The sequence below is a fragment of the Callospermophilus lateralis genome, chromosome 17 (genome assembly GCF_048772815.1).
Source record: "Callospermophilus lateralis isolate mCalLat2 chromosome 17, mCalLat2.hap1, whole genome shotgun sequence".
NCBI lineage: Eukaryota > Metazoa > Chordata > Mammalia > Rodentia > Sciuridae > Callospermophilus > Callospermophilus lateralis.
In genome coordinates this window covers 66,693,071-66,837,249 of record NC_135321.1, presented here as the reverse complement: position 1 = coordinate 66,837,249, position 144,179 = coordinate 66,693,071, and positions in this window count along the sequence as shown.

Genomic DNA, 144,179 nt, shown 5'->3' with positions numbered 1-144,179 from the left:
GGAGTAACCTAGGGAACCAGTGAGTGAGGACCAAGGCCTCTGGAGTAACCTAGGGATCCAGTGAGTGAGGACCAAGGCCTCTGGAGTAACCTAGGAAAACTGTGTGAGGACCAAGGCCTCTGGAGTAACCTAGGTAACCTGTGTGAGGACCAAGGCCTCTGGAGTAACCTAGGCAACCACTGAGTGAGGATCAAGGCCTCTGGAGTAACCTAGGTAACCTGTGTGAGGACCAAGGCCTCTGGAGTAACCTAGGCAACCACTGAGTGAGGATCAAGGCCTCTGGAGTAACCTAGGTAACCTGTGTGAGGACCAAGGCCTCTGGAGTAACCTAGGTAACCTGTGTGAGGACCAAGGCCTCTGGAGTAACCTAGGCAACCACTGAGTGAGGATCAAGACCTCTGGAGTAACCTAGGAAAACTGTGTGAGGACCAAGGCCTCTGGAGTAACCTAGGCAACCTGTGTGAGGACCAAGGCCTCTGGAGTAACCTAGGCAACTTGTGTGAGGACCAAGGACTCTGGAGTAACCTAGGTAACCTGTGTGAGGACCAAGGCCTCTGGAGTAACCTAGGCAACCACTGAGTGAGGATCAAGACCTCTGGAGTAACCTAGGTAACCTGTGTGAGGACCAAGGCCTCTGGAGTAACCTAGGCAACCTGTGTGAGGACCAAGGCCTCTGGAGTAACCTAGGTAACCACTGAGTGAGGATCAAGGCCTCTGGAGTAACCTAGGTAACCTGTGTGAGGACCAAGGACTCTGGAGTAACCTAGGCAACCACTGAGTGAGGATCAAGGCCTCTGGAGTAACCTAGGAAAACTGTGTGAGGACCAAGGCCACTGGAGTAACCTAGGCTACCTGTGTGAGGACCAAGGCCTCTGGAGTAACCTAGGTAACCTGTGTGAGGACCAAGGCCTCTGGAGTAACCTAGGCAACCACTGAGTGAGAACCAAGGCCTCTGGAGTAACCTAGGTAACCTGTGTGAGGACCAAGGCCTCTGGAGTAACCTAGGCAACCACTGAGTGAGGATCAAGGCCTCTGGAGTAACCTAGGAAAACTGTGTGAGGACCAAGGCCTCTGGAGTAACCTAGGCAACCACTGAGTGAGGATCAAGGCCTCTGGAGTAACCTAGGTAACCTGTGTGAGGACCAAGGCCTCTGGAGTAACCTAGGTAACCACTGAGTGAGGATCAAGGCCTCTGGAGTAACCTAGGTAACCTGTGTGAGGACCAAGTCCTCTGGAGTAACCTAGGCAACCACTGAGTGAGGATCAAGGCCTCTGGAGTAACCTAGGAAAACTGTGTGAGGACCAAGGCCTCTGGAGTAACCTAGGCAACCTGTGTGAGGACCAAGGCCTCTGGAGTAACCTAGGCAACCTGTGTGAGGACCAAGGCCTCTGGAGTAACCTAGGCAACCTGTGTGAGGACCAAGGCCTCTGGAGTAACCTAGGTAACCACTGAGTGAGGATCAAGGCCTCTGGAGTAACCTAGGAAAACTGTGTGAGGACCAAGGCCTCTGGAGTAACCTAGGGAACCAGTGAGTGAGGACCAGGCCTCTGGAGTAACCTAGGTAACCACTGAGTGAGGATCAAGGACTCTGGAGTAACCTAGGCAACCTGTGTGAGGACCAAGGCCTCTGGAGTTACCTAGGTAACCACTGAGTGAGGATCAAGACCTCTGGAGTAACCTAGGTAACCTGTGTGAGGACCAAGGCCTCTGGAGTAACCTAGGCAACCACTGAGTGAGGATCAAGGCCTCTGGAGTAACCTAGGAAAACTGTGTGAGGACCAAGGACTCTGGAGTAACCTAGGTAACCTGTGTGAGGACCAAGGCCTCTGGAGTAACCTAGGCAACCTGTGTGAGGACCAAGGCCTCTGGAGTAACCTAGGCAACCACTGAGTGAGGATCAAGGCCTCTGGAGTAACCTAGGTAACCTGTGTGAGGACCAAGGCCTCTGGAGTAACCTAGGAAAACTGTGTGAGGACCAAGGCCTCTGGGTAACCTAGGCAACCAGTGAGTGAGGACCAAGGCCTCTGGAGTAACCTAGGCAACCTGTGTGAGGACCAAGGCCTCTGGAGTAACCTAGGCAACCTGTGTGAGGACCAAGGCCTCTGGAGTAACCTAGGCAACCTGTGTGAGGACCAAGGCCTCTGGAGTAACCTAGGTAACCACTGAGTGAGGATCAAGGCCTCTGGAGTAACCTAGGAAAACTGTGTGAGGACCAAGGCCTCTGGAGTAACCTAGGGAACCAGTGAGTGAGGACCAGGCCTCTGGAGTAACCTAGGTAACCACTGAGTGAGGATCAAGGACTCTGGAGTAACCTAGGCAACCTGTGTGAGGACCAAGGCCTCTGGAGTTACCTAGGTAACCACTGAGTGAGGATCAAGACCTCTGGAGTAACCTAGGTAACCTGTGTGAGGACCAAGGCCTCTGGAGTAACCTAGGCAACCACTGAGTGAGGATCAAGGCCTCTGGAGTAACCTAGGAAAACTGTGTGAGGACCAAGGACTCTGGAGTAACCTAGGTAACCTGTGTGAGGACCAAGGCCTCTGGAGTAACCTAGGCAACCTGTGTGAGGACCAAGGCCTCTGGAGTAACCTAGGCAACCACTGAGTGAGGATCAAGGCCTCTGGAGTAACCTAGGTAACCTGTGTGAGGACCAAGGCCTCTGGAGTAACCTAGGAAAACTGTGTGAGGACCAAGGCCTCTGGGTAACCTAGGCAACCAGTGAGTGAGGACCAAGGCCTCTGGAGTAACCTAGGCAACCTGTGTGAGGACCAAGGCCTCTGGAGTAACCTAGGCAACCTGTGTGAGGACCAAGGCCTCTGGAGTAACCTAGGCAACCTGTGTGAGGACCAAGGCCTCTGGAGTAACCTAGGCAACCTGTTTGAGGACCAAGGCCTCTGGAGTAACCTAGGTAACCTGTGTGAGGACCAAGGCCTCTGGAGTAACCTAGGTAACCTGTGTGAGGACCAAGGCCTCTGGAGTAACCTAGGAAAACTGTGTGAGGACCAAGGACTCTGGAGTAACCTAGGCAACCTGTGTGAGGACCAAGGCCTCTGGAGTAACCTAGGTAACCACTGAGTGAGGATCAAGGCCTCTGGAGTAACCTAGGTAACCTGTGTGAGGACCAAGGCCTCTGGAGTAACCTAGGAAAACTGTGTGGACCAAGGCCTCTGGAGTAACCTAGGGAACCAGTGAGTGAGGATCAAGGCCTCTGGAGTAACCTAGGCAACCTGTGTGAGGACCAAGGCCTCTGGAGTAACCTAGGAAAACTGTGTGAGGACCAAGGCCTCTGGAGTAACCTAGGCAACCACTGAGTGAGGATCAAGGCCTCTGGAGTAACCTAGGCAACCTGTGTGAGGACCAAGGCCTCTGGAGTAACCTAGGCAACCACTGAGTGAGGATCAAGGCCTCTGGAGTAACCTAGGCAAGCTGTGTGAGGACCAAGGCCTCTGGAGTAACCTAGGAAAACTGTGTGAGGACCAAGGCCTCTGGAGTAACCTAGGCAACCACTGAGTGAGGATCAAGGCCTCTGGAGTAACCTAGGCAACCTGTGTGAGGACCAAGGCCTCTGGAGTAACCTAGGCAATCACTGTGTGAGGACCAAGGCCTCTGGAGTAACCTAGGAAAACTGTGTGAGGACCAAGGCCTCTGGAGTAACCTAGGTAACCTGTGTGAGGACCAAGGCCTCTGGAGTAACCTAGGAAACCACTGAGTGAGGATCAAGGCCTCTGGAGTAACCTAGGAAAACTGTGTGAGGACCAAGGCCTCTGGAGTAACCTAGGGAACCACTGAGTGAGGACCAAGGCCTCTGGAGTAACCGAGGCAACCTGTGTGAGGACCAAGGCCTCTGGAGTAACCTAGGCAATCACTGTGTGAGGACCAAGGCCTCTGGAGTAACCTAGGCAACCTGTGTGAGGACCAAGGCCTCTGGAGTAACCTAGGAAAACTGTGTGAGGACCAAGGCCTCTGGAGTAACCTAGGTAACCTGTGTGAGGACCAAGGCCTCTGGAGTAACCTAGGCAACCACTGAGTGAGGATCAAGGCCTCTGGAGTAACCTAGGTAACCTGTGTGAGGACCAAGGCCTCTGGAGTAACCTAGGCAACCACTGAGTGAGGATCAAGGCCTCTGGAGTAACCTAGGTAACCTGTGTGAGGACCAAGGCCTCTGGAGTAACCTAGGTAACCTGTGTGAGGACCAAGGCCTCTGGAGTAACCTAGGCAACCACTGAGTGAGGATCAAAACCTCTGGAGTAACCTGGGAAAACTGTGTGAGGACCAAGGCCTCTGGAGTAACCTAGGCAACCTGTGTGAGGACCAAGGCCTCTGGAGTAACCTAGGCAACTTGTGTGAGGACCAAGGACTCTGGAGTAACCTAGGTAACCTGTGTGAGGACCAAGGCCTCTGGAGTAACCTAGGCAACCACTGAGTGAGGATCAAGACCTCTGGAGTAACCTAGGTAACCTGTGTGAGGACCAAGGCCTCTGGAGTAACCTAGGTAACCACTGAGTGAGGATCAAGGCCTCTGGAGTAACCTAGGAAAACTGTGTGAGGACCAAGGCCTCTGGAGTAACCTAGGGAACCAGTGAGTGAGGACCAGGCCTCTGGAGTAACCTAGGTAACCACTGAGTGAGGATCAAGGACTCTGGAGTAACCTAGGCAACCTGTGTGAGGACCAAGGCCTCTGGAGTTACCTAGGTAACCACTGAGTGAGGATCAAGACCTCTGGAGTAACCTAGGTAACCTGTGTGAGGACCAAGGCCTCTGGAGTAACCTAGGCAACCACTGAGTGAGGATCAAGGCCTCTGGAGTAACCTAGGAAAACTGTGTGAGGACCAAGGACTCTGGAGTAACCTAGGTAACCTGTGTGAGGACCAAGGCCTCTGGAGTAACCTAGGCAACCTGTGTGAGGACCAAGGCCTCTGGAGTAACCTAGGCAACCACTGAGTGAGGATCAAGGCCTCTGGAGTAACCTAGGTAACCTGTGTGAGGACCAAGGCCTCTGGAGTAACCTAGGAAAACTGTGTGAGGACCAAGGCCTCTGGGTAACCTAGGCAACCAGTGAGTGAGGACCAAGGCCTCTGGAGTAACCTAGGCAACCTGTGTGAGGACCAAGGCCTCTGGAGTAACCTAGGCAACCTGTGTGAGGACCAAGGCCTCTGGAGTAACCTAGGCAACCTGTGTGAGGACCAAGGCCTCTGGAGTAACCTAGGCAACCTGTTTGAGGACCAAGGCCTCTGGAGTAACCTAGGTAACCTGTGTGAGGACCAAGGCCTCTGGAGTAACCTAGGTAACCTGTGTGAGGACCAAGGCCTCTGGAGTAACCTAGGAAAACTGTGTGAGGACCAAGGACTCTGGAGTAACCTAGGCAACCTGTGTGAGGACCAAGGCCTCTGGAGTAACCTAGGTAACCACTGAGTGAGGATCAAGGCCTCTGGAGTAACCTAGGTAACCTGTGTGAGGACCAAGGCCTCTGGAGTAACCTAGGAAAACTGTGTGGACCAAGGCCTCTGGAGTAACCTAGGGAACCAGTGAGTGAGGATCAAGGCCTCTGGAGTAACCTAGGCAACCTGTGTGAGGACCAAGGCCTCTGGAGTAACCTAGGAAAACTGTGTGAGGACCAAGGCCTCTGGAGTAACCTAGGCAACCACTGAGTGAGGATCAAGGCCTCTGGAGTAACCTAGGCAACCTGTGTGAGGACCAAGGCCTCTGGAGTAACCTAGGCAACCACTGAGTGAGGATCAAGGCCTCTGGAGTAACCTAGGCAAGCTGTGTGAGGACCAAGGCCTCTGGAGTAACCTAGGAAAACTGTGTGAGGACCAAGGCCTCTGGAGTAACCTAGGCAACCACTGAGTGAGGATCAAGGCCTCTGGAGTAACCTAGGCAACCTGTGTGAGGACCAAGGCCTCTGGAGTAACCTAGGCAATCACTGTGTGAGGACCAAGGCCTCTGGAGTAACCTAGGAAAACTGTGTGAGGACCAAGGCCTCTGGAGTAACCTAGGTAACCTGTGTGAGGACCAAGGCCTCTGGAGTAACCTAGGAAACCACTGAGTGAGGATCAAGGCCTCTGGAGTAACCTAGGAAAACTGTGTGAGGACCAAGGCCTCTGGAGTAACCTAGGGAACCACTGAGTGAGGACCAAGGCCTCTGGAGTAACCGAGGCAACCTGTGTGAGGACCAAGGCCTCTGGAGTAACCTAGGCAATCACTGTGTGAGGACCAAGGCCTCTGGAGTAACCTAGGCAACCTGTGTGAGGACCAAGGCCTCTGGAGTAACCTAGGAAAACTGTGTGAGGACCAAGGCCTCTGGAGTAACCTAGGTAACCTGTGTGAGGACCAAGGCCTCTGGAGTAACCTAGGCAACCACTGAGTGAGGATCAAGGCCTCTGGAGTAACCTAGGTAACCTGTGTGAGGACCAAGGCCTCTGGAGTAACCTAGGCAACCACTGAGTGAGGATCAAGGCCTCTGGAGTAACCTAGGTAACCTGTGTGAGGACCAAGGCCTCTGGAGTAACCTAGGTAACCTGTGTGAGGACCAAGGCCTCTGGAGTAACCTAGGCAACCACTGAGTGAGGATCAAGACCTCTGGAGTAACCTAGGAAAACTGTGTGAGGACCAAGGCCTCTGGAGTAACCTAGGCAACCTGTGTGAGGACCAAGGCCTCTGGAGTAACCTAGGCAACTTGTGTGAGGACCAAGGACTCTGGAGTAACCTAGGTAACCTGTGTGAGGACCAAGGCCTCTGGAGTAACCTAGGCAACCACTGAGTGAGGATCAAGACCTCTGGAGTAACCTAGGTAACCTGTGTGAGGACCAAGGCCTCTGGAGTAACCTAGGCAACCTGTGTGAGGACCAAGGCCTCTGGAGTAACCTAGGTAACCACTGAGTGAGGATCAAGGCCTCTGGAGTAACCTAGGTAACCTGTGTGAGGACCAAGGCCTCTGGAGTAACCTAGGCAACCACTGAGTGAGGATCAAGGCCTCTGGAGTAACCTAGGAAAACTGTGTGAGGACCAAGGCCTCTGGAGTAACCTAGGCTACCTGTGTGAGGACCAAGGCCTCTGGAGTAACCTAGGTAACCTGTGTGACGACCAAGGCCTCTGGAGTAACCTAGGCAACCACTGAGTGAGAACCAAGGCCTCTGGAGTAACCTAGGTAACCTGTGTGAGGACCAAGGCCTCTGGAGTAACCTAGGCAACCACTGAGTGAGGATCAAGGCCTCTGGAGTAACCTAGGAAAACTGTGTGAGGACCAAGGCCTCTGGAGTAACCTAGGCAACCACTGAGTGAGGATCAAGGCCTCTGGAGTAACCTAGGTAACCTGTGTGAGGACCAAGGCCTCTGGAGTAACCTAGGTAACCACTGAGTGAGGATCAAGGCCTCTGGAGTAACCTAGGTAACCTGTGTGAGGACCAAGTCCTCTGGAGTAACCTAGGCAACCACTGAGTGAGGATCAAGGCCTCTGGAGTAACCTAGGAAAACTGTGTGAGGACCAAGGCCTCTGGAGTAACCTAGGAAACCTGTGTGAGGACCAAGGCCTCTGGAGTAACCTAGGCAACCTGTGTGAGGACCAAGGCCTCTGGAGTAACCTAGGCAACCTGTGTGAGGACCAAGGCCTCTGGAGTAACCTAGGTAACCACTGAGTGAGGATCAAGGCCTCTGGAGTAACCTAGGAAAACTGTGTGAGGACCAAGGCCTCTGGAGTAACCTAGGGAACCAGTGAGTGAGGACCAGGCCTCTGGAGTAACCTAGGTAACCACTGAGTGAGGATCAAGGACTCTGGAGTAACCTAGGCAACCTGTGTGAGGACCAAGGCCTCTGGAGTTACCTAGGTAACCACTGAGTGAGGATCAAGACCTCTGGAGTAACCTAGGTAACCTGTGTGAGGACCAAGGCCTCTGGAGTAACCTAGGCAACCACTGAGTGAGGATCAAGGCCTCTGGAGTAACCTAGGAAAACTGTGTGAGGACCAAGGACTCTGGAGTAACCTAGGTAACCTGTGTGAGGACCAAGGCCTCTGGAGTAACCTAGGCAACCACTGAGTGAGGATCAAGGCCTCTGGAGTAACCTAGGTAACCTGTGTGAGGACCAAGGCCTCTGGAGTAACCTAGGAAAACTGTGTGAGGACCAAGGCCTCTGGGTAACCTAGGCAACCAGTGAGTGAGGACCAAGGCCTCTGGAGTAACCTAGGCAACCTGTGTGAGGACCAAGGCCTCTGGAGTAACCTAGGCAACCTGTGTGAGGACCAAGGCCTCTGGAGTAACCTAGGCAACCTGTGTGAGGACCAAGGCCTCTGGAGTAACCTAGGCAACCTGTTTGAGGACCAAGGCCTCTGGAGTAACCTAGGTAACCTGTGTGAGGACCAAGGCCTCTGGAGTAACCTAGGTAACCTGTGTGAGGACCAAGGCCTCTGGAGTAACCTAGGAAAACTGTGTGAGGACCAAGGACTCTGGAGTAACCTAGGCAACCTGTGTGAGGACCAAGGCCTCTGGAGTAACCTAGGTAACCACTGAGTGAGGATCAAGGCCTCTGGAGTAACCTAGGTAACCTGTGTGAGGACCAAGGCCTCTGGAGTAACCTAGGAAAACTGTGTGGACCAAGGCCTCTGGAGTAACCTAGGGAACCAGTGAGTGAGGATCAAGGCCTCTGGAGTAACCTAGGCAACCTGTGTGAGGACCAAGGCCTCTGGAGTAACCTAGGAAAACTGTGTGAGGACCAAGGCCTCTGGAGTAACCTAGGCAACCACTGAGTGAGGATCAAGGCCTCTGGAGTAACCTAGGCAACCTGTGTGAGGACCAAGGCCTCTGGAGTAACCTAGGCAACCACTGAGTGAGGATCAAGGCCTCTGGAGTAACCTAGGCAAGCTGTGTGAGGACCAAGGCCTCTGGAGTAACCTAGGAAAACTGTGTGAGGACCAAGGCCTCTGGAGTAACCTAGGCAACCACTGAGTGAGGATCAAGGCCTCTGGAGTAACCTAGGCAACCTGTGTGAGGACCAAGGCCTCTGGAGTAACCTAGGCAACCACTGAGTGAGGATCAAGGCCTCTGGAGTAACCTAGGAAAACTGTGTGAGGACCAAGGCCTCTGGAGTAACCTAGGCAACCTGTGTGAGGACCAAGGCCTCTGGAGTAACCTAGGCAACCACTGAGTGAGGATCAAGGCCTCTGGAGTAACCTAGGTAACCTGTGTGAGGACCAAGGCCTCTGGAGTAACCTAGGCAACCACTGAGTGAGGATCAAGGCCTCTGGAGTAACCTAGGTAACCTGTGTGAGGACCAAGGCCTCTGGAGTAACCTAGGTAACCAGTGAGTGAGGATCAAGGCCTCTGGAGTAACCTAGGTAACCTGTGTGAGGACCAAGGCCTCTGGAGTAACCTAGGCAACCACTGAGTGAGGATCAAGGCCTCTGGAGTAACCTAGGTAACCTGTGTGAGGACCAAGGCCTCTGGAGTAACCTAGGCAACCACTGAGTGAGGACCAAGACCTCTGGAGTAACCTAGGCAACCAGTGAGTGAGGATCAAGGCCTCTGGAGTAACCTAGGGAACCAGTGAGTGAGGACCAAGGCCTCTGGAGTAACCTAGGCAACCAGTGAGTGAGGATCAAGGCCTCTGGAGTAACCTAGGAAAACTGTGTGAGGACCAAGGCCTCTGGAGTAACCTAGGAAAACTGTGTGAGGACCAAGGCCTCTGGAGTAACCTAGGCAACCTGTGTGAGGACCACGGCCTCTGGAGTAACCTAGGTAACCACTGAGTGAGGATCAAGGCCTCTGGAGTAACCTAGGCAACCTGTGTGAGGACCAAGGCCTCTGGAGTAACCTAGGCAACCGCTGTGTGAGGGCCATGGCAGAGGTTCACCTACAGCCAATTACAGCTCAGCCCTTAGCCCCACATCAGTGACTCCTAAGGTCATCTGAACGTAAGTGACAAATGGGTTCCCCAGCTCTGGCTGAGGTGTGACTGGCCCTCCAGGTCCCCAATGCCTGGCAATGGGGTGTGCACACTGTGCTGTCCTTCCAGTGGGCAGCTTGGCTAAAGCTGAGGCAGGTGGACAGCCACGGCAGGCCCCGAGGGCCCCTCAGGCTCCAAGTCCGACATGGCGACTCCGGGATGCCACGCTTGGCTGTGTGCTCCAACCCTCAGGGGTGAACTGATGCTCTCTCGGGGGTCGTCCCTCAGCGGTGCTGGCAGCTCATGGTCCACGGTTCTGGACGCTGCCCCAGGATGGTCTGTTAGCAATACCCGGGACTGATTGAGCCCAGAAGGTTTTTCGCTCATCAGCCAAGTGACCTAGAGGCACCTGCTAAGGTGACGTCGGGACCCAGGATTTTGTTTTTGGAGAGATGGTAGCATTTTCATAGGAAATGCGACCTTCAGCCCAGCAGCTGATTCCTGAGAAGAAGAAACTAGAACAGATGTTTTTTTTCTTCTGGTTTTGGCTCTTAAACAATCAATTCTTTCATTTTCCTTCAACCATAAACAGAATAAAACAAAACTCACATGATAAGTCCAGCGCTTCCCTCTCAGGATTTTCACTTAGGTGAAGTGGCAGGAACCAAGTCAGACTGGAAGAGTCCCTGGGTCAACGCTCTCGGTAGCGTCCAGTTGTGATAAAATGCTTTCTCTGTGACAGCAACCATGGCCCCTCTCATCTCGAGGTCACCTCGTGTTCTCGCATCCTCGGGGACCACGCTGGCCATCCTGCAGTGCCCACCTGATGTACACCCGTTGCCTTCCTCGGCTGGGCTGAAGCCAGTGCAGCCAGCTGGACGTGTCTCAGGCTGCTTCTTTGCCTTTGGACTTGGCGGTTGTTGGGTCTGTCGTCTGAGCATTAATTTAGGAATACCTTTCCTCCTCTTCAAGAGCACAGTCCAAGCCCTGATCCCACTGAAGGACCCGTCCAGTATCCTGCTGTGAGAAAGGTCACAGTGTCGGGCACGGTTTCCCAAGGCCCCAGGCCGTAGAGAGGCCTGCAGGGGAGCAGGCCAGCACCTCTCAGTGGGAAGCACCCCGGGTACGAACACAGAGTGTCCACTCTGCCTGCTGCTCCAGCAGAACCGCAAGTGAGAACCCACAGAGCCGCCTGCCCAGCTCCCTCTGGCAGGGACCGGCCTCCAGCTGGCTCCGGGAAAGGCCTTTGAGTGCACGCTGGACCAGCTACCGTGGACTCCACGAGCCCTTGGACTTCCTGAGCTTCAGTTTCCTTATCTGTGAAGTGGAGTCGATGCTAGTTCACACCCCACGAGGGGCTCTGGGCGGAAATGGATGGACTCCGCTGAACACAGAGCCTGGGCCCAGGGCAGAGCGTGTGCTGGCCACATCAGCTCCATCAGGGCTGCAGTTTTCTCTCTTGGTCCTGCTGCAGCCAGGATTTGGAGGGTCCCCAAGGCCTTAAGTGAAAACACTATCCTGGGCTTGGTGCTACTGGGAGGTGGGACCTTGTCGGAGGAGGCTGGTGTGGGAAGAGGCTAGGCAGGGGAGGAGGCTAGATGGGGAGGAGGCTAGATGGAGGAAGAGGCTGGTGGGGCTTGCCCTGGACAGGGACCATGGGTGAGACCAGCCCCTCCCTTCCTCTCTGTTTCCTGCCACCATGAGGTGACAGGAACCCTCCATCATGCTCTCCTGCCATGAAGTACTGAGCCACCCCAGGCCCAGAGCAGCAGGACCAAGCAACCCTTGTCTGAGGCCCTGACACCACGAGCTAACGGAAGCCCTTCCTCATTCTCAGTGGATTCTTGTGGGTATTTTGGTCACAGTGACAGAATGCTGACCATCGCAGGTTCTTAGATCCCTCCAGACAAGTTTCCCCGCAGTCCGCAGCTCAGGTGCACAACAATGAGTAACCAGGGGAAAAACCCCGACTGTAAATCCGTCACATTTTCTGTTGATGCCACAGTTTTAGATGTTTAAATATTCATGAGTTTGGCAAATGCATCAGGGCCGGGTGATAGGCTGAAACGTATAGATGGCCATCTGAGCCGCCGAAGAGAGACGGATGGCCTTCTGGGCCTCAGGCATTGACCGGCGTGCATTAGTGATCCAGACTGTTACCCGTCATTCGGTTTCGAGCAATCTCTCCCGCTGCCCGGTGTGCCGCGCTGCCAGGTACGCTGTATCGATGGGAGCAGAGTGGACTGCAGATCAATGTGATCGGCTTTAAGGGGACTGCAGTGCAGGGCGCGCACCTCTGAAAGTCTGACTCTCTTTGACGGGAAATGGCCTCATCGTTCCAGGCACACATCAGCAGATAGAGCTCCTGGTTTTAAAAAAAACACGGTTAAAATAGACAAACAACTTATGTTTGTGTGGAATAATAGAAAAAAAGACACCTTCCTCAGGTCCCCCCGACATTCCATTTCAAATGCGGTGAAGCTTTTCTCCCCACAGAAGCCTTCCTTCCCACCGGAGGCTCCTTGGCTCTTGGTGGAGGTGATGCCGCACACGCTGGTGTTTCCGGCTTGTCTGCTGTCATCCTGCGAAGTCCAGTTCGGTGGGGACCACCTGGCACATTCTGGACTCCTGGTCTGTGACTCGCCATGGCTCCCAGGTGGGAACTCTGGCTGCTTCCGCATCACGGACGATACAGGTAGAGAGAAGCTTCCGGAACCTGCCGAGTCACAGAGGGGAGCCGAGGCAGAGCCGGGATGCTCCAGGCATGGGGACCTAGTGTCTGACAGGGTGACTGCTCCCGCTGTCCCTCAGTCGTTCCCAGTTGGTCCCGAGACCCAGGGCTTGTGCTAAGCGGAGCTTGGCGATTTTCACGTCTCACTTGCTGAATCAACATCTGCACGTCCGTCATCTGGGGAAGCGACAGCTCGTCACAGGGGCTCATTTCTGAACGAGGGGCTTCATTTCTCACTTGGAGCAACGTGTCCCAGGGGTCAGACATGCTGCCTGACGCAGCGGAGTCTCCACGTGGGAGACTGGCAGCAGGACTCTCTCCACCTGCACACACCACCTCCCCGTCAAAGGTGGGGTCGATGGCGGCTCCCCCAGAGCCAGGTGGTTCTCAGTGACAGCCTCAGCTCACCAAGCACGGAGAACAGAGGCCTTGGGACTCCGGGGCCGGGGTCAGACAAGGCAGAGCAGCTTCCTCCTGGCCCTTCCTGATCTTCCCATTACTCTGGGTGGAAGCCAGACAGCCCCTCAGAGGGGCCTGGGGGACAAGGTTCCCAATGAGAGCTGGTTCTGCCTCCAGACCTGGGCCTTCAGGCTGCGCCAGCCCCCGCAGCCCCTCCCGGGCCAGGTGCCCCAGGAATGAGCCCACCCACCCTCAAAGCCACCAGCCTTCCATCATGGAGGAGTGAGGGGAACCCAAAAGCTGTCCTGGAAAGTGCTCTCGGGCAGAGGGATCCAGGTCCTAGCCCTCGCCAGGACCACAGACCGACCTGTGGAGAGTCCGGCTTGTCTTCTCCAGGTGGCCCCGTCTTCTCCGGTCCTCGTCCCTAGCTTTCATTGTCCTCACTCATTCGTTTTACTCAGTCGCTCACAAGACATGCCAGAAAGGCTTCCAAAATATCAGCAATAAATAGATCTCTGTCACCTTGCCTTTGCGCCTTGCAACTGCGTTTGTGAGAGACAGTGACAGAGGTGACCCCTGGTGATCACTGCTAGGAAGGAAGCTGCAGCCAACTGTGAGGGCTCAGTGGGCAGCCACGGTGCCATGCAGGGCCTTCGTCACTTCTTGGAGCCCTTTGTCCTGGCCTCAAGGGTCAGGGGCCCACTGTGAGGGCCCCAGGCCTGGAGTGTGTCCAGCAGCCTAAGCTCTAACACCGCGTTTCCCCATAGACCTGGGGGAGGTCACCACTTAGACAGAAGAGAGTCCAGAATAGGTGAGTGACCTAAGGTCCTCCCAGCACGGAGACGAGCCCGTGCGTGACCTGGGCGCCGACTGATGCCTGCGACGTGTGTGGAGCAGCCAGCTAGAGAGGGACACTTGGGGTAAAGCGTGTTTGACGGAGGGCGACGGGGCTTTCATCATCTCTCAGCCTAAAGCCCCGTCCGAGAGAACCTTTCCAGCCTGGTGCCCGTCTACACGGTGCCCGTCTACACGGTGCCCGTCTACATGGTGCCTCGTCTGCCTGGTGGAGCCTCGTCTACGGTAAAAGACGAAAGACCCATCTCAAAGCCGGAGGCTGCGGCTGGTGGGATGCACACAGGGCCAGCAGACTCCAGGGCCATGAAGCCTCTTCCCGCCCTGCCTGCCATCGGGGGTCCCTTGGTCTGCAGCAGTGAGATGCCGGCCGGGGCCAGGCGGGCCACCTCCTGCGAGCCTCAGACAGCTGTGGGGGCCGAGGGGCTGTGGGCAGAAGGGGTGGAGGGCACTGGCTGTGTGTGCATCCAGTGGACACAGATCCTGCTTCAGAGCAGAAGCTTACTGTACTCGGCTGTGAGCAGCGGGACCTCGTCACCATGGGTGGCCATGCAGGGCTGAGCATTGCTCTCTGTGGCTGGTGGGTTGGCCACTGGGTGGTGGCAGTGGCTAGGTCCACTCTGAGAGGGGAGCCCGTTCCCTTAAGCCCAGGCGTCTTCTCCATCCCTGCTGCCATGGCCATTGCTCAGGAGCCCATGGGTCCCCTGGTGGCCCTTGACAGCGCTGGCCGACCTTGGCTGCCTGAGACTTCCGGGTCTGGGAGCCTCCTTCAGGGTGGACACTGTCTGGTGGGTGTGCTCAGGCTCAGGTCCCAAGATTTTCGCCTGTGGAGACAGTTCCTGTGCCCAGGAGTACGCCTCTCCCTTAAACACCTGGTCCCGATGACCACCCTTCTCCATGAAGGGCCTGGCCAACAGCCTGGCCATTAGCCCACGCCGCTCACCGCAGGTGAGAGGTGCCCACTGGGACTTCCCCAAGTCACTGGCTGTCAGGATCTCCCACCCTGACAGGGGCTGTGACGGGCAGGTGTCCAGCTTTCTCTCCGCCTGCGTGTGAAGCCGAATCGTCTATGATCAAAGCGGGGCCTTCCTCTCCTGTGGCAGGAGACCTGAGTGACCCTCACCCTCCACGTGGCGACAGGTGTGGACGGAGAAGGGATGCTGAGTGCGGGCTTGTCCAGCCACGTGGGGGCAGGTTGCTCCCGGGCCCCATTTCTGACAAGCAGGGACGAAGCCACACATGAGTCACATCACTGCCTGCAAACTTAGAGGCCAGGCAACCTGCTGCAGAGAGAGCCCGCACCTGCCTGGACACTGCAGAACTGCTGCGAGAGTCCTCTGCTGGCCATGGGGCCAGGCTGGTGGCACCATCAGTGCTGTCCACTCTGGGACGTGACAGTTCTGACTCACTCCAGGACAGTGTGTGGATGCAGGTGTGTGCTGTGTGTCTGTGTGTGTCTCTCTGTGTGTCTATGTCTGTGTGTGTCTGTGTGTGTGTGTGTCTGTGTGTGTCTCTCTGTGTGTCTATGTCTGTGTGTGTCTGTGTGTGTGTGTGTCTGTGTGTGTGTGTCTGTGTGTGTCTCTGTGTCTGTGTGTGTCTGTGTGTGTGTGTGTCTGTGTGTGTCTCTGTGTGTGTCTGTGTCTCTGTGTGTGTCTCTCTGTGTGTCTATGTCTGTGTGTGTCTGTGTGTCTCTGTGTCTGTGTGTGTCTCTCTGTGTGTCTATGTCTGTGTGTGTCTGTGTGTGTGTGTGTCTGTGTGTGTGTGTGTCTGTGTGTGTCTGTGTGTGTGTGTGTCTGTGTGTGTCTCTCTGTGTGTCTATGTCTGTGTGTGTCTGTGTGTGTGTGTGTCTGTGTGTGTCTCTCTGTGTGTCTATGTCTGTGTGTGTCTGTGTGTCTCTGTGTCTGTGTGTGTCTCTCTGTGTGTCTATGTCTGTGTGTGTCTGTGTGTGTGTGTGTCTGTGTGTGTCTCTCTGTGTGTCTATGTCTGTGTGTGTCTGTGTGTGTGTGTGTCTGTGTGTGTCTCTGTGTCTGTGTGTGTCTCTCTGTGTGTCTATGTCTGTGTGTGTCTGTGTGTGTGTCTGTGTGTGTCTCTCTGTGTGTCTATGTCTGTGTGTGTCTGTGTGTGTGTGTGTCTGTGTGTGTCTCTGTGTCTGTGTGTGTCTCTCTGTGTGTCTATGTCTGTGTGTGTCTGTGTGTGTGTGTCTGTGTGTGTCTCTCTGTGTGTCTATGTCTGTGTGTGTCTGTGTGTGTGTCTGTGTGTGTCTCTCTGTGTGTCTATGTCTGTGTGTGTCTGTGTGTGTGTGTCTGTGTGTGTCTCTCTGTGTGTCTATGTCTGTGTGTGTCTGTGTGTGTGTGTGTCTGTGTGTGTCTCTCTGTGTGTCTATGTCTGTGTGTGTCTCTGTGTGTCTCTGTGTCTGTGTGTGCCTCTGTGTGTCTATGTCTGTGTGTGTCTGTGTGTGTGTGTGTCTGTGTGTGTCTCTCTGTGTGTCTATGTCTGTGTGTGTCTGTGTGTGTGTGTGTCTGTGTGTGTCTCTCTGTGTGTCTATGTCTGTGTGTGTCTCTGTGTGCCTCTGTGTGTCTATGTCTGTGTGTGTCTGTGTGTGTGTGTGTCTGTGTGTGTCTCTCTGTGTGTCTATGTCTGTGTGTGTCTCTGTGTGCCTCTGTGTGTCTATGTCTGTGTGTGTCTGTGTGTGTGTGTGTCTGTGTGTGTCTCTCTGTGTGTCTATGTCTGTGTGTGTCTCTGTGTGCCTCTGTGTGTCTATGTCTGTGTGTGTCTGTGTGTGTGTGTGTCTGTGTGTGTGTGTGTCTGTGTGTGTGTGTGTCTGTGTGTGTCTCTGTGTCTGTGTGTGCCTGTGTGTGTGTGTGTCTGTGTGTCTCTGTGTGTCTCTGTGTCTGTGTGTGTCTCTGTATGCTTATCTATGTGTCTCTGTGTGTGTGTCTGTGTGTCTCTGTATGCGTCTGTGTGTCTGCTGTGTGTCTCTGTGTGTGTGTGTGTCTCTGTGTGTCTCTCTGTGTGTCTGTGTGTATGTGTGTGCTGTGTGTCTGTGTGTGTCTCTCTGTGTGTCTGTGTGTATGTGTGTGCTGTGTGTCTCTGTGTGTGTATCTCTGTGTATGTGTGTCTGTGCGTATGTGCATCTGTGCGTGTCTGTGTTGCTGTGTGTAGTGGGTGGGTCTGTGTGTGTGTCTTTGTCTGTGTGTCTGTATGTGTCTCTGTGTGTCTCTCTGTGTGTCTGTGTGTATGTGTATCTGTGTCGTTGTGTGTAGTGGGCTGGATCTGTGTGTGTGTCTCTGTGTGTGTCTGTGTCTGTGTGTCTCTATGTGTCTCTGTGTGTCTCTCTGTGTGTCTGTGTGTGTGACTGTGTGTGTGTCTGTGTGTGCTTCTTCTTTCTGCCAGGGCAGACTGATGCTGTGATGTGTCCACTGTCAACTAAGCTCATTCTTGTGACACCTCTGAGGTCCACTGAAGAGACCAAGGACACAGGGCCCCTGTCTGGAGCTGGCACGGGCCAGGAATCCATTTCTTTGCCTGGGTACTTAGCCCCATTCTTACAGAGGTGCGGAGACCATGTTTTGGGCATTGATGTTCCGAAGTCAATGAGGGGTCTGAATGGTCCCCTTTCCTGGGTGCACTGCTGCCTAACTGGATAGCCCTGTGCCTATTAAGGGAAGACAGGGGGTCGTCACTGGGCAGCCACTTGCTGGGGTATTCTCAGCGTCATTCCTTCTGGGGACATAACCTCTCTTCCAGTCCAGGGGCTTCTGGAAGGAGAACTGACCCAAAGGCAGCAGGTGGACGAAGGACTGTGAGTGATCATCAGGTGACTAAGACTCAGCCATCCACCACTGATTTTTTAAATGGCACATATTGAATGACACTTGTGGGGGTGCCCATCCACCTGGCCCCTGACACGCTGTGTTCACCGTTGACCACCTGCATGGGGCTCTGCAGGCTGGCCTCCTGCCCTCTGCTCCTCCCTGGTTACCACTCTGCCAGCAGCATTGTCTTGCTCCTGAGAGCGAGGTGCTGACCACTGGCTCTGTGTTTGGCTCCTGTCCTCTCCGTCACTTTCTCTCCAGCGGCCTCCCCTCTCCCTTGCCCACAGACACCTCTGGGCATCTTGGTGACGCGGCGTTCCTCTCACCCACGTGTTCCTTGTTCCTGAGGAAAACACTGTCCTCTGCTCCAACTCCTGGAGCTCCGTGGGGGTTGGTGGTTTGGGCCACGTGTGGGCTGTCCACTCCGTCGTGTCCACTGGTTCACGGCTGTTGACAGGCACTTCTGTCCTCTGCTAGAGCCCTCTGACCTTTGTCTTTCACACGGTGTGGGACGTGCCACCTGGGCCTCCCAGAGCACCATGCCTCATGCTGGGTGTCTGACTGTGCATTAGAAGGAAGTGCTCCCGTTTCCATGAATCACCTGTCCCAGCCTCGTGTCCCACCCACCGAAGCGGGTACTCTCAGAATCCCATCCCACTTGCCATCTTCCTCTTGCTGGTGCAGGTTGGCGGTGCCCTGAGCAGCCTCAGCAGACAGCCCTGAGGTTCAGTGGCTGGACAACGCCATTCCGTTCACAGTGGTCTGGGTTAGACTGCAGGCAGGAGCAGCCAGGGGACCCACGGAGGCTGCCAGAGAAGTTTCGCTGCATGAGGGCTGCTCTGGGGACAAGGGCAGTGTTGGTCACGTGTCTGGTGTCATGAAGGGAGGGCTGTCTGGCCTCCCTGTGGCCTGTCCAGCTGCGGTCACAAGGTGCCGAGATTCTCACAGGGCAGCTCAGGGCACCAAGAACGTGGCGTGAGAGACCCCCACACACGACTGCAGGGTGTCATGGAAGCCAGCCTCAGAGACCCTGTCAGGGGACTCATGCTCAGGCGCTTGGCGCAGTGCACGCAGTGCCCACTGCTTAGTGAAGGATCAGTGCCGTCTCTGGGAATTCCGACGTGAGCTTTTCTCTCTGCTGGGTGTGGTGGTGGGTGTTGATTGGCACTGAGGACAGACCAGGGGTGCTGCACCACTGAGCTGTTGGCTTGACTCTGAGACGGGCCTTGCTATGTTGCCCAGGTTGTCGACCTGGGCAGGAGGATGAGGAGTTCACTGGGTCTGGAGACAGATTCACTAGGGCCACTGTGGGGAAGGGAGGTTTGACAATCACCCCCAAGTCTTGGGGGGGCACACCTGGGAGGATGGCTGTGCCCTCACTGGGAACAGACACACGTGGCCCCAGGGGATCTGAGGGCTCTTGGACACATGCATGGAGGCCCTGTCCACTGGGTGGACACAGGGCCCTGGACTCTGGGGAAATCTGGCCCAGAGACGGGGACTGGGGAGATAGGGCCATGGGGATGGGGTGAGGAGTAAGAAACAGGAGTGGTGAGCTGGGCCACGGGAGCCCACCTGTCCCCAGGGATACAGGCCAGCGGCAGGCAAGGATGATGTGGACAGGCCATCCAAGTGAGGACTCTCACTGCACGGCTTGTCTGGAGTCAAGGAAGGCCTGGAGAGGGGACCCTCTCCTCACAGTCCTCAGGGTGTGGGGTGCATGTGGAGGAGGCAGGGCCACCCAGGATTTTTGGAATAAAATGCAGATGTAAAGGCATTTCTGTAGCATGGCCTCCTCTGCACAGGGACGTCCTTCCCGGTCGTCTCTGTTGCCTTCAGAATGGTTAAAGGGAAGGCATGGGTGTAGGGGGTCCTCTGTTCTTTTCAGCAGGCTCCTGATTAAAACTGCAAATGCACGAGAACTCACAGAGCGAGTGGTTCCCAGTCTTTTATGTAGAAAGCTAGCTCAGGGAGGGAAGGAAAATGCTCATGGGCTGGAGGACGAGAGAGGAGGCCAGCCTGCTGCTTGTCTGTCTCCTCATTCACTGAATTAAAACAACAAGACAGGAAACATTCCGGGGAATTGCTGCATCTCCTGTGGAATGACTGCTAGAAACACTGGTCACCCCTAATGATTGTTCAGAGGAGGATGGGGTGCAAGGGGGAGCCGGAGGCTCTTGCATGGCGCTCCACCTCCCCTTCACGACCATCAGCTGTGGCCACATCTTGTTCTGTTGTGCATTATATGCTGCGTCTTGGACAAACTGGAGGTCTGTGGTGAGCCAAGCCACCTGTCATTCCTTGTCCTGGGGCCTCCCTGAGCTGCAGCCCTGAGTCAGGCTGATTAACAGCCCTGAAGTGGCCTCCATGTGGAAGGAAGAGGCGCCTCTCCCCCAAACCAAGAGCTGGAGACGCCAAGCCGAGTGAGGCAGGCAGGTGGAGGCTGAGGCCTGTGGAGGCTGCTGTGCCAAGGGCACCCAGCTGGGCATGAAGGCAGGGTCGCAGTGGACACTGGTGGGCATGAAGGTGGGGGTCATGGTGGACACTGGTGGGCGTGAAGGTGGGGGTCATGGTGGACACTGGTGGGCGTGAAGGTGGGGTCACGGTGGACATTGGTGGGCATGAAGGTGGGGGTCATGGTGGATACTGGTGGGCATGAAGGTAGGGTCACGGTGGACACTGGTGGGCGGTAGACACTGGTGGGCATGAAGGTGGAGGTCACAGTGGACACTGGTGGGCGTGAAGGTGGGGTCACGGTGGACACTGGTGGGTGGTGGACACTGGTGGGCATGAAGGTGGGGTCACAGTGGACACTGGTGGGCGTGAAGGTGGGGTCACGGTGGACACTGGTGGGTGGTGGACATTGGTGGGCATGAAGGTGGGGTCACAGTGGACACTGGTGTGTGTGAAGGTGGGGGTCACAGTGGACACTGGTGGGCGTGAAGTTGGGGGTCATGGTGGACACTGGTGGGTAGTGGACACTGGTGGGCATGAAGGTGAGTGTCATGGTGGACACTGGTGGGTGTGAAGCTGGGGGTCATGGTGGACACTGGTGGGAGTGAAGGTGGGTGTCATGGTGGACACTGGTGGGAGTGAAGGTGGGTGTCATGGTGGACACTGGTGGGCCTGAAGGCGGGGGTCATGGTGGACACTGGTGGGTGTGAAGGTGGGGGTCATGGTGGACACTGGTGGGCGGTGAACACTGGTGGGCACGAAGGTAGGGTTGGGGGTCATGGCAGAAGAGGGTGGGCACGAGGGTGGGGGCGGAGGCCATGGCGGATGCTGGTGGGCATTAAGGTGAAGTCTGTGTCCCCTGAGGGTAACTTCAAGGCTTCAGCCCATGGGACCAGCACAGTCTGAAATCGTCAGGCCTGACGGTGACACTGGGAAGAGGTGACGCGAGGCATATTCTCTCCGTGGACCTTTCCTCCTTTGGCTTCTTCATGCTGTGCACTCTGGCCCCTCGTGGGGGATCCACTGTGCTAGGAGCATCGTGCAGCTAGGAGGTGACCCAGCCCGAACCTGAGCCCAGCTCTGGGGCTTGACCGGCTCAGGCAGTCCCCCAGTGCCTTCCACAGCTGCCAGAACCCAGGCCCCCTTGTCACTGGCTGGACATGCGCAGACCGGCACTCACGCCCTCCTGCTCTTCAGCCTGGCGTGGAGTGGGTGACACAAATTTGTTTGAAAACACACAAGTGCCCCTTGGCATTTCTACCTATCATGTTGCAAGCCATGGGCACCATGTGGATGAACCTGAGCCTTGCTGGGGTGCAGCAGGTTGCAGGTCAAGGAGGAGAAGACCAAGGCGGCCTCTGTCTAATCTGAGGGGCTCCTGTTTCCTGGATGTGCCGGGTTTGATGAAGACCCCTCCTCTTATTTCTCTGCGTCACTAAACTGCCCGAGGTCTCAGTAGCCTGAGGTCTCAGCAGCCCGTGGTCTCAGCAGCCTGAGGTCTCAGCAGCCTGAGGTCTCAGTAGCCCACACTATCAACAGCCCGAGGTCTCAGCAGCCCAAGGTCTCAACAGGCTCTCGATAGGCTCTGAACAGTCTCAACAGGCACGGCTTTGAGGGAGAGCCCGGGCTCTCTGCGTGGGTCACAGGCTGCTCCAGGGCTGTGTGGCATCATCTGACGCTTTGCGGGTTGCTTGCCGTCCCCACACTGGGGACATTGGAGAACATTAACTGGGAGAATCAAAACACGCTGTACGAAAATAAAGATCCGGTTGGCTTTGGACCTTGAACCTCTGGATTTTCTTCACGTGTAGATTTTATAAGACCGTTTTAGTTCACTGTGGCTACTGGGAATCCTCCAGGCCATGCAGGCGGGATGCCTGGCAGGTAGCTTCCCAAGTAACTATGGGCATGTCTTCCGGGATTCAGCCGTGAAGGGTTAATCCAGGGACACTCTACCACTCAGATACATCCCAACACTTTTTAACAATTTTTATTTTGAGACAGGGTCTCACTAAACTGCTAAGTCTGCCCTCAGACTTGCCATCTGTCTGCCTCGGCCTCCCTGGGAGCTAGGAGGACAGGTGTGAGCCGGCACAGCAGGAATGGAGTTATATTTTAAATGCAATTGTCCCAATTGTATGCAAACAGGGACCCCATTTTTATTAAAAGACAATTATGTACTTAATCAGGATACCAAGGGATTAAAAGATATTCACTAAAACCTAACGGAATATGCAGAAGGTAGAATTGTAAGTTTTATTTTTGTTTTTGTAATGTGCTCTATTTTTATAATAAGCATGTATTACTTTCATAGTAAAAATAATAGTATTCATAAAACCAGAATCCTGATTATAAATATTTTTACATAAAATTTTAATCCAAACATATTCAAACTACAAAATACTAGAGATGCAAAAAATCATTAAAATATTGAAACATCTGTTACAGTGATCTTTATATGTTTTTTGACACAAAAATTGCACATATTTAGGGGGTATGGGGTGGTGTTTGCATACACGCTTACGCTGAATAGTGTTCAAATGGGGTAAAGTATCCATCTCCTTATTGTGTCTCTGTGGCGAAACATTCAAGATCCTTCCTCCCAGTTCTGGAAGTACACAGTGCCTTGGTTTCCCATCTGCCAAGTGGGTTCTTGGTACCCACTTCACAAGGGCTTTGTGATGATCAAGTGAAACCTGAGCGTGTGGGCAGCAGCCACGGGACCTTGGTGCTGGCGGAGGATGGACAGGACAGCCTGCCTCTGATGGTGTGTCCAAGACACTATGGAGTGGCTCACAGACCTCGGGCCACTCAGAGGGTGGGAGGTCATGTTGGGTCATCATCGATGCTCAAAATCCTGAACAGCAGTGACCTGGACATTCGTGTATTTTCTTTTGAGACGGACACTCTGCCTCAGAGACAGTATCTCAACACTCTTCAATGGAACTTTAAATCATGTGACCCATAAGCGGAAAAGGCTGAGGAGCGGTCTCTTTGGGTGAGGACTCAACACTGCTTTTCTTTTCCTGAGGAATTATCCCGATGCTTTGCAGTTTCCCAGCGACTGCTGGATGAGGCCACGGTCATCGCTTCTATATGACAATGCTGCCTCTCGTCTCTTTTCTTCCTCATTTAACCCGAATTCCCTCCCTCTCTCCTGTCATCGCATTTCTTTCACCACTTGGATCTCTTGGGTCAGCCTGTCCATCTCAGAGGGAGGGAGGGAAAAAAGTGCCCTGGGCTGCTCCATCATCCCGCCACGTTCAGGCTGGTGGCTCCTGGCGTGTTCTGGCTGTGTGTGCTCCTGTCCGATGCCTCGGTCACCCCACTCACCTCCTCTAGGCCCGCACCACATGTCCAGCTTGCTCCCTGTCCCTGTCATACACCAGGCTTCAGCCTCGTGCTGGGCAGGTGCTAAAAGGGACCTACATTGGCAAATATGAGCCTTGCAGCTCAGAAGCATCTCCAGGGGACCTGAGAGCTACCTCAGAAATGCCATCGACAAAAGACAGAGACTCTCCGAAGGTCCACGGCAACAGAGTCCTCCCTTGGGTGGTCACAGCGGCAGAGCAGAGGGCTCTCCACACGCCCCATGTGCTCTTCCCGACCAGCTGACCTCCCCGCAACTGCTGGGTGTGTCTGTTCCCTCATTTCCAACTGTTGTGGGGATGTAAAGGCTGCCTGACCAAAGGGTGACCGAGCTCGACAAACTGAAAACCTGGATCCACACAACTGTGGATTTGGGACTGGGAGATCCACAGTCCACGGCAAGAGCAAGGAATGGTGTCTGTGACATTCAGTGCAGGGCTGAAATAATGTCACCAGGAACCACACAACTGCATGCAATTGAAACCCAACACATGGTTAGGTCCATCAAATCCCCAAAGCTGGCTGGACAGGAGACAGACTTGAGTGGCCTCCTCTCGCCTGGCCCACCCACTTCAATACAGTCCTCCCTCTCTCTCTCCTTTTCCCTCCCTCTTTCTTGCTCCCTCCCTCTCTCCCTCCCTCTCTCTCTCTCTCCCTCCCTCCCTCCCTCCTTCCCTCCCTCTCTCCCTCCCTCCTTGGTTTTGCAAACACAGTGCCACAGTCCTGGCCTCCCTGCACCTCAGCAGCCAGCACAGCCCTTGCCCAGGTCGGCTCGAGGCTGTGGGAGGCAGGTGCACTGGTCTTCACGGGGGTGGGGGGAACCTGACAAGGTCCACTCGAAGGTCCACTCAAGTAGCACTCACTTATCACAGGTGGAGGACTCCTATCTGAGGTGCCTGGGACCAGTACTTTTTCCAGATTTGGGGTTTTTCTGGTTCTGGAATATTGGCGTAGACAGAGTGTGGCCTCTGGGGAATGCCGTCCGCGTCTGAACACAGCAGTCTGTGGTCTCAGCAGCCCGTGATCTGTCCTTTGTTGTGTGTACTCCCGTGTGGCAGCCGGAAGGTGACTCTCAGCCTTGGATTCTGGAGGATTTTACTTTGGGACTTTGGATTCGGGATGCTCAGGAGGAACTTCCTCTGTCCCCTCTTGGCAGGGCCTGAGGTCCTCAGAGGCAGGAGTTCAACCACCATAGGCTCCTTGGAGAGCCCAGCACGGAGCCAAGACCTGACCTCATTCGTCCTCCAGGCGATGGCCTTGACCTGTTTCCTCCCAGACTGCAAGTGTCTTCAGGGAAGGGCCTCTGCCCGCCTGGAGATGGCTCAGGTGCCCCAGAGAAAGGCAGATGCTGACCCCAACACTGCTGGCCAGGCCCGGGTTTTAGAACTGTCTTCTTTCATTTCATTTTTTATTTTCCTGCCGCTTGGAGTTGGAGCTTGAAGCCATAGTTCTATTTAACTGTCTGGCTATGCTTTTCCCGGGTGGCTTATAAAATCCAAATATCTGTATCGCCAGCGTCAGCAACATTGCATCAGATCTGGGCCGTGTCCCCTGGAAGACAGACTGACCAGACTCCAGAGCACTGTGGTCTCCTCCGCCAGGGATCCCACTCTTCCCTTGCTCAAGGTCAACTTCCATCCGAAACTACTCGTGGGAATTCTAGAAATAACAACTCATGGGTTTAGAATCTCAGGCCATGCCCAGCAGTGGGATGGAACGTGGCCTGCCCACCACCCTCCTGATTGTGTGAATGGGCCTCTGACTCCATGTCCATGCCACCTCCTGGTGGTCACTTGGCAGCTCCACCCAGGCCTGTGCCTGGTACCTGACGCCTGTCACACACCTGGGCCACTTACCTGCCTTCTCATCACGGAGGCTGTGTCCTTCCTCATCCTCAGCAGCGAGGCCCGTGCAGGACCAGCAGATGCCTCGGGGGGGGGGGGTCACACAAACATGACAGTCACCCTGGCACATTGCTGCAGCCATCCGCTCCTCAGTTATTGCTGATGGCATCTAACTGGAGCTCAAGTCTGCATCATGGGAAAAGTCATGGTGTGTTGGGGTTGGGTGCCACCCACGGCTCAGGCACCCTCCTGGGGTCCTAGAACACATCCTCTGTGCATAGGAGACAGCTGTCCTTCAAGTCACACAGCTGCGGAACAGGAGGAGGGTGACATTGCAAGGGAGGGCCACGTGCCACCCAGCAGGCCCTCCTCCTGTCCGCAGGTGTTCCTGAGGGGCTGCCTCTGGGGTGATCTTCCTGACTCTGCCGCCAAGGCCTGGGGCAGCCCCTAAGAGGCCCTGGCCGGGCCACGGGCTGAGGAGCAGCCACACTTTAAAGGAGTCAAAGCGCTACCTCCACTCACGCCGAGCCCCCCTGGGTCTCCACGTCCCTCTAGCAGGGGCTGGAGGGTTTGCGCTCATCCCTGTGGAAGGTAGGACTTCCTCCAGTCAGTTTAGAGTCCAGCTTTGAAAGTCTGAGCAACAGCAAAAAATAAACCAAGAAAAGGGAAATAAAACAACACCCCAGTGATGGAGAGAGCGCCCCACTGACGTGGAAGCCTGAGTGTTAGGGTTACGGGAAGATTAAAGGTACCCAGGAGGTGATTGCAAATGGCAGGGGAAACGTAGGAAAAAGGAGGAAAGAAAATGAGAAACAGGTGTGGGAAGGCCCGCGTAGTGAGCATGTCTTTTCACTGTCCATCTGGTCTGTGTCCACCAAACGTCCTGGAGGGAGCGAGGGTTAGTCAGCGAAGCTTACCAAACATCCTCAGGACGGTTCCCCAAGGGCAGCGATGACCAGTTGGCCCTACTCAGTACACAGTCGGAGATCCATAAGTGTTTGCCGGCCCCACTGCAGGAGTGGTGCACGCCGTCCGTGGCCCGCTCCCCTCTGGCTCACTCGGCTTCAGAGCCGATGCCTGCTGCCCAGAGTCAGAGGACGCGCCTCAACACGGGCTGCCGCATGGCTGGAAAGACGGCTCTGATTCTAGTCTAAAGGCTCTGATGAATCAGAAAAGGAGGCCGGCTTGAGACCACAGCAAGCCCTGGCTGCGCTGGACAGGGAGGGCGCCCACTCCCTTTCCTGTGTGGAGTCAGCAGCAAGCCATGGTGTCCTGTGGTGCATCCATGTACAGGACACCATGGTGCCACCTGGGAAGCCACGCGCCAGCTGGGAAGCCGACTGCCTCCTGCACCCTCTTGGTGAAATCGGCCTCACAAGCCATAGCACATGATGACCGCCTCGCATCCCAAAGGTCCCTCTCTGCCTTGCATCAGATTCAGGCTGTTCACACTGTCCCATGGGGCTTCCCAGGGATTGGATTCCTTGGCTATACCACCCTGACTGCTACCTAGTCCTGATAGACCTGGGACAATGCCGTGTCCCCCGCTGAGTCTTAAGGGGTGGGAAGCCTTGCCACCCATGGACCAGGGCCTTTCCTGGGCTCCTCTTTTCTTCTTTCTGGTCTCACTGCTGAAGTGCAGGGACAGTATCTTTCTGCTGGATGAAGAAACTTCTCTTTCCGTGGAGTCAGAGCACTTCAGGGGGACATGCGGAATGCCGGTCAGTGTGCACTTGGTGCACACGTGGGGGTCAAGCAGCCTTGGGATCGGAGCTTCCCAGAGCTGCACAAGTCACCTGGCAGTAGCTGCAGCACTGGGAAGAGGTGGACTGTCCCTCCCCAGGACAGTAGGGAGATGGCCTCAGAGTTAGACCCTGTGTGATCCTCGGGTGCCTCGGCCTGTAAAGGTCCTATGTGTCGAAAGGTGATTTTGTTGGCCGACACTGTCAATGTGGGCCTGTCTGGAATCCTAGGAGTGTTGGCTTCTCATTTTTTTTTTGTTTTTTCTAAAATGGCCAACTAGAAAGGGAGGATGAACCAGCCAAAAATCATCTAAGTGAAACCAAGTGCAACTGAGAACACTTGGGCTTGGCGGCTTCCAAATCCCATTCTTCTCTGTGGGCTGACATGGGGGCAGACTTCAGCCTAGCGGGTAATAAAGTTGGGGAGGCGTCTGCTCTGACAACATGTTGGGAGAGGGTGCTTCTGCGCTTGCCTGGGAAGGCTGGGTGACACACCGCGGCTGCAAGCCCCACTACCTTCCTGAGGAGGGAGAACCCATAAAGGAAAACTCTCTTGGCCTGGGATTCACCCAATGTGCCTTAGGAACATCCCAGCCCGGTGGCCCGGCCAGGTGGCCTGGGACACTCTGCCACTGGTTCCATTGTGATAGACAGGCCCTGAAACATAGCCAGGAGAGTCTTGTCTCCTGCGGGCTGTTAGAGAGGTTTTTCTTAGAGAGAAAAACTCCTGGAGACCAGGAGCCAGGAGCCAGGGTTTCATTAAAATGTTGAAAAATGGTTTTTCGTAACTAGAGAATTGAGATAAAAAACAGAAATACAAACAAATGTCTTTTGAATCATGTCTTCACTTTTCTCATTTTGAAGTGCGTGAAGCAAAAAATGAGACTCCCCCTCTGGTCCCTAAGGTAACCACGGCTCGTGATGCTCAAGTTCCGCGTACAAGGTGGCAGGATGCTCACGGAGACGACGCCGATGTTGGAACATCTTCTCGCCAAGCTGGCTGAGCCTGTGGAGGTGGAGGGCGAGGTTACTGTACCTTACTAAGTCACCCTAATTTTAATGGATCTGTTATTTTTGAGGAGAATACAGAGGACACGCAGATCTTAAAGATGGTTCAGTTGAAACCCCTCTTTTCGTAGTGGTGAAATTGAAACCCAGGAAGGCAGGAAGACCAGCTTCCCTGACAGAATCCTCACCTCCTGGGCTCTGGCTGCCACCCGGGTTTTAGGCTTGAGGAGTCCCTCTGTGTCAGAGAAGGGGGCCTGAAGGAGCTCGTGGAGGGCAGAGGGAGAGGATGCCTTCATTAACACCGTCATGAATTTGTGTGTGCAGCATGCTTTCTCTCAAGTCACCTGTGTGAGGAGGGACATGCCACTCAGGAAAACCCAAGGTAGCCCTTACCCTCAGAAAGTGCAGGATACTGAGGAGGGCGGGAGGGACAGAGTCTAACGAAAACACGTGAGTAAAATATGTGTCATATTGGAAAGTGGTAAAAGCCACAGAGAAAAATTAAAGAACGGAGAGGTGGGCGTTGGAGAGTGACATTACGGCTTTTTTTTTTTTTTAGGTTATGTAATTAAAAAAAATTCTTAGATTCTAATTTGTTATATATGACAGCAGAATGCATCACGATTCATGCTACACCTACAGAGCACAATTTTTCATGTCTCTGGTTGTGCGCAAAGTATATTCACACCATTCGCGTCTTCACACATGTACTTTGGGCAATGACGTCCATCTCCTTCCACCATCTTTTCTAACAGTTTTAAGCCAGTCAGACAGAGAAAGCCCTGCCGATCATGCAGCCTCCTACTGGGTCTCGACTTGGGTAACACAAGTGCCTCTTTTCACGGTCGTCCTTGGGATTGCCCAGTCTGTTTTCTTTGCCACGTGGGTTTTTGAGTCAGCTCATTACTTTCTGCAGAGATGCCCATGGAACCTTGATTTGGCTGTTGAGGGTCCACAGATCAGTCACGAAGGGAGAGTCTTAGTGACGCTGTGACCTCCAGTCTTCTGACTGTGGTGCGAGCCTCCATGCGGCTGGCCTCCTTCTGCCTCCCCTCAGCTGTTCCTGGTCTCTATAGGCAGCTGGTTCACGTCTCCTCTCAAATTTGTTCCTAAATATTTTTTTTTCTTATACTATTATGAATTATTTTTTCAAAGTTACATTTTAATTGTTGGTTGGTAACACAGAAAAATAAACTTGCTTTTATATATCTTTTTAAAGAATTCTTTTTAGTTGTTAATAGACCTATATATATATTTTTAAATTTATATGTGGTGCTGAGAATCAAACCCAGTGCTTCACACATGCCAGGCAAGTATGCTACCGCTGAGCCCCAGCCCCAGCCCGCTTTTATATATCTTATCCAGCAACTCTGTTAGGCTCTACTGTTAGTGCCTATAGTTTTGTTTTTTCAGATGCTATAGGATTTCCACATAGACAGTTGTATTGTCTGTGTATAAAGAGGATTTTATTTTTTTTCCTTTTCAGTCTAGACACATTTTATTTTTTTCCTGCCTTACTGCACAGGTTACAACTTTTAGTGAAAAGATGAGTAGTGTGAGGAGGGACATCCTTACCTTATTCCTGATCTTAGCAGAAACCACAAATCTTTCACTACTGTAATGACCTGTCGGTCATGTTTAAGGACTAGAGAGGAGGATCACTTGAGCCTAGGAATTTGAGGCCAGCCTGGGCCAGGAAGTCACTTGTGTCAGGGAAAAGAGAAAAAAAAAAAAAAGAAAAGGAAAGGAAATCGAAAAATAACTACAACCACAGAGAGAGGAACCCAGAGGAGGAAGAAGCCCAGCAGGTGGCAGAGGTGGGAGGTACTTGGGTGGGGAGGCCAGGGTGGAGGCAGAGGCACAGTGGGCCTATGAAGCTGGCCCCGTGCATGCTCAGGAAGGCAGACTGCACGTAAATTCAGCATCAGCAGAACGAAAGCCAGCCTGGCCTGCGGTTCTCGCACTGTACCGCGTTTAGAGTGAGGCAGGAGCAACGGGCCTCCATCCACAGCTCTTGTTTGGTTGAGCCCATGGCTCTGCCAATGGGACTGCTGGTTCTGTGGACACCTGTGCAAGGGCCAGGGTCTGCATTAGCGTCCCCAGCTGAAGGCATGGTCCCCAGCCAGAGCTGCTCTTGGAGGTGAGGGACTCCAGGAGGTGGGGCAGGTCACTCACTGGACATGAGGGATTCTGGCACCCGGCCTCTCTTCTTCCCCCCTCAGGCACCCTGAAGTGAACTTTCTCCACCACGTGCTCTGGACACAGGCCCAGAAACTACAGGGCCAGGTGGCCACAGACTGAGACCTGTGAGACTATGAGCCAGGATACCTCTCCTCCGCACAAGCTGACCACCTCAGCTCCTCCGTCTCAGTGGAGCCGCATCCCCAGGCCATGGCTGGTCTTCCACCACTGGAGCTTTGACAGAGGGGACCCTCCCTTTCCTCCTCAGGACTGACCATGCCCCTGGTGAATGAGGGGTCAGGCCCTGAGGTGCAGTGAGGGGCAGGGAGGGCGAGTGGGCCTGGTCTGGACCATGGTCAGACGAGCTGCGTGGGCTTCTCTTCACCCCTAGATCCTTCAGGTCACACTGGGCTGAGTCCCCACCTCAGTGTTGTGCTGGGCGGGTGACACCAGCAGCGCTCCTGCCCCGTCTCGAACCTGAGGATACTCGGCTGCTGGCACCCAGCTGTGGCCACATCCCCAGTGGAACATCAGGGTTCGGAAGGATCTGGAATCCCCTCCCTGGAGAGGAGGCCGGGAAGGTAGGAATGAGGTGGGGACCTCATGACCTCACTTGGCGGGCAGCTCCTGGGGGTCCCAGCTTCCTCCCTCCTGGACTCTGGGTGCTCACAGAGTGGCCTGAGGTTGGCTCTGGGCCGTGCATTGGGTGGGGTCACTGGTGCCACAAGAGCGGCCCTCGCTTGCACAGAGGCAAAGAAGCTTTACAGGAGGTGAAGTCCCTCGGCAGCCGCTCCTCCCCTCCTCCTCTGCTGGGTGGCTCTGGACGTTTGGGGACAGGTTGACTCTCCCCTGGGGGGTGTGCTGCTCCTGTCTGTCCTCCGTGTCCCCCAGGTGGCTGTGCTCCCAGGAGGGGCCCTGCACTCCCCGGGGAGGCTTCTTGTGGTCTGCGAGGACGACGGTCCATGGTCCCAGCCGTGGCAGGCGCACTTGGCCACGGAGACGTGGCTCTGAGGTCCCTGTTCTGTGGGGTGCAGCCCCCTCAGGCCCAGCACACCAGGGGGGGTTTGTGAAGGCTCCTGGGGACGTGTCCTCTGACACACCCTGCGCCCTCAGCCCCCACTGGTGGGGTGAGCCGTCTCCCCAGGCTTGTTTCTGGCGGGAGGAAGCAGGTGAGAGCTGCGGGGAGGAGGTCAGTGCATCCCAAACCACATGTGGCCTTCTGTTTCCTCCTCCAGGGTGGACTTCACGCCAACCTCCCGCAGGGGTGCTGTGCAGGGGGGCCAGGGCACGGGGGTCTGCAGCCGGCCCGGCCTCACTGGGGTCCCCTAGGGCCCTGATGGCTGCTGCCATGACTTGCGCTTTCACTACCACAGGCTCTTCAGAGGGGCCCCAGGAACCCCAGCCCCGGGGGCTGCTGTGGGGCAGTGAGCGGGTCGTCCCCGTAGAGATGGGCAGCCCCGAGCAGGCCTTCCCCAGCAGCAGCCGCTCACCAGCCTGCCATCCTCCCCCTCAGCGGTGGCCGTGTTGGCTTCCCACCGCTGTGACAACACCCGAGGTGGTCACCTTACAGGGAAGGGGCTCTCCGCCAGTGTTGGAGGCTGGGGTCCTGTGCAGTGGCCAGGCAGCTCATGACGTGCAGGGGACTGCACTGCTCTCGTCAGGACCAGTGAGGACGGGACAGGAAGGGCCGAGGTCCCACGGCCCCTTTCTGAGCACTGGACCAACCTCTTCTCTCAAAGGCCCCCCGCCCCTCAGAGGCACCAGCTGGTGACCGTTCCTTGGCACCCGGGACTTTGTGAGGTGTTCTAGATCCACGCTGCAGCAGTCACCGTGACAGCCCAATGGTGGCTGGAGACGGTGAGTGCGAATCACTGAAGTGCGAGGTGCGCCGGGGGACCCTCTTCCTGGACAGGAGATGCTGGTCACTTATCAGTTTAACTCCTGGATAATTAAAAGAAATAGTGAGGCATGGGACAGCCAATGAGAAGACTCCACCTGCCAGAGTCCTAGAGAGCCAGCTGTGACATGACTGAGAAGAAATGTCTATGCAGATCTTAGAAGCAGCTCCCAAGGGACACCTGCACTTTTCTTTTCCCCTTTCTCTCTCCTGCTGTCTGGAACTATAGACGTGATAGCTGGGGCTTGTACAGCCACCCAGGGCCTCCCTCCCTCCCTCCCTCCTTCCTTCCCTTCCTTTCTTCCTACTTTTCTTCCTCCCTCCCTCCCTCCTCCCTCCCTTCCTTCCTTCCTTCCTTCCTCCCTCCATTCCTCCTTCCTCTTTCCTTCCTCCCTCCTCTTTCCTTCCTCCCTCCTTCCCTTCCTCCCTCCCTCCCTTCCTTCCTTCCTTCCTTCCTTCCTCCCTCCCTCCCTCCATCCCTCCTCCCTCCCTCCCTCCCTCCCTCTTATCAGAGATTGAAGCCAGGGTGCTCTACCACTGAGCTACTTCCCCAGTCCTTTTGTTTTATCTATTTCACTTTAGTTTGGACAGGGTCTCACTCAGTTGCCGGGCTGGCCTGCAGCTGTGATCCTCCTCCTCAGCCTCTTGGGTCGCTGGCATTGCAGGCGTTGGCCATCCTCATCTTTTGATCATGCTGACTGTGTCCAATTCATTCATACGTGAAGGTCACAGTCACTGTGTAAACCATTCTGTAAACGTAGGCTGTGTACCTATCTAGTACTGAACTAGTTAGCACACAGTAGGGCTGGGTTGAGAAGCTGGGTTTGATTGCTGCTGTTATTTTGCTTTTATGCTGTTTCTGGCCTCCCAGAGCCTGGCCCCCTGGACGCCGTGCACTGTCTCCTGGGCACAGTGGCCAGGGCCAGGCGTTCCTGAGGCTGGAAGATGTGACAGCCGATCTGATCATCAGCTGATGATGGAGAGGTGCTGGGGAGGAAGAGGCTCTGGGTGTGTCTGTGAGGGGTTTCCAGAGGCGACTGGCATGTGGGGTAGCAAGGCCAGGGTGGGGACCTGTGGGGACCTGCCCTGAGTGTGGTGGCACTGTCCAACAGGCTGGGGTCCTGATGGAGCAAGTGGGGGGGGCCTCCGTTGCCAGCTGGCTGCTTCCTGAGCTTGGTGTGTCTGTCCCTGTCCCCATCGCCCAGGGGCCACCTACTCTGGCTCCTTCATTCTGCCCTAGTGGCTCTCCCAGTGGCCCTGCAGGGAGGTCCAGGCCTTCAGCCTGGACTGGGCTGCACCACTGTCCTCCTGTTGTGAGGCTCCAGCTTCCTGGACTGAGCCTGATAGGTCCTTCAGCTCTCAGCCTGCAGATGTCCTTTGCAGGACTCCCAGCTGCTGGTGGTGCAAGCCAGCCTGATGACCCCTCTGTACCCACATGTCTACACATCCTGTTGATTCTGTTCCTCTAGAAGACCCGCGTAGTGCCGCAGGTCTGAAGTTCGTGTCCTAAGTCACAGGCAGTTGACTTCATCACAGCACGGACCTGCTGCAAATGGGTCGTCCTTGCTTGGACACTAGTCTTTGCCTGGAAAGGCCAAGTTGAAGCCTCCCTTGTCTGCTCTTTCGAAGGTGAGGATGGTGCACTCAAAGTCGGGTTCCTCTGGAGTTTCAGAGGAACCCGAGGTGCAGGGGAGGCAGCTGAGTGAGTGTCCGGACCCCAGTGCCAGGATTTCTCCAGAGTCCCCTCTGCAGTTCCAAAGTCCCAGCTAGGGTACTTACTATTGCAGAAACTACTGTCGTGACAGCTAGAAAGTGCTGAGATCCACCATTGAAAGGGAGGGAGAGTTAAGGAGGCCAGCACCCGTGCCCCTCCAGATTCCAGAAATGCTCCTTTAAGCACTGACGGCCGAGATGCGTGTGGTGACAGGTGGATCAGCTTGTTTCAGTGCAGGGTGGTGTTAGTCACCTCACACGCTAGACACTGCTGGGGCTGGATGCAGGGCGCAGGTGTACCCACACCCTCCTGGGGGCTGCCTTCCGCCTGGTGGTCCCCAGGTATGTCTTACCAGCTTATGTGACCTTCCTGAGGGCATCCCCTCCCCCTCCCCTGGGAGCATCTACATTTTGGTCAAACATTAGGAATTTAATATTTAATGTTAAAAGAGAAACTGTTTAGAAAGCCTAGCAACCTTTCATGTGCCTCCTGGCAATTATGTGATCCCTGGGCCCCCCTTAAACAAAGAGCTTTGTTCTTCTAAAGCAATTACCAGAAGTAAAAAAGCAATAATGCCAGTAAAACTTTTAAAAGGCACATCTGCAGGAAGAAGACGGGCGTTCAGGCCATCTGTGGGTGGCTCTGTGCCCTGCAGCGAACAGAGGAGCCTGCATGGGAGGGGGATCCCGTGCCCCTGCAGCCAGCGCGGCTGCGAAGGCCGGCGGTCAGCGGCACGTGTGCCTTGCCATGTGCAGACCACACTTACTGCTACCCTGGGACTGAAGTTAGCAGTTCTGGGAAATTTTTGTCGTCACTTAGTGCTCCTGCAGTTAAAAAATGCTTTCTGTAGAAATTAAAAAACGTTTTTAAAAAACGCTGCCGTTTGTGGGATGTGATGACAGGGGGTAAAATAAACAAGCCTTATTTTTCTTTTCTTTTCTTTTCTTTTTTTTTAGTGTTTCAGGTGAAGGAAACCAGTGCACCAACCACTGTGCCAGGACCTGGGACATGTGGAGACAAGGAGTCTTGACCCTGAGGGCATCGTCCAGGCTGGACCTCCTCCTGGCTAGGCAAAGGGAAGTGCTTTCTAAGAAAGCCCAACTCGTGTTCCCAGAGCTGGACCAGGAGGGTCTGCAGTGTGAGAGTGACCGCAGGGACCTGAGGTCAGACTCAGGTGACAGGGAGCGCCTCCGGGTCCCAGGGTGCAGCCCCGTCCTTGGGCACTGCAGTGGACGCCTCCAAGCAGGATGTGAGGGCAGGGGTTCTCCAAGGCCAGGGTGAGAGTTAGGCATTTACAACCACTTGTGAAGGGCAGGAGAGGAGGTCCTGGGGACACCTGACCACTGCTGGGTCCTGGAGCTTCAAGGCTCTCGTCTGTAAAGTGGGCGCAGTGATCTCTCCTTCCTGGGGTTATTGTGAGAACATGAAATAATGTGCTCAGTAGGCTTAGGAGTGTGCCTCAGCCAGGGCAGGCAACCCGTGGAGTCCCAAGCTTTCAGTTCAGTGACTCTTTCAACAGAATTGATGATGGGTGCATTAAAATAGGTTGGGGTCCTGATGGAGCAAGTGGGGGGGGCTCCATTGGCAGCTGGAGCACGTATATATACGATCACGATTCTGTGTTACCATCACCCTGACCCTGTTCTTCTCATCACATGGCTGTGCTGTGTTGGACACTATCACTCTTTGTAGGGGTCCTCCTCTGGGACGATGGCACAGCCAGCTAACCACACCTAGCATGGAGACCGGGTGTGCGGAGACAGCAGCAGGTGAGCTGCCATCGCCCGACGCCCTTCCAGGCTGCGCCTCTCTCAGCAGCTCCTCCCAGCAGAACCAGCCCGGGCGCTGGAGGAAGGTTCCGAGCCGGCTCACCAGGACTCCACGCTGCCCACTGAAGCACCGGCCGGCTTCTTGGGCTGCTGCTCCTGGGAGAGCACTTGCCCTGCACGCCTGAGGCCCTGGCCTCCCCAGCCCTGGACAGAGGAGGTTTCTTCAAAATTCTACATTTCAAGTGCTTCTTTGTAAAGGAAATAAACATTAGATTTACATATAAAATATATTATTAAGTGGTAGAAGTGGATGCTTTTTAAAATTCCTAATTATTTGAAGAAAGTTTTCCCAAAACTAAAAATCCCTTCATCTTTATGCAGCAATTATATATTTCCTCTTTATTTAAATTTAAAATTAAATTTCCTCTAAAAATAACAAATACAGCACATTATAAAGGATAAAATAGCAGAGATAAATAATTCCCAAAAGGGCGGAAGCAGTTCATAGGCCCTGACTCTACCCACCTGAGAGACAGTCATGAAGGTTGTCTTCTGTACCCTCCTTCTGGCTCAGGGGTCACTTTAAATGGCTTTTATAGGAACAAAATAGATACATCCATTTTGTTTATTTATCTTTATATGTTTATGCACTTGTTTCCATTGCACAGGTTCCTAAATAGGAACTGAAGCTGGAATATATATATATACATATACACACACACACACATATACATACACTATTATCAATATACATGTAATTATATCTGATAAAAGTATCTATATGCAATTATATTATTACAATACATATAATCAGCATAATGATATATTAAATATAATAATAATATGAAAATATAATATTTTTGCAGGAAATCATGCTCCAGTACAACCAATAGCCTGAAAGCACAGGTTACAATCTCTGTTTTTTTTTACAAATCCTGGAAATGGGAACCAGGGAGACTTAACCACTGAGCTACATCCCCAGTCCTTTTTAAAATTTTTTTATTTAAAGAAAGGGTCTTACTGAATTGCTTCAGGCCTCACTAAATTGTTGAGGCTGGCTTTGAACTCGCGATCCTCTGGCCTCAGCCTCCCGAGCTGCTGGGATGACAAGTGTGCACCTCTGTGCCCGGCTAGGCTACGGTCTCTTGATAGCCACTGTAGCCTACTAGATTTTTTGCAGTGTTTTTGTTTATGTCCCTGTCTGTGTGTCTCCCTGATCTTTGATTCAGCTTCTTGTCCATTCTGTCATGTGCAGGTTCGATGGGGCTGGCTTCCTCCGGGTGCTGGCTGAGCAGCCCTGTGTGAAGAATGCTCTTTCTCACTCTCTGCACAGGAGATGGCTGGATTTACCCAAGAGATAGAAAAAGGGCCTCACGTTCCTGGTAACACGAGCACAGCAGCGTGTTCTGCGCTTCTTGAGCATGAGACTGTGGTTCAGGGATGTTCTGCTGATGGGGGAGAGTGGGTCTCCCAGGAAAACGGGGCTGAATTGACTACAGAGAAGGAATAAATGGGCCTGGTCTGCCAGCGAGTTAGCACAGGAGTGGCCCCCCTGAGGGCAGCGGCTGCTCGGCACCTTCTAGAGCCGTGAGCCGGGGGGGGCTTCAAAGAGCCTCCCTCAGAGTGGACGTCTGCCTTCTAACATGGAATAAATAGTCCCTTCTCCCATGGCCAGGTTACTCCGCCATTTAAAACCACAACAAAACAACTGCACACACACACAACAATAAATCAGTCAATAAGCCACAGTGGTTTGAGTGTCTGGTGGCTTCTGTTTGCCTCTTAGAGCATCTGAGCTGTGCTGGGCGCCTCATTTCAGGACAGCAACTCGCCCCAGTCAGAGGCCACACCACTGCCCACTCCTTCCTGGACGGTGAGGGGCTGGGACGCAGAGCGCTGGCCTTTGGATTCTGGAGCCCAACTTCCAGATCAGCATGTTGTTTTCCAGACAGCACTGGGTGCCTGTTTCACGGGTGAGTGCGTTACATATACCACGGTCCTGCAGGAACTTCGGCCAGTCTCACAGGCCACCTGGGCCCGGGTCTGCCCGTCTGGAGGGGTAACAAGAAAAGGAGTCGGAGTCCCCAGCCTTCTTCAGTCACCTGGGCTTTGCTTTGGAGACTGGTGACAGTGTGGAGTGAATGCGGCCAATGCTGGATGCCGTGCCATGCAAGGCCACCCCGACCCTGCCCCTGACAGGTTCACTAGATGTCCGAAGTTAGGATTGGGACTGAAACTTAGGGAAGCCGCTGAAAGACAAAAAACCAACCAACCAACCAACCAACCAAACAACAACAACAACAACAACAAACCTGAACTTGCTGTGAAGTCGATGGGATGAGCTGCTCTTTTGGAGGGTGAGTCACTGAGGCAACACATTGGAAACCTCAGGACACCAACAGAAAGTGCAAGCCCTGGGGAATTTGCCTCCTGCGGAGGCAACGTGGAGCTGGGAGGCAGGGACACCTGCTGCCCTGGTGCTCCTGCACATGGCCCACACTGCTGGCCCCAAGGCAGGTCCCTGTGCCCTTGCTTGGACCTCCTGGGCCAGGATCTCTGCAGGAGGCTCCTGGAGACCTAATTGTGAGCAAGCCAGGTGTTTTGTTGAGGTGCTGGTGCTCTGAGAGCCTGCTGTGTGCCCGAGGTCACTGTTGGCACTCTGAGAGCCTGCTGTGTGCCCAAGGTCACCATTGGTGCTCTGCTTGAGTTAGGCACTGAGAATGCATGGCCTCGTGAGCTTTGGGTGGTGGACCGCCTCACAGCCAGGGAAGCAGAGGCTCTGAGTGGCCATGGACACTGGCGTGGTCCCCAGTGGGTGAGAGGAGGGACGAGAACCTGAGCAGCCGACTTTGAACTCCCACCAAGCACTAGTGTCCCCTGAGCTTCCCGTCCCTTTATACTTTGAGAACCACTGAAAAGCAGGGTCACTTCTCTAGAGCCATTTGCTCATCGTTATGTGGGCGTGGCCTACGCAGGCAGCAGGTGTGTTGTGCCAAGTCCCGATGTCACCATGTCCCTCAGCCCGGCTTTCTTAGGCTGTCCTTTCCAAGGACACTTGGTTCCTGTGATGTTCTCTATGTTCTTTACAGTTATGGACAAACCTCAAACACGGAGCGATGGCGATGGCGATGACGGAGGAAGACGTGCTGTGTTTCTGTGCAGGTTGCTCTCTGAGACGGCGTCTGTGCCGAGGGACCTCACTGTGGTTACAAGAGATGGTCCCTCCTGTCTCTGAAAGTGTCTTGCTTTTCTTTTTTAGATTCTTTTACCTGTTGGCTTGATAAAGAAGAAATATTCTTTTCTTGGACGTCAAACGTGTAAAGGTCACAGGTTTGAGCACAGCCTCTGTCTAACCCAGGAAAACAAAGCCTCCCTCCTCTGTGGTGAGGACCTCCAGCGGGGACCCCCGCCCCCGCTAAGGAGTCTGCCAATTTGAGTTCTTCCCTTCAGAGGATGAGCAGAAAGATTTGTTTTTAAAATGAAAATCTTTTCTTACGGTGACTGATTTATCCTTTTAGATTCGAGAGCAGGATTGATCCACCAAGACCTTTCCAGATCCATTGATGCTGTGAGACTCAGTGTGACCACGGGACCTTTATTAGCTACTTGGCTACAGAGTCCCCATCAAGGCTGTGCTCCACCACACCCTGGACTCCTGTGGAGCTGGCCCCAACAACTCAAGGAGGACGGCCAGCACAGCAGTGACCCTCAGTGGTGGGCGGCTGTCTTGGAGCTCACCCCCACCAGCCTCTTCTCACCAGGCACATGAGGATGTGGGCTGATTAAACCCACAAGATGAGTTTTGCTAGGGGTCACAACACCTGCCTAGATACTTCTCCCAGCATGCCAGGGAGGGAGGTCCAGCCACAGCCCAGCTGGTCTCCCCGCAGAAGGCGGAAACTGAGAACCAGGAGGAGTGAGGGTGGCTGACAGGGGAGGGAGTTGAGGGAGGGGAGAGTGCCAGGCTGAGGCTCAGGGTACAGGCTGCCCTCCTGGGGGGAGGGAGGGAGGGAGGAGAGTGTGCCAGGCTGAGGCTCAGGATACAGACTGCCCTCCTGGGGGAGGGAGGGAGGGAGGAGAGTGTGCCAGGCTCAGGCTCAGGGCACAGGCTGCCCTCCTTATTAACACCTCTGGCCTGAAGTGTGCACCATGGAGAAGGCAATGGTGACATTGTTCAGTAGATAGCAGATGCCCACATTGTGCGGTGCCCTCTGGTCACACTGCAGGCAGTACAGGACATGGAGCCCAGTCTGGGACAAGGTGTGCTGAGGGTGACATTTCCATCAGTGCTGGGCACAGAGAGCTACAGGTCCCACAGCTGAGAGGCAAGTCCCCATGCCCTGTGAAGTCCTAGCCACTGTGACACCTAGTGAATGGACCACTCCTGTGGTGGGGACGCTGGCTTCCACGACTGGCCGAGTTGCCCCGTGTCAGAGTGCAGTGGGGAGAGTGGGTGCTGCTCTCAGTGCTGGGTGCTCATTGTCAGTGAGGCTGTGACGGGTTGTGCATTCACCTCTCTGTCCTCATCTGGGGCACAGGCCTGCTCTGCTCCACTTCTGGAAGGCTTCCTGTGGGAGGGTGGCACGTCGCGCATCTGCACTCACTGTCCCTCTGGGCTGCCTCCTGGCCTCTTGTTCTGGATCTGATCTGGTTCCGGTGGCCTGGAGTGGTGGGTTTCCCACACACAGGTGGCACACGGTGTGGGGTCTGTGCAGACGCTCTGTGGCACTGGCACTGGACAGTGAGATGACTGAAGGGCACCTTCCTCGCTGGGGCACAGCAACCAGAGAATCACCAAATGCAGCTGGGCAGTGCCCCACAGAGAGGCAGAGGGGCTGGGGAACCCCGTGCAGGGCCCTGAGCTGGACGGGCACCCGAGACGGAGAGCGGGCGGGCTCTGGAGGAGAAGGGCTGTCCTCCAGGTGGAGGGAGATGGCTGGGCCTGTGGTGCTGGTGGAGGGGGCGGGGAGCAAGGTGGGTGGAGGACCGACCGGGGTGCTGGGTGAAGAGGTGCATGGGCGTCTGGGGGCCCAGTGGGCATGGGTAATGGCTTCAGCAGGGGCAGCTGGGAGCCCGCCTGGCTCCGGGGGAGCAGCAGTCGCCACTGAGGGTTTCAGCAGAGGGGATGGGATCAGACGTGAACTCTGTGCAGAGCTTTGTCTTCCGTGGGGGAAGGACAGCAGAGTCCTTGGGAGCCGAGAGGTCTGGCGAGGCAGAGAGGGAAGCTGGGGCAGGTGTGGAGGGATGGAGACGGAGAGGCTCTGAAGGGAGAGCCCCCTTGTGCAAAGACGGGTGCCTGTGTTGCTCCTGGCCTGCCTGTCTTCCTTCCTTCCTTCCTTCCTTCCTTCCTTCCTTCCTTCCTTCCTTCCTTCCTTCCTTCCTTCCTTCCTTCCTTTCCTCTCTCCCTCTCTCCCTTCCTCCCTCCCTCTCTTCCTTCCTTCCTTTTTAAAAAATGTTTCTGTAGCCTGGGGATTGAGCCTGGTCTGTGCCTGAGCTGCATGTCCACCTTTGTGGGTGGGTGGATCATGACCATTCACTGGAGCAGGATTCGTTGTTACCTGGGCCTATTTGCACACAACATCAGTTGATCAATTTCATTCCCCAACAGCCCTCCCCTTTTTTAAACCCCAAACTACATTTATTTAAAAAAGAAACATAGTTGTATTTATACTTTGTATCTCTTTTTTTAATTGATTTTATTTTTAAAATACATGACAGTGGAATGCATTACAATTCTTATTACACATATAGAGCACAATTTTTCATATCTCTGTTTGTACATAAAGTATGTTCACACCGATTTGTGTCTTCAAACATGTACTTTGGATAATGATGTCTATCACATTCCACCATCATTTCTAACCCCCTGCCCCCTCCCTTCCCCTCCCACCCCTCTTCCCTATCTAGAGTTCATCTAATCCTCCCATGTTCTCCCTCCCTACCCCACTATGAATCAGCCTCCTTATATCAGAGAAAACATTTAGCATTTGGTTTTTTGGGATTGACTAACTTCACTTAGCATTATCTCCTCCAATGTCATCCATTTACCTGCAAATGCCATGATTTTATTCTCTTTTATTGCTGAGTAATATTCCATTGTGTATAAATGCCACATTTTTTAATCCATTCATCCACCGAAGGACATTTAGGTTGGTTCCACAGTTCCATACTGCTTTCCATATTGGCTGCACCATTTTGCAGTCCCACCAGCAATGTGTGAGTGTGCCTTTCTTCCACATCCTTGCCAACAATTGTTGTTTGTATTCTTAAGAGCTGCCATTCTGACTAAAGTAAAATGAAATCTTCAGAGTAGTTTTGATTTGCATTTCTCTAATTGCTAGAGATGATGAGCATTTTTTCCTATATTTGTTAATTGATTGTATATCATCTTCTGAGAAGTGTCTGTTCAGGTCCTTGGCCCATTTATTAATTGGGTTATTTGTTGTTTGGGGTGTTTAGCTTTTTGAGTTCTTTATATACCCTAGAGATTAGTGCTTTATCTTGTGGTAAAGATTTGCTCCCAAGATGTAGGCTCTGTATTCACCTCACAGATTGTTTCTTTTGCTGAGAAGAAACTTTTCAGTTTGAATCTATCTTATTTATTGATTCTTAATTTCAATTCTTGCCTCATAGGAGTCTTATTAAGGAAATTGGGGCCTAATCCCACATGATGGAGATTAGGGCCTACTTTTTCTTCTATTAGACACAGGGTCTCTGGTTTAATTATTAGGTCCTTGATCCATTTTGAGTTGAGTTTTGTGCATGACGAGAGACAGGGGTTTAGTTTCATTTTGTTACATATGGATTTCCAGTTTTCCCAGTACCATTTGTTGAAGAGGCTATCTTTTTCTCCAATGCAGGTTTTTGGTGCCTTTGTCTAATATAAGATAACTGTAATTTGTGGGTTAGTCTCTGTGTCCTCTATTCTGTACCATTGGTCCACCCATCTGTTTTGGTGCCAGTACTCTTCTGGTTTTGCTACTATTGCTCTCTTGGATAGGCAGACTTAATATCATCAAAATGACCACACTACCAAAAGCACTGTACAGATTTAATGCAATTCTCATCAAAATCCCAATGGCATTCCTCATGGAGAGAGACTCTCTATTTCTTACTTAGTGTGTTTTACCTCATGGTCTTGGTCACAGAGTCAGCTCAGGTCACCACGCTGTCGCTCTGTTGGCACACGCTGGTCCACGAGTTCCCACACTCTGCCTCTGCCTTTATTGGATCTTTTTGGTTATACACCACCTCGGGATTAGGGTTGACATGGTGATAAAGGCGTGAGGTGGGACTTGCTCTCAGGCGTCCCCAGCATCTCCCCTTCCCTCCTTCCCCAGTTCCCACACTTCCCTGCCCTCTATTCGACTGTTCCTCCTGCTCCTGACTTTCAGGCCTGTCCCAGGTGCTGCTCTGTGGGGACACCTGGTGCCATGACAGCGAGACCCACTGTGGCCCGTTCCTGTGTGACGGGAAAGCCAGGTCAGATTCCACCCCCTTCTCCCTCCCCCTGGATCCCCTTATAGTCCACAGACCTTTCTTCTGTTTGGATGGAACCTCCCTGTCACCCTTTCCTCTCTCTCTCTTTCTTCCCCTTGTTTTGGACTAACTTCTAGATATCACAGAAGACATCCAACCTCTGACTTTCTGAGGCTGGCTTGGTTCACTTCGCACGATAGCCTCCGTTGATCAGCAAATGCCACGATTTGTTCTTATTTATGACTGAGTAATACTCCACCGTGTGTCTATTCCACATTTTCCTTACCCATTCATCTGTTGAAGGGCACCCAGGTCGGTTCCATAGCTTGGCTGTGGGACTTGTGCTGTCGCGAACATTGCTGTGTCCCTGTGGTAGGCTGATTTCAGATCTTTTGGATATGTACTGAGGAGTGCGACAGCTGGATCACATGGTGCTTCCACTCCCCAATATAGTTTAGTTTTATTTGCATTTCCCTAAGTGCTAAAGATGTAGAATATTTTTCATATACTTGTTGGCCATTTGTATTTCTTCTTTGGAGATGTTTTTATTGAGTTCTTTTTCCTGTTTATTAATTAATTAGGCTTTTTTTTGGTGTTATGTTGTTTGAGCTCTTCATATAGTCTGGATATGAATGCCCCATCTGAGGGGAGATGGCAAAGACCTTCCATTTAGTAGGCTCTCTCTTCACCCTCGTCTCCTTGGTTGAGCACAAGCTTTTTAATTTCATGCCATCCACACCTACTGATTTTTGGTTTTATTTCTTGTGCTTTAGGAGACTTGTTCAACCAATCTTTAAAAAAAAAATTATTTTGAGACAGGGTCCCACTAAGGGGCCCAGACTGGCCTCACACTTGGGATCTTTTGCCTGAGCCTCCCATTCCGCTGGGGTTTGAGGTGTGTGTCGCTGTACCTGGTTTCGTCAGCATTTCCTTGCTGTGACAAAATAGCTGAGAAAATCAGCCTGATGGAGGGAAGAGTTTCTTGGCTCCTGGTTGCGGAGGTTTCTGTCCACGGCCGGGTGGCTGCATTGCTTCTGGGCCAGTGTTGAGGCAGGACGTCATGGTGGAAGGTGAGGCCGGCGAAGCTGCTCACCTCATCACTGCCTGGAAGCAGTGGGAGAGAAAGGGGAGAAAGGGCCAGGGACATGATATAGTCTCAAGGGCCTGCCCCCAGCAGCCAGTCCTGTCAGCTTGGTCCCCCTACCGTTCCTACCATCTCCTCCTCGTCCGCATGGCTGCCACGTGGCTGTGCTCCTTCCACGATGAGGTCAACCTTCAGGATCTAACCCCTTCCCAAGGCCCCCTCTGGACACTGGCAGTGGGGGCCAGCCTTCAGCAGCTGGACCCCAGGCACATCTCACAGGTAGTGGGAGCAAGGGGAAGGCCGCGGGGCTCCAGGCTGTGAGCCTCTTCAGGTGGCTGGGTGGTGGCTTTCCTTGCTGAATCGCAGCAAGAGGATGAGGTTTGGGGGGATGTAACTTCAGCTGTGCATTGTGTTGAAGCAGTCTCCCTCCAACATGTCATCAAGGAGGAAGCCAGAAACAGGGGACCAAAGGGATCTCAGAAGGAACGGAGGTTGGATTTCGGAATCCGGAGTCACGGCATGGCTGCGGGATACCCAGAGCGAACCCAGGAACTAGAAATGAACTTTGCAGCGTTCAGTGACTGGGTGTGGGAGGCTGAGCCGGCCGGGAAGATGGGGAGAGGAGTGGAAAACCAACTGAGCAGTTTCTGGAAACCAAAGGGAGGGGGTATTTCAAGAAGGAGAGAATAACAGTCAATGGTGCCAAAGGCTACAGACGGTCAAAATAGATGGGGTCTGAACCGATTCCACTGGATTTAACTCCATGGAGATTCTCCGTAACCTCAGAAGACTAACTTCAGAAATTAAAGTAAAATCCAAGTGCAGGGAAACTTTTTACCCAGTTCAAAATTAACCATATTTCAGAGCACTAACTCTGACCTTAAGCCATAAATTCTGGCCTGGCTGATTCCACAGAGATATGCCACATGCACATTTTTGGAAAGATTTGCAGATTTTTGGACACACAGTGGGATGGGGAAGCAGGTCCAAGTGTGGAGGAAGAAAAGTAACCCCAAGACCTGAATGTGGCTCTCCAGGCCTTCCTTGGCTGACTGTGCTGACCAAGCTCTGCCAGGTCCACTCATGTGTCCAGGGCAGCCTGGCCTCTCTGCAGCTGCAGGCTGGGGTAACTCCCCAGAGCCCCCCGGGGTGGATTCTGTACCTTGGAGGCAAAGGGCCAGAGTGACGGGAGGACAGCGGAGGCAGAAGCCATGTCGTGGCAACATAGTGTCCTGGAGCGGAGGCTGTGGGGGAGACTGAGCTGTGGGGATCCGGACAGCGGGGCTCGTCCTCCATTCCTCCACCAGGCCCAGCTGTATGGCTGAGCTCCCGATGGTCGTGATCATAAACCTCCAGAGCCTGACGGCCTGCTTCTCATCCCAGTCTCTGCACCCCTCACCCCAGGGCAGTGTGGAGGTGTCTTGAGGCTTGGAGACCCTGGCCAACGCCACAGGTGGCCAGAGGACAATTCCTCCCTCCTCCTCTTATGATCCTCCACTTGTACCTTCCTTCCATGTCTCAGTGTACAATATAGTTAATGTAGGAACACTATTGTCCAGAAGACTGATCCGATGGGAGAACGGACTGCCATTTGTATAATACATTAGGAGAATTGATTTACGCAACTTGGCACGTCTCTGCTCTTTACACACTAAACAGCCAGGGGACAAAATGACCTCACTTCTCCCCCAGAAAGCAGAGCTGGTCAGTTGCAGCCTCTTGTAAAGACTGAAGGGGGTCTGCAGGCCAAGTCACTGCCATTGGTCCTGGGGTCCTAATTTGCATTGAGCTTCCTCTCTCTGGGCTCAGTCAAGACTTCCTCCCCACCAGACCAGTGCGTCCAGCTGGGACTCAGGCCTTCACCCTGGGGGTCTGACCTCTTAGCCACCTTGCCCTGACAGTGTGCAGTTGTACCATTTTCTTTACCGTGGCCACAGAAGCACATGGAGGGGACCCGGGGCTTTGCAGGCAGCAGGCAGGCGAAGGTGCAGACGCAGAGAGGCGGGAGCAGCTGGTTTTGCACATCTTGCCTCTTAATGCATTTCCAAGTTGCCAGGAGCCCACGTGAAATGCTGTTTTCCACATTTCCACAAGGTTATACAGGTACCCATGGGCCACTATTCTTCAGACCCTGTTCACCTCCAAGATACTTATCTCCATAGCCTTTTTATTTATTTAAAGATAAAATTCAAAATGTTTATGGCACCAAATGCCACAGAAAATTGGATCAAAATAATACATGAACAAGTTTTAAGAAAAATTTCCCACACATGGACATTGTTATTTATTCAGCTCATCACAGTCATAGACTTCTATCAATTTCTCTTCATGGAGTTTCCATTACAATCCCCAGAATTTTCTCCTCCTCTTCTCTGCCTCAAATTTAAGCATATTGTAATCTTACTTTCCAGATTTATGGTTCATCAAATTTTGACATTTAAAAATTAACATTCAGAGGGGATGTTTGATTTAGGCAGAAATTACATTAAAATATCCCCCCAAGCAGAATTACACAAAACAAAGCAAAACAAAAACGATTCACATTAACTAAGAGAAGCTAAGGACCTTTTCAATTGAATGGTGGACATGTGCAAGACTGGAGATGCTCCCGGAGAACTCCACGGCGCTGCTTTGGCTCACAGCTTTTGGACTATACTTCTCTGTCATCTTTCCAATTAGAAGTTTGAAAAAATGGAAGAAATGATTATGTCTTAAACACAAAGATCAATTCATTGTAAAATCAGCTTAAACAATAGAGAAGGTATGATCCCAAAATATCAAAACAGGGAGGGAATTTTACTCATTGTCCAAGTTGATATTGTCGGTTGACAGATAATCGCAAAGACGCACCGCCACCGTTCACTATGATCATAACGAGATCGGCTCACACAGACACGCAAGCCCTCACCCGTGTGAGGCACCACGCTGTGTGACCTGCCGTCACCATTGCTTGCTGTTCGCTCTCTGCAGGTGAGAAACACCAGACCACCCTCAAAATCACTGGGGAAGCTGCACCTGCCCTGTCCAGGACCAATGAGAGCGAGCAGACCCACCCGACGTGCAGGCCTGGACAGACACAGCTTCTGGGCACAGATCAGGGAGGAGTGCCCCGCTCTTGGGGGCAGAGCCTGCCGCCTATGTCTCTGCTCAGCCCATGTCAATTTCAAACATCAAAAGCCATTTAAAAACAGTCAAACAGAAGGGTGGCCACGGGTCCATCCTCTGAGAAAGTTTACCTGGCTCATCGTCCTTCCCGGCCGCCCAGGACGATGTCCCTGTGCATTCTCAGCTGTCACCAAGACCCTGATACTTGTACTTGGAGACTTGGGGTGGATGTCACTGTGAGGGGATTTTCTTGCAGCCCCTGTATTGTAAAATCTTGGCTCTCGGCTGGTTTCATGTCTTGGGAACTGTGTTTGTGAAAGGCCGGTTTCAGGAATGTGGCTGAGATGCCTGTGAGTCAGTCCCCTGCCTGGGGGGTTCCGAGAGCAAAGCCAGACCTCTGGGGGATTTGATTTGCACAGGAAATTCTCGGGCTCCCCCATAGTTTCCTGTTTTTCTTATGAACTCACGATAGGAGTGGGCCGTGGTGGGTTGGAGCTGGGCGTGGGCTCTGGGTGCTTCTTTGATCTGCGTGGGAGAGTGGCCAGCGCGGCATCACAGCCAAGTAGTTCTAAGGAGTCTCCGGGTCCTGCCTGGTGAGCTCGTCCTGGGGGATGTTCTGAGAACGTTCTGACTCCTGCCTGCGATCCTTAGTTCCCAATTAGTTCACGATCACACACCCTGACCATTGCCATCTGCATGAGCGCCTAATGGACACTTGGGTCTGGCCCTCTGCAATCTCCTCACCTGCCCTCTGTCTCGCTGTCCAGTAGACTCCACTGACCAGCTCCACCCCTAGGAAGGCCGTAGGGACTGCTAGCCTGTCGGATGGCTTGCCATGGTCTAAACCATGAGCTCCTCTGCGGCCTTGCCGTCGGCTCAGTGGATCCCAGGCCTGGGAACAGGGTGCCCAGCAGGCCACCCTAAACCTGCCTGGCAGCTCTGCATTCCTGGGCAGCAGACTGGACCGGTTTCCTTGCAACCCCGTTTACAGTATCAGTTTTCACATTGATTTCAGTGGTGTGACACTGAGTGACAGACGTCCTTGAAACCTAGTAGCAACCCTCACGCTCTCGAGAAGGTAGAACAGGGCACCATAGCTGCTCTGGGCACTAGGGTGGGGACACAGCTGAGCCTCTGCTCCATTCCTGCTGCTGGGAAGCTCACTGCCCAAGCCTGGTGTCCCTTGACATGCTCCCAGGGGACAAGCCAGTCACCAGCCCAGTGGGACTCAGGAGGGGGCAAATTGGAGTCCACCCCTCAGGAGCAGTAGGTCAGGAGAGCAGGAGGAACGGGAAGTACCCTTTTGGCCATTTTAAGGAGACACTCTGCAGCTGCTGGGTGGTGGTGGAGTGGTCACCACAGAGCCATGGGGGGGGGGGGCTGGGGTGGTCACTGCAGAGCTGTGAGTGGTGGTGGGTGGTCGCAGCAGAGCTGTGGGGTGGGGCTGGCTGGGGCCGTGGCGGCAGAGCTGTGGTTCCCCAAGAGGCTTCTGTTTGTCTGTCTCATTCTTCTCTCTTTCCGTGGCAACACTGCTTCTCAATCTACCTGTGGGACAGGGAAGAAGGAGGACATGTTGTCCTGTGGCCTTTGATGTTGCGTCTTTAGAAGGGGGACAACAATCCCTCTTGAGTTTTTGACAACTGATGAGAGCTCTGTAAAACAGAGACCCCCCCACACACTCTGCTGGGGTCCCACAGCTTCCCGTGCCGAGAGGTCGCCTGATTCCTTGGCTCCAGGGCCCTCCCTGGGGGGGTCCGCTGTGCTGGGACAGGGTTGGGGGCCTGGGCACCAGCTCTGGGGCTGTCTAGACCAGGCAGCAGTCCTGAAGATCCTGCCAAATTTCTTCCACCAGTTTACTTCCCCAAACTTATTTCAAAACTATATTGTCAGCCTCAGAATTTTTATTCCCCCATTAAAAGCGTGCGCCGTCTTAGAATTCCCGGGTGCCCTTTGCAATTAGCATAGCCGACGTCCGTGGTTAATGGAACATCAGACTCACTGTGGGGACGGCAGCTGTGCTCAGCAAAGTGCTTGGTTGGGATCCATTTATGTCTTGTTCTTGTATCATTTTTGGTTGGGGCGGACCCAGGACAAACCTTGAGGCTGGCGAATGTGCCGGGGTTTCTTTGCCTGACTGCTTTCAATATCTTTCCCTAACATGGTGCGTGGACACACGTGTGGGTGTCCAGACCTGTGTGGGCCCAGGTGCATGCACACACACACACACTCACACACACACACACACACACACACACACACACATACACACTCCCTGGGTCTGCAGCTGGGTGTCTTTAGACTTCTTGCCTTCCCAGCTATCGGGGGGCTGTCTTGGCCTGCTCCACCCAGCTCTGGGCTCCATCTCCTGGACCCCCCCCCCCACCCCAACCACCTCTTCTTCAGTCCAGTTCTGGGCAGGCTGTGAACTAACACCTGACACTTTTTACAGGAGATAAGCATGGCCGGACGCAGACTCTGGGAACAGTTTTACATGCTTATTCCTGGGTCTCCAGCACCTGGAGGGTGCCCAGTGGGTGTGGATGCTGGGTGAGCAGTGGCTCCGTGGGATGCCTGGGCATCACGTGCCAGTCTACACTCAGTGCTCACACGCTTAGAGGAACGATGGAGCAGATGGCGCATCGTGAGGTCCCAGGCAGAGGTACTTCTGGGCCCCACCCTTAGTATCTCCCAGATCACAGGGAGTGACTTTCACCCCTGGTTCCTGTGCGTGCCCACCCACTCTCCCCTTTGCCTTCTTGGTCTGTTCCCATACAAACTCAGCAGGAGGACGCGGGTCTCAGCTGGGCAGCTGGAGTGATCTGTGGAGTGAGGCCTGCCTGCACACGGGCCTGCTGGGCTGGGTGAGCTGCTGCAGGAGCGGGGCCAGCACTTGCTCCCTTGGGCTCCCTGCCGCCTTCCTTTTCTCCTGGTGGAGCTGGGTTAGCAGCAGGAGCCCAGCGACACTTCTCACAGGACATGGGGAGGCCTTGGGGATGAGGATCGACCTGGAGTGTAGCAGCTCCGGGCTGCCCTGCAGGATGCGCGGGGACTGGGGTCTGGCCCTTGGGGCTGAGCACTGGATGGGTGGCTCCACCGAGCCCCAGTTCTGTGCTGCCCCAACTCCAAGGAGGGACTGGCACAGCGTGTGGCTTCCTCGGGATGACAGATGCCTGAGTTTCTAGGTTTTACTTCTGATTATGCAAATAAACACTCAGGCAGGGACGGACGTGCAGAGGTACTGGAGTTATCTCAAAAACCACGAGCGCTTCTGTGATTCCCGCCAGCGTCTGACTGTGTCATGCTCATGACGTGGCCAAATATTATTTTTCTATTATCACTTGTATCTTGAAGAGCAGCATTTTCCAAAATTTTCCCCAAATCATGAGTTGTAAAAGGTGCCACATTAAAAACAATGCTGCTGATCGGGAAGTTCTGGGGACAACTTCATTTTAATTCACCCTCTCGGAGATTTCCGAAGCTCATTAGCATATTAAATCCTAAAGGCGTATTTAGTAAGTCTCCTTGGCTAACTTACAGTGTCCGGCTTGCATGACCAGAGGAACTCCATATTTCTTCCCGATAGTGCCCTCATGTCCGGGGCCACCCACCCTGGAGGACCAAGTGCTTGTGTATTTGATTTCCTTCCGGTGCTGGATGGAACCTCCATGGCCCCCAGCCAGGCCCAGCCCGTCCTTCTGCAGCAAGTCTGGTGGCTTCTCCGCCCTGGTGCTCCTCCACGCCCCAGCGGCTGTCCCTTCAACGTCAGTCCTGAGTGCGGGTGGCTCAGGGCCAGGCTGGGTCACTTTATGTACTCCTCCCTGCATCCTCACACCTGAGCCAGGTGAACAGCCACGTCCAGGAAGACCACCTGCCCAGGAGTCTGTGCCCGGCGTGCTTCTGACGAGGTGCGAGGGCTTCTGATAGTTCTCCTTCTCTGTCTCTTGCTCTCCCTCAGCCAGCGACCCTTAGCCAGTGGGCAGCCGTGTCCTTCTGTGGTTCAGGGAGAGTCACCTTCTCCTCCTTCCCTCCATCACCTCCTGCCCTGGATGTGGCATGTCCGGGAGGTGCTGCCTGGGCTCCTTCAGGAAGGGGTCGATCCTGGTCAGGTGCTGAGGAGAACAGCGGGGGGTGCAGGGTCGGGGAGCGAGAGGCTGGCAAGGCTTCTCTCCGGGAGCGGGGAGGCCATCTTCCTGCACACCCCCTACCTGCCCTCCAGCCCTGGAGAGGTGCCCGAGGCAGGCATCCTAGGGTCCTATTGTGCCTTTGGTAAGTCACCTCTTCCAAAGCAGTGCCATTCTCAAAGGAAATGCCTTCTTAGTTCCAGTGACAGAAATTAGCTTCATATAATGAGACTGTGGGTGGCTTGGTCCCCAAGTCAGTGGATTGGTGTCACCCACTGCCACCTGCGGGGGCTCCTCACTGAGAGTGCTCCTGTTGCAGGCCCCAGAGGGTGGTTCTCCACACGGTTGGTCTTAGGGCCAGTTTACACACTCAAAATCATTGAGGACTCTAAACAGTTCATATTAATTTATCGTATTAGAAATGTAATAAAACTCCAAAATATATATCTATGTAAATTCATTTAAAACTCACAAAATAACATTTTTCATGAAAAATAGCTATGTTTCCCCAGATGGAAAAAGACTAGTGAGAGAAGATGCGTTGCCTTGGGCAGTCACGTCTATTTAGTCGCCTTGCTTTTTCTTTTCCTTTTTTTCCAGAACCCAGGGAACTCTACCAGGAACCACGTGCCCAGTCCTTTTTATTTGTGATTTCAAGACAGGGTCTTGAGGCTGGGGATGTGGCTCAAGCGGTGGCGCGCTCACCTGGCATGCGTGCGGCCCGGGTTCGATCCTCAGCATCACATACAAACAAAGATGTTGTGTCCGCTGAGAACTAAAAAATAAATATTAAAAAGAAGGCAGGGTCTTGCTGACTTGCTGAAGCTGGCCTTGAACTTGCCATTCTCCTGCCTCAGCCTCCCGAGTACCTGAGCTCTTGCTGCCTCGTTGGTGATGGAAGAAGCTTCTGGATGCACCTTATTCTGCTGTTCTGGTCAAAGGCATGAAGAAACCTGGCCTCACCCAGGACACTGGAGAAGGCAGTGTCCTGAGGTCAGTTGCATGGAGGAGCTGAACCGTCCCAGGGAACTTTCCATATTCGATGACGTCAGTCCATCCAATCTGCCTTGCACTTTGAATGGATCTTTGGCCTTAGATAGTCAGTTTTGCAACCTCGCACCTGGGTTCACAGAGCTCGGCAGATTCTCCAAGTGTTGACATCTTCCACAAACCCCACACGTCCGTTTTCACTGGTAGGATCAGAACGCAGTCTGTACTGGGAAGATGTCAAGTTCACCATGATGAATCGGTTTTCTATTTTTCCTGGAAAGCTGTATTTTTTTTCCTATTAGAAACATTCTCGGCTGCTTTTCTTAAAGTCATATGCTGACTTGTGTTTGTTTTCAGGAAAATGTTTTCTGATCGGTCTTTTGAACAATCATGGGGGCCTGTTGGTCCTTCTCTCAGGTACTATAAAAAATGCTGTTCCTTGAAAATGGTAGTTGAGTCACTGCACAAATCAGGTAACTGTGTCGTTGCTTTTTCCTAAGACAGCTATTGTTTTCTGTATCCAGCAGAGTGACTTATGAGAACTTTCTATTTCCAAACAGAATATTGAAAAGATATGCACTCGAGGGTCAAGATTTGATAAAATCAGAAAGTTTAATTCCTTTATCAAAAACCTTCTTCAATAAAGCTGACTTTATTTTTTAAAACATTGAGGGTTTGGTATGAAGAAGAATACGATGAAAATCTGTAGTTTGTGCTGTGCCCTCTGCCATGCTGTTCTGCCAAACCAGGGGCCCAGAGCAGCGAGTCGGCCTTGGATTGCACCTCTGATGCTGTGAGACCCAAATACACACCCCTCCTCGAAATCATTCTCCTGAGGTCTTTTGGTCACAGGGTGTAAGTGCTTCTCAGAGCTGACCACCAGCAGCAGGAGATGAGTGTGGCTCATGAGTACATCTTACCCCAGGAAGGTCCCCCTCAGTGGAGACTTGAGGATAGTCCACGTTTGCACACACACACACACATCAGTCGAGGTGGGCTGGACAACACCCAAGTGCTCTCCACTTCAAGAATGCCTCAGGTCTTTCCTAGAGTCCCCAGTCCTGTGTCTGCCGTGAGTCTGACCCACGCACAGCATGTGCTGCAGCACTTCCAGACTCTCTAGAATAGGATTCCTTTTCCTAGCCCAGACTTTGAATGTGAGTGGGAAACCATGACTGAGCAGTTGCGTCTAAGTGTGTAAGAAAGACAGCAGAAGTCTCTCTCCTGCAGCTGGCCAGAGGCCGGGGCATGTCTCTGTCCACTGAGAGGGAGGCACCTCAGGCTTAGCGTGCCGTCATGTGGCTCGGCGTGCCAGTTGCCGAGGGTCTAAGGGATGGTCTCACCTCCTAAGTGGGAGTGAAAAAGTGAGGTCACTGTAAAGCGGGAAGGGGCTCTCTCACACACAGGACACCCTTTCTATCATGGTCATTTTTTTTTTTTTGGTACCAGGGATTGAACATGGGGGCACTTAACCACTGAGCCCCATCCCCAGCCCTTTTATTTTAATTTTGAGATAGGGTCTTGTTAAATTGCTGATGGCCTTGCTAAGTGGCTGAGGCTGGCCTTTGGCATGTGATCCTCCTGCCTCAGCCTCCTGAGCCACTGGGATCATAGGTGCACCACAGCCCCCAACCACACAGTCGCTTTTGGGTGGGATTCAGTTTCCAGCCATCTGCTCAGTCAATCTGTGTCTGTGCAAACCGTTCCTGCTGCAGCTTGGATTTGTGGGTGGAACAGCATTAGTTGACTTTACCTCGTCCATGTCTTGTTGCCTTGACAAGCGTTACCGGCAGGTTATGATTTGTGCTGATTCTACGTGATTCATGGGCCACACTTGCAATCACATTGAGAGGGTCACGGTTCTCCAATGCAGGTCCATTAGGCACTTAGATAAGGAGCTGGTATTGAGTGCTTTCCAGTCCTCCTGAGGGGGCCAGAGACCCAGAGTCTGCAACAATAACGATCTCAGTGCTGGGAGAGGCTGTGACTGTTGTGGAAAGGATGAATCCTGTCGGAACCATCTTGGCGCTTCCTGGCCAGTGCTGCATCACCAGACACGGCCATGCCTGGCTAGGCCCCTTGGCATGTCCAGGCAAATGGCCTGGGGCCAACACCTGGAACTGGAGCTGCCGACTTGAGTGGGCACTAAGACCCAGCTGCAGACACTGGACCGACCCACCACCTGGCCATCTGGATGCTGTGTCTTAATGGCGGGCGCATCCTCGGGGGTAAGGCTGAGGCCCCTGGGGTCCAGCCTGGAGGGAGGAGGTGCACCCAGGAAAGGCTGCTGTCCACCCAGAAGGCCCCCAGCAAGGCAGAAGGGCACAGCTCCCCTGGTCCTTGACTTCCCAGGCTCCCGGGGATGTTTGAGCTGAAGGACTGACAGACCAATCATATGCTGGCTATCAGCACAGTAGTACTGATCTGTTAAAAACTGAAGGATAAAAAAATGCACCAAGAAAGAATTATTCTCCAAAGAAAACAGAAGAGGCAATACCGTTGTCAGCTGAGTTACCTTCAGAGCAAAGCACCTGCGAGACCCGTGAACCACACTGACCTAGAAGGAAACATGGACAGACCCACACTTACAGCGGTGTGCCCTCTCCGCACCTGAAGAGAAAACCAGCAAGGGTGCAGAGGGTCTCCAAAGCTCTGCCAAGCAACAGACCCGATGGACATTCACAGGACACCCAGCTGCAGAGATCCAAGGATGTCACCTCTGCACATTTATAAATATCCAGGAACATATGCCAGTGGGAACTGCATAGTGAGCCACCAGACAGACAGCAACACACTTGAAATAACTGGAATGATACAGAGTGTTTTGTGATCCCAGAGGAATCCAATGAGGAACCAAAAAACAAAAGATAACAGCAAAATCTCCAGACACTTAAACCAAAACAACATACTTCTAAGTAATCCTCACATCAAAATGAAAGTCTAAAGACAACTAGAGGATACACGGAGTCCCGGAAATGGAAATACGTTAAAGGTAGTGGTGGAAGAGCAATGCGTGGCGCTGAAGGCTGGCGCTGGGGCACAGCCAGGCTCACATCTGTCATCCAGCTCAGCTGGGACAAGGAGAATGACCCAGGCCCAAGCAAGGAGAAGAAAGAAAGCTACGAAGACCAGGCAGAAATCCACGAGAGGAAAGCAGAGATCATCAGGGAGACAAGAAAAGAAAAATTGATGGATCTCAGTAAGACTGACAAGGGCCAAGGGACAAATGCAAATCACAATATCAACAGTGAAAACAGAACCACCCCTGCAGACCCCACCTCCATCAAAGGTGGAAAACCCGGGTAGACCTACCTCCAGCAAGGAATAGAGCTGATTCTACAAATAGCCACACACACACCACACACACACACACACACACACACACACACCCACACCACATTACACATGCACACACATCACATACCACACACATACCACACACACACACACACACACACACACACGCACACATACCACACACACACACGAGATACCTTAATGGGTCACTTCTAGAATCAAACTACTGCTGACAGACTCAGTAGAAAGAGGCATTTTGCATGGCTCTATAAATATCAAGGAAACTGAGTTTCCATTTACACTCCGCACAGCAGCCTCCGGGTGCATACAAAAATCTCCTTTTTGGAGATTCTACAAAAAGGTTTAAGGAGGAATCAACATAATTTCTACATTAAACTCAAAGAGAGGACACTGGCAAAATCATTTTAGAAAGCTAATGTCACATTGATATTAACACAGACACAGAAAATTTTTAAAATATCAAATATCAGAAAATATTAAAGTTAATATTACATTAATGTTAAAACTAGATAGTTCAGAAAGAAACCTACAGACCCACAACCTCATGAGCGTATAGTACACACCAAGTAAAGGTGTTCTGGTCAATGATGGACTGCGTGTGCAATGGTGGTTCCGTAACATGCTGAAACTGGAACCATCCTGTCTGGTGACGTCATAGTCATGATGACATCACAGCATAAGCATCATTCACGTGTGTCGATGTTGGTGTGACAGATGGCCTGCAGGGCCAGTTGTATAGAGCACAGCACACACAATATAGATAGGACATGACATTGGATGATGATAATAAAGGCAGTTTCTGGTTCAGGGACGTGCTGTATGCCAAAGTGTGCCTTTCTGCTGTCACACAAGTTCACTGGAAGGCAGTGTGCTGTGCTCCCAGTGCTGGCCTCCGCGACTCGGAGTCACCTCCACTCTGGATTGCATCCATTTCCCTTGTGCTTGGTCTGGTCCCATGCTCTAGGAGGAAAGAGGTAACATGTGCTGCACAGATGGCAGGGACCAGCGCATGTTTCCAGGGGTGCAAAGCCATGTCTGTATTGGAAAGTCAGTGAATGTCCAACACCACGTTCCTAGACTGAAGAAGAAAAGTCACATGATCTTATCAACTGATGCAGTTCAGCATTCGAGAAAGTTGAATGATTTTAAAAGGTTCATAAACATAAGAATATAAGAACTTCCTCATCTTGATAAAATGAATCTATAAATTCTACAACTAGCATGACACTTAATTGTAAAAGAACAGCATGCTTTCTCCTAAGACTAGAAATAAGACAAGAATGTCTGTTCTCATCATGCTTATTTAACACAGGATGATAAGTTCTAGCCAGTGCAGTGAGGCCAGGAAAAAAAGGGATAGGGATGATAGAGAGAGAGAGAGAGAGAGAGAGAGAGAGAGACAGAGAGAGAGAGAGAGACTGACTTTCTGACGGTTCACATAGTAAGCCCCAACATGCCTTCAAATGCTACACTTTATAAGTGAGTTCAGCAAGATTTCAGGAAATGAGGACCATATTCAAGGATTGGAAGACAACACTAAAGATGTCAATTCTCCACAAATTGATTTACAGTTTTAATGTGATACCTAACAAATTATGGAAAAATTTAATAGGTATAGATGGGGTTATTCTAAAATTTATATGGAAATGCAAAGGAATTGAATGACTAAAATAATTTTGGAAAAGCATAAAGAGGGAAGAGTCAGTCTGCCTTATTTCAAGACTTACTGTATACCCTCACTAACCAAGACTCTGGAGTTAGGGGTGCAACAGTCAGACAGAAGAAACTGAGACGTGGAGCCAGCTGAGTTTTGGCAAAGGTGCAAAAGCAATTCAAGGTGGGAGGGACAGCTTTTCCAACCCCTGGTGTTAGAACAACTGGACATCTCTGGACCAAAATATGAGCCAGGACCTAACACACACCCACTTTATACAAGAATTGATTCACCAGACTTAAATGTAAAGTTGTAACTACAAAACTTACAAAAAAAAATGTAGAAGAAAATCCTTGGTATTTAGAAGAGGCAAAAGGATGTTAGAGTTAACTGTGAAACTACAATATGTAGCCGGAAAAAGCAATCAACTTCATTAAAATGTTAAATTTCTACCATGCAAAGGACCCAGGTAGGGTGAAAATACAACCTGTATCCTTGGAGAAAATATTGGAAAACTGTATTTTTATAAAAGTTCTAGTATCTATACAGACTGCATACAAATTCTCAACTTTTACCTGTAAATGACTCAAGAAGAAAATATGCAGACATAAATAGAAATCTTACCAAAGAGGATATGCAGATGGCAAAGAAACAAATGCAAAGATGTTTAGCATCTTTAGCCATCAGAGAAGTGTGAATTCAGACCACAACAGGATTCTGCTACAGGACTTGCCAGAATCACTACAGTAACGGTGCAGCACCAAGTGGCGTGAGGATGCACAGCACCTTCACCCGCCCTACCAGGTCTCTGTGCAAGCTCTGCATACAGCGACACACACAGGCACGAAGTCATGCTTGCAGTAACATACAATGGTACCGCTACACTAGAAAATAGCTTGCCACTCTGGGGTGCACAGGAGCACAGGCTGGTTAGCAGTGCCATCTTGGAATGTGCCAGAATTCCAGAGTCCCAGGAGAAGAGCAAGCTGCTTCCAGACCACTTCACAGCCTCAAAGCTCCATCTAGCTAGGGACGCCCCAGGTCAGGAGTTTCCAGAGTGTGGCCCAGGGCCCCAAATCTGCACCACTCTGCTGGGAGTGATCCAGACACCAAGGGTGAGCTTACTCTCTTTAAATGTCTGTGAAAGAATCAAAAGTAGGGTAATATTTCATGACGTAAGACTGAGACAATTACAGGATGCCAAACTTTCTATCCATAAACAAAGGGTTTGAGTCCCTTGCTGTGCCTGTTTATTGGCAGACGGCTGGTTTTGCACTGTAATTCAGGACTGGGTGGTGACAACAGACTGCCTGCCGCTGAAGACCGAGGGGTTTGCTGAGTTGAACCGTAGGGGACAGGTTTGTGACCGCCCCTCTAGATGGATATTGTAAGTGAGAAATTCAAATGTTTCATCAGATGGAAAGATTTCTCCCAGAAATTCTAAAAATGTTCGGTTCTATCAAACTGTTTCATTGCTTCAAATAATAGCAGCAGCTGTAAGTGTCCACCCAAGACCAGTGTTTTCTGCTCTTGTGGGCTGGAGTCGACGTTCCCAGTTACCACACGGGAGGATGCTGCTCTCACTGCCAGAAGGCTCAAGGCTACGACCTAAAGTGCTCTGTCTCCAACATACAGAATGACTCTTTTAAATCATGGGCGAAAGGAAGTGTCCGAGGCCAGCATGCCTGGTTCTGGAAGCTGGAATCGGAGGGAGAGGTGATTCTGATGCTGGACCTGAGGCCCAGGGCCAGAGTTTGAGTGTTACATTAAAACAACGTAGCACCATTAGTCTGCTTGAAGGAGGGAAGTGACATAACATGACCTCTATTTACACAATTAGTTGGCCTTTCACAGAAGAGTGGAAAGGGGCCTAGTTGGAGGCCTTGCAACAAACCAAGTAAGAGACATCAGGGGCTGGTGGTCGGAGGACGCAGCCAAGGGAGGTGAGTGGGCAGAGTTGAGACGCTTCTTGGAGCAGAATTGAAAGCAATTGAGAAAGTGGGTGAATAGTGATGCTGTGTACTGTCCTATCTAGGCATGGAGGAGGAGTGTTGATGGAAAATTCCACAAGTCTGTATTTAGGTATCCAGTGTGTGGCCCTAGACATTAAAATGGCATATTAAGTAAATAGCCTAACCTGAAAGAAAACCCAATAAGAAACTGGAACACAGACCTGCGTGTTGTTCCTGGCTACCTGGAGAGAGCCAATGTGGTGAGAATCAAGGTGGGCAGGGATGTGGCGAAGCTGCAGAGGGCCTGCCTCACAGCCCAAGTCCCTGGGTTCAAGCCCAGCACCACCAGCCAAAGGCTTCTTGGGTGTTAGTGGCCACACAGGGCTGAGAGCCCAAGCCTCCATCTAAGCGGGCTGTGTTGCTTGGTGTGAGATCCTCCATGACAGTTGGATTTTGGACCACCACATATCATAATGAAATAGTGAATCAGAATGTACTTTGGCACACAGATGGAAATGTCTCTTGTAACAAGAGTTTTGGATACAAAGAACTGTACCTGAGAATTTGTAACCACAGGCCGATTCTCATGTGGTTTGTGGTTTGAATATTTATTGCCTACTTGATCTGGTAAACCATAAACCCATCAACCAATTAATATTTAAGCAGAGTTCTTGGAGATTCAGATGCAGAAATAGTGAAATGCCCTTATCAGATTAACCTTCTTACACATAACAATGACAAACTCTGAATGAAATATTCTTTAAAACCTCAACTATTAGAAGCTACTGAAGAATTAAAAAAAAAAAAAAGGCTGAAACTGGAGAAATTTTGACCATTGGAAGAAAAAATAAAGCACTGGTGAGAGTTACATCGAAACTACCTTTCTCTGAAAACGTCCAGTCCATACACTGCAGGGATAGCTGGAATCGAAGCAGAAAAACATTGGTATTCATTGGAATGAAGGGTCAAAGTATGGAATCCAAGGCGTGAGAACATGCAGGCAAACACATGGGCACCCTGGACTTTTCTCCTCTGAGTGTCTTTAATAGCTAATTGATAATATGTTGAATAAACATGTCATAATTTGGGATCTATATCAGGTAAAATATAAAACAAATGGTAACATGGCAGAAAACTAGGCAAATGTTGGGCAAGGTAGGCAAACAGAATTATGCTGTTGCAAGATTTCTGAATTTTATATAAATGGTATACTCTTAACTCTAAGTTGACTATGATGGATTATAGACGCATATTATATGTAACCCTTTAAGTGTCTCTAAAGTAGTAAAAAAGATGTATGGAAAACCTGTTAGAAGAAATATGTGAAATACTAAAAATTCAATCATACCAAAAGAATTCATGGTAGGAGTAACTGAAGAACAAAGAAAAAAACAATAAATAAATCATATAAAGCATGTAAAGTACCTAGTTGACTGACCCACAGCAAACAATTTAGTCATTTCCTGCCCAGGAAATTTTTGAAAAATGTAAAAAATCAGAATCAAATCCAGGTAGAATATAATGGGTATAGCACATTTTGTTTTCTTTAAATCAGAGATTGAAAAGTTACAACACTGTTTGACCCTGAGGAAACAAAGTCAAAACCAAAAAACAGATGAGAAAGAATAAAAAATACAAAATGGCAGTCCTGAGATTAACTGTATTACTATCAACATCAGGGACACCTGAAACCTTTGAATCAAAGGCACATGTTATCAGATTGTATTTAAAAAACAACAACAACAAAAAAATGGAAGGCCCAACTGTATGCTTTTTTAAGAAACTCTGAGTAATTCTAAAAAACTCTAAATGAAATGTCCATAATACATGGAGAAAAAAATACCAGAATGGAGAAACATATACTTGGCAAACAATAAACATAACAAAATCTGGGTCTATATATTAATATCATGCAAAATATATTTGTATCTTAAACTAGTGTAGACATAAATATTGCACAAATATATTTCTAGCTAAGAATTATTGTTAAGATAAAGAACAATATTTTATAATGATGAAAAGGTAACTAAACAATGAAGATGCAAAAATCCTAAATGTGTATGTACTTACTAATAAAGCTTTAAAAATGAAGCAAAAATGAACAGATTTAAAGAAGTATATGAAATCCAAAACAATGGTGTGAGATTTTTTTTACAACACATTTTCAGTAATTGAAAGGACAATTAAATGAAATGTCCATAATATAATAATCCAACTTGATCTGATTGACATCCATGGATCACCAGACCAAGTAATATCATTCTGTACATTTTTAGTGCAAAAGAGCACTCAACAATGTAAGATGTGGACTATGCCATAAAAATAAGTACCAACACATTTCATAAAACTAACATGTTATCAAATATACAATATGGCAGAAATACAAGTAAATTAGATTTTTTTAAAAAATATTTATTTATTTATTTTGTTTTCAGCAGACACGTCTTTATTTGTATGTGGTGATGAGTGTCGAACCTGGGCCACACACATGCCAGGCGAGTGCTCTACCGCTTGAGCCACATCCCCAGACCGTAAATTAGATATTAACATAAAGAAAGATATAGAAAAGTCCCTCAATATTTGCCAACTAGATAGCACAGTCTGAGGAGGAAGGCCCATGTAAGGTCATGAGACATTTACAGTGAACAATGAAAATGCAAACCATAAAGGTTGTCAAGGTGAAAACCGAGTGATACTTAGAGAAGGATTTAGTTTTTAGAGAAAATAACCACAAACTACAGTTATCTGTCTCTAAATTACATTTTAAGATTAAGGATGAAATAAGGACATTTTCAGGCAAGGAATGGGACTCATTGACCAGTTAGTTACAGACCCTCACTGAAAGAACGGTTGGAAGCCCTTCTGCAGGAAGAAGTGTCAGGAAAGTCTTGGATGAGATGAAGCTAGCACTCATATGGACAAGTCTAAATATGTATTCACTATATATTTTGACTTGCTATTTGAAATTTTTTGCTGTAAGCACTTACAAGAAATTACCAACAGAAGTTACTTCTGAAAAAATATTTTGCAATAAAAATGGAAGAAATAATTTTAATTTTCTTTATTGCTACTATAAAATGAAAAGGATATGAAGGTAAAAAAATGGCCTTAGAGAACTTATTTGAATTTAAAATTTTTTTCTTTAAGAAATTGAATTTTTATCCTAGATACCTCAAAAAAGCCTTTAGATAGTAGAGCTTTTTTAAAAAGTCATTGAACCTGGAGATTATGCAACTTAAAAAAATTAATAACAAAAGATTAAAGAAAAACCAACCAAGCCTCAGGAGTTTGTGAAGATATATCAAGAGATCCAACATATATAAAAGTGGAGCTTCAGAAGATAGGAAAGAGAATGGGAGATAAAATATTTGGGAAAAAAAATAGCTGAAATGCCTAAATTTGATGAAAATCTTTAACCTCCAGATCCCAGAGCTCAATAAATCCTGAAGACACTAAACAAAGAAACCAGACTAAGCACATCACAGTCAAATTCCCAAAACCCCCAAAGGAAGGGAAGAGACAAATAAGCCAACCTTCAAAGCAGCAAGAAAAATGACATTACAAGCAGATGGAGAGTGATAAGGTGAATGGACAGCGTTCCAACAGCAGCAATGCAAGACAGATGGTGGACTGAAAGGACAGACTGAGAACAGCCGAGGGGAAAAGGCTGTGGCCGAGAACTCCGTATCCACCAAACCATCTTCTACTGCGGAAGTGTCGAGACACTTTCAGATGAACGGCAGAATTCACCCGCAGCCAACTTGTTCCTTGGGACGTGCTAAAGACAGCCTTTCAGACCGAGGGACAACGTTGCCCCACAGCAAATCGATCCTCGACACAGAAGCGAGAGCATCAGAAATGGCAAACGTGTGTGCACATGTGTGTGTCGATACGCCTGCATTTCCTTCTCCTCAATTTTTTGAACTTCTGTGGCATGGCTTCTGCATTTCATCAGAAGTAATTAAAAATTAACTCTAAGTAGGTTTGTGATAAATTAAAGATGCCTGTGGTAATCCCTAAAGCAATCTCTAAAAATAATTTGAAGAAATGATATCAAAAACGTCAGCAACATGTCCTTCCGCTGACTGGATGCTTGACAAAAGCCCTTGATTGCCAACCCGTGATGGCCACTCAATATTTCATATTAGGAAATGGCCTGAGGTGGTTGCCAGATAGCCTCTTTTTGAGAGACAACTACAATCCTGTTATTGATCCCTGATTGAGACTCTATCTATTACTAAATGACACAAATTTTGTGGAGACCTGAAATACTCTACATGTAATGCACCATGTCAGAAAATTACTCCAATGGGGAGGTCATTCCCTAGAATTGCTTCAGAGCCAATGAACAAACAAAACAAGCATGGTGGGTTCAGGAATCTGTTGCAGGGAACCCACCCAAGGAACTGTAAGGGTCCGGCGAAGCGTAGGAGGGAGAGACCACAAGAGACCGGCTCCATGCAATTGGCAGAAGGGGTTTTATTGATTCAGCATGCTGAGGCTCCAGGCTCACTCAGGAAGATAGGGCAGCCCAGAGCCCGGAGCAGAAGTTAAGCAGAGCTTAAGTACACTTTTTGGGGAGGGCGGGGGGGCTTTGCATACATCAGAACAAATCAGCACGGGGCGCGGGAAAATTGAACAACAACTCTGAGACCTGATTAGTCCATTCATTGGCGGGAACAGATTGGTCAGTGGTGATTGGTTATTCCTAAACAGGGTACACATTCAAACTGATTGGTTCGGGCCCTGTATGCTCTAGGCTATGAATCAGCAAAATAGCCTAGTAGGGCGTTGTCTTAACTGCCTCAGGGTGTAGCAGAGGAATTTAACAATACCTGGTCCTTCACTTTTTAACTTCAATTTCTTTTACCCTTACAGAACCATGGCAAACAGGAGCCAGTGGCTGTTCCATCTCTGAGCCAAGAATAAATCTCCCTGAAGAATGATTTAACCCACAGCTGGACTCAAGTTGTTATGCTCGAATTCGGGACCCCCAAAAGACCACCAGAGACCCAAGATCGATGTAAGCAGCAAAGAGGTGTTTATTGCGAGCTAACTCGGTCCTCCGCATGCACACACAGCAACTGGTGACACTGAGAGGCCCCGAGCCCAGGTTTTGCAGCAGTTTTATACATTCTTTGGAGAAGGCAGGGACCCCCCACATACATCATAGCATCTCTTAGCAAATTATCACACACCGTGGGAAAATCAAATAACAATTCTAAAACATGATTAGCACATTCACTGGTGGGAACAACTTGGGTAGGAGGGATTGGTCACTACAAGAGGGGGATTCATTTAAACTGATTGGTTTAAACCGTGAGGATGTCGCAAGGGGAGTACCTGCCGAACTGCAGGGCTTCTAGTTTAGATATTGGTCACCACACCTTGGTAGAAGCCATCTGGAATTTCAGATATGTGGTTATCTTGGCATATCTGCGGCTTTTCCGAGAACTGAACTGTTTCCACAGAGCTTTTCTGTAGGTTTTTTTTCTTGACTTTAGGATTACAATAAGTCAGAGGTTAAGTTTCAGAGCAAAATAAGATCCCAAGCAGAACGAAATTGCTTAGGTCTTTCATCCCCACCTAGCCTGACTGAGTCAGGGACACCTGGCGCAGCAGATCTCTCCTGTAGATAAACAACTTAGCAGGGTGGGAATGTGCCTAGGAGTGCTCTGTGGGTTTTTCCAAGGACAAAGGTGATGTCCCTTCCCTGGACAGGCTTTGGTCTGAGGTAGAGGCTGGTTTTTCAAAGTGCCTGTAGGGTTGATACTAGAGGGCCATACCCATAGCTGGACGCAGGTGCCCGTAGGGTTGATACTGGAGGGCCACACCAAGGCAGCCTCCCTTACAGAAAGCACTCTCCCGTGGAGGCCAGTTGTCCTCCCAGGGTGACTGTGCTGTGCTTGCCAATGGCCAGTGACTGAAAAAGGACAGCTCAGTCCTCTCAAGGGAGACAAGTTAGGGTGGTATTCTTCAAGTTATTGGAAAAACCAAATGACATTGACAAAAATGTGGCATGGGTTGATTTGGTTCTTGGGACACAGCCGATGACTTTGTGAAATGGTCTAGAATAGGGGCCTTAGTTGATGGAAAGTGGTAGAATCCCTGGCACAGGCCCAATATTCTAGACAGACATGACAGACTTCTTGGTAGCCCTCTTTCCAGACGGTCTCCAAATTGCTCCTACTTCCTGGTACTTACAACCTTGCGCTGTCCTCTGCTCCCCATCAGGGCTGCTCCACGTGACAGAGGTGACTCACACCAGTGCTTCCTTGTGTCACTCACTCTGGGGAAAGCCAGCTGCAGGGTGACAAGTGGCTTTCTAACAGAGGCCAGAGTGGTGAGGGACAGCAGCCATGCCAGGGAGTTTAAGTGCAGGTTCACCCGCCACCCTACTGAAGCCGCCATGTTGAGAGCCACGGCTGGTCAGAATGACGCCTGGCATTTGCCAGAGGGAATGTTTGAAAGGTGGCGCCAGTGAACCATTGAGATGATGATTTGAGTAAGCTATATATAATTGCTGTGATGCTGGATTGATTGCATTGTACATTTGATCTTTACTGTCGGGCAATGGGGCGGCTCTTGCTGCCTCCGGTGACTGCTACTTTGGAGTTCTCGCGCTACTTTGGAGTTCTCGCAGGGATTCCCGGAGAGTTCCCATTGGTTGGGGAAGTGCTGGAGGAGGGATTTCTGGTGTGGGTGGGTCCTAGAGGAGCCGCATGGCGTTCAGGTGTGTTCCTGTGGAGTGTGTGTAGAGTGCTGGTGAGAGTTGAAATAAAGTAGTTGCTGTTTGAAACTACAAGGCTTTGTGGCGGCTGGGTTATTCGTGCCCAGCCAGACTGTGGCACCGCCAGATGACAGCGGCCGTGGTAGACCGGCTTCTCTGCCAGTTCATGCAGAGTCTAAGCCAGAGCCATCCAATTCACCCTGCTCGTGAGTTCCTTACACTTGGAAACTGAGATGATAAGTGCCCATTGTTTAAAACAAAGCAAGGGTGGTTGGGAGTCCACCCCATGCTCTTCTAGGTGCTTTGGGAGAACGGCAGTCCCGCAGTTGGTCTCAAGTGTCACATAAACTTACTTCATGATTCAGCAACCCCAATTCTAGCCCTTTCCCCACGAGGAATATGTCCATCTAAGACCCGTATGCATTCAAACCAAGTGATTTATCATAGTGAAAACCCAAACCACCCATGTCCATCAACTGGACACTGCATAAGGGAAGCAGGAACTTCATAAGTGGGAAGAATGGTCAGCAATCCAACCCGAGGCACACACAGCTGGGACGTTGTGAGTTACCATGATCCCACTAAGAAGGGGTTTGAAAAAATTAGGGGGGCCAAAAGCAGATCAGACCTTGCCCAAAACCGGGATGGCAATGGGGCTGGGGCCAGGGGAGGCCTGGGCTGCGTGACTGGGAAGACCCTCAGTTGTCTGAGCGTGGCTGTGGGTGCATGTCAGAAATACGTCTGCTGAAACCCATCAGACTGGACTTATCGATTGCTAGGCTGTGGTAAGGCCGTTTGAGTAGTTATATATTTTTGGTACTGGGTTTGAGTGGTACTGATTTGTATCACTGAGCTACCTAGCCCTTCTTTTTTTTAGTTATTAATTTTCTCTAGCTGTAGTCACACACAATACCTTTATTTTATTTATTTTTATGTGGTGCTGAGGATAGAACCCAGGGCCTCACATGTGCTAGGCCAGCGCTCCACTGCTGAGCCCCAGCCCCAGCCCACACCCCAGCCCTTCTTATTTTTTATTTTGAGACAGAGTCTTGCTAAGTTTTCCAGGCTGGCTTTGAACTTGCAATCCTCCTGCTCAGCCTTTGGAGTAGCTGGGATGACAGGCAAGCGCCACTGTCCCCGGGAGTAAAGCCAGAGAGGAGCCAAAAGAGTTTATCGTGCTGAAAACAGGGAATGTTAAAACCTGACAGTTGCCACGACAGCGACGCTACCAGAATTTTCATAGAAAAAGGTTAAGACCATGGAACAAAGAACCACTGTGGACCCTGGGCTCCTGAGCTGGTTTGTGTGGGTGCAGTGGGCAGCAGGGCTGCCCACCAGGCACCAGGGGGCGCGTTCTCCTCCTCTGCTCCCGCCAGCTCCATTTCTTTTGAGGAGCTCTGTGGAACCCCCTGGTCCTGTGAATCAGCTTTCAATGGCCACTGCCAGAGGGCAGAGTCCACTTGAACCCTGAGACCCAGAAGGGCTCATCAGGAGGGGCCGCAGGGAGGGGCAGGAGGAAGTGCCAGTGGAGGTGGACATAAGCTGGGGGAATCCAGGGGGCTTAGGAGGCAGTGAGGCAGCTAGCTGGACTGGCCGTGTGTGTTGGGGTGATTCCAGGTGCTGCTGGTACCCGCGGCGGGGGAATGTCTGGAATCACGCAGCAGCAGCCTGTGGAGGTGGGAATGAGGAAGAGGAGGAGAGCTGGCAACCGTGCCTCCAGGACTCTAGCCTGCGCTGGGAAGCAGCTGGGGGCAGAGACCAGAAGGACGGCTAGCAGAGACAACCCGCAGGCAGGCACCCCGGGGGGGGGGGGGGGGTTGTCCGAGGCTTTTACCCTGACACTGCACGCCCTCTCCCTGATAGGAGCGCCCGGGTTGCAGCTACCCGGTGGCTCATTTTAAAATTGGGGCGGACGGAGTAAGGCGGTAATGAGAATGGCCATCATGGGATCCTACAACCCAGTGAAGGCTACAGGCTGTATTTTGAACATGGAGCATTGGCCTTTCTCTTTCTCATACACTGGGCACCCTGCAGTGCGGAGGTCCAGAGGGAGCTCCCCAGCAAGTCCTGGGCAGCGGAGGTCTGGGCAAGGCCACAGAGCGCCAGTGGGGTCTTGGAGATTGATCCGTGTGGATAAAAGGGGGCAGTGATTGACAGGAAGATGGGGAGGCATAGGTCAGCAGGGTGGAGGTGGCCTGGCACAGCACCCAGGCCAGCTAGACACAGAGGCTGAATTCACCAGGGGGTGAAGAGGAGAGGGCTGGCAGGAGGAAGTGCCCAAGGAAGAGGGAGGTAGATAGAGACTAGGACCCACCCACAAAATGGCACGAACTTGGAACAAGTTATTCACTGCTCTGCACCTCAGTTTCCTCATCAGGAGGTTTTGGGTGGGGAAATCTCTTAGATTCCCTCCAGTTTTACAAGTCTGGAGGGAATCTAAGAGATTCTAAGAAAAGCAGTGTGGAGTGGACCCACTTGGTAACATTTTCCCGAGAAGACTGACCCCAGGGTCACTAGGGCCAAAGCCCACAGCACCCGGGGCTGGAGCTAGGCTTCCCAGTGTGGCCAGTCTCAGGGGAGTGGCCAGAGCAGGTGGAGAGACAAATTGGCCAGTTAATTAAAAGTAGCCCCTGAACTACTTCGGGGTGAACAAACCACAGGGAGCGGGCAGAGGCGGAGCTGGCTGGCCCTGGGGAACCCAGAGGGAAGAACCCACACAGAGGCTGGTGGCCGTGAGCCTCACTCTGTGGAGGGCTCCAGGGCCCTGAATCCCACCTCCATCTGGAAAGCTGGATTTTAAATATGAAATAAAAGTGATACTCAGCTCCTCGATGACTGATTAATGGGTTCAGCCCACACCTACTGGGCAAGCTGCCCTAATCAGTATATGTCACAAATTTACAATGTCTTTCAATCAAGCCCCTGGTGGAGACTGGTGGGGGATCTAAGATGGCTTGTGCCGGGACTGTCTCGCTCTCCTTGGCGCGGTCTCGATTCTCCTGACCTACTGCCTTCACTGGCTGATGCTTTTCCACCGATGACCACATTTTCCCGTCAACCAATAATGTAATCATCATCTTTTTCTTTTTCTTTTTCTTTTTGTTTTGCTAGGACCAAATGCCTGCTGAGTGGCCTTTAAGAATTGCCCAGAAAAGCTGGAAGCCGTAGATTCCAGACTCGGCGTCCTGGTGTGCTCCAGCCAGTCCTCAGAGCCCTCCACCCTTCTTCCAAACTTCTAGCCTAATAAAGAGAAGTGGGATGAGAACTCCCAGTGCACTCCACATCCCAGCACAAACTTGGAGAGGCTCTGGTAGTCTTTAAACAAATGGACGTTAGAAGGAAAGTCTTCGCGGGATCTCCAAGAGTTGAGTCCTGGGGGACACGGGTGGGACACTGGACCATGTATCCTGGCTCCCCTCCCCACCCTCCGTTTCCTGCACCGTCTCTGGCATTTTCTCTTCTTCCCCCCGTCGTATAATGGAATGTGCATTCTGGATCTTCTCCCAGCCTGGCTTCTTTCACTTTGCCGTGCACACTGAAGAAGCAGCCATTCCTCGGTGTGGATGGATGCTTCATTATTGAGATTGCTAAGCGTGTCGCCATGTGTGAAGGGACCACAGTTTGCTCCTCCACGGACCTGCCCGATGTCTACCCCGGTTGCTTCTGGCTTTTGGTGACTGTGAATGGATGTGCGTGGCATTGGCATGCTGGGTTTGTCAGGACGTGTTTTAGAGTCAGCTGGGTAACCACCTAGCACTGGGATTGCTGTGTTCAGCTTTGTAAGAAGCTGCCAAGCTGCCCTCCAAATGGGTGAGATCACTTGCCCTCTTAGGAGCAGTGAGAAAGAGTTCCAGTTGCTTTGCATCCTCACCAGCACTCACTTTGCTTTTTTCAACATTTTAAAAAATTTTCGTCGTTCTAATAGGTGCAAATGGTGTGGCATTGTTTTAACTCACAGTTGCCTTCTGGCCCATGATGCTAAACATCTCTCCAGGCCTGTCCACCTTCTCCCTACCCTCTGAGGTGAGGCATCTGCTCAGATCTCTGCCTGGCTTTTAACTAGATTACCGGTTTTTATTATTGTTGGAGTTTAGAATCCTCCCCACCGATTTAAAAAAGGATATTATAAAAGAATACATCAGAGCAAAGAGAGCTTAGTAATGTTATAGCCATTTGATGTCTATATTAAGGCCAGGAATAAACTTGTGTTTATATTTTAGATATATACTTTTTCATTTTATTTGGCAGTAATTCATCTTAATAATACTTTACAAAATTATGTGCCCACTGTAGGTTTGAAATTTAAAAAATAAAACATAGAACATCAGCCCTTCTCCCAGAGTTTGAGAAGCACCACATTAGAAGACTGAAGAGAATTTCAGAGACCAGAAGATTGCTCAGGTCAGGACTGACGCGTCCATAACGGCGGGCCCCCATGTGCACTGGCAGAACCCTCCAGAAGTCTGTGCTTTGGTTCATGAGTGTTGAGGCCAGTGCTCTGGGCAGCTGAACACACCTCCATGCAGGGACCCACTCTCTTGCCTGCAGCCTGCTAATACCTGGGCCTCAGAGTCCCGGGTTGGACATGGTTTCCAGACCTTGGTCAGAATGGGAGATGCGGTGGGGAGTTGGATGGCCAGGCTTGGAGGGGTGCACACCATTTCTGTTTCTCATCCCCCTGGACACCACTGTCACATGCTAGCACCTAGAGCAGTGTCCCCCCAGTGCCTGGGGAGAAGGGAGAGCCGCTGTGGTGGACCTCTGCTGGTCTTCACCTCACTCCTCCACCAGGGGCTGACTTGCCATCTTACTGTCTGAAACTGTTATTAATGCTCCCATCCCTGCAGCTGGGCCAGCCAGAGCACATGGCCACAGGGACATGAGGGGCAGAGCAGGAGGTGGAAAACACAGCTGTCCCCCTCTGCCGGTTTCTTTCTTCACCCTGTGTCCTGAAATGAGTAGTTTTTGTTCGGTACTGCCTCCCTCTACCGCCTCCGTGGTGAGGTCCTAGCCTCTAGGATTCCTCACCACTGTGGGATTTTATCTCCTCAGGAGAGGAAGTGGTGGGGACTGAGCAAAGCCGTGCACACCCCTGTCCTCATGGGACTGACATTCCAGGCGAGCACCCCTAGGCGGTCATCGGACAGCTGGTCCAGACTCCAGACATAATAATTCATGTTAGGACAACTTTAGAATCCGTGAAATGTTTTCTGATCTGTTGGCATCAGTAGGTTAACCCTGGTGACTGGGTTAACCTAGAATTTAGTGGTCACTTGGCTGCCCACCTCACATCCCTACCCATGTGGCCATGTTTTCTTAAACGGGGAGGCTGCCACGGCATCTGGCAGCAGGTGTGTCAGTCACTGAGGCCAGAGCTCACTTCAGCCGTGGCCAAGCCTTTCTGGTCTTGACTCTAGGATGGCTTGTGTTCTTTTATCGAGTGACCAGAAGAGGGGAGTAGAGGAGTCAGCTCACTCCCAAGGCTTTGCCACAGAGGACGAGGTCCACAGGCTGCTTTGCAGCGGCTTCCCCTTGCCTGGGGCACGAGCATCTCACGACACCGTGTTAGCACTGCGCTCCTGAGCACAGAGCCTGCTGCAGTCCTGCCAAGTGGTGTCTTTGCAGTGAACACTTCAGGGCCCCATTCCCAGCAGTGTGGAGAGCCTCAGAAGACTGGAACCACCAGACTAGCTGCCCACCCTCCGTACACATCCAAAGCTCCAACAGCAGCACACTACGGTGACGCAGCCACACCACTGTGTATAGCAGCAAGTTCACAGTAGCCCAGCTGCGGAGCCGACCCAGGTGCCCTTTGACAGACGAATGGACAAAGAAAATGTGCTTTGCATGTACACAATGGAGAATAACTCAGCCATAAAGCAAAAAGAAATGATGGCGTTTGCTGGTAGATTCATGGAACTGGAGACTATCTGCTAAGTGAAATAAGCTAGTTCCCCAAATCAAAGGTTGAATAACTTTTCTAATATGCAGAAGCTAATCCCATACAAACAGGAGGGGATAAAAACAAATGAAGAAAGATCAGTGGAGTAGACAAAGGAAGTGAAGGGAAGGGCGGAGGGGTGGGGTAGGGAAACACAGTGGGATTCGTCTGAGCTGACTCTCTGTGTACGGGTGTGAACAGTGAGCTCAGCATCACGTACATCCACAAGACACTAAGTTCAAAAAAACCTAAATTGTAAATAAATAGAAGAAAGATCAATAGGATGGAAGGAAGGGAACAGAGGGAGGGGGGAGGAGAGGAGGGGGGAAGTACTGGGCACTGAATTAGAACAACTCATATTTCATGCTTTTATAATTATGTCAGATTGAATCCTATTGTTATGTATAAGTAAAAAGAACCAATAAAAACTTACCAAATAGCACTATTTTTTAAAAGGCCCTGTTCCAATTCCCTCTGGCCCTGCACTATTTTATCTGAGGGCTTTCTCTGGCCACCAAACCCAGTTTGGGGCTCCTGTAGAAGAGCAGAGAGGAATTACTGGGGACCAACACCGGCTGAGAGTGGAGTCCGCTGTTGCTGAGGGCTAGTGCATTTGTACCCCAGCTGGGGCTTCACCCCTTGGTGAGCCTTCTCTGGGCACCTCTTCTTCTCTGTCTCCCAGAAGTCCCCGGGACCCTCGGTGGTGACTGGCTTAACCTAGAATTTAGTGGCCACTTGGCTGCCCACCTCAGATCCCTACCCATGCGGCCATGTTTTCTTCACCTGCCCAGTAACCTAGTTGAACACAAATTCTCGTCTGGAGATCTACTCCCCGGAAAACCCATAAGACAACCCTGTGCCAGTCAAATAATCTTCAGTGGAAATCTGGCTGTGTAGCTATAGATAGGGCCAGAAAAAATACAGTTATGTCCGCAGACTTCCAAATTGTGCTTAAGAAGAAAGAGTAAGGCCCTCCTAGGATCCGCTCTGAAGGATCTTGGCGGTTTCAGTACGTCCTCAAGTGAAACTTGGCTGTCTCCATGAGGATTTACTCTGCCCTCTTGAGAATCCCAGGATCATTCTGTATTTTAGGTAAAAATTCACACATAATGTGATGAGTTCTTTTTTATTTTTCAGTGTTTTTCTCATTAACTTTTGGAGTAAAGATTAATGAGAAAATTAATCTTTACTGCCTCCCCAATCCATGCCCTCTACTGTGCTGATCTACCTTCTATTATCATTTTAATTATTATGCATTATAATTATAACTGTGATTCTGTGATCTGGAAGAGGGGAACATGTGGGAAAGTACTGGGGAACAAATCTGCCAAATTGTGCTATTAAGGTTTTTTTGACAATGCAACCCACCCCCCTCAGTAGGAAGTGTATTTTCTGTTTCCCAAACGCCACCCCATTTACTTGTATCTTTCTAATGCCATTCACATTTCTCAGCTCACAGAAAATATTTTGGAGATATTTTCTGTAAATAGTCTCTACTGAACTCCAATCTCCCTGATGTGATTGTAGCACGTGCTTCATTTCTCTCAAATCATCTAAAATACGCTCCAGGTCAAACAGAATCCAAATACGACCGTGTGACTTTTGGACGGCCTTCCCCTCCAGCCCCGAGTGCCCTTGGCCAGCCCGGAGTGTCCTCGGTGAGGGCGTCTGCGCTTTGCTGTCCACTCGTGGTTTCTGCAGTCCTCGGTCTCCTCCTCACTGGGCATTCAGAGGAAGAAAGCCCATGAGACCCAATGTCCCAATCCTTCTCCTTCTGGAGAGTTCCCCTGTAGCAGAACAGGAGGCCCCAGATGATCTTCTGCTTTACATGGTAGGAGTGCAGGTTTTCCTCCCAAGGCTGAAGTTCCATGAATTACTTAGTAGAGGAAATACACTTAATGACCCCGAGCAAGACCGCCGGAGAGGTTTCTTTGCTATTAAGAACACATCCCACTCTGCTTACCTCAGTGGTCATAAAAAGCCTTCCCAGACGAAGAACTGCATCTAGATGCTTCTGCTAAAAGTCCAGTGTTAGTGCCGGTGTGCGGTTTAACCATTTAAGTCCTGTGAACTTTGGTGAGATCCCACGGCTAGCTGGATTGCCTGTGGTACTTAAATTCAAGAGTCCTCGTAAGTGCATGCAGGACACGTGGGTTTTCAACATCTGGACTCTTGAGAGAGGCCGCAGCCTGGCCCAGGCTCTGCTGGGCTCTGGGGAGGTGGTGATCTGGAGGTGCGTGGCAGGGTTGGGAATGTGAGCTGGTTACTGTGTGCTTTCTTCTGTGCTGTGGCCGTCTGGATCACCACAGGAGAGCGCAGTTCTCCCGTGAACCAGGAAATTACCAGAGGTGACGCTGCCTGTGCTTTCCTCTAGCTTGGTTCTAAGTTCTGCATCTGCAGAGCGACCGTCAGCCACTCTAGCACTGTCCTGAAGGCCCTGGCCAGCAGGAGGGTTGGGGTCAGGGCTGTCAGGTGACATGGAGTGGGTGGCACATCAGAACATATGGGTGACAGAGGCAGTGCTCTCACAGGTCCAGAAGGCCCCTGAGGGCCAACGGGAGGTCAGGAGCCGCAGGGTGCCCCACGGGGAGAGAGAGAGGGGGTCTGTGGGATTGTGCCTCGTTGGTGACCCTGAGCATCGTCCCTCGGGCTCTCCTCAGGGTGGCCACGGCGGCATAGAGAAGGCGTGGTGAGGGGGACGTGCTCACAGCCTGGTGCTGACCATTGGATTCCCTCATGGCCAGCAGCTGCAGGGTGTGTTGGGTTTGAGCCACTGGGATGAGGAACACCCAGGCTAGATGGCAGACCACCTCGTGGAGAGAGGAGTTCTCCTGGGCTGGAGATGACATTTCAAGAGGCTTCCAACGACTCAGGAGGAAAGCAGGCACCACGGCAGCATGAAATGGCAAGATGTGTGACCGCACCAGGTGTGAAGGGAGCAGGTGCTGGGCTTCTCAGACGCCGTCTCAGGCAGGGGAAGGAGACACCAGGTCCAGGGATCAGCCACCGGGAGAGGGGCATCTGGGATGGGCTCTGGTCGGGACCTGACTGGGCACTTTCCCACATGCAGTTATATTTGCTCTTCACAGAACCTCTGCGGGCAGGTGTCTCTCCAGGGGCTCTGCGGAGCCTTCTCAGGGCAGATGGTTTGGGGGCTGTCCATCTCAGAGCTGCAGAGCACAGGCCTGCCTGCCACCAAAGCCCTGGGCCTGCACAGGAGAGAGAGAGAGAGAGAGAGAGAGGAGGGAGCTGAGAGGACACACTCTATACGGGGGAAGGAGGCTGGTGAGAGAGGGCAGTGAGAACCCGGAGGACAGCGTGAGGGCGGGAAAACAGGCCACACCAGGTGGAGTGTCCTGAGCTCCTCTGCAGTCACAGGGACCCCGGCTTGGGTCTCATGGTGGTGGCTGCTTTCCTAAAATCCCCTAAGTTGAGCCTAAATAACTGTTATTTCAAACCAGTTATTGGGGGAAAATGAGTGCAGAAACATTGGGATTGGGCTGGGGTGTGGCTCAGTGGGTTCCACCCACAACTGCCAAAAAAAAAAAAAAAGGATTAAAATTGTCTTGAAATAGTGACCCAGATGCTCTGTGGAGAAAGCTGTATTTCGTTTGCCACACGTTTTAACTTTTAGAGACTATCCGCAGGGTGTCACTTGCTGGCTTGGCTTTCCAGTGCTACAATATAACCAGTCACGTTGGGAAAGTCATTATTAAAATCCCCTTTCTCGAAGGAGGAAATCTGACAGGCCCTGAGCTGGCGCCTCCAGGGGGCACATGGGGCAGTGGGCAGCTCTGGGTTTAGCAGGCCCCGGCAGGGCTGGGCGGAGGCTGGGCCCTATCCCTCTTTCCCTGGGGCTGTGAGGGGCGCCAGCCTGCAGGGCCTGGATGTCACGTGCAGTTGGGGATGCGCTGGCCTGGGGAGCAGCACATCCACATGCATTATTGATGCCTGGCTGGGCGCAGAGCGAGAGGCTCTTGTGGTCTGGGCAGCAAGCTGTGTTTTCACTTGAGAGAGGGAGATAGTGAGCACAGATTGATGATCCAGGCAGTAGTAATCACAAAACCACAGACAGCAGGCTGACGAGAGGCCCAGGGCCAATTTGCCTTTCATCCTGTGGTACATGTTCGCCTTTAAAATGCTTCTAACTGGGTGGCTGGGTGTTCTCAGTTACCTTTGTCCCTCCCGAAAATTCTGCACAACCTGAAGAGCATGGTCTAGAAATGTCGGTTTATTCTCCGGGTATGCTTCGACTTGTGAACTTGTTTACTGGTGACTATTTTGAGAACACAATTTTACAAAACAATTTTTAACTACTTTAAAAAAAAGAGCATACTAAAATAAATTTCCCCCAGCAGTTCTGATAAGAGAAAGATGCTGGTCCTATTTGGATTACGTTTGCTTATCCATCTTGTCCTCAGAGAAGGAACGTTATGAAAATTTTGGGGCTTTCAGCAACTAATGCACATGCGTGTCAACAGAGGCAGCTTGAAGAGTCAGGCACTTCAGAAACCCCTGACTGTGACCCTCACACTGCTAGGCTTTCCTGGCCACCCCCTCTTGCTCAATCACAGCTAGAGGAGTCATGGTGTGGAGCAAGGCCTGGGCTGCAGTATGGTAAGATGAGTTCTGTGGCCCCTAAGAAGTGTCCTCCCCAGGTGGTCACCTGGGGAAACAGAGCTGACTGGCAAGTCATCAGGATAGACAAGGGCCATGGGGGGAGACTCAGTCGCAGGTTGGAGTTGCCCTTAATGCAAAAGTGTTCCTGCCCACCCAGCCAATTATCTGTCAGCTTCTTTATAAGTATGCATACCAGAAAATTCCCTCCCTCCCTGACGCCTTAAAACAACACTTAAGGTCAGGTAGGGAAAGCCCAGCCGCAGCTCCTGTGGGGTTCTTAAGAGAGCAGCCTCTCTCTGTGTAATGCACAGCTTCTCTATTCGTCTAGCATTAAAGCATCGTGGATGTCACAGTCATCAATTATCCCCAACCCACCGTCATCTCCTATGATCTTTAGAGAAAGAAAAAATATCACACACACACACACACACACACACACACACACCTCAGCCTCACCCACTAAGCAATGCAGAACCAATGTCTAAACAAGGAAAAGACCTTAAGTCTTTCTTTTTTCTTTTCTTCTAATCTCCAGCAAAATGTGCAGTATTTTAAAGCATAGTTCTACTCTTCAGAGAAAACAAGGGGCACTAGAAATTTTATTCTCTTTTTCTTACTTATTTAAAAATTATGCATTCCTCCTATTTCCTTAAAAACAGAAGTTGATCAAATGATCACAAAAGGAGTTGGGCAATTTCTTTGGGGAAATCTCCCTACACATAATATATTTTGCAAACAGTTTACAGGGGCAACAGCAAGGCCAGCTGGCCCCAGAGTCTGTCTGTCCAACATCCTGGTCTGCCTCTGTCCCTGAGCTCTCTTGAGGACGTCTTACTGTCCCCGTTGTGATCAGGGCCCCTGCCCAATGCAAACACTCATGACGTCCCGTTCTTTTCACTGGCCATAGAACAACACAACCATATTGATGTATTTAAGCATCTCTTTGTTCAGAGAACACGGAGAGAACCTATATTCGAAGGTTGTGTTATTGATCCCTGAGGCTAGTGGCTGACTCTTGGGAAGTGGAGATAGAGGCTTTAACGCGAGACTGTGGTGAGCATTCTTCAGTTTGCTGTCGATTTTGCTGCCCTGCAGAATGATGCTGGGTTTCCCATCAGGCCGGATGAGCATCCAGAATGTAAGCTGCAGAGGGACTCTACCGCATAGGGCCCGGAGTTCTAGGGGAGGTGAGACCTCCATGGTTGGGGACCCTGGTGGCCTAGATGTTATAAAACAAGACTGCTTTGAAGATAATTGAATGTCACTCAGCAGAAAGGAAATGAAGAGCTAGCATGTTTGGGGGCAAGGAAATGGAGTGACCTAAGCCTCTGCCCTGTAGAGTGCTTGTCCTGTCACCCTCTCTGTGCCAGGAAGCCTGGTCACCGTCTTCTCCCTGGAAAAAGAAACCTTCTGTTCTTTATGGGCAGAGCCATGCTCCTTACCCGCTGGCCCCCGGGGATGGAGCTGGGTCATGGAGGGTCCCCTCAAGTTCACATGTTGAAGCTCTAAGCTTTCATGGGATGATAGGGGAGGTCAGGGCCTTTGAAGGGTGATCAGGGTTACTGAGGTCAGAGAGCCGGACCGGTGGTGAGATCAGTGCCCTGATACCAGAGGCACCAGGGACAGCCTTCAGAACAGGTGACCTGCCCAGTGAGACAACAAGAAGGTGGCCATCTGCACATCAGAAGGAGCCTCCCCACCAGAGCCTGATCATTCGTCACCTGCACTGGGAGTTCCAACGTCCAGGTCTGTGAGACGGTACCTTTCCATTGTTTCAGCACCGTCTTGGCGTTCTGTGCGGGCAGCGGAGGGGACCAGGACAGCAGGTAGAAAGGAGCAGACTGGATTAAACGGAGGAGAGTCTTTCTCACTAAGGTAGGCTGACTCAGGGCCACCCCAAAGTGCTGGGCCCGAGTCCCTGGAGCCTGTCCATGGTACCTTATGATGTCAGAGATCTTGGCCGGATCATGGCCTTAACTTTGGACTCACGGCCTTCAAAACTGACGAAATAAATTTCTCTTGTTCTGAGTCCCTGAGTTTGGCGTGACCGGGCTGCCTGCCATAGGAGACTTCTCGCTTTCCCAGCTGGGGTGGTGGTGACCTGCATATGCAGCGTCCTGCCTTGAGGGCTGGCTCCCTTGGTGGCAGCAGAAGCTGGGTGGCATGAGTCTATGGGACAGTCCTATGGAATAAGAGAAAGATGCTCGTCTGACCACCAGGCTGTGGTTGACTGGAGGTCATACTCCAGTGGGGAATGTGTCATGGCGTTGGGCAAGTGCTCCTTGTGGCATTTCTAAATGACCGTCTATTGCTGTCCAGGACACGGCGCAGGAGCGGGAGGTCAGGATTTGAGGGAGGAAGCTGCACTGCCCCCAAAGTCCATCTTAGTTCTCTGAAAGAGCTACAGTAATTCTCTTGACTCTGTTTCCACTCTTTGTTTTTGTGGTGCGAAGGCCTGAGATGCTGTTTCTGCGACGTCCACCAAACAGACTCAGGGCAGGACCGTCAACAGCTCCACATCTGCCTCCTCCACTAATTGTTCTGCAGCTTGGATTCAGAGCCCCTGTGGCTGGTGGAAAGGTCATCTTATTCTCCAGGGAGCAGGAGGAGGGGGAACTCTGCGTTCTCTTTTACTGAAAAAGGCCAACTTCCTAAAAATCCAGGCCATAATTAATTGAAAGTTTAATTTTTAATCCCTGTTGAGGATTTGGCTGGGGCTCAGCCCAGTAATGGATAGCACATGCATAAACTCTCCTGCTCCTCCACCTCTCGGGCTTTCCTTCCTTTGTCCAGGTCTGCATCTAATGTTTTTTTGAGTCTCCGTGCTTATTTGTATTTTCCAGGAAAAAACGGAGTGTGCCTTGTTCCCCGTCCATCAACCTCTTCTTGTGGGTCCTGTGGGTGACTGGGCCGGCTGCCCACCTCCCCATCTTCTTCTCTCAGATGATCAAAACTAAAGCATAAATACTAACAAATACCATCTGAGTCATCTTTCTAAAATCTTCCTGGTAATCTCTCAAGCTACTAATTAATTACTTGTGAAGAAAATAAAGCTTTCAAAAAGCTCGGCAAATCCCTGCCTTCCTGTTTATGATGGGAAGCTTTGAACAACTAAATATTTCATGGAACAAATGCCTGAGCAGTTGGGTCAGCAAGGCCAGGAGACTGCATAAGAAAGGAACATGGGACTGCACGCAGGAGCTGCACCAGCACCACAGAGGCTCAGCGTTTCTTGAACGGCTTCTTTCCCCCCTGTGACCTTCCAAGGATCACCCACTAGCAGGCTCAACAGCCACTTGTATTTCTAATTGGCATCTGAGGGGCTCACACCGTTGCTATGAAACATTTGAAGTGTGATTGAAGTAGGAAGGGTGCTGAGAGGGAGGTGGAGGGGAATGTCCCCCCACAGGTGGACACCAGTGTCCCCGGTCAGAGGGGCCCAGGATGCCTGGCCTCCCACGCATGCCTGGTTTTCTCTAAATCTGCAATGTGCAAGTTCAACGTGCAGCAGTCCTGGGGAAACTGCCCAGGCTCACTCGACCTGCGGGGAGACTCTAGTTACCGGGTCACGGTCTGTTTACAGGATGAGTGATAGAGGCAGAAACATGCGTCCGTGATGCAGGTGTCTCTCTGCCAGAAATGTCGCTCAGGGAGGCTCTTCTCCAAGGTGTGGCCTACCTTAACCAGCAGACCTTTGCTGCCTCTGGACCCCGTGTAGGGACCGTCTCATGAATGTACCTTGGAGGGTCACAGGACACCCTCAAAACCGAGATACGATAGGACGTTGACTTCACACCTGTAGCGTATTTCACTGGAGAGTTTCAAAGCCCCGTGCAGATCAGATCCCCAGCATGCCTGACTCGCTGCCGAAGCCAGCAGTCCCGGCGAAGGCTGGCATCTCGCTCTGCCTGCCCCGGTCAGCTGTCCAGTTGGATGCTAAAGGCTCCAGCTGTGAAGCAGGAGACCACAGTTCCCGGTCAACATCACATGTGTCCACTCCACCAATGAGTCGTTCCCCATCCTCAAGAGCACAGTGCTCTTGGTTTCCATGAGCAGAAGTTTTCTGGATGGTTTAAACCTAAATGTCATCTTCAATTTGTCCAGGAAAATTGGGGATGGTTTAATCAATAAAATTTGCATTCTCCTTATCTCAAAATTAGGGGGATTTTGATAAGTTTAGCTTTTATCTAGTCACTAGGTGAGAACTTAAGCTAGAAATATGTGAGCATAACACATAGAATTTCTTTGGGGGGACAGATAAGAAGAAAAAGAAATTTAAATAATGTGCTAACATGATCCACCAGACGTACAGGGGCAGTGGGAACAGAGGCACGGAGCTCCCATGGAGGAGGTGAGTTCTGAAGTATGCTCAGGAGCTTTGCCAACCGGGTGAGAGAGGGACTCAGAGAAGGGCACCGAGGCAGAAGCTGGGTGTGCATGAGGTTGGGATCTAGAAATTGCTAGGAAAGCAGACTGAGGGTCAGCTAGGAGGTTGCTGCAGTTTGGATGTGAAATGTCCCCAAAGGCCATGGGGTCCAAGGCTTGGTGCCCAGCATCACACAGTCCAGGGGTACCCCTCTCCTCCCATCCTGGACCTTCCAGAGGCCCTTCTTTTTACACTGGTTAGCTCAGGTGGGGGCTGCAGGTGGAAAGCCGACTGACCCAGGGCTTCGTGTCTATGTTGAGTGTTGGGCCTTGCCTTGGGGACATTGGGAATGTAATTCCAGCGGTCACATGGCCATCGTGAGCCATCGTGAGCCCCAGTCTGGGGTGGGTACTGAGTGGGTGATATTGGTCTGCAGGGAAGGAGAAGAGGAAGCACTCACACTGCTTCCCCGATTCCCTTTTCTTGAAGAGCTCACATGGGCCACTCCCGCACAGGCCAGGGAATCCCGGAGGTGGACGGCTCCCCAGGGCAGTCCCCCGGCACACCAGGGGCAGGTGTGGGCTGTCCAGTTCATGCCTTTTCTTCCTTTTCTGGCAGGACCAAATAAAAAGTTCAGAGTCTGAGGGTGCATCAAGTGTCTCCAAAAGGTAGAGGTTGAAGAGAATCCCACCAAGCCAGTGAGCTGAGGAGAAATATGCTCAGTCCTAGGGAAAACGAGCATCTCTACTGCAGTTTGTAAGAAATACAGCTGCAGCCCCATGTCTTTAGAAGTTGGCCATCGAAGCACCGATTTTTCAGGATGTAATTTTTTTTTTTTTGATAACCTAAAAATGATTACTTTTGAAGTTCAAAATGATATGTAAATTACAGTAATATCGTGGAACAATATTTTATCCATTTATTTTTGTCGGCACAGATATCTGAAAATCATCCATAATCAATGGGTAATTACTGACCTACTACTGTGTAACATGTACTGTGCTAAATGCTCAGAATACAGAGAAAAGCAGTGGTTTTTCCATTAGTAATCTGAATGAATCTCAGCAAATCTCTTGGCCTTAGTTTATTCATGTATAAAATGAAGAAGTTGGATCAGATATCCTGTGTGATCGTTTGTAGCATTAAAATTCACTTTCCTTACTGATAAATCCTTTCAATCATTCCTTAGAACACATTCTTTCACCCTTCTGGAAATAGCCTGTGGCCTAGGGAATGAAAGCTTTTCTCCTATATTTGCGTTCAGAGGTTTTACTGTGTGTGTGTGTGTGTGTGTGTGTGTGTGTGTTGTGAGGTAGGGTTTGGACTGGGGATTCATTTTATCTTATAAGTTAATAACCTTGCTATTTAATTCCTTATTGAGTTTTCTTGGCTCTGTTGGAGATAATCAATGGACCATATGCACAGCACTATCTTGGAGAGTCCTAGCCCCTTTTCTTGCCCAGAGAGCTACCTTACACCTGTACTCCACCGTGTTCATCAATAGGGTCACATATACCTTGAAATCAGGTAATGTAAGTACGATCATGCAATTATTTTTTTTCAAAACTTATTTGGCTACTTTTTCTATTCCAAATATATTTCAGAACCAGCTAGCCAATTTCTACCAACTATGTCTTCTGGGATTTTGAATGGAATCAGGTTGAGTCTGTAGGGCAATTTTGAGAGAACTGATAACTTCCCCAAATGAACTCTTCCAGTCTGTGCTTCTGATACTTTCTATGAATATAGATCTTTAATTTCTCCGTTTTCACTGGGGAATTCTTGCCTATAGTTTATTAAACTAATTGCTCAGTGCTTTATTTTTTTCATAGGATTTTAAAAGATTTGTCAAAATGCATTGACCAGTTGTCATAATTTACAGTTTTTAGATATGGGCTTTGTATTTTGTGATACCAATAAATTTTCTTATCAGTTCTAGTAGTTTTTTTTTTTTAACATTTTGTTCTTAGTTGTAGTTGGAGACAATATCTTCCCTTTTTCTTGTCTTATTTCACTAGTAGGACCTCTGCACAACGCTGAGCAAAAGTTCTGGAGCAGAATACTTGCCTAATTTCTGACTTTACATACAATGCATTTGAGCCTTTTCACCATTGACAATGATGTTGGCTATGAGTCTTTCTTTGATGTCCTTTATCCAGTAGAAATTTTTATTTTAGTAAGAAATTTTATCACGAATTGATGTTGAGTTTATTGACTATTGAGCTAATCATGATTTTCTTTTTGTTAATGTGTTTTATATTGATGTTTAAATTAACCTTGCATCTTTTTGATAAACAGTGCATATTATGATGCATTAACCTTTATGCACACATAGACACCTCTGGATTGTGCACTCATGTTCATTGAACATTATGAGGATGTTCATTTGTGGTTTTTCTCCAGCATTTTTAAATCAGGGCCACTCTGCTCCCATAAAATGAGTGAGGAGGAGTTCCCTCATCACTGGCTTCTGAAAGCATTTATTAACAGCTTTAGTATTTCACCCTTCAGTGCTTAATTGATTTCACCGCTGAAGGTGTTTGGACCTGGTGTTTTTATTGTTTCAAGACTTTCAATTATTAATTTAATTTCCTTAGTCAACTTTATATTTAAATCAAAAGTCCATTTTTGAAATGTGTATGTTAATCACTTTGTTTAATTTGCCCAAATGGTCAACTTACTGACATAAGGTTATTATTCATAATAATTATTTTTAATGTTTTAGAATCCACAATGAGTTCTCCTCTTTTTTTAATTTTGAAAATGATAATTTTATTTATTTATTTATTTTTTACATACATGACAATAGTGGGATGCATTACACTCATTATTATCCATTTACAGCACAATTTTTCGTCACTCTGTATGTAAAGTATTGTGGTCTATATGTGTATTAAGAATTGTAATGCAAAAAAAGATAGTACATGTATAATAGCATAATTTGGCGTGAACATACTTGAAAATGATAATTTGAGTCATCTCTTCCCTCCTCCCCCATAGGTCAGTCTTGCTAAAGGCTAATATTCTTATTGATCTTTTAAAGAGCTAGATACTGGTTTCATTTATTTCATATCTTTTTTTTTGTTTGTTTGTTTCTTACTTCTTGATTCTTTTTCCTTCTTTTCTTTTCTTTTTTTCTATCTACATTGGATTTAATTTGTTTTTTCTCTAGTTTCATAACTTTTTCCCCTCTAGTTTCATAGTTCTTTCTTCTTTTTGAGCACAGCACTGAGTTTCTCTGGAAGCACTCTTTGTCTGCTCCTGACAGATGTTGATAGGGAGCATTTCATAATCAGCTGGGGACTGGAACGCGCAGTAGTGCCCTGTCTCACCAGGGTGTCTGAAGCCCCCCCGGCAGCACTTACCATTGGGTCCACCTGCAGGACAAGGTGACACCAGGGGCGGGGCGGGGGAGATGATGCTTGATGTGTCTGATGATTAAGTTAGCGTGGCTGGGGGTTGTAGAACTGACTAGTCCTGAGGTAAGAACACGAAGGTGTGTTGTTAGTTTAGACCAGGGAAAGAAAAGTGGTTTCCGGTCTTATCTGATTGTTGGGATGTGAGAACATTTCTTCTTTGTCAAGAGGTGCACATTAAATACCTACTATATGCTGAGCCAAATAGAATAACAGATGTATTCGGAATTAAGATCTAATTAAGTTTATGATAATTTACTCTTCAGGACTTTGTGAAAACTTTAAAAATGGCAAACTTTTGCAGAATAGTTGAAACTAGAAATATCTATTCTTGGGGTGGGAGCCATTCTGTCTGGTTTCACTGTGCAGTCGATCCCTGGTGCATTCATGGATCTGACTCTACTTAATGAGGGGCAGGAGGGTGGACAGTACGGCTCTTGCTCCTGGTCAGCTAAGGGGAGGCTGCTTCTGCCGCTGGAGAATCCTGATGGGGATGAGCCGCAGTTGACTGTGTGGATGGGCAGAGAAGCCTGGCGACAGGTCTCTCCTAGTTCTTGGTCTCCCATCCTTTCTCACTTTGTGTTCTATAGGAGAGGAAGGGCACACTTATAAATTAAAGCCACACAGTAACTAAACACTGACAGCCACCATTCAGCCAAAGAGACAGGGACTGTTGGAGGCAGTTTTAGAAGCTCCATGTCTTGGACCAACGCTGGCCATTCTGAGCTGTCCGTGGGTTCCTCTGCCTTCCGCACAGGTGGAGGTAGCCAGCCCACCTGACCTTGCTCCCTGTGGCCCAGCCCAGCGCCTGGCACCGGGTGGCTTTCAACAGCCACGTCACACCGAGAGACCACGGAGAGTAGCATCCGTCCTTCTGGGATACCTCCCTCCTCCCAAACCTAACTGATATCCAGCCGTAAATTCCATCTCCTCAGGGTCCCACTGCCTAAAGCCGTGCCCACCACCCACCAGCATTTCCTGCCACGAGTAATGAGGAACGTCTGTGAGGTGTATCAGAATGAGGCTGGAACAGCTGGTGGTCAGGGTTCAAGACCTCAGGAGAGAGTCCGCCTGCATTAGGACGCCAGGGGCACTGCCAGGTCAGCAGAAGTTCTTGGTCACCACGGCCTCTAGACACCTAGGCCCAGGTGCTAACACCCTCACGTCTGTTGCCTCGTCTGCCTCTCTGGCCTCCGCCTCTGTGGCTGCGTCCACCTCTGCCTTCTTGCACGGGGGCATCTGCTTAGCAGAAAGCTGGTCTCAATTGCAAGAGACTGGCCACGGGGTGTCCAGCTTTCCCAATCTTGATGGTGCAGCAAGCGAGGTAGGAGTGATTTGAAACAGGCGTCAGACGACCTGTCCACCGCTCACCATTCTTCTACATCGAAGACAATTGTAAAATACTAAAAACTAGTATTTACGTGCGTTCATGAGGAATTGTTCAACGAGTAAACTGGTGTGGTCAGCTCATCATCTGAGCCCATGTTGAAGACGGCAGTTTTTCATGCACTGCATGATTGTTCCAGGCAGAAGCAACCAGAGTCCAAGAAGCTGCTGCATCTATAGGTTTGCAGAAGGTCTGACCTGATGTAATCTGAGGGTTCCCTCCTGACTGCAGCTTGGAGATGCCGAGTGACGGAATGCAGAATCCTGGAGTAGGAAACCAGGCAAACCCACCCACACCCGGCCCACCCTGGTTTGCCTCCAGGTGATGTGGGGAGACTGCATCCTGAGGTCAGGGAGCGGAGGAGAAGTATCCACAGAGCAGATGATTGACAAGCGTGTGGCCATCATGAAAGAGGATCAAATGGATAAAAAAATTCTTAGATCCTTGAAAAAGTACCTTGAAACAAAGCAAAGAGAGCACTGTAATTGAACCATCGACCTAAAAGCAATCCAAAGAAGGTAACTTTAAAATGCCTGTGTAACCATCAGCCAATAAAAATACAGTCTTTCTGGAAAAGGAACAGCACGTGATGATGAGGAAGGCATCTGAGATCAATACCAGCAGGAGGAGCCGGGAAGCGAGCGGGTGAGAGGAGGAAGGATTTCTAGGCACTAACAACTGCATGATTAAAATCCATATTTATTCAAGTAAAACCAGAATTGGTCCTATCAGGGAAAGTGTCAGTAAATGTGAAGGATAAACCTGAGAAAACTTCTCCCCAAGCTAGTAGAACAGTTGAAGCTGTAAACATCGTGGGCAGTGGGTACTTATAATTTGACACTGCCTCCAGGTCCATCTTAAAGAGGACTGTGAGGTCCTAGTGCCAGAGGTGGACCTCGTCCCCTGGTCAGTTTCCTATTTCCTTCCTGCTCCCAGGCCCCGGGTGTGGTCCTGCCAGTATCTACCTTGTTGGACTCACTACCTGGACCCGCAGTCCACACAGCTGGCTGTGCAGAGGTGCCACAGTGGCCACTCTTCTCAGGGGGCCTCTGGAACCCCGGCCTTTTTGCTTCAGCCCCAGCTGTGGACCCTCTGAAGCCGTAGGTGAGGCGGGAGGTGGGAATGGGGCGTGACTTTGGGGTAGCTATTTGTATCTGGCCAGGGGAGACCTCTGTCCCCTGTTTCTGCTTTCTAATCACCCTGAGGTGAGCTGCTTCCCTCCGCCACACTCTCCCGCCATGAGGTTCAGCCTCACCTGACCCCAGGAGGGGAGCCGGCCTTTTATGGTCGAAACCCTGACCTCAAATTCACTGTTCCTCCTTCAACATTGTTCTGGTCAGATCTTTTAGTCCCAGCAGCGAAAAAGCTGAATAAAACACCCTCTCTGAGGGAAATTTGTTTAGGCAGCTCTCCGGACCCCCAAAGAGACATTGGCCCAGGGTCTCTCCCTGTCTGACTGTGCCTCCTGACCAGGAAAGGGACCTGACAGAGACCGGCCGGAGGAGGCAGCAGGGCAGTTTGGTATGACAGGCTCCATTGTTTGCCGAGACTCTTCTTCCCACTGAATTACGTCGGAGACTTTATCCAAGTCCAGTGACTGTGTTTCTGTCTGCTTCTTCAGACTCCGGGTTCCCTCCATGGCTGGGTGGTCATTCCGTCCCTGAAGGACTCATCGGGGGATTTCAGCTCTTCCGTGATTCTGGAGACAGGCAGCGCGGCTCCTTCAGACCCCGCTCCATCTTCCTGGACTTGAGACTCCAGGGTGCCTCCCTAGGTTCTGACCAGAGTCCATCACGAGTTTTCCACTCCTTCCTTTGCCCTTTGGTCTGGAAGCGGGGGCTGTGTCCCCCGGGGAGAGGACAGGTTCCTCCGTGGCCTTCTCTTAGATACACAGGACGTGTGGCAGATTCCTGGCCCGTCGGATGGGGACATAATCGTCGCGGAGCTTTTCAAAGGTGAGGGACAAGCAGGTCTCTGGCTTTCCTTTGCTTCCTTGTTTGAGTGACCCGAGGTCAACAGAGATCTCAACAAGGAGACGACTTTGAAGATGGGGACCAACACTGAAGGGCGCTGGAGGGGCTCATTAACGTCCTCCCCTTTGTCCCCGAGTTATGATATTAGGTCCTGTCAGGACTCTTGCTCATCTCCTGGTGTTGGCATCTTGTGGAAGGCCGAGCCCCTTCCTGGGACTCAGGTTCTGTGACTGGCTTTTCTCCCCACCCACCTTATCCTCTCCTGTCTCCGGTGCAGTGGGACCCGTGCTCCGACATTCATCTGGGTAACAGCACCAGAAGAGAACAGCTCAGCTGTCCTCTCCCTCGGGTGCTTCTCCTTGGCCTCCCACTCACTCCTCCTCCACCCTTTCCCGCAGCACCCGGAGCTGTGTGAGCCAGTAAGCCCCTAGAGCTGGCTGAGCCAGGCCAGGCGAGCTTCCCGTGGCAGAGACGCCTGGTCTGAGGACTGCGATGTCTTTCATCCAGCTCTGAGGAAGGAGAAGAGGTCACATCACGGGGATTTGTCCCTCAGCACTTGCCCTGCCCAGGTCTTCTACATTGGGAGCGCGTCCCAAGGGACTAGGGTAGCCTGTCTCAAACCTGAGCTGTTCTCTGCATGTGGGGAGGGAATTATTAATTAATTCCATGAGAAGTCACTGTGATGGACAGCCTTCAGATCAGGAGAGTCGGAACCAGATGCCTTCAGGGGTAGTTTTCTGCCTTCATTTGCTCCATTTGAAACTTAGGTGCAAAAATACAAAAATTAAGACTCCAAGCTTTTTGAGTGTGCCTCTTCCTTTGCCTCTCGCGCTTGCCTTCGTGTCCAAGCCAAAAAGTCCATGTGATGACGTTGGAGATGGAGGGGCAGCTGCCTCGCTCCACCCTGTGCTACAGGGTCAAAGTGCAATTGCTCCGTTCCCAGCTCTTGCTCTTCTCCTTCTGAATTTAGGGGTGGTCATGGTTTCCTAGACTCCTGGACTTGGCCAGGCCACACCGCACTGCTCTCCCAAGCCCAGGCTGTGCGCAGGGCCGGGCTGAGTCTGCACGTGGACAAGGGAAGGAATGGATCTCAGGGACTGTGCATGTCCACAGTGATAATGCAATGACAGCCATCATCCCCCAGTGTGTGACCTGCACTGCGTTATGTAAAACGCCTGACCAAGATATACTAGGAGAGCAGCCCTTGATCAGATTGATTAGAAAGAAGTAGATACTTTGAGATGTAAAATGATTTTCTTAAGCATAATTAGTTGATTGCTGAAGCTAAGACACTTTTAAAAATGATTTTTATTATGAAGGTACACAATAGGGTATATATCTGACACAGACATATCAGACATCTATGGACAGGGTTTATTCACATGTAAATGGTTCCTACAGTGGAACAAACCAAATAGCCTTCATCTCCCACATCTCCCCATTCCTCCCACGGGTAAGAGCCACTGTGATCTCCTCATTTAGCAACAGTTCTGGACACAAGCACACTGTGCCAAGCCCTTCTGACTCTTTGTCTTGCACGTAGGTTGCCGTGCCCAATGTAGGTTGTCTCCCCACTTTCTCCCCTACCGAACCCTGGTCACCACTGCTTTATTCTCTATCTCTATATCTTGACATTTTTTTTTTGAAGGTCATGTGTGAGATTGTGCAGGATTTTCTTTCTGTATCTGTTTTATTTTCTTAGCATAATGACCCTCAGTACCCTCCATGTTGTGGCAAATTGCAAGATCTCTTTTTTTTTCAAGGCTGAATAGTATTCTATGTATATCTCTATCATGGCTCATTTGTCCACCTAGGCTGCTTCTGTATCTTAGCTATCGTGAATGGTACTGTGGTGGACATGAGAGTGAAGGTGTTACCTCGTCGGGGATTCACTGCCCGTGGCAGATGCTCAGAGAAGGGGTTGCAGGCTCACATGGTGGATCTAGCCTCAGTTTCTTCAGGAGCCTCCAGGTTTCCTTCCTCCACACCCTCACCAACAGCTGCTGGTCTCTTCTCTGCTTGCCATTGGAATCACAGCTATCCCACCAGGCGTGAGGCGGCGTCTCAGGACTCGTGTCCCACCCTCTCCTGGCCTGCTAGGCTGTGTGCTGTGGAGTTCACGGACATCGCTGCTGCACAGTCAGTCTCACTGCAACCCATGTGGCCCAGGAGTGCCTGGAAGGAGTGGATTAGCCATGTCTGCGTTCACTCCGGCATTTACTAGTGGTCACTCTCCACAGGGCATCCAGTAGGGCCAGAGGAGCAAGCTTAAAAGCTGAGGGCCTGATTCACGCGCACTGAACCTGCACCATCCAAGGCCCAGCGCCTAAGCACTCAAAGAAGTCCTGGTCTTGCTTTGCAGATGGAGGTTGAAGCAATTGACATCTATTAACCATAACTATTTTGACCCAGGGTCACCCTTACTTTCTTAAGTTGATGAGATCCTTACATCAAAGAGAACCTGGTCCAGACCCAGGACCCCTGATTGTTTATGGAAACTTAGGAGAGCCCTTTAGTGTTTAAAGTCTACTTACATTTCTACTAGGGAGAAAATGGATGAGCCACACATTCCACCAAGTGTCTAGTAACACAAAGCCTCTTAGGCACCAGGCCCTGGGTTGGCCTTGGTCACTCCACACCACTGCTCTGGAGAGTGGATCACCGGGGCTCGTCACCTGGATCAGAGCACAGAGAACACAATTTCTGAAAGTAGGAGAGACCTGAGTCGGCTCTCCAGGGAAATGCATTTGGGGACCTCCCCTTGGAGGTCACGTGTGGAAGACGCTGTGAACCAGGCCACTGATTCCATCCCCTCGGCACCAGATGCACAAAGTCAAATAGAAGCACAGAGAGCTCAACGCAGAGCCAGAGTTTACAAAAGCAAGGCACTTTTACTGAAGTGATTTATGACCCTCTGGAGCGGCCATGTGAAAGGAAGGGGCAACCTAAGACGTCAATTATTCATGGTTTTATTGTAGCAGCGGAAGTCTCCAGTCCTCCCCGCTTGGAGACGCTTCCACTAATGCTTAAGAAAAAAGAGAGCTCACGATAATGGGATACTCAATCCTCGTGTTGTTAACTGAAAACATTATTCATGCTCATCAAAGTGGTTCACGGAAGTCGCTGGAGGCTGTCTTTGCCATTCAGAGTGCTGACGCCCTTGTTAACGCAGGGCACTCGGAGCCCGTAGCAGCCTGGACAGGCTGGGGTCTGCTTTAGGATTCTTTGTCTTGATCATTGCATTGATGGTTTGCCTTCAGCTTTATCTTCTCATTTAGCAGGAGATAAGGATGAAGCACAGACCCCTAATACAGTCCCTGACAATAAAAAGTCATACTCTGACTCTCAGGGACCCCAAAGAGCAGGGCTGCAGGACCCCACCCCCCACAGTGAGACAAGTAATGCATCAGACTGGGCTTGAGTGACCCAGCAGGTGGCCTCCAGCTGGGGGTGGGGGACACATGTGTCTCTGCTTTCCCTCCAGCCACCACACAGTCACTCTGGGGCTGCCAACTTCACCAGCAGTTAAAGCACTTGCAATTTGCGAGAAAGGAAAGCAGCCAGAGAACAAGGCATTCGCACTCCTGCTCTGTTCCCTTGACGGTGGCCCTCAGTACCGATGTCCTGAGCTCCTGTGTTTGCTCCTGAGATGAGCAGAGGGGGTCGGGAGGGCCCAGGATCTGGGGCCTCAGCCAGCGCTCTGACCTGTAGGACAGTCCTCACCACAGAGGACTGGCTTGGCTTGCTTTCCTGTATTTGGATTCTCGTCATGAAGTCGCACAGCTCTTGTTCAATGACTGGGAGCAACAGGAAGTGGCCTCCCAGCTGTGGCGGTTGCTGCTGGCTTGGGAATGCCAGGCCTGTGCTCCGTCCCTCCCAGGTGAGCCCCTTTCCTGCCTGGACCCGTGGTCCTCTCTTCCCTTCCCTCCCTCGCTCCTCAGCGCTCAGCTGAAGATGACACTTCCCAGGGTCACGGCTGCTCCTGGAGAGTCTGTGCTCTGCAGCTAGTTGTCCCTGTGGTAGTGACAAAGGCGGGTGGAGTCCTGGCTGATGACAACCACACAGCTTTGGTTTTCATCAGAGGGTCATCGGATGCTTTCAGGCCAGGCAGGCATAGTGGGGGAACCCAGACCCGGAGTGGGGGCCCTGGGCTCTGCCCCAGTTCTGCCAGCATCTAACTCAGTGAGGCTTCAGAGCTGACCGGGTTCTGTGCGGACCACCTCACAGGGTGATGCTGTGCCTCAGGCTCCCAGGTCCCACTACCGAGTGGCCAGGCCTGCCCAGCCCTTTATCTGTCACCAGGTGCGTGCTGTGCCCTGGGCCATACACAGGACCGTGGCCTGCTCCCTGACTCCAGCTGGCTGCAGGCTCCTGGGAATTCTCCCTGTCCCTTGCCGAGGACTCCGGGGTGTGGCTCTTCTCTTTTTGACGTTTGTGGCGTGCGTTTGCTGGTTTGTCATCTCTCCCTCTGGAGCACCCAGCCCAGACCCCTCAAGGGCATTTTTCGCCTTGGTTCTGGTATTTTCTTTGCAGATGACAACTTTGGCTTATTATCTCATTAACATTTCTTGACCCGCCCATGCTTCCTAACACCTTCCTGCCCATGTAGAAAGCATGGTGATTGTAAGTGTCCTTGTCCCCTGGTTTTATTACCGTCATCATTATTGGGTTTTGATCTGCTGAGTGGTAATTTCCCCCATTATAGGGTGTTTTTCTCAAGCTGCTGGTAACTTGTGTTCAAAGCCTCAATATTGCGACTGTGTCGTGGACTGAGGGATTTCCAACCCTCCCTTAAATATTGATGAGGCACCTTCTAGAATGTGGTCACGTTCCCTCGGAATAGCCTGACTCCTTTAAACCAAGCCCGGAAGCTTCTTTGCTTGAGTGCAAGTCTAAGTGGTCTCCCTCCTGAGGCAGTGTCCTTCTAAGTACTCATTGTTTCTGCTGAGTGGGGAGCCGGCTGCTGTCCAGCATGAGCCCCGGGAGCGGTCCCGTGTGTGCCGGCCCTTGTGGTTTTCTGCACCTCTGGCCTCCAGCACCTCACCAGTGTCACCAGTGGAATTTTGTTTTGTTTCCTTTATAAAACATCAGAATCCTGTTCCACGCTGTGTATGGCAGCCCTCATCATGGGAACAGAAGCTTCTCGGCTCCCAGCAGACGTGGCGAACCGGGATGAGGAAGGCGTTGGAAGGTCAGGAAAGCCCACGGTTGAAGTTGTCGGGGAGAGAAGACAGCTCATAGCGGGTTGTCCCAGGGACCTGCAGGACAGAGGCACTTGGAGCTTGACTTCAGATTCCAAGAAGAGGGGAAGATTGGCAGCACTGGTGGGTGCTGTGCCCATCCCCAGTCCCAGCACCGACAGGAGCCTCCAGCGATCCCACTGCAGAATATGGCGTGATGTGAGTTCCTCTGGAGCGCTCTCTCCAGCAAGCTCCCACAATCAATAGGGTCCCCCAAAGACAGCCATTGGAGAGGCTCCAGAAACGTAGTTACAGGAATTGCCCCCAAAGTTCAGCTCCTTCCAGGAGATGAGGAGATGACATCGTGTGTCATCACCGTGACATCATGTCGTTTCTGGAGAGACGCTGAAGGCAGTCTTTCAAAGCCGAGTCGTGAGCAGGGAAACCAGAGGAGTCCCAAGACTAATCACACTCCGCGGGTCGGCAGGTTATCACACCCCCCAGAGAGGGGAATGCTTGTAAATAACCGCTTGACAGGAGCTGGGACCTGGATCGAGGGACAGAGTCATCTCTGATGGCATCACTGAGAAAGAGCCTGGGGAGAGAACGTCAGGCAGAGTCTCCTGGAAGTGCCCCTTGTGGCCACGCAGCAGGGTCCACTCGGCCCGACCCATCTCCTGAGCTCCTTGATGGAGTGCACGTCCTGGCCGTCCACCAAATGGCACCGTGGACAAGAGAAGCTTGCAGTGCACCAGGTCTGTCATTTTTCTAAAGACGTGTACAGACTTCCTGCAGAAATTTTAGAAAATCGCAGACAGACGGTCCAAGGACAAAAAACCAAACTTTCCACAAACGACCAATTCAGTGCATGTCACTGGAATCTTTCCTTTCTTGCTCTCTTCCTCCATGCGTGTGGTTCACACTGACAAATGCCATATACACACATCATTCGGACGTGCGCACCTCACACCTGCACGCACACACCACACCCCTGAACGCCACCTGCGTACCAGCAGTGAATTCTGTATGACTGACGCAGTCACTGTATCGACTCAGTGCTATACCTCACCAAATGGGATCATGCTCTGCATGTTTACTGGGCTCTTTTGTTTTCTCTTTATATTTGGCAATATAGCAATATTTCCTTATAGAAAGAGTGTTTTTGCTTTGCTTTTACCTTAAATCAGCTACTACTGGAAACCAGGTGATTGGGCTTTTAATTTTGCTTAACACGAGATAATGTCTCATTTTAAATATTAAATATCCAGATGGAATGGCAAACTAAGTAAGAGTTTCCCAAGTATTCCATTTCAACATTGAATAAACTAGTCCAGAACTTTTCTTTTGGTGTGAAAATTTTCAGAAAACACACCCTTTTTAGGTTAAATCATCAACAAACATTTAAAAGAAAATTTTCTGTTTTTTTTTTTTTCCCAAGCATCAGTGAATCTTCTCAGTTTGTAACAGAGTGATGGTTAAGAGTTACATCACTTTAAAAAAAAAGTACAGATTAAATAGTCAAAATGCTTCAGAACACAAGTGTTATACATTTCTGATTTTTAAAAAATTTAGAATGCTGCACGTGCATAATGAGAGACCTTGGAGATGGGATCTAAGTCACAGCAGGTACTCCTTTGTACTTCACCTGCACCCTGTATGCCCAGTCTGCTGTAGGACATTTTTAGTGGCTGTGTTTTGACTGAGTGGTCACGGGAGGTCAGCAGTCGGTGCTCAGAGGTTCCGCTCTGGGTGCTTGCTCTGTGGAAGACACCCAGCCGCAGCAGCACCGAAGGTCTCAGCCAGGAACACTGCAGCCCTCAACAGCTCTGCGTGGCCCATGGCAAGTGATGAAAGGCAGTTAGATACTGGGTTGGTGGTTTTCATTTCGAACTTGTGAAATCACTGCTTGTCTCCCCTTTCCCAGCGTCTCCGTCGACTCTCTGAGACCGCAGGGACACAGCAGTGTCAGCACAGAACAGCAGCTACGCCCACCCTTTGCCCAGAGGAAACTCCATACAGGTGAAGGAAGGGCCTGCCCGTCTGTGGCCGAGGAGAGGTGGCCTGTTTCTCCTGTGAAAGGCATTTCCTTGAAACCAACTAGATGTTGGCCTGTTTTAGAGATAAAGGTCTCCTCTTTCCTTTTCTTAACCTTAGCACTTCTAAAGGAAAAGGACTTTTCACGATCCACTTAGGCCTTTTCTGAAAACTGGCTACAGTGAGCCCCCAGAGTTCGTGGTGATGGCTGCACGTGAACTTCCAGCGGGGCTCGGGTCTCCTGGGCCAGCTTCTGCTGCCTTAACACTTCTTGACCCGCCCATGCTTCCTAACACCTTCCAAGTCCAAAACTTGGGCTCTTGTTTTCCTCGAAGCGCAGAATTCACCCACTCCTCTGCTTTCCCACCGGGGATCCTAACAAGCTGAACCGACTCCAGCTCCTCTCCAGAACGCTGGCCAGGATGGCTCCTGGACTTCGATTTCCTTTCTTAGCACAGCGCTGTGAGGGAACCGGTTCTCATTCTGTGGGGCTGACTGCCAGGCTTTTTCCTGAATCTGGAGATTTCCTGCTTTTGGCTTTCAACTACAAGTTCCCTGGGGACGCACAAAATTGTAGTTCTTGAAAAGTAGTTTTTTCCATTAAAAGAGAGAGAGAGAGAGAGAGAGAGAGAGAGAGAGAGAGAGAGAGAAAGAGAGAGAGCGAGCTTTCCAATCATTTCATTCCAAAGTGGACAAAACTGCTGATGTTTCTGAGGGAAAAATAAATTCCAAAAGTTCAAAAGTTGACTCTTTTTGAGAAACGTTTTGCTCGTTTCCTGTTTCCTGCACTAGTGGACTCCAGGGTGATCCGTTTCTAGGCCGTGCATATTTTTCAAAACAACCATCAGGGATCACTCTCCATTTTCTGTGTATGTCCCCAGTGCTAGACAACCTGGGATCAATACCTCGTCACCGTGTGGGAGAAGGATGAGGCTGCAAGTTAAAACGACTGGCCGGAAGCCTGGCAGTCGTCAGTGCTAAATGCTAAGTGTGATTTTTGGAAAAAATTAATAGCAAGGATTAATATGGGCACCAAGGGTATGGACCAAAAGTCCGTCACAGTGTCCTCAAGGAGGGTCCCCTCCAGGCAGGCACTCATCTGGAGGAGCCATTTGGCACATTAGAATTCTGAGATTCTGAGCTTTGCTTGGCAAACTAGTGCTGCATGTTTATCTCTCCCCAGGAAACAGGACACACGTGGGACACACAGGTTCCTCCAAGTTACTTCCCATTGAGGGCTGATGGAACTGGGTCGTTCACCACATGACACTGCCTCTACGAGCCAGGTCCTCCTCCCAGATGTCCTCCTTGTACTCTCCATGGGCTTCGCACAGCCTCAGCTGCGGGCTGTTTGACGTGTACTGACCACAGCTCAGGAGGCTGCCAGCCACACAGGTTCCCGCTAGAAACAGGACGAGTCCTGCCCTCACAGAATGAGCATTTCAATGGGGCATAAAAATAAGTTTTTATTCACTTAATTGTTTGCTTTTTTGATGCTGGGGATGGAACCCAGGGCCTCGAACGTGCTAAGCAAGGGCTCTACCACTGAGCCACGTCCAGAGTCCCCACATCCAGAGTCCCACATGTAGGTATTTTCAGTTTTGGATGCTTTGCCAGATGAGCCCCAGGAGACACAGTCCCTTCACACATCACGGTGCCCGGAGCAGAGGAGGTGCTCAGTAAACTTTCTACTTAGTAAAGAACTAAACCCTGCTCTAAGGAGACTCGTGGTCTCTTCCCATCATGATAATAGCTACTGTAAATGAGGTCTGGCCTACGTGTGCTCTCAGGCAACTCTTTCCCACACCTGAAAAAATGAGCTCAAGTCTTAGGCTTGGTGCAGCTCCCATCTCCCTGGAATGCAGAGGCCCTGACACCTGCCTCCATTGGTCCTTCCCAGCCCGCCCAGGTGCCTGTGACCTGTCAGCAGGGCCCACTCCTGGGACACCCTGCTTGGAGGGCAGAGTTATTACAGCCCTGCAGTCCCGGACTCCCTACTGACCAGAAAAAATCTGTTGTGGGTACCTGGGATGGGATTTCCTGCTGAACTGCCCACCGTGTGGCCATGCGCCCTGGGCACTGGCCTGCTTCAACCCTGATGCCCACAGCTCTGCCTCTGCACACGGCCCATCTGGGCTGCATCTTCCTGGTCCAGTGAGCAGGCTGGAGAGGCAGCTGAACGGACCCTCCCTCCAGAACCCTCCCTCCTTCTGCCCTGCCTGGGACCCTGGGAGGACCCTGGGGCTACTGTGTCCAGAGGCTCCTGCTTGGCCACAGTGTTGCAAAGCTGACCAACGCCGGCCATGTCGCTGGGTTCCCTGGGATGCGGGGGTCTTCACCAGGCCTGAGGGGCTGCTCCCGCTCAGCCATCTTCCTGTGCTCCGGGAGTATCCAGTATGGCCTGCGTCCGGGGCTGGCTTGGCTCTCGCATCCCTGTGGCCAGTGGGAAGCCTGGCAGGAGAAGGGAGAGAGGAGATGAGACCAGCGTGTGTCCCCTCCACCGGGGCCGCTGATGCCCCTGAGCAGGGTCTTGGCTTCCTGCACAGTCCTCAGGTACTCGAGCTGCTCGCTGCTCCGGCCTCCCTCAGGCCTCTGTCATCAAGGCTCCCCAGCCTCCCACACCTTCGTGGAGACCCCTCCCCACAGCCTCCCGCACTCTGACTACCCCGCATTTCTGTCCGTGTTCAGTGGGAGATATCACGCCCTTCAGCCATGGCCTCTGCTCTCTCCAAGCACGATTGCAGGGATGGGGCCTTTGAAGGTGCTTCAGCAGAATCTGGGCCGGCTGCCACTGGACGTCTTAGGCACCACATGTCCATGTTCTTGTTTAAAGTACAGAGCTACCGATAGGACCATGTCCGTGCACCAGGCGGAGCATTTCTGGCTTAGCTGACACACAGTTAGATATACAGTTTGCAAATTTACTCATCGGCAGAAAAATAGGAGGCACGCTGAGCCAATGTGCCTTAGGCTGGCTTCACCTATGCAGGTGCCCCGAACGTCTCCGGTGCTCGCCTGTGTTTCTAACTGTTCCCATCCCACTCCGTTCCCCTGGACCTCCTCCAGAAGGTGAGAGAAACCAGGGCAAGAGATGGCGACTCCCACCTGCCTGCCTCCCTCTCTGCACAGATTCTTCCCACCCCAGCTGTGTCAGAGCAAAGGCGACCCTCAGAACCTCGGGATGGAAGGACTGGCAGTGGTCGTCCCAGTCAGAGGGAGGCTCTGCCACCCCGGGGGCTGCCTGCCTGGCGTTGGGGACTGGCAATGATGTGGAACAAGGGACCAGTGAATAGCACAAGTATGAGCAGGAACAGCCCAGCTTTGTTCCCCCATCGCTCTGAGATCTTGGCTTAAACCCAAACTGGATCCTGAACCAGACACTTACTGCAAGGCGCTTTCATGAGAAAGTGACTCCTGACTGCCACTAACTTCTTGCTCCTCTTCCCTGGCACCTCCGCCGGGTCCCCACAGAGTACCAAGACCCTCTCTCACGTCAGACAGGAAGTCACTTTAACAGAAGAGTCGTGATTTTTGGAATGTGTTTCTTAGACTCGTTCAAGAGGATTAAAACATCCCTTCAGTATGCATGTGGTTTAGGAAATGAAATCTCCTTCCACCGAATTACTGCAAAAACAGTGCTTTATGACTACTAAAATAAATGCTCAGTTTACATCAAAGAGAAAATATTCCAGATAAATATAATTTGGGTCATAGGATCAATTTAAAAATAGCAATTCTTTTTTTTTTTTTTTTTTTAATTTCCTTCAAAATACTGTTTGATGGTTCCTGCATTGCTAGGATTGTAGGAGGACAGAGGTCAAACCTGTCTTTGTCATGAAACATGTGGTGCTTAGTCCCCTGATGGCCTGTCCTAGAGCCACGGGTGGCCATCCACGCAGGTGTGTGCCCTGATGCTGGTGGGGAGAGGGGGTGAAGGAAACTGAGAGCTTGGGGAGCTGGGTTCTGCACCTGGATCCCAGGTAGCCACGTGAGCTGGACTGCTACGTCACCTTTCTCCCCTTGGAGGAAAAACACATGGAGTACCAGTAGCTCTCCACGTTTTCTGGTAAAAAGTGTTTTTCAAAGAAATTCTGGTATGGTTCTTGTTTGTCAATAAAAAATTCTTTATGTATGGAAAAAAGGCTTTCACTCACAAAGAAAGTCGTATTAAAATTGTCTTAAACCCTCTTACATAATTTCAATACAACTTTCTTTGTGAGTAAATATGTCAGTAGATACATAGTCTATTTAAGAGAAATAACAAGGATTATCCAATAGACACAAGGTACGTTAATATACAGAACTTACAGACACTGGACTCCCCGTCCAAATCTTCATGGAGCATTTATAAAAACAAATAGAAAATTATAAATGAGATTTGGTAAGAGTGAATATTATATATTTCTAGTGATGCAATGACATTGTCAATAAATACTAACTGTGGAGAAAAATGATGAAGCTTTAACCTTTGAAATTATGGAACCAACTTCAGAATCAAAGAGGAAGGTCAAGCCTGAGGTGGAGACTCCTTGGAAAATACCGACAAGGGGAATCTTCCAAATAAAAACCCATGACTTACTGACAAATCTGTACTCAGAGGAAAACAGAATTTAGAATAAAAATTCAGCTGTGAAGACAGAATGGGAACCAGGCCCAAGAAAAGCAGAAGGAAAATTAATACAGTTGTTAAGTCAGAAAAACAAAATATAACAGAGTGGGTGCCAGTATCAGGGCTGACCCTCCAAGAGACAAGAAGCGCAGGAGGCTACACCAAGGAGCAGGGCAGGGGTGAGTGCCCAGACTTCCCGTCAGCCACGAGAGGGGTGGACAGCAGGTCCAGAAAGCCGAGTGATCATGAGCACCTGCAGGTATTGGTCCCAAACAGGGAGACTGCAAAGGACAGCCTGAGGTGACCACAAGCTGAGGAGAGCAAAGGCCTTCATTCAGTTTCACAGTCTGCATCAGCTCTTCCCACCGTGGAAGCAGAGTCGGAGGTCTCGGCTGGCTCCGTCGTCCTGGGTGCCTGGTCACCTGGGGGAGCCTAGATGAAGACCCGTCCAACCAGACCAAGTCGCTCGGCACGGGACACTTTTTACACCTCAGCCCCCTACAAACAAGATGGGAAAACCCTGGGAAGTGGACTCTGATGAGACCGTGAAAGGGGGACTGTGGTGGACAGTGTGGCCCCAGGGGAGAAAGGCAGAAGCCAGGGCAGAGAGTGGCGGGGAGGAGGGAGGGCGGAGCGGAAGTCCCCTGTGCTCAAATGCCGACCGTAAGGAGGAGGAGAGTTGTGAAATACCACGATTCCACTCAGTCACGACTCCACCCTGTGGTCACAAGACACCACGTCCCCACTAGGGTGGTGGTATTCCACTCAGGGAAAAATCATCCAGGAGTTCGAGGCCAGCCTGGGCAGCCTAAGGAGACCCTGCCTCAAAGTAAAAAAGGCTGGGGAGTAGCCCAGTGGTAGAGCACCCCTGGATCAAATCCCCCCAAATCCTGGGTTAAATTGCCACGAGAACAAGCCAACAGCCACAAGAAATCACCAAGGGCCTCTACAACTGCTGGGTAGAATTAAGGTGAGAAAGCATATTCATAGTCTCAGCACCAGCCCACTGACTGCGGGGACAAAACGACAGGCTGGCAGACATCATGGCATCAAGAGTCATACCATCGGGTTTACAGGCCTCTTTTCCATTGCTGTGACAAAACACCCGACGCCGGGCGCTTTTTACAGCAGAGAGGACTATTTAGCCTATGGTTTTGGAGGCCGGACGTTCAGATTGGGTGACCCCTTGTTCTGGCCTCTGGTGGAGGGCATCGTGGAGGGAGATTACCAGCGGGAAGGGACATGGCAGGTACTAGAATTGAAATTAAAGCCAACTGAGGGCTTTAAACTAAAATGTTGCAAAATATTTTTCTTTGACAGAAAAATAATAAAAAAGAGAAGAAAATGATGGGATCTTACTGAAGAACTTCAGGAAAACTGGATGTTAGCAGTGATTTCATGAAAACGAACTTTTCCTGAAATGAATTCATTCCAGAGCCAGACTGAGATTTTTTTGAGACTTCCTGGTAGTTGCTACAAAATTGTGCTGGAAAAATGAAAAAACAAAAAACAACAACAACAAAAAAACACCTAAGAGTTTTGAAAATGAAAGACAAGTGGAGATGCAGAGCACTGGTGGGCCGTGCATGTTTAGGGGGGACGGAGGTCGCACACGTGGACGGGCCAGCCCCAGTGTGTAGGTGAGCCTACGACACAGGGAAGCTCTCACCATGGGGCCTGGATGTTTATTTCTGAAAATTCTAAAGTACACCTCGACCTCACTTTATATAAAAATGAATTCCAAGTATATAAACTTTTTACATTTAAAAATGAAATTTTAATGGAAAATATAGATAAAGCAATCGTATTGAACTCGGGTGGTGGAGCACTGCCTAGGACATGCCAGGCCTGGGTTCCATCCCCAGCACGGCAAAAACAGAACCAGCAAACAAACAAGCAGCATCACCTGGCCGTGCGTGTCTGCTAGTCCGTCAGTGAAGGGTGGGTGGGCTCGGTGGGTAGGCCTGGGAGGGCAGAGGGGTCGACGAGCTCCTGTGGGAAAATGGAACTCCTTTGTCAAAAGGCACTTAGAAGTTGGAAGAAAATCCCCAAAAGGAGAATGGTATTTTGAATCAAATTGACATAGAATGCTAGTGTAAGAACAAGGGATGTGTAACGAGGCAGAATTCACAAAGGACGTTCACAGGGCCGTGGTGAGATAGGCAAAATGGCCCAAGAACCTGTGAAAAGATGGTGGATTGAGTGAGATGCGTTAGGGTGAGACGGTTCCCTGCAGGATCACTCTCCAGGTGAAGCCCCACACAAGGGACACCAGCACTGTCATCTTTGTGCCGTGCTCACCTTTGAGCTGGAGTCCCACCTGGACACGCTTCCCTGTTTACCCCACAGCAGCAAACGCTGGGGCCGGTCCCAGCCACAGGGACAGTGATCCTGCCGTGAAAACGGTGACCTGGACAGGGATTATTGACAAACATGATGTGGCGTGTTCCGTTGAGACGTTAAGTGACAGAACAGCACAGTTATGCAAAATTGGCACATGCATGTCCATATTTGACCCACGTCTGCATCCCTCTCTGTGCAGAAGGGTAAGTGGCTGGACACCTCGTGGACATGAGCCAGGTGAGAGCAACAGGACAGCTCCCCACTTCTTTTCACTTCTTTGCCTTGATTGAAGTTGTTTTTAATTTTTATCCAGGAATTAATTATTCCAATAGCTAAAGATGGAAATAACCTGTTTCCTTTGAAGGATGAACAAAGAAGCAAACTATAAAAATATACACAATGGAATAATATTCTGCCTTAAAAAGGAAGGAACTCCTAGCTTGCTGTTATAATGGGGCCCCTACAAAATGAAATTCCTCAAGTTGTTTTCCTCTCCCGCATCTCCTGATGACACCTCAGCTTCCTCACGCTGATGGACCCTGGAAAACTGTCCTCAAAGCCTGGGCATGCACCAGCGAAGGTCAAAAGCTAGAATGATGTCTCTGACTCGCACGGTTTGCCTGAACACATGTATGTGTGCTCCCCAGGTTTGATTCCTGTAAACGTGACATTTCTGTAGGACGTGCGGAGGTAGCTTGGCTGCCTTTCTAGTTTAGGCCAAACTGTGATCAAATTCACTTTCCCTTCTTATATCACTTTCTTTTGTTTCTGATGCAGGGGGATGGCCAAATCCAGCCTGCCCACACCAGCAGGGTTGCTGACCTTGGGTGCCCGTAGCACTGCCACATGGCCCAGTCTGAGGACACTGTACAATAATTAAAATCAAGTATTAATAAAGGGGCTCATTCAAACTAAAAAGCTTCTTCTCAGCAAAAGAAACAATCTGTGAGGTGAACAGAGAGCCTACATCGTGGGAGCAAATCTTTACCCCTCACACATCAGATAGAGCACTAATCTCTGAGGTATATAAAGAACTCAAAAAGCTAAGCACCAAAAAAACCCCCCAAATAATCCAATCAATCAATGGGCCAAGGACCTGAACAGACACTTCTCAGAAGAGGATATATATAATCCATCAACAAATATATGAAAAAAATGTTCATCATCACTAGCAATTAGAGAAATGCAAATCAAAACTAAGATTTCATCTCACTCCAGTCAGAATGACAGCTATTAAGAATACAAACAACACTAAGTGTTGGAGAGGATGTGGGGAAAGTCATACACTGCTGGTGGGACTGCAAATTGGTGCAGCCAATCTGGAAAGCAGTATGGATATTCCTTGGAAAACTGGAAATGAAACCATATTTTGACCCAGCTATCCCTCTCCTCGGGCTACACCCAAAGGGCTTAAAACAGCATACTACAGGGACACAGCCACATCAATGTTTATAGAAGCCCAATTCATAATAGCTAAACTGTGGAACCAACCTAGATGTCCTTCAGTAGATGAATGGATAAAGAGAATGTGGTATAAATACACAATGGAATATTACTCAGCAATAAAAGAGAATAAAATCATGGCATTTTCAAGTAAATGGATGGCGCTAAAGAAGATAATGCTAAGTGAAGTTAGCCAATCCCCAAAAACCAAATGCTGAATGTTTTCTCTGATATAAGGAGGTTGATTCATAGTGGGGTAGGGAGGGGGAGCATGGGAGGAATAGACAAATTCTAGATAAGCAAAGGGGTGGGAGAGGAAGGGAGGGGCAGGGGTAGGAAAGACGTGGAATGAGATGGACGTCGTTACCCTAAGTACATGTATGAAGACATGAATGGTGTGATCATACTTTGTTCAAGAGAGACATGAAAATCTGTGCTCTCTGTGTGTGATATGAACTGTGACGCATTCCGCCGTCATACATAACAAATTGTAATAAAAAAATACAAACAAATGTATTATCATATTTTTCTCATGAAAACAGGGACAAAACTAGGGAGTGAGTGGCCCAAGGAGGTCACTTACAATTCAGCCTTACATGTCAGCTCAAAGTAAAGAACGTGGGAGACACAGCACTGGAGAGGGGGACAGGAGGACGGTCGGCAGGAGCCGGGGCTGTGCAGGCCGAGGAGGACCCTCTCCCCGTCAAGTCTCCAGGGCTCCCCTCCTTCTCCTGGAGCAGAGAGACCCTTCCACATGGAGACGACCTTCTCAACAGCCTCCTCACAGAAGGTGCCTGGGCTGCGGCTGCTTCTCCAGAAGGGCAGGCGGGCGTGCCCCGCGGCCCTCAGAGCTCTGCAGAGGGCACAGGTTGGGCACTGCGCATCCCACCCCGAGAGTGAATGCAGGAATTAAGGTCCCTGTGGCTTAATTTGGGGAGCTTTTTAAAAAAGAATAAACTCCCAGGGAGCCGTGGAGGGGCTGGCTGAGGTTCTCATGATGGGACCCCCAGACGGCAAAGGCTGGGCCTGCCCTTGGCTTCCCAAGGGGCGTCGTAGACTGGACGGTTTTCGGAGGGTGGACCAACTGTGGAAATGCCAGACTGAATGTCTTTGAAGGACAGCGGATGGAGGTGGGGAGGGCCGCCCTCTGAGTAGAGCGGCTGACCTCCCTCACCTTGGGCCTCAGGAAAGAGGCTGCGTTTCTCACCAGCGGGATGCGGGGAAGAGCGTCCAGCATTTTACTTGACCTAAGGAGCTGCTGCGCTTCCTCTGATGTGAGAAATGGACAAGAGGCGCTGACAAAGTGGGGCTGGGGCCACCCTGGCTGGAGTTCTGCTTTGGGGGTTTTGGGTGCTTCCGTCCGGGCTCCGTCCGTCCTTCCCTCCCACCATGCAAACTCCTGGTCTCCAGAAACCCATGGTCCTCCTGTCTCACCCTTCCAGGAGTGGAACTTCTAGTCAGCCAGGGCACTGGGCTACTTGTCCTTTACAAGGGAATCTGGAGAGGGTGGCCTGCGGGGTCCCCCATCCAGGTGCACTCAGCTCCGGGTGGGCTCCCAACGCCCTCTCGTTGACCCTCCAATTTTTTTTCCTAATTCAACCAGAATAACTATGAAAAGCAGGCTCTCTGTCCTCCTGGGACTTCTGCGTGGGCGAACTGCAGTGGACACAGAGTGCCTTCAAAATAGGACATGCCACCGAGGGGGGCTTGGTCTCCATGGACGCCCGCTGTGGCGACTCCAGGGGTGGTGTGCAGCATCCCAGGGCTTGGTGACTGAGGGGCTGGAGACAGAGCCTTCCCACAGCCAACTGTGGGCCAGACACAAAGGCGGGAAAGAGGAATATCAGGTACCGCAGAGCATCCAACGCCCAGGTCACTGGAAAAGGGTGACTCAGAGTCACATGGAGCAGCTGCCTGTGTGTGTCTTTGAGCCAAGTCGACTGACCACAGAGAAGCAAAACACAGGACCCGCAGGGGACCGAGTCGTAAAACTGGCCTTTGTTTTTCATTCCACAGAATTCCCTCTCCCCTGTGTGGTTCCCAGCTATTTTCACATGTTTCTGAGGAAAGGAAAATAAATCGGATCCCGCTGCGTCTACTAAAAGGGCCACTTTCTTCAGTCACTCAACTTGATCTTAGCAATGACATCCTGTAAAATTAAGTAGAATTGTTAAGATATGAACAAAAATGTGTGAGGAATCGTCACATACGGATAATGTCACGGGAGAAGAGGTGTCTCTGGAGAAGGGTCTGAGGAGTTTCCAGGGGAGAGGGGACCCAGCTCAGCACCAGCAGGGCTCTTGGCACACGTGATGAGAAAGAGTGTCAACAGGAGCAGACAAAGGCCCAGACGGAGGATGAGGGTCACTTAGGAAGGTAGACACACCTTCAAGCAGCCTGGCCTTGGGTGTGGGGGCCATATTTATAGAAGGGCCGTCTCAGGGGCTGGGTGGAGGGGGAGCTGAACAGTTTTGTGAGACCTTTCCCTGCGCTAGTGTATTTCCCTCGTTTTACAAGGGCATGGCCAAGGGCATGGGCAAGGACATGGGCAAGGATATGGGCAAGGGTATGGGCAAGGACATGGCCAAGGACATGGACAAGGGCATGGGAAGGGACATGGGAAAGGACATGGCCAAGGACATGGACAAGGGCATGGGCAAGGAGATGGGCAAGGCATGGCCAAGGAGATGGGCAAGGGTATGGGCAAGGACATGGGCAAGGGTATGGGCAAGGACATGGGCAAGGGTATGGGCAAGGACATGGCCAAGGACATGGCCAAGGACATTGACAAGGGCATGGGCAAGGTCATGGGCAAGGGCATGGGCAAGGGCATGGGCAAGGACAATTGCTCAAGATTTACAACTAAGCTTTCTACATATCAATGGCCTGTGGGTGTTTCCTTTAGGATTCAGTGTTTCCCTCGCTTTATCCTAAAATCCCTATCTCAAGAAGTGAAAATTTCCTGGGAAGGTAGAATAACTGTGGCTCTCACACCCTAGTGTCACGGTACGTGATTCAAAACCAACAAACTGTAAGGCGAGAAGCATGACATTACAACAGTAGGATTTGTGCTTCAGTCAGTAATAGGTAGAAGAAGCAGCAGAAAATGTCAATAACAGATCTGAGTACCGTGAAACTCTGATTCAGCAGACGCAGAAGCCTGCCGGTAGCAACTGGAATCTAAAACCTGTTGGCATCACTGAATTGTGCACATAAAGACAGTTACAATGACAAATTGTATCTTATATTTATTACTGTTGTAGGGGATTTTTTCTCACCCATCACTAGGATCATGGCTCAGGTTCCTCTACAAAAGGCAGATTAACAACAGAAAAGCATATAGACTTATTTAATTTAAAAAATTGTGGGTCACAGGGGCTGACTTTATAAGTGTTATGGTGTGGATGGGAGGGGTCCCCCAAAAGCTCATGTGAGACAACGCAATAAGGTTCAGAGTGAAATGATGGGGTCGTGAGAGTCTTGACCTAATCAGTGATTCAGGCCACTTAGTGGACTAACTAGGTGGGGGCTGGAGGCGGAGGGCCCTGGGAGCAGAGTGTGCCTTTGTCACAATTTGTTCTTGGTGAGAGGAGCTCTCTCTGCTTCCTGGTGCCATGTCCCCAGCTGCTCTCCTCCCCAGACCCTTCCACCGTGATGTTCTGCCTCATCTTGGGCCCAGAGCTATGGAGTCGGCCAACCATGGACTAAGGCCACTGAGACTGTGAGCCAAGGCGAGCCTTTCCCCCTCTAATAATTCTCGTTAGGACTTCTGGTTCCAGCAAAAAAGTAAAAGGATAGGAAGTGAAGCACCAGAGTACAAGGGAGGCGAGCATCTTTCAGCTTAGGTTTGCAAAAGACAATGCAAAGGAGGGTCTGAGAGAGGCACTGGGCAGATAGCTGCAGCCTGGCAGCTTCTGTGCCCCCAGAGGCCAGGATGCTCCTCCCCCAGGGGCAGAGGGCAGCTCTGGAATGTGGTCAGGGCTGGGGAGAAGGTGGGGAAAGTCCGGGTCACCTTCGGGAGTTTCAGGGACTGCTGTGGGGAAGGTGAGTGGAAGGTGGGACGGACCCTCCTGCCAAGGTGCTGCACTGGGTGTGGCTGTCCTGAGCCACAGTAAACAAAGAACAAGGCACGTGGAACAGCACACTGCCGACTGGACTAGACTCGGCAAATCCCAACCAGAGAACCAGGTCCACTGCTGCTCAGTGCATTCAGCCACACACCTGCAATTTCAAATTAACGATAAAATGGAGAGCCAAAGAGATCTGTGTCTCCCCAACATGTCTGCAGACTAAGAGGCACACTTAAAAATATTTCAAATATATGTGTGTGTAAGTGTGTGTATATATAGAGAGAAGGATTAGAGAGAGAAGGATAAAGGGAGAGAGAGGGGAAGGAAGGAATCATAACAGAAATTAGAATACATTTAGAAGAACATTTAAATTCCAGGGCAACACTTGTGGACTACCCTTAAATCAGCCAACAGACAGAAATCCATGGCCTTGGAATGCACGCCTGGGCAAGGACACCTCTGCTGGCTTTCTCTGGTTTCTGCACAGTCCCGGCCCCTGAGCCACCAGCGGAGTATGGTGAGGTGGGAGCCCTTTTCCTTTGTCGTCACCATATCTCACTCCCCACATCCCTGGTTATTATAACTGCAGTATTAGCTCCTTCAAGTTGGAGCTAATTCACTCCCACCCAAAAGATAACAAAAGTCCCCCATTTCCTGGGAGGGACAAAGGTCGAGTCCCTGGGAAACCAGAGAGACAGAATCACCCTGCTGTCCCCTGTGGTCTAGCTTGCTTCCTGCTGTTCACAGGAGGAAGGAGGAGCCTTGGATTGAACACCCATTTCCTCACTCCCCTGAGGCATTGTAGATGTTCCCTGGGAGAGAAGGAGCCCGGCCCTCACACCAGTAGCAGGTGCGGCTGTTCTGCCTATTTCTGGTCACCTCCAAATCCTCATTCCATCAGGAGTGCAGGACTGGAGTAGACTCTGCCAAGTCGCTGGCCGTGCCCTCCACCCCACAGGACAACGCCTTGATCTTCACAGTTCTTGGCTTAACAACTGTTTTCTAAAGGAAAAGAAATAATAAAGAACTAATGGTTTGAGAATCAAACTCAATAATTTTGAAAGAGGAAAAAAATGACTGATTTCAAGACAAAGAGACTAGAAAAAATAAAAACAGAAATTAATGAAATGAAAATGTACCTAACAAACTTTTGAGAAACCTGAACGGAAAGGAGAAAGCATTATGCCTATAGTGTGGGCAGAATGGTGACTGAGCACTGTGAGTCACTGTGACCAGAAGACCTGGCGACAGCAACGTGGAGGAGGAAGAGGTGGTCAGCTGACTCCACGGCGGCTCTAGGCCCAACATGAGGCAGAACATCATGGCGGCAGGATGTGTAGAGGAGAACAGTTCTGGACCTACCAATCAGAAAGCAGAGAGAGAGCTGTGCTCACCAGGGACAGAATATAAACCCCGAAGGCACTGCCCCAGTGACCCCCCTCCTCCAGCAAGCCCTATCTGGGCACAGTTACCACCCAGTTAATCTATACCAGTGGACTAATCCACTGGATTAGGTTAGCTGTCTCATAATCTAATCAATCCACCTCAGAAAGTTTGGGGGGACACCTCACTTCCAAACCCTAACAACCATTTAGTTCTTTTTGAGTTTACTTTGTCAAGACTCTTAATAAGGAACTTCAGATTGGACCTTGAAACCTTCTCAAGACAAGGGCTTACCATAAGACTCTCCGCCCTCTTGAGGTCCCTCAGATGTCCCAAGTGCCTGGGCCTCCCAGAAAGTGAGCTTCCTTGCTCAGCTGTAGGGCCGGGAACCCTGCAGGCTGGGCATCAGGCCTGCTTCCTGGGCCAGTGGGCCTCACCGAGTCAGCTCGGTGACTCTCCTGTCATACCCGACTGGGAACATCACTCTCCAATACAAAATTCTGTCAGTCTTGGTGACGGAAGCAACGGTTCCAGTGGCTGGCTGTTACAGGAAGAACAGGCCGTCAGGGAGCTGTGTGGGTTGTGGATTGCTGTCCAGCAAGACACCAGCGTCTTTGTGCTCTGGAGAGACCAGGCGGCAGAAGACCACAGCCGTGAAGGCTTTGCTTACAAAGGTGGAGCCTTCCACAGTTCTTTTAGGTTAGAAGTTGCTTCAGATAAAAGAGAAAAATTTCCCTTAAATGTGCAAAAACATTAAAAAAAAATAGCAATGTTTCAAACATGAAGTCTTCAATATTGCAACATCTCCACTAGCTTACTCAGACTGGTGTAATTAATTCTTATTTTTGCTAAGTCTTGGATTAGCAGTTTTATGGACTCATCCATTTTTTCTTTAGAGTCCTGGAAATCCCCGCCCTGGCCAGGGGTGTGACCTCAGAGTTATCCTAAACTGCACCCATCAGAGCCTTCTCCATAAAGTTCCTTAGAGACAGCACTTTCTGACCATGGCTGCTTGCAAAATTTTTAGGAAGGCATCAGATTAAAGCAATAACTGTCAATGAAAGAAGTCTCAGAATGGCCCTGGTTAAAGGTCTGATGAGAGATCATCATAAAGCAATTAATAATGCAATTAATTGAATAACATTTTAACCAGACAAGTCAGATTATGGAAATGTCACAGTTTCTGAAACATTTATGATACCGAACAAGGGCTTGCTGGCCAATGTGCATAGAACTCAGTTCTATGGCTCAAGTTGGTGCACCACCCCCCCCCCCAAAAAAAAACACCCAAAAAACAAAACTCCCCCAAACCTCTTTATTGCAAGATTGTTTGGCAAGGAGGCTGGGATCTGTGGAGAAATGAGCTCAAAGCTTCTTCCTGGGGGTTGGAAGTGGAAGACTTGTAGGAAGGTCAAGGGTTGTTGATTGGATGGAGGGAAGGGGACATTTTGGGGTTCCTTTGTGCAGGAATAGATGGCCAGCATGCCTCCTCCCAGGTCACTTATTTCTTTTTGATGTGGAATGATCACATTCCGCCTGGGGATTTGGAGCTTGGGATGTCGGAAGCTCCTGAGCCCGTGAGTGGGCAGCTCTGCATGGCCCCTCTCCAAAGGCTGCTTCCAGACAGTCCTCAAGGGATGGCGGAGGCTTGGAAAACAGTGTCAGCACTTCCTGCTTCAGGGAATCATGCAGGCAGTGTGCAGGCCCAGCTTTCACTGGGTTGACAGCAGAAGGGAGAGCAAGGGCCTCACCTGATAAGGCAGCCCGTGCACTGTGACAAATCCCACAAGCCAACTATTCAACAGCTCTCTTTTCTTAGGGGAAAGAACAAATTCTTTTGAAATTTTCTAGGGACCCTCTGGAAAATCCCAGTCAGCTAAAGGCCAAAATGATTGTATTTAGAATTTGATTTGGGGAAAAAAAATGTCAAAAGCTTTAAAACACATGATTAAATAGGACCATTACAGCCCTGCGGTCACTGAGTTACCCGTTTGACCCAAGTGACGATAGGGTGACTTCAACGGCAAAGACAAAAGTTATAAAATTGTTTTTTAAAAAAAGAAAACTAAGAGCACACCTTACTATTTTTAATAAAGGAGACTCAGTTTTTGGAATCTGATGATGGCAATATAAAGTATGGGAAATCATGCTGATAAAACACAATCGTTTTTTCTGGGTGGATCTCTCAAAAGGTAAAGAAAAACTTTTGACAATCTCTTATCATGAACAGACTAATTATCCAAGCAAATTTATTTTAGCAAAGAAAATTCTAACTTCTAATTTCACACCAGTTTACTTTTAATATTAATGTCCATCTTTAAACCCTCACCATAAAACCATTCAGTTTTAGCCAACTGGCCACTGAGGGTCCTCTCTCCCCACTCTTTTTCCACCTTAGAATGACCTCTAAGGTAGGAAAAAGTCCTCTTATTTCTTTTTTTCAACAATAAAATGCTGCCTTTTATGTTATAACTTTCCTTACCAAACAAACAAAATTCTACTTTCTTGTTTTTCTTATTTCTAGTGGTTTTATAATGTATTGATTAGAATTCTTAACTTCACATCAACCTAATTAGTAACTTCTAATGAAATCTAGGAAGTAAGCAATTATGAACTGTGTACCCCACTAGCAATGTGAAGATTGATAAATTGACAAAGCACATCACATAATGAGTTCTAAAATATGTGCTTCTTCATAATACAGTTTTTCAATGTGGCATAGGACATTTTCAAATAAACCTGAATACTTTAGCTCCTCTGTCATAAGTCCAAAATGGATAGCCTTAAACTCATTTTTAGAAATTAATACTTCAGTATCTTTTCTTATTTAGACATCATCTAGATATTCCAATATCCACCATTTAACTGAAGCTTAACTTCAAGGCTGTGAATCACCAAATGCAGCTGGGAAACTATAAGTAGGCACCTTCTAAAACATGATTATTGTTGAAAATCTGATTCATAAACACTTTTCCCACCCATATCTATTTAATTAATTTACTCTTAACCATTATGTGGGGATTACTCATGAAAAGGAAATTGGTTTTGATGGTGCTGCATGGAACGCAGGCCTCACACATGCCGGGCAAGTGCTCCATCCTGAGGACTTTAACCAGGACTGTGCTCTGCCTGCAGCGTCCAGTGGGCGACTAAAAGCAGGATAAAAAGTTGGCCTCTCTGCCTGCCTTTGGCATGTTTCTCCTTTGCTTTGAATCAGTCGCCTCGGATTCTAGGAACAACAGGGCTAATCCATAAACATCTCGTGATGAGTTGAAACAGGCAACAGCCCCTTTCTCCACAGACAACCCATCCTGGGACAATGACCCAGTGTGGCTAAGACTGCTTGCCTGCATGTAACCAGGCCCCGTCTCTGAAATCTGGGTGCGTATGTCAGAACCCCCAAGATAGCTCTGGAGACGCAGGTTCCTCTGTCCTGCCAGCACAGCGGTGGTGATTAAAGTCTTTTCTCCGTTACCTTTCCCATTTACCTGGTTGGTTGGGACCCTCTGATTTGGGGCTCTGGCTGAGGAGTCCAGGATTGCTACTCCACACCCTATCTCATGGAAATTTGATGAGACTAGACAAAGCTCTTTGTCATCTCAAGTTATTTTCTGTTTATTATTTTTATAACATGTGAGTGTGAAGCAAGGACTTAAAATTCAAAAGCCTATGAAAACAAGCACATTTCTTTTTGCTCTGCTTGATATGTAGAAAGTCACAGTCACTGTACTTACTTTAATCTTATTCTTGGGTTGATTTGACAATTTTTATAATTTTAACATCCAGGAGCAATAACAAAAGCTTATTTGAATGGTAAACCCAGGCAGAATCAAAGTGGTGTTTCTGCATTGTATTCAATTGTATTCAACTCTGAAAGTGAGACTAATTTTTCACTAAGACAACAATATTATTTTTTTACCAAAAATCTTGCACATCACGTGAAGATGAAGAGCAACTGGCCAGCTCTTATTTTTATGAGCGAATAGCTAATTTATATAAGCACTTATTTTTTTTTCCTTAAGCCAATTAGTGTACTTTATAAATTAATTTTGGCAAAATAATCTGGATGTTAAAATCACCACACAACATAACGTCTGTGTATATTCACATATACAGACACACACATTCCTGGCAATACTGAAATTTTAACTCCAGATGAAAACCAAACGTGTATCTATCAACAAGGCTTTTATGGTTTGTGCCATGGACCTAGGCAGTACCTCCTGGGACTTCAAGGGTCCCCCTCTGAAGGTGCACAGCTGTTCCCTAAGAAGCCCACCATCTGGTGGTGGTAGGAAGGACACTATCTATAAGTGGCACACAGCCATGTATTCTGGGCTTTCCCAGCCTGATGGTGTCCTTCTGATATCTGTTTCACTGTGATGTTTAAACTGATTGTGGTGTCAGAGAGGGTCACAGCAAGAGAGCAAGAAAGGAACTAAAACACAAAAAATGGCACATTGGCAGTAGTATGTCCTACCCTATCCATTATTGCTCTGAATGTAAACAGGTTAAAATACCAGACAAAAGACTCAGCGGCCAAATGGATCAAATAACAAGGTCCAACTATGTACACCTTACAAAGGACTCGCAAGACCTTGGAGGACATGAGGTGGAGAGCAAAGCCATGGAGCTAGGTGTTTCATGTGACGGGAAATGAAGCTGCAGGGCCGGGAACTGAAGCTGGGGGCTGGTTTTGCACACAGCAAACTAGCTGGAGAGACCAACAGGCCATGTTGTGATGATAAGGGGTCAATTCACACAGAGGGCAGGACAATTCCAGATGCCTGGTGTGTCCAACCTTGGAGCGTACGAATATATAATACCAGTGTTAACAGAATGGAGGGGAAAAGGTGCAGCACAGTGACACTAGAGACTTCAGCCCCATCTCAATAATGGACAGATCTTCCAGACAGAAAATCAATATGGAAACTCTGGGCTTGAACCACAGTGCCCAGTCGCACAATGCCAAATGTTGGCATGGTTGCTGGCAGCAACATCAGGTGGCAAGGCCACTGTGAAGGCAGCTTGGAAATTCCTTGCAAAGTAAGTATAAGTGTATCATATCACAGGCTTCTAATATCACATGCTCACCCTATCACAGGCTCACCATATCACTTGCTTAGCATATCATACGCTCACTGAGTCATATGTGCAATGTGTCATAAGCTCACTTCATCATATGTGTGACACATCACATGCTTACCATATTCGTGTAACTGCCATATGCCATACTATAAGTGTACAACAACTTTGGGGTACATATCACTTGCCCACCATACCATAAACTTAAGTTACCTATCATAAACACACTTTACCAAAAGCTTGCTCTGTCATATGATCACCATCTCCTAAGCCTGCCATGTGATGAGCTGCCCCTGTGTGCTCCCCTAGGGTGAGCTCACCATCTCCTAACCCTGCCGCATAATGAGCTGCCCCATGTGCTCCCCCTAGGGTGAGCACACCATGTCCCCAGCCTGCCACATGATAAGGTCCTTTCCTCTATGCCCACCATGTGATCGTGACACCATCGATAGCCAAATGAGTCAATGTTGTGTTCACACTATGTCTACACAGGAATGTTTACAGCAGCTTTATTCATTATCATCTCAAACGTCAAAGAATCAAGATACACTTTTGTGCAAGAACAAAAAATCATTTACATATTTGTGTAATTCAGTATTATTGATGATAAGAAGAAGAGAGCCCTTAAGCCACTCTTGGATGTAGCAGAGCCCTGGCCCTGCGGGTGCCGAGTGGAACTCACAGGTCTGAAAAGGCTGCAGCAGTGTGGTTCCAACTTCCTGCACTCTGGAAGAGGCTGAGCCACAGAAACAGTGACAGATTTGGGGCTGTGGGGATTGGAGGGTGGGGGTGAGAACAAGGGCAGCAGATCGATTTGGTAGGACACTACAATGGTGGACACGTGACATTATGCATTTCCAAAACTCATAGAGTTTTCCAAAGGAAAAGAGAGAATGGTCAAGGCAACCAGAGAAAAATGACGCATTACACATAGCAACACAAATTAAGAGGTACATCAGGTTTCTTGTCAGAAACTATGGGAGCTAGAGGACAGTGGACTGACATGTTTAACATGGTAAGAGGAAACAGTGTTAATGCAGAAATTTCACTGTCAGAGAAAGAGTCTTTCAAAAATGAAAGTGGGAGATTTTTCTAGATAAATGCTGAGGGGTGAGGGGCAGAGTAGAAATGCAGAAGAGTAGGCAATGGGGACTGGAGAGAAGGGAGGGGATGGGCAGAGGAAAGACAGTGAGTGCATCTGACACAGTTCTCCCATGTACCTATGTGAACCCCACACAGTGGGTCCCATCATCATGTACATCCAGAATAACGGGGTCCTAACTAGGAAAAGGTGTACTCCATGCTTGTGTAGTTATGTTAAAATGGATTCTGATGCCATGGAGAACTACAAAGAACCAATAACAAAGACGTTGAGAGAATTGACTATTAGTAGACCTGGGCTTCAAAATAAAATTAAAGAAATTCCTCAGATATAAGGGATATATCATATTGGATGTAAAATTTTGAATTCATTCAAAATAATGGAAAGCATAAGTTAATTCAAAAATACATTTGTCTTACTTGTAATGACTTTTAAAAGTGATTGATCCAGCTAGGATATAATAAGCTCACTGCTGCCTTCTTCTCCCAAACTTCTGATCAAAATACAAAAGTCAGTTATCTGTCATTAAGAGAGAAGTAACAGCAGGCAGATTTTGAAGGAAAATTAAAACATAAAAACCAATTAATATGACAGGTACGTTTCTTATTTTTTTCCCTCTCCTTTTATTTTTTTATGATCAAATTGCTCAAAATTGAAGATAATCTGGAAAACAGTGCCCCAAAAGTCTTATATTGAGATAGATATTTCAAATGACCCCAATTTCTCTTCAGGAACCCCCAGGGACAGTCAACAGTGAAAACATCTTCCAAATGGTCACAATAAAAAACTTTCCGCCAGAATTCTATACCCAGCAAAAATACCCTTTGGGAAGGAAGGTGAAATAAGCATGTTATAAAAATTCAAATTAAAGGAATTAAATGCAAACAAACTCTACATTTCTCCTACTTTAGCTTTTGTTATTGAAATTATAATTTGCATCTTTTCTACATCGTGAATCCTTCAATAAATTATTGAAATTAGATTTTTAAAAATTTTTTTAAAAATTATAGGTGGACACAATATCTTTATTTTGTTTTTTATGTTGTGCTGAGGATTGAACCAGTGCCCCCCATGAATGTGAGGTGAACGCTCTCCCTCTGAGCCACTTTGAACATTTATACATCACTATTTACACATCACTATTCCAGTATAAGAACATTTTAAATTCCACCGTATTCCCACCTTTACAGTGGTATAATTTCATATATACTTTATGTTGTTATCTAGAAGCCTTCATTTCTACTTGAGGAACTCTGTGTGGCATTTGCGCGGGCCATTTCATCTCTAGTAATTTTCTACATGGTGAATCTGTCCAATGTTAATAGAGGGGTGTTGAAGTCTGATATTATAATAACAGGTTGGTATATTTTCCCTTGAGTTTCATCAGGTGTTTTTCATGTTTGATGCTTTGTAGTTAGGTGCATGCATGTTCAGTTACTTGATCTTTCTCTTCTTGTTCATTTTTTCCTCTTTACATGCTAATTTGGAAGTTTCTATTGGAATATCTTCAAACACCGCTTCCCTTGCTGTGTCCACTCAACTGGTGAAGCCATCTGGGGACCTCTTCACTCCCGTGACAGTGTTCTGCATGTCTGGAATTCCCTTTAGATTGCTTCTTACAGTTTTGACGGAGATACATACATACCTGCTATCTCAGGCAGGACCCACCAAACCTCCATGGTTTAAAACTTCAGAAGCTGATGTTTAAAACTTCAGAAGGTATCGTGAAGTAAACAAAGTGACAAATTTTCTCCACAAAAAGTAATAATGAAACTGGACAGTTGTCAAAACATCCCTTGCAGGACTCTGGGAAATGTGGGAAAGCGCACAACAGCTGGGCAGCTTTACTGAAGGAAAACTGAGCTTGAAGCTTGGCCTCTGCAAATTTGTCTTTGTTTTCTTTCTCTTTGCACAGCTTCTAAATTCTAAAGAAAAGCTGCACCTAAATTATTAAGATATTAATGTGAGCGTCAGCTTTCCCAGAAAAAAAGGGACAAGAGGACCGCTGGCCATCAGACCTCCTACTCAGGCATCATTTTTAGATTTACAGAGCACAGAACATCTGGTGACCATCAGATAGCATCAGAATGTGCATCAAAGAAATGGACCACCACGGCATTAATGGCCACTCTCGTGCCAGCCAGTCTCTGGATGAAAATATGCTTTCCTTTCCCTAAGGATGCCGGGGTTGGATGAGGCCACAGTCCCATACCACTTCCCTATCACAGAGATTCTTCCAGGGCAGAGCAGGGCACTGCTGGGCCCAGTAGCTTCTGGGCCACAGGGTTAACCTGAAGTGGTAGAAGCAAGGATGAGCCCCACAGTAATCTTGCTGGAACACAAACAAAGAAAATTTTCATTGCTTGGAACCCTGAGGTGCGGGGAATAGAGCAAGCTCTGACCTTCCCAACGACCATTAATTCTTGGTGTCTGCATTGCCCTGTGTGCTGTGCTAAGCACTCACAGAGCTCTGCACTTTATTAAAAGAAACCAGAAACCACTTGGTGAAAAAATGAATGTTTGATGGAAGAATTAGGAAAATATGGGTGAGCAGATTGTTAGCTTGATGGTGTCAAGTAACCAAAAGCCACAAAGATTTTAATTACTTTCACAACATTGCCCAGATTTCTTAGAAAATATACGGGGGAAGGTTGCTTGCTGCTCCTCTCCTATACAGCCTGCTCAGCCAAGGGGATCCCCTACCCTCTCCTATACAGTCAGGTCAGCCAACAAGATCCTCTGCCCCACTCCTATACAACCTGGTCAGCCAAGGGGATCCCCTGCCCCTCTCCTATACAGCCAGCTCAGCCAAGGGGATCCCCTACCCTCTCCTATACAGTCAGGTCAGTCAACAAGATCCTCTGCCCCACTCCTATACAACCTGGTCAGCCAGGGGGATCCTCTGCCCCTCTCCTATACAGCCAGCTCAGCCCAGGGGATCCACTGTCCCTCTCCTATACAGCCTGCTTGTACAAGGGGATCCCCTGCCCCTCTCCTATAAGCCTGTTTAGCCAAAAAGAATCCCCTGCCCCTCTCCTATACATCCTGTTCAGCCAAGGGAATCCCCTGCCCCTACATCAATAGCTTTCCTATACTCCAACAGTTATTCTTCTGAGAAAGAAATTAGGAAAACCATTTCTTTCATAATAACCTCAAAAAAATTCTTGGGAATTAATCTAATCAAGGAGGTAAAAGATCTCTACAGTGAATACTACAGAATACAAAAGAAAGAAATTGAAGAAGACCTCCCATGTTCTTGAATAGGCAGAAATCATAGTGTCAAAAAATGGCCATACTACCTAAAACAATATATAAATTCAATTCAATCCCCATAAAATACCAGTGACATTCTTTACAGAACTAGAAAAACAACCACCTAAAATTCATTTGGAAGATTCAGAGACCTAGAATAGCCAAAGCAATCCTGGGCAAGAAGAGTGTCGCAGGAGGCATCCCAATACCAGACCTCAGATTACGCCACAGAGACACAGTAGCAAAGACAGCCTGGTGTTGGCCACAGGGCAGATAGGAAGACCATGGGACAGCACAGAAGGCACAGAGACAAAGCCACATACTTACAGCCATCTGATCCTTGACAAAGGTGACGAAAATATATGTTGCAGAACAGACAGGCTTTTTAACAAAAGGTGCTGGGGAAACTGCATATTCACATGGAGAAGAATGAAACTAGCTTCCTTTTCCCCCACACAAAGGTCAAATCAAAATGGACCAAAGACCAAGGAATTAGACCAGAAACGTTGCAAATGCTAGAAGAAAACAGAGGGTAACACTCCATCTTGTAGGTGCCGGCGCTGACTTCCTCGACCAGACCCCTAAAGCTCAAGAAATAAAATCAGCAATCAGCCATCAAATCGAAAATCTTCTGCCCAGCAAAAGAATTGATTAAGAGCATGAAGAGAGAACTGTCAGGGCCGGAGAAGATCTTTGCAGCTAGTCCTCTGACAGGGGACTGATGTCCAGGATACGGGCTGGGGGCTGAAAAACTCAATGCCAAGAACCCAAATGCTCCAGTGAATAAATGGGCAAAAGAACGAAACAGGCATTTCTCAATAGAAGAAATGTATATGAAGGAATGTTCAATACCTCTAGTAGTCAAGGAGATATAAATCCAAACAACGGTAACATTTCATCTCACTCTAGTCAGAATGGCAATTATCAAAAACACAAATGATAACAAATGTTGGAGAGAATGTGGGGAAATGATGCTCATACATTGCTGGTGGGACTGCAAATTAATAATATCATTCTGGAAGCCAGATGGAGGCTCCTCAAAAATAGAAGAATAAGACCCAGCTATCCCACTCCTTTGTATTTATCAAAAAAACAAAAACAAAAAAACTCCACTAAAATCAGCATGCTGTAGTGATAGAGCCACTTCAATGTTTATACAAGCACAATTCACAATAGCAGAACCATAGAACCAACCCAAATGCCTGTTGGTGGATGAACAGATGGAAAAAATGTGGTGTATACACACACAATGGAGTTTTACTCAGCTGCAGAGGAGCATGAAATTATGGCAATGGCCAGAAAATGAATTGAAATGGAAAGATCATGTGGAGAGAAATTAGCCGGACTCAGGAAGGCAAGGGTTGAATATTTTCTTTCATGTATGGAAGCTGGAGCCAAGTAAGGGAAAGAGAGTGATTAGGGAGGGTACAGGATGCCACAGAGATAGGAAAGATGGCGCAGAACCAGAGGGAGGGAGGGAAAGGGGAGGAAATATGAAATGGATTCAACAAAACCCTGTCGTATACATGAGACGAGTACGAAGGGGAATTTCACTTGTTTATGTAAAAAATATCACTAAAAATAAATGAATAAAGGAGTAAAAGGAAGATCAATGGAGCAGAGGAGCGGGAGTAGGGGAGGCAGGGGAAGGGAAAGGGGCTTGAAACCAAATTCCATGCATCTATGATTTTGTCAAAATGAACCCAAATACTGTGTGCAACATAATACACTACTAAAAATATATTAAAACGGTCAATCATTGTCCTGTCTACAGCAATGAACAAATTGACTCTGAAATCAAAAACATGACACTATTTACATTATCATCCCCCAAATGAAATATTTATGGACGAATGTAACAAAATATTCATAAGATATGTATGAGGAAAACCACAGAACTCTGATGCAAGAAATCAAAAAATTATATAAGTGGAGAGACAGTCCGTGTTTTCAGAGAGCCAATACCATCGTTAGGAGTCAGTTCTTACTAAGTTTTTCTATAAATTCAATGGGGTCATCACTCCCTCCCCCCAAATCCCAGGAAGTTATTGGTATATATTGAACAAATATTCTAAAGTATCCATGGAGAGGTCATAGACACAGAACAGCCAACTGAAGATGTAAGGAGAGGACAGAGGTGGGGACTGAAGCCACTCGAGTTTAACCTGCTACCGAGTCACAGCAATCGACAGTGTGGTGCTGAACAGAAAGTAGGACACGTCAGCAGAGCCGAGCAGAGAGCCCCAAACAGAGCTGCAGACAAGCTGTTGGCTGATCTCAACAAAAAGCAAAGATAACACAATGAAGAAAAGGTCGACTGGCCATGCACAGGGTCTGCATCAACCACGCAGCTCCACGGAAACCAACTCAAAATGGATCATGGCCCCACCTATAGACACAAACCCACGAAACTCTCAGCAGGTGACAGGAGAGGAAAGCTAGATGATATGGCAAAGACTTGAAAAATACTCAGAAGGCACAGTCCACGAAAGAAATCACTGAGAAGCTGAGCCTCACTAACATTCAGAACATTTACTCTGCAAAAGTTTTACCAAGAGAATAAGAGAGTAAACCAACACCAGGTGAAAATTTTTGCAAGAGAGACACTTGATGAAGAACGGTTCTCTATCTGGGAGTGTGGCTCAGCGGCAGAACAGGTGTTTAATATGTACACGGCCTTGAATTCAATACCTAGCACCCAAAACCAGGTGACCAGCAATCACCCCCATCCAACCCATGCAAAGAACTTCTAAGATTCAACAGCTTGAGACTATTTAAAAAAATGGAAAAAAGACCTGATCAGATGCTTCACTTACATTTTGCTGTGTTATTTTCTAAGGAACAAGGCATTATATGAAACACTTGCCAATTGAACAACTGACATGTGAGTGTGTATTTAGAATAGAGACTGAAGTTTTAGAAAAACTTTTGAGAACTATGGCAGAGTATGATAGTGTTGTAGGGACAAACGAGGCAATGCACCAAAGATAGCAGGAAACAGTTTTATTTGGCTGCAGCCAGGTTCAGAGGGCACAGCTTTTGCTGTAATCAATTAATCCCCTGAACCCCAAGTTCAGGTTGTTTCAGAGTTTTATACCCAGCATGTAAGGGGAGGGGCTCAGAAGTTCACAGTCTGCAGAAGTTCACATAAAAGCAGCTTTTTCTTTCACTGTTCTGGGCAAGTTAACTCTTCAAGGACAACACCTGAGAAGAGGAGAACTTCTTCTCTTCTTTCTTTCCTCCCCCTGCCATCTGTTACCATGGAGCCCATTTGTAACTTATCTTAAAAATGTAGACATCTCTGTGAAGCCAGCTCAAGGCCAGAGGCCTTGTTTGCACATTTCTTCAAAGTATATACTGGATACATTTGTGAAAACTAGTAAGGGGGTGTCCAGCACCTGGAGTGCTGGTATCTTCTTGGCTAGTGGCCAAGTAAACAGGGTGACATGAAAATAGGAAGTTTATCTACAGTGGACTCTTTTGCTGACAGTCCTAAAATCAGCCATGGTGAAGAGGGCTTTTCTGTGGAGAAAGGGGGTGCCACTTCAATAGCACTCAAGGAGAAGCCATACCTGTCATGGGGCAAGCCGTGCCCTCCGATGACGGACGTGTTCAGAAACATTCGAGGACAGGCAGCCCAACAACTTCTCTTTTGGAAAACAGACATAAACATCTTCACAAAGCAGATCCAGCACTTGCTCTTCCAACTCTCTCTTACATCTTGATTACACTAAATGGCACAAACTCTTTTTAATTTGAAGACACTATTAATCTTATGGGTAAGAATTATTAAATTCTGGCCAGAGTGAAATTTTGGGGTCAAAGGCCAAGGGTGTGTCAATAATCTGTGCCAGGAGTAGCTTCATAATGACAATGTTACAAAGCATCATGACTTTGCCATCAGAGAGAAAAGGCTTAATTTTATAGCAAGAGCATTTTAAAATCTCTCCCTCCCCGTACACACCTGCGCGCGCGCGCACACACACACACACACACACACACACACACAGGCACACTTCGGGATGCACACATGCACGATTTCTCACATGGTGTTCCTGTGACGGCTGCTCAGGTTTCCCTTTGCTTTTGAATACTGAACAGTTTCATATAGAAATCAGCTATCATTTTAACACCCCAATGATCCAAAATGACCCCTGGTTTTCACTGAGAATCCCACAAGCCAATTCTGTATTTAAAACGCAGGCCTCCGGGGCTGGGTCTGTGGTTCAGTGGTAGAGTGCTTGGCTAGCACGTGTGAGGCACTGGGTTCAGTCCTCAGCACTGCATATAAATAAATAAATAATCTATCAATGACTAATAAAAATAGATAAATGAAATGCAGCCTTCCAAGAACTTCCTCCTTGTCATTAGTAGGTGCAGGTAAAATCGAGTTCATTTTACTCGCAGAGGGAGAGTTTGTAGGTTAGGAGAGCCCATGCACTGTTAGGATAACAAGTCATCATTAAATTCATTTCTAGCTGCCATGAAGGAGAATCTTGTTAAGAAGATAAGAAGCCTGGTTGGGGGTCTTTGATTTTCGTCTGTCTGCCCTCCAGCACATCTCTGAGGTAGGAAGGGTTGAACTAGAACTCTGCTCCCGTGACCTTGCATCAGACAGTAATGAAGTACATTTATGCTGTGTGTGTGCTCACAAAGGTATTCACTGCAGACATCCTCTCTCCTCAATTAAACCCAGAGACTGAGCTTGTACCCATTAGTGCCAAATGTCGTTTATATAATGAAAGGCACCACAAATACTCGACATCCAAGTTCAACCTTGTTTTCTTTTCAAAGAGTGGAGGCCATTTCATTGAGTCTAGGCCAACCAAATATTTCCTAGTAGAAGAAAAATTACTGCTTTAACATTTTTGGAAAAGAGCCATAAGTTTTCCTCCTTGATCATCTGAGAAGAGTCAGTGGGATTTACTAGTCTCTGGCATGTTGATTTCCATCTCTAATAAAGGGCTGAAAATGGTCCCTTGTGGCCTATAAAGTGACCCCTGCAGGTCCACCGATGCCATGAGACAGATGGAGAGAGGGTCAGGGCCCCTTTGTTCCCAGGGGGGACAATCCTCCTGCTGGACCTCTACAGTACAGCGTAGGCCTGCAGCCCAGCTGGGTCAGCACGCCCGTGAAGGTCACAGCTGGAGACTGCGACCTTGTTTTTTATTATTATTTTGACCAAGTGAAAGTGTAATAAATACAATATCCAGATTCACTAGGATCAGCAGGACGCAGCTGCAGACTTCCTGCCTTTGGACCAGGATGCGCCCATGGGTGGTGGCAGCCCTGGGGCTCACCCATCACTCACTCCTGGGTGCTGTGCCCACAGGCAGAATCCTTCTGGTGCCAATGGCCTCCTGACTACACCAAGGCGGGTAGTAAGTGGCGAACGAGCAAGAGCCATCAAGTTGGGTCAGGCACAGGCACTTTGAGAAGGCCAGGGCCCCTGGAACAACTAACTGCCTGGGCGCACGTCTCAGAAGCGGTGCCAGTTCAGATGGCACAGTGGCGGGAAGACGCCAACTGGTGTGCAGCGGTCAGCCTCAGGAGAAGACTGAGGGACTCAGGTGGACGTGGAGTGGCCAGTCTGCCACGGCTAGGAGCTGCACTCAGTATCACTCGTTGAACCAGAGATGACCCAAACTGTCAGCTCTCTCTGCACAAGAAGGGCTGTAGCTGCTCTGCTAGCACTCCGAGGGACAGAGGTGGCCTCGCTCTGCCACCTAGCAATGTCCTTGCTGCAAGAAAACCAGCTGCGGCTGGCAGAACCTGCCCTCCGCTGGACTGTGCAGCCCGGTTCTCCTCCTGGGTGGGTGAACCACCCTGCTACGTCCACTGCAGCGCTCATTCTGGACTCCAATGCCGCTTCCCGGTTCTCTCCAGAGTAAGAAGGGCAGGAGCTGAAATGAAACTTGTGCCACGTTTCTGAACACTGTTGTACGAATTTCCTACGGCTGCCATAGCAAGCTACCCCAACCGTGTGGCTGAAAACGGCACAGATTGATTTTATTTTCATTTTGAAATCAGAGGTTCCCAGGTCACGGTGGGCAGGGCTGCCCAGGCTCCTGGAGGGAACCGTGTCTGGCTTCTCCAGCCCCAGGGGCCATGCACTTCCTTGGCTCAGGGTCTTCCTCTGTCTCCAGAGCCTCAGGCAGCACCTCCATGCCCCGCTCTCTCTGTCCCTCTCCTGACCCACACTGCCACCAACAGTCTCTGTTCTTTCCACTGGACCCCCATCCCCCCAGCGCAATCCAAATGAGCTTCCTCACTCCAGTCCTCAAACTAATCACACCTGAATTCCCCTTCACCATGCAGGGTGGCACATCCATAGGGGTAGGAGATGGGGACATAGACATATTTAGGGGATGATGTGCCGTCTACCACAGTCCACCCTGGCCCCCAAAGACCTACGTCTGTTCCACAGGCACAATGTATTCACCCCACCCAGCCTCTCTATTTGTTTATTCTAATTAGGACTAGATGACAGCAGAATGCATCCTGATTCCTTGTTCACAGTTGCAGCCCAACTTCACATTTCTAAGGTTGGACACGATGCACCCCAACCTCTCTTAGAGTCTCACACGATTGTGGCTTTCCAGAGCTGCTCCACGTCCCAAGCCATGAGGACTAAAGTATATAAAGCCACCTACAGCAAGGTGTCGGTGATCCTGTGTGTCCCCGGATTCCTTCAGATGCTTGTTTCCAGGATACCACCTTCTTCCTGTTGCTAGGGACACCTTTATCTGTTCCACAGCCACAGTATCTCTTTATTTATTGGCTGTACCCATGAACCAGTCCCCCATGACGTCCCCACAGTGCAAATGAGGTGTGCTGATTGTAGTCACTCTCTGACACCCCCATGCTGTGGCCCCTGCCCCTCCCTGGATGTTCCCACGTCCCCCTTCTACTCTCCTGCCATCTTGCTTTTTCTCCAGTTCCATGTGGGAGGAAGAGCCCATACTTGTCTGAGTCGGGCTGCTTCACCTACCACAGGTCCACCTGTTTTCCTAAGATGCCGTGATTTTGTTCTTCTCTGCGGCTGGACAATGCTGCCACCGTCCTTGCCACACCCATTCCTCAGGCTCCTCCTGGCTCCTGGGAGGGCATAGCTGGAGCCTTGGGAGCTTGCCTTTCCTCAGCACAGTGGCCATGCAACTGGTGACAGCTTCTGGGCCCCAGGCCATTTGTTCCATGAAGGTGGCATGAGAAACAGGTAGTGAGTGTGCTGACCCATCCCTGAGGACCTGGGCTGCGGCTGAGGCTCGCCCGCCATGTGCCTTGGAGTGCTATTCCTGCCTCTATGAGTTTTTGGTGAGTGCCTGGGACCACACACAGTGGTGAGTTTAAGACTCAATCAGCTGATGTTTAAACTGCACCTGGGAAACTTTCCCCACGGCGTGATCAGTAGTCACCCTGTCCCCATGGCACCATGCCTGCCCCAGGCCCAGCCTCCAAGTATCTGTGCGTTCTGAGAGCCCAGCTCCCTGCACAGCCCAGGATCTCTCCTTTGCAGTCACAGCCCCAGCGTGAGAAAGGAATGAGGCACTTTGCAGGAGCAACACCCTTGGTCGTCCTGCGTCTAGGGCTCTGGCCCTGTGCTCCTCCTCAGCCCCTCCTCACACCTGCACCCAGAAGCTGCCTTAGTGTTGAGTGTGATGGAGGCTCCCGGTCCTCCTGAGGCTTGTCCCATAGACTCGAATCATACTCAAGCAGGTCGCAGACTTCATCTTGCTCTCGACTGGCAAGGATTCAAAATCTGTGGCTTCTGCAGCCCACCAGACTGCTGCTGGGACCAACTGATACTTGTTACACTGACAGAGGAGAATGTTGGGATGCTAGCCTGAGCTGCTTTGTGCCCGTGCCGGGCCAATCGGCCAGCGTGCACTGTCCCCTGAGCCACGTGGAAGCCACAAATGGGGAGGCATCTGAGTTGGGGGAGGCCGTTTGGTCCTTGTGCCCCTGATCATGACCACCCGACACATGGACCCTGTAAAACCTGACTGGAGTTTAGGAAACCCTCATATGAAAAATGTTCTCAGCTTTCCCAAGAACAGTCAGCAACTCCCCAGAATTTAGTGTAATAGTCAAGGGATTAATTTATCCCGTTATGAACACGCACCTGGCTAGGTGTGATGCACTCCTCTGAAAAAATAGTGGAATCAATATAAAAATATTGGAAATGTCTGATATTTGACAGCACAGAAACGAGGCCCAATTTTTTTTTTTTTAAACTGTGCACTTGAATCTTTGGCTTTTGGGGCAGAGGACAGAGAAGACTGGCCTTCCCAGAGTTATGGCCATTCCTCATTTCCGGGGTGGCTCCCAGGGGAAGAACTTGAAATCTGGGTGTGACCCTGGGACTCTGTGACCACAGGATCCCAGGGAACCCTGGACACTGTTCAGGGCTCCAGTGGCCTCTGGCCTTGAGGCTCAGTTCACTGTGTTCTCAGGACTGACCAGGAAATCCCTCGTCTTCAGCCGGCCATCCCTGAGCTGTCCTCTGTCCCTCGGTCACTACTGAGGCAGGAAAACCAAACAAGCCCCAAATCAGAACCATTTGTGAACTTGCTACATGGACCAGAGGCTTTTGGTTCCCTTACTGGGGGTTACACAAAATGTGTGGTCACCCCGTCATCCCAACTGCCACCACAGAGGGATCGAGAAAGGCTCCTGGGCAGAGGTCTCTGGGACACTGCGACAGTGACCAAGGTGAATGATGTGAGATGAGTTTGCAGAAATAAGAGCCAATCATATCATTGAGCTCTGCACGTGACATCGTGCCAACAAATGCACCGGCATATGTGACGATTAGCATATGTGACATGTGATAGAGCCACTCTGTCATCTTCCCTTGAGATGAACCACGTGATGAACCATCTTCCCACGTGACCAACTGTCTTCCCATGTGACGAACGGTCTTCCCACGAGATGAACCCAAGGTCTGAAGCAAGAAATGGACATTGGACGGGCATCCGCCTGACTCCAAGGCTGCTGTCTTAATTGCTCTGCTTCATGGGAATGTAGGGTCACAGATCTGGCATCTCCAGGTTCCAATGCAACCTCCGTCACCAACAGGGACAGTGACTTCAACAAACCTCGCTGTGTTGGGTCGCAAAGCTGGGGCGAGATTTAAGTGCCAGAACAGACAGGGTGGCATGGAGCCGTATACCTGAGCAAGACGACTTCTTGTGGACTTTTTCCATGTAAAGATACCAGATTCCCCAGGACGGGCATGGACGTCACAGAGGAACCGTCTCAAGTTCCCTCCCTTGCATGGTGCACACAGCCACAGGTGGCTACTTCAACCTTTGAGGTCAAAGAACAACCTTAAAAAATAAGCCCTGCATTCTGTGGTAGGACCCTGGACACCAGAAGGAGCCCAGCAGGGGAGCAGCCCTGTAGGAGGGCAGGGTGGGAGGGGAGAGCAGGACAGGGAGCCCGGGGTGGATCTAGAGACAGACGCGCCCTGTGAGTCACGCTGGCCGTGTCTGGGCCCTGGGAGACCCTCCTGGACTCTCCCAGGAACTTGGCAGGAGCTCCACTCTGTCTGAGGGAGTCTCCAGTCCCTGACCACAGGCAGGGTGAGCACACAGCATCCGAGGAACAGGCCAGTGGGAAGCCCTGGACCAGGGCAGACAGATCAGGGCTCTCAGAACCTCCAGCCCTGCTGCCCAAAGCTGTGCAGAGGACACCTCTGGCCACAGGTGGGCCTCAGTGCCGCCCTGGTGGAGATGGACCCGGGGGCCCACAAGTGGCTCCAGACAAGCTGTCCCTGTGCCAGGTCCCACCAGGCTGACCTCCAAGCAGATGCCTGACCGTCCTGCTTCTTGTCCTTCACTGTTAGATGGGTCACAGATGTGGGAGGGACGTGGAAGCCATTACCTGGACCACAGGACACACGCCATGGGTCCCCTCCAGTTGTCTCAGTACCTAGTGCTCATCCCCTCCCCAAGCCCCTTGAGGCACTGCTGGATGGGATGAAAGGGTGTGGACAGGGAGCCAGGCCCTGGAGGAGCCTGCCCGTGTCCAGGGAGGAGAGACCCCAGGGGCTTGGCTCAGCCAGGAACGTGCTCCACAGGCCACGTTGGGGCGGGTGCAGAGACAGGGTGTTCACTTAGAGCCCAGAGCAGACGTCAGCCAGGGCCACCCCAGCAAGCCAGAATCTGTGTCCTCCAGGAGCCATGGCCCAGGAGGCTGCCTCCCCAGAGGAGGCCCGGCCTCTGCCCACGGCTCTCCCATCACCACTGTTCCTCCACACATGGAGCTGAGGACCAGCACTCTGTCACTCTTGGTCTTAGTAGGCTCTGCTCAGGAGGGCAGAGGGCACAGCGCTGGGGTCAGGATGGATGGTGTGTGTTGCCTGTTCACCGGGCCTTGTTGGTCAGAGGGCAGGGATTCAATAAGGACTTGGGAAATGGTGAGCAGTGTCTCCAGGTGGTCATGGTCAGGCCCTGTCTAGTCTCCTCTGTGTGTGTGTGTGCCTGTGCAGCATGTGGGTGTGCAACATGAACAGGCCCGGTCTCCTCTGTCTGTGTGCCTGTGCAGCACATGGGTGTGCAACATGAGCAGGCCTGGTCTCCTCTGTGTGACTGTGCAACACGACAGGCCTGGTCTCCTCTGCCTGTTGTGTGTCTGTGCAGCATCTTTGTGTGCAACACGAGAAGGCCCGATCTCCTCTGTGTGTGTGCCTGTGCAGCACATGGGTGTGCAACATGAGCAGGCCTGGTCTCCTCTGTCTGTGTGACTGTGCAACACGACAGGCCTGGTCTCCTCTGCCTGTTGTGTGTCTGTGCAGCACCTTTGTGTGCAACACGAGAAGGCCCGATCTCCTCTGTGTGTGTGCCTGTGCAGCACATGGGTGTGCAACATGAGCAGGCCTGGTCTCCTCTGTCTGTGTGCCTGTGCAGCATGCAGGTGTGCAACACGAGCAGGCCTGGGGTGATTCCCCCACCCGTGGACTCCTCTGGACGCTGTGGTGGCCTTCACGTGATCACTTATATCAGCAACACGAGTGACATGAAACTCACCCTCTCACTTGCACTAGTCACACTCCAAGTGCCCCAAGCCATGTGTGGCTGGTGGCTACCGAGCAGGACCCACAGATGTGGACCTCTCCACCACTGTGCAAAGCTCTGTTGGCCAACATACACGCTCCAGCCTATGTGAGGAAGGAGCACCTGCAGAGGGCTCTGGAAACTCTACTGAGCTCCAGGTACAGTGCCTTCTTGAAATTACGTCTGGAGTTCAGTGACATTGGACAGGAATTTGTTGAAAATCCAAAATTATTTCAAAACCCTTCATCACGCCTTGCTCTGTAGATATGTATTATTGGTATTATTTTCCTGCATCTCATTTAAATCATTCTATTCTTTTTCTTCACATGCATGTTCTGTTTAAAACTTAAAATTGCCTTCTAATTAGCATATTTTCCATTTTATTTCAGCAATATAAAATTATAAGGCATGTGCTTCATATCCATAGTATCTGTCCTTTCACTTCCATTCTTTCAATCATTTTATTTAAAAAAGAATGGGGAACGCAACAAGATGCCCTGGTTTGCTCCAAGCACCGCCTGACAGGTCTGGGGGTACAGGCAAGGCTGGCCTAGGTCACAGGTCCACTTTGCAAGTTTGCCACGTGAAGACAAAGTCTGAGTGACATGGGACTGCGGAGTTGGTGGAATCTAAAAGTTCACAGAGACCACGTCCACAGGTCCATCACAGCTGTTGTTGGTGTTGACGCGGGCTGCACGTTCTCAGCGGCCCCTCCGTTCCCTGCCCTGTGCCCTGGGAATCTGGCTCTAGGTCCACCTCGGCCATGCCTCATGTGCTGATTTCCACCAGTCTGGGTCAGTAGGAGACATGGGAGGAGGAGGGCCCCGCGCAGGGCCGGGGAGGCCAGGAGTCACTCTTAGTAGGACGTCCTCCTCTGGAGACAGGTTTTGCTGGGTGCCGATGGCCACCTCCTTCTGCTGCTGGCTCTGCGGCCCAGCTGACAGTGTCTGCGTGACCTTGGGTGCTCCACCACCTCCTTGCTGCTGACCCTGATCACACAGTGGTGAACGGTCCTTCCACTAAACCTTTTCAAGTGCCTGTTTTGAGTGGGTGTCTTGGCGGACCCTGAAACCAGTGCTCCCAAGGGTGCGGATGGCTGTGCACGTGGACCCGGCAGGGAAACTTGGGGCTTGGCTTTGGGTCTGTCCACATGGGCTCCCATCACTTAATACTGTTTATATGTTTATGACTCCCATTTTCTAGAACATTCTAAATTTGCCTGACCAGCTGTCTCTGACCTCTCATCTTTAATTTCCTGTGGGCAGCTCAGCCCCACGTGTGGTTCCTCTCCTGACCCCTGCTGCTCCTCCCTGTCTTCTTCCCGTCTCCCCGACTCAGGCTCTGCTGGCTTACAGCTCTCCTTGCCCAGTTGCTCAAGCTGTAAAACTAGGCATTTTTTTCCACAGGGTTGTTTTTATTCCGTAACCCCCTGGGTTTTGTTCTTAAACTTGGTTAAAGATTCTCTAGGAGTAATTTTTTCATTATTATCCCCTGTGGTAACAGCAAACAGATGAACACCAGAGTGTGGCATTAATAGGTCACGAGCATTGTGTCCTATTAATTAATTAGTTAATTACTCCCCAGCATTGAGGACTCTCTCACTCTGTGTTTCAAATTTGTTCTTTTCTGTGTACGTGACAGCACAGTCGATTTTGACATATTTGTACAAACCTGGAGGAGTATATCTTATTCTCATTAGGATCCCAGTCTTATGGATGAATATGATGTGGAAATTCCTCTTAACACTAATAACTGACAAGTCTGAGTGTCCCCAACTTTTTAGTAGTTTTGGTCATTATTGAGATTCACAAATTCTTTCATGTAAGTTTTCAGATTAGAATGACCTCTTTATCTTTTCTTACCAAGAATTTAATGGGGCCAGTAGGCTGAAGGGGAAATACTGCTTTTTTTTTTTTTAAAGAGAGAGGGGGAGAGAGAGAGAGAGAGAGAGAGAGAGAGAGAATTTTGATATTTATTTTTTAGTTATCGGCGTACACAACATCTTTGTTTGTATGTGGTGCTGAGGATTGAACCCGGGCCGCACGCATGCCAGGCGAGCGCGCTACTGCTTGAGCCACATCCCCAGCCCAGAAATACTGCTTTTTTAAAAAATATATATTTTTAGTTGTAGTTGGACACAACATCTTTATTTATTTCTATGTGGTGCTGAGGATGGAATCCAGTGCCTCCCATGAGGGAGGCGGGTGCTCTACCACTGAGCTACAGCCCCAGCCAAGAAACACTTCTTCTGGTTCACATCCTGTCCTGGGTTTTCCCTTTGTGCCGAGGACACGTGTTTGTGCTATTCTCTGATTCTGAATCACTACGGGGTTTAAATCCCATCCCTGTGCTATGCTGGTAAATAAATCATTTTACATGCGACTTGATTAATGCAATGGCTACTACCGGGGAAAATGGTCTTAGTTTATGTTGGTTGCTTCTGCAATTATTTCACCTATGTTTGCTGTGAGTAGGGAAAAGGCCGCGGTAGATGTCATGGGGCTGCTAGAATTTGCCTTTGGAGATCTGGGTTTGGGAGCTGGAGGGCACTGGCACCTTTTAGATGGTGCTAATCTTCAAATCCCAGAGAGGTGTACCATGACTAGGACTGGGTTGTGCATCTTTGCAGAAGGAATTTGTAAGTGGTGTTTTGTTCTTCTCAGATCCGGCCTTTAGATGCCTTCCTTGCCGAGGGGTCAGTGACTTACACATAAAGCTGGTTTTCCTGGTGGGCAACTTGGAATCTTCAAGAAACAGATAATGCCTCTGAGATATAAATTATGCCAAAGGATACATAATCGTGGACACGTACCCAATTCATGCTTTCTAAATTCTCATAAAAATGTGATTAGAACAGAAAACTAATGACTAAATTCATATGCAAACATAGATTTCAAAATCATGAGTCACATTCTAGAAGAGTGAACTCAAAGATTTCTTCATGCAGCTAAGTATGTTTCTCAGGAATGTGTTACTATGTTCTAAAGCCACCAACACACGAGATCACAATAACAGGTGCAATAAGTCAAAGGTCTGGTTTCCCAATCCTGAGAAGGAATCTCTCAGCCAATGAACTATTAGATTATGTCAAAGAGAAAAAACAGAAAGGGTCATGCTTGGTTTGGGTGTGTTGGAGTATGTCCCTGGAGGGCCCCAGTGTTGGAATTTAACCCCAGCATGAGGCATGAAGAAGGGGGAGACGTACTCCAACCCTGGTGCCTGGGGTTCAGGCCTGGGTGGTGGTGAGGGTTGCAAGGGTCACCAGGGTGGAGCCCTGAGATTACCCTGGAGGCTGTGGGAAGGACACACCAGAGGAGGAGGACAGGGTCACAGAGTCCTTGTCATACACACACACACACACACACAGTCTCTGTCACACACACATACACACAGCCCCTCTCTCTCACACAGTCCCTCTCTCTCTCTCTCTCTCTCTCTCTCTCTCACACACACACACACACACAAACACAAAGAGTCCCTGTCTCACACACACACAGTCTCTGTCTCACACACAACACACATACACACTCACAGTCTCTCTCTCACACACACACACAATCCCTGTCTCACACACACAGTCCCTCTCTCTCTCTCTCTCTCACACACACACACACACACACACACACACAAAGAGTCCCTGTCTCACACACACACAGTCTCTGTCTCACACACAACACACATACACACTCACAGTCTCTCTCTCACACACACACACAATCCCTGTCTCACACACACAGTCCCTCTCTTCTCTCTCTCTCTCTCTCTCTCTCTCTCTCTCTCTCTCTCTCTCTCTGTTACACACACACACACACACACACACACGTCCCCTACGTCACCACCTCAGTCCTCTGCCACAGAGGGCGCTCCATACGGGGCCAGAACCTTCCGAATGGTGAGCTGCAGGCCCTTTTCCTTGGGAGGAGCCATGGGTGGTTTCCACAGTAACAAAATGCACTGGCACAGAAAGAAGGGGTGCTCAGAGAGGGAAGGGCAGTGCTACAGGATTCGGCCGACGAAGGAGCTGGGAGACCAAGAGGACGTCACAAAAAGAAGCAGGAATCGATCATAGACTATTATAGTAATTATAGAAATGTTTTTGTCTATAGCCACAATAATTCTGAGAAGAAAACCACTTCTAACTAAGGCCAGGGAACCAAACCCGTAAGTGTGTCACCACTCAGGGCTGGTGGGCCAGCGGGTGGTGAGGCTCCTCTGGCGGGAGGGCGGAGCAGGGAGGGTGACCTAGATGGCTCCACCTGAGAGGAGCAGGGCTGGGAAAGATGAATGCAGTCACTGCACCTGTGTGATTTAATGTCCTACCAGATTAAAAAGACCACTGCTCACTGCAACCAGCCTGGACCTAAGGTGGTGGCCTCACAGCGCACAGAGGTGTGGCTGGGAATCAACAGCACAGAGCGTCGAAGAGACAAAGCCACACGGTAACAAGGGGTTTTTGAAACACTATTGAAATAATTGGTATTAATCCAAACTAGATTATTTCTGCAATCTGTATTTGGGGTAAAAATGGGAGTTCATAACCCACTTGAATCTAATGTATGAAATATGATATGTCTAGAGCTTTGTAATGTTTTGAACAACCAATTAAAAAAATGTAAAAAAAATAAAATAAAATAAATAAAAATAAAAAAATAAAGACGATAATGGTAATCCTCAGAATTACCACGAAGAAAATGCTCCAAAAGAGAGAGTGAAATAATGACTAGGAGATTAAGATGGTAGTTTATAAAATATTCACTTATCATAAAAGAAGACAATATTGAAGGAATGAGGAACGAAAAAGACGTGAATCTTAGAGAAAACCAATAAATGGCAGGCGTAAGTCCTACCTGGTCAGTACTTGTATTAAGTGAAAATGGATGAAACTCTCCAATTCAAAGAAGATCAGGCCAAAAAAATGATACAAATAGGCAATATTTATCCATCTCTGTGTATCCAAGAGGCACACTTTAGATTCAAAGACACAGGTAGGTTAAAATGCATGTGAGGGAAAAAGATACCATGCAGTTGACCACCAACAGAGCTGGACGGGTCATCCTAATATTAGGCAAAATAGGTCCGGTTGCCAGAGAAGAAAGATGTGTAACGAGGTAAAGGTCCACACACCACACCTCAGAGCCTCAAGCACAGGAAGCAGGACTGAGGGGACAATGGACAAGGTAGCAGGAACAAGGACTTGAGCATCAACAGCAGGTAGCATGACTGTGCAAACAGCAGGTAGCACTACTGTGCATGAGATCAACGGGAAATAGCAGATCTGAGCAGCACAGCAGTCTGACTGTGTCAAACAGCGTCTAAAAAACTTTCCACCCAAGACCAGAGCACGTATTCGCTTTAAGTTTACATCTGACATTTTCTAGGAAAGACCATATATTTGGTATATTCTCCTGACTACAGTGAAATAAAATTAGCAAACAATAATAGAAGGAAAATTCAAATACTCAGAAATATGTGGAATTTAAATAACACACCAAAAAATTAAGCAATGAGTTGAAGAAAAAATTCACAAAAAAAAAATTAGAAAGTACTTGGTGATGAATTAAAATCATCCCAATATATAAAACTAGAAGAGGCAATAAGAGAGAGAAATTCCTAAATGTAAATATGTTAAAATAGAAGAAAGATTTTGCATCATTAAGCTAACGTCCACCTTAAAAAGGAAAGTGCATAGAGCAAGTAAGGGTATATCAAGAAGGAGCGGGGGGCAGCAAATTACCAGATCAGAAATGAAAGAGGGGTCAGGAGTATTGACCTTCAGAAACACGAAGGATTTCGAGGGAATGCAATGACTAATCATGTGCTGAAAAACCAGGTGATCTCACGAAATGGAAAAAATCCTGGAAATTCACTCACAGAGGAATAGGAAATCTGGATAGACTCATTACAAGTGAAGAGACTAAGTTAATTAATCAAAAAACTTCCCATCAAGTAAAGTCCAGGATCTGGTGTGTTCACTGGTACATTCTATCAAACATTTAAAGAAGAATTGAAACCAGCTTTCCACAATCTCTTCTAAAAGATGAATGATAACAATTCCTAATCATAGCAGAGGCCATCGTTACCCTGATGTTTAGACACAAAGACATCTGTAGGAAACAAGAGGCCGCTATCTATTATGAGTGTAGATGGAAAATCCTCAACAAAATTCTCAGAAAGCAAGCTCTGACGCATTTAAAATAGATCACATCTGATGAGCGGGTGGATTTATCCTGGGAATGCAAGGTTGGTTCAATGTATGTCAGTCAATCCATGTGGGCAAAACAGGAGCAGCTTGACTGATGCACAGGAATCAGTCAAAAGAATCCAACACCTGTTTGTACGAAGAACGCCTCAGCAACCTGCAGTAAAGGGAGCTTCTGCAATCTCACAAAGGGCGTTGATGAAAGATGCAGGTGGTTCAGGCAGCACAGGTAGTAGTGCAGGACTGGCCACCCTTCCCTGGGGTCAGGAGCAAGACAGGGATGTCTGTTCTTGACACTTAGCTCACCACTCACCATAGGCTGAGTTGAAAGATCAGAAAATAGAATAAAAATATTCAAGTTGGTAAGAAAGAAGTCGAACTCTATTTGAAGACATATACGTGGAAGCCCCTAAAGAATAAAAGTAAATAAATAAAACCCCACCAGGGATAAGGAGTAAATTTAGTAAAATTACAGGTTATAAGATTAATACACAAAATTAATTGTATTTTTATATACTAGCAAAAATAACCCAAAAATAAAGCTTAGAAAACTTCATTTATAATAGCATCAAAAAGAATAAAATATTGGGAGTAAATATGAACATTGCGAGATGTACCGATTTAGGAAGAGCTATATGGGTGGACAGACCTCTGTGTGCATCTGTTGGAAGATTTGATATTGTCCAGATGGTGTTACCCACTAAACTCATTCATTGATCACCTTCAACACAATCCTTGTCAGAGAATCACAGCTACATTTTTTTTTTGGTAGTAATTGAGAAGCTGATTTTAAAATTCATATCAAACCTTAAGGAACTCGCCACAGCCAAAACATTTGTGAAGAAGAACAGAGTCTGAGCACTCATATTTTGCATTTTCAAAATCTACAGTGCTATAGTGATCAAGACAGTTGTTTTCAGAAAGGATGGACACAGAATCAATGGATACAACAGAGTCCAGAAATCGACATTCCCACTTAAGGTCAGTTGTTTTGGTACTGGGATTGAACCCTGGTGTGCCTAACCACTGAGTCACATCCACAGATCATCTTTAAAATTTTTATTTTGAGACAAGGTTTCACTAAGCTGCTTAGGACTTAAGTTGCTGAAGCTGGCCTTGAACTTGTGATCTTCCTGCCTCAGCCTCCCAAGCCCTTGGGATATGGTGATTTTTTTTTTTTTAAACAAGAAAGCCAAACTCATTTATTGGGGAAATAGTCTTTGCAACATGTTGCTGGGACAAAACTGAATATCCACAGGAAAAAAAGTGAAGTTGGATACCCCACATCACCCTAAGCAGTAATCAAATATGTAAATGAAGGAGCTATATATATTAACCTCAAGTAAAACAGAAATCTGAAGGGGAGTGCTGAGACTAGGAAACTCTCATGAGGACACAAAGAACAAAGATGTGTGGTCTTGGGTTAGGAAGTCATTTCTTAGATGTGACCCCTGCAAGCACAAGCCACCAAGAAAAATACAGATACACTCATCAAAATATATAAGACTTTTACGTATTGAATGACATTATACTGAGAGTGTGAGAAGACACAAAATATAAGAAATGTTTGCAAATTGTATCTATGATATGGGTCTACTGTCATAATACGTAAAGAACTTCCCTTCCACAACAAAAGTACAGACAACTAATTAAAATGTGCAAATAGTACAGGAACCAAAATAGAAATAGATAAACTGGACATCAAAATGAAAAAAAAAAATAATGTGCATATCAAAACACAGGACCCACAGTGGTGATTTAAATATTTAAATGAAACAAGAAGGATTTAAATGTGGGTAGATACAGCTGTGTTACCTTAAAGTACTCCTGACCCAATTGGATGATTTTATAGTATTTGAGAGGTTCTCGTCTATGCATCAAATCTTGTGAATTTTTGCTGATGTTATGTGTCCAAAATATTATTTTCTTGGCCTTTCTCTGTTTTTATATGAGGTTTTTCCTTATCTTATTTATTTTAAGGGACTCTTTTTGTAAGGGTTAGCCCTTCCTTTGTGAAATGTTCAGTTCACTATATCTCACTTGTGTTTTGATTTTCACCGTTTTTTTCTACATAAAATCTTTAAATCTTACTATAGTCAAATCCCTTCTTTTCAAGATTTCTGGGTTTCACAGCTTCTTTAGAAAAGGCTTCTCCACTTCATGATTGTTTAGATATTCTTCAATCTTTTATGAGAGTGTCTTTACAGTTTTATTTTCCACATGTAGCTATTTAATGCATCTAGAATTTCTTTTTGATGTAGCAATTGAAATGTTCTTTTCCCCAAAAAACTAAAAACACTTTTAATTTATAATATTCCACAATGATTTGGTGAAGTGCTGACATTATTATGGGTTTCAGTCTGTTGGATCGCCTTTCTTCAATTCTTGTTTCAATTCTGAACCCTTATCATTATAATAATTATTTAATATGATTTGACAGCATGACTCTCATTCCATTTCTACGTAAAAACATCTTGGCTAATTTTTGCCAAATTTCTTTTCTTTTTTTTTTCCAAATTTCTACTCACATGCATGCAACATGACTTTAGAATGATTTAACATTTTATGTAAATGATGCTGGAATTTTGGTTAAAGTAGTATTCTGTAGCTAATAAATTAAGCCTGCGACTTGAACAAGCAATAGCACCCTTTATTTAATCCCTCACTTAAAAAGTCATCTGCTTTCTGTGTTCGTCATTTTATTTTCAACCTTCATCTTTTATCACTCTTTCTTCTTTTCTGCTACTGGGGATTGAATCCCTGTCCTTTACTACTGAGCTACATCACAGCCCTTTTTAAAAATTGGTTGAGACAGGATCTCAGAAGGTGCCAAATCTTTCCTGGAATCTGTGAGCCTCCTGCCTCAGCCTCCAGAGTTGCTGGGATTACAGGCGTGAGCCACCACACCCAGCTTCAACTTTCATCTTAATTTTGGAAAACAAATTTTTGATTAAGGGACACAAAATGTGTTGTGCAGAGTCTGCGTCTCATTTGGTTAATGAATGTAAGCCATTCACAGTTTTCACCATAACAATTAAATCTGTGTTGCTGGCGACTTGGCTCATCACAGACTCATGTGGCCCAAGGGTTTCTCGTTATCAATTCATTTCTTATTGTTTTATTTGAGTTTATCGTTAGTGATTTTGCTTTCAGATAGGATACGTGAATGCTGAATTTTCGGAGTCTTTCTGTGACTGGAAACTTGTTTACCCTCATGCGCGGTGGTTATCTTGCCTCAGACCCAGAATCCCACAATGTAGATCAAAGTACGAAGCTTGTTTTTTCTATGACAAAAGCTTTAAGAACTTTCTTTTGTAAAAATCCAGGAATAACATAGCTGTCTCCTTCCAGCTTCCTTTCTGGTGTTCCACAGATTTGTTCAAATCCAAGGTCAGACCTTCTTTCACCTCAGGGACGCTCCTTCCGTCCTGAGTCGCTTTCCCTCTTTGTTTTTGGAAGCCCTCTCAGGTAGGTATTGGACACGTATGGACTTTTGGGCATAATACTCTTTTTTAATTTTTCCTTCTGCTTCTCTATTGCTTTTTCCCTTGACGACATGTCAGGGGAGAGTTCTCCAAGTGCATCCTGCAGAGGAACAGTGAGAATTTTAGCCACATGATATTAAGTCTTCACGTTGACAGCTCTCTCTCCGTCTCTGTCTCTGTGTCAGTTTCCAGTTTCTGAGACGTCTGCCTTTCCCCCTGTTGTCTCCAGGGGAGGGGCACACCCAGATCCGTGGTCATCTGAGTTGTCCACAGGTTCTCTTTGTCTCCTTCTTTGCCTCTGGGGTTTTCTTTGGAACCTAACATTCTCTTGGTTTGTGCAGGTCTTCTTCCTGGGACGCCCTGGGTTACACTCAAATGTCTCTTGACCTTTAAGGTTTGTACATCTATTTACAAGACTTTACGGAAAGGTGGCAGGCTGTGTCCTTCCTTCCAAAGCTGCCCTCGGGCAGAGGAGGGGACTCCAGGTTTGAGTATTTGAGTGCCCTTCTGTTTTTAGTTTACTGATTTTGTGACCTTTTGTATTTCCTGGGGATACTAATGGTATATGGTTTAGGAATCGCCTCTGCTCCTCCAGATGAGGTCTGCTCTCCTGCACGGCCATGCCCTGGGTGGCTGTGTTCCTGGTGCTGCCTCTGGGCCTGCAGACCCCTCCCAGTGAGGGCTGGCTCTCTCCATCACCACCTGGGTAATGATGGGGTCAGAGCCCTCCTGTTTGTCCCCAGGCCTTTCTCTTGGTCTTCACCCCCTGTGGTTGCAGAGTCAGTGAGTCAAGGTCCAGGGTTTGTGCCTCCTGGGCTGCGGTCCCAGAGCAGCACCCACCGCACAGGAGGAGGGCCCATCCACAGTCGGGTCCCCAGCATGAAGGCAGGGACGTCCCCTGGAGATGGGGCAGCGGGTGCCGGGCCAGAGCTGAGCCTCTGTCTCTGGCACCGTGAGCTCACCCTCCCTGGACCAGCTGGCTGGTGCCTCTGTGTCTGGTCATGGTGAACTCAGGTTTTCCCAGGCAGGTGTGGCTCTGCTCACAGTAGCCCTGTCACTCTGTCTTTGGAGACAGGTGCCACGTGCAGGTTCTTGGGAGCCTCCTCAGCTTCATGAGAGGACCCGGTCCCACCTCACCTCTCCACCCCCTTAATGCTCTGCCCTGAGCCTTAGCCACTGTCTTTCTCTATCAACCAGAGCAGCATCGTGAGGAAGGTCCACAGCCAGAACCTGGAGAACTGTCCGTCAACTTCTGGATTCTACGGACCCTGCTCTCAGAGGACGCTGGCCACAGAGATCTGGGCTGAGGCTGCCCACGTGCATGCTGGCCGCACACCGAGGTCTGTGGGTGAATCCCTCCTGGGCCGAAGGGCGACAGGGAGGATCATCGCCATCCCTGGCCAGTCTTCCTGCTGCCCGGGTGTCATCTTCTTCCTCGTGGTGTCTTCCACAGGAGGAGGGCCCCCTTCGGCAGAAGGTGGTCCCTGGCCATCAGCCTGGGGTTATCCTTCATGTACGTCAAGTTGACAATGATTTCTGCCTTGTAATCAGTGGCCACCACCCTCAGGACCACTCAGAGCACCCTTGTCCTCACACCAGAGACATCTTAGAAGAAAAGTCTCCCCCAAAAAAGTGCTTAGAATTCTGAGCTAGAAGAGGCTCCTCTAGGCTAAGCCTTGTCTCTACTCGACTCCTGCAAACCACCCTTCCAGGGCTCCTCTGCCCAAGACTGGGTATGGCATCAATCAAATGCACCATTTGTCAGGGAACATTTTGTTTTAAGGCTTTTGTGAACCTGAACAAATAAAATTAATTTTGAAGAATTAAATCAGGCTAAAATCTGTGTGCGAGGGAGGAGTATTCCTGACAGAAGTGAGATGAGGAAAGCTATTCCCTTCCGCAGAGGGCTTGCGGGTGGTTCTGGTTTTGAAGGCTCAGCCACAGGGGTGGTGGAGGTCCACCGCACACCTCGGGGCTCTGGCACCGGCTCCAGGAGGCCAGCAGGCAGCAGGCCCCGTGTCCAGCCAGAGCCTGTTCTGATTCAATAACTGTCCTGCTTGCTTTAGGCCATGGGTCTCAGGGCAGAGAGGATAAACAAGGACAGTGGGACCAAGACCTTCCTCCAGGCCCATCCGCAGAGCCACGCGGGGTAAGCCAGGAAGCGGAGGCAGCAGCGATCTGAAGATCCTACTTCAAAGTGTGTGATCCCATCTCGTTCTGCTCCATATAGCCCGTCCTCTCTGTCCACAGCCACTGCCAGCTGGGATTCGGAGCAGGTTTATTTTTCTAGCATTGGACTCGCCCCTGGCCATTTATTCACATGGAATACATACAGGACACGCTTTTGCCAACCAGCCAGGGTTCCGTGTGGACTGTATCGGGTCCACTGGGTCCTCCTGCACGGGCAGCGCTGCCCTCTCCAAGGCTGGCTGGTGTGGGGCTGAGTACCGCACACGGTTTAAAGCCCAGCGAGCCTGAGGGGCTCCCTTGCCTTTCTGTAGGGAGGCCCTGAAGACGGAGGCTGACTTCCTGGGAGTCCGTCCAGGGGAAGGACGCAGGCGTGGAGGGCTTTGCAGCATGCCCAGTGGGTAGTAAGTGCAGCGAGGAAAAGGGGAATGTAGGCGTGGGACCCGAGCAACCCCACCACTCCATCCATCCCAAGCACAGTTCTTCACATCCACACCCCTGACGTCAGGCTTGGTCCTTCCACTGTGGGCCTGTGGAAATGGATGAAGTCGGCAGGAAAAGCTGTGCACAGCCAGGACTCAGCCCTCCCTCCGGGGATGGGCCCCGCCGTCTCTCATTAGGTCTAGGAGTCACCTGTGGGTTGGCAGCCTGGTCCCTGGGTGCAAAACTCAGGTTCAAAGGCCACAAAGGTCCTGATGAGGACCAAGGTCTCAGGAAAACAGAGAGGGATGGGCTGCTGTTTCTTCTGCACCGCCAAGTGAGACAGAAAGTGCACAGAGGGGCCTTTATATCAGCCACCAGACACATGGAGAGGCCCCCAGGTCCCGCCCTCCCATGGAGAGCCCTCTGCCTCAGCGTCCCCAGTCCTTCTACCCTCCTGTCCTTGCTCCTGGTCTGTCTGGGGGCTGTGACGCCTAACCCTGCCACCATGCCACTCCTTCCTTTACCCCCTCAATGCACATTTCAAGGCAGCTCAACCCAGGGGCCAGCTCCCAGCGCCAGAGGGACAGAAAGCCGCCCCAGCGCACCAAGCCCCTAGGGTGGACTCCTCTCTCTTTGTCACTCCCAGGCTCATCAGGAGGCCGGCAGCATGTGCGTTCCTGTGGCCCAGGCTCTGTTTGTCCGACCACCAGCACCTTCTGCCTACGGGCACCTGGCACTATGATAAATATCAGGAAAGGAAAACAAATAGGGCCTCCTCCTCTCCCACCCTCCTGGAATGAGCCAGGAGCCAACGTGTGGGTTTATGCAGCATCCCTGCCTGGTGCTGGGAGGACCACGTCAGGTCTTGTGACCCTCTGTTAGACAAAGACATGTCAACTGTTACTTTGGAGAAGCCTTTATGTGAATTTCCTGAATTACATTTATAGGGTGCAATACCCATGGGGGGCTTCTGCGGCAGCTGCAATGCACCCATTCATGGTCCAGCCAACTATCCCCCAAGCAGCCTTAACTCTGCATGTCTGTTCGCAGCTCTCTTGCATGTTGTGTGGAAATGCTACACATGCGTAGAACTTCACACACGCACACTTGAGCTTTTTTACAAATGCAACATGTAGAAAGTATTAGAGTATTCACTTTAAAGGGACCATGGTCTTTTCTGCAGAAAACTGAGGGAGAACATTAAGCAAATTGCAGTGTTAAGCCCTAAAATAAACTCTGTGGGAGGATTTCTGTGAATATTCTCCAGGGGTCTATCAAGATACATGGCTAGATTGTCAATAATTAGTCACTGTAGCCTTGAGAAGGATTGCAATTCTTTGCAGTTCTAATGAGCTTGCTCAATTTAAATCTCCAAGTTATCTTTTTCTTTTTTTGAAACAGATATTACGGAAGTTATACAGAACCTAACCAGAAGGGAAACGATTCCCGATGAGCCCTCGGCAGGCCTGCTGGCTTTAAAGCCAGGCTGAGTAAACACAGGTAAAGAGACTTTAGGGTCAAGCCAGGTTTGATGGAGGTTTCTTTGAGGTTTGTAATCCCAATCTTGGGGCCAAATATGGAGGCATCAGGCTGCGGTGTGGGCTGGAGGGGGCCGAGGGGGGTCACAGTCCAAGTACACAATCTAGAATGTGAGTTTTACATGGATTCCATCCATAAGGAGGACAGTCTCCTCACTGCAAGCCACCAGGGCTGCGGCTAAGCCAGGACTCCCTGAAGCCTCACAGAGCACAGCTCCGCCTCCCCGGAGAAGGTGAGCAGGGCCCTCTGCTGCCTGGGCACCGGCAGGGGCAAGGGATGGCCTCTGGACTTCCACGACTGGACGTCCTATCTGCTCCTGGCTCCATGACTGTGTGGCCACTCTGGTGTACCTGTGGCGGCAGGTCTGGTGTCAGGGCAGGAAGGCGGAGGCCCTCGGGGAGGGCAGGAGCCACCGAGAGCAGGGCTGCTCCTGAGGGTGGGCTTTGAGACCCAGCAGGTGGTCTACCCACATATGGATGGGAACAGGACCCGCTGTCGTGGCCATTTGTAAGCGTCGTGTGAGTTTATGCACATCTGCGAACATCTGTGTAGCGGCTACACTTTGCGCATTTCAAGTGGAAGAGAAATCTATGGAGGCGAACCCGAAAACGAAACGATGACTTCTCTTACCCGCAAGTGTGCCTCCTGTGAGGAGCGTGAGCTGCCCACGTACGTTCCTGGTCTCTCGAGGATTCTCTTCACTCTGTGGTTTCTTTGTGAGGATCTGTTTAATGTAGAAAATAGAATGTTGTGGGCGCACATCCGGGGCCCGGGAGGCTGACCTGAGCCCCGCAGCAAGGCCGTGCCCTGCCGGGCGGGCCTGTGGCACAGCGTGACCCATGGGCCCTGCCAGGAGAAGCTGACCCTGGCCATTTTTAGATGGAGAGAAGCATGCGTCTGATTAAGAGCCCTGAGAATGGCCAGCTCTCCTGCTGCACAGCCTGGGAAGCGCAGCGCCTCTCCGAGAGCACTGACATCCACCAGGTCCAGGCCTGTGTTC